Below are 138370 nucleotides of genomic sequence, written 5' to 3'. Positions count from 1 at the left end.
AGAATGTGAGATTGGAACCTTTCCATCCAGGAGTTCTTCAGATTGTTTTTCGTGACGCGTCTTGTGTTCGTCTCACTCTGCAGATATTTTCCCATCATGGCGGAGAGCGCAGACGTGGAGCAGCTCCTGGTGTCTTTCAAGAAGTTCGCCATCCATGGAGACACTAAAGCCACGGGGAAGGAGCTGAACGGCAAGAACTGGGCCAAACTGTGCAAAGACTGCAAGATCATCGACGGCAAGACTGTGACCGGCACTGACGTGGACATCGTCTTCTCCAAAGTCAAGTGAGCGCTCGAGCGACCGCCGAGGAGAAACTGATAACACACGGCCAGCTCATACTTACTCTAAATTGTGACTTGTTGTTTTACGTCCTTGAAGGATGAAGCTTGAATTCTCTGTTTTTGTGGTTACAGACAAAAGACGTCTCGCGTCATCACCTACGAGGAGTTTCGAAAAGCTCTGGAGGAACTGGCTCCCAAAAGATTTAAGGGTCAGAGTAAAGAGGAGGCGCTGGAGTCCATCTTCAAACTGGTGGAAGGGAAAGAGCCCAACAACGTTGGAGTGACGGTAAGTCGTGAGTTCATGTTGTATCTCTGGAGTACATTTACATATACGAGGAGTTTGTCTTGGTGTGAAGAAAAAAAACAAGGCCAACATAGGAGAAGAAATTACCAAAATATAAAAAAAGAAATAAAAAAAAAAGAATAATGTAAAAGCTGTGCAGAAAACAACGATTACACAGAAAGTAAAATGAAAGATTCAACAGCAATGATCCCGAGTACTTCTGCAGTACCAGATACATGAAATAGGTGTGCCTCAGGGAGCCATTTTGGGTCCTCGGATGTTGAGCCAAACATTTTAGCACCTGCCTGCACGGGATGTTGTGAGGTCGATATATTTGCAGACGACGCTGTAATTTCTGTCCTTACTAAAAAAAAAGGTCCTCTGCAGCAAACAAGCCGATTGATCCCGTTCAACAAATACAAACAGCTGCAGCTGTGATTGGAGCGAGACAAATGATGGTTTTATTCATATTTAAGAAAAAACGAACATAATTTTGACTCTTTTGGTTGTTTTTTAAATGAAAGCTGGATCTGAGTCGTGCTCACACATAACGGACCGTCTCTGATCCGTCTTTGAAATTCGCTCGGCTGCAGAAGACGAGTCCGGTCCTGCAGCAGCGAAACACTCCTCACTCGACGGCAGCCGGAGCATGAAAGCCGAGAGCGCTTTGTGAAATGTTTTGGACACTCATCACAGAGGTTTATTATGATAGTGATTCAGAAGTCATCTGAGCGTGTGCCAGGAGGCGAGGCAACGAGATCTTCATCTGACGATTAAACTGTCAAAGTCCGAGAAGATCAAGTAAACACGATTCTGACTGAAATATAAACACTTGAAATGAATATAATGAAGTACAGACGACTTCATGATGGTGAATGAGCGAGGGGGGTGGGGGTGGGGGGGGGGGTTGTCACCAAAACCCCCGAAACTATTAAGTGTGTTTCAACCAAAACCAAACAAACTTCATGCAAAGATGTGAATTAACTCGATTTAAACAAAAGCAGGATTTCATTTTTATGTTTTTTTTATGTTTCCTGAAAGCCATCAGTGTTTAGACTCCCCGCTCCTCGGCACGTTGCATCAGCATTCATCCAACAGAACTACATACAAACCGTGAATTGCCCACTGGGGACCAATAAAGTTTTTTTTTTAAATTGAATTGACGGATTTCTAAAAGTTGTTTGACATGATGCATCCTGAGAAAGAACTGGATACAGACATCAGTGTTGTAGTCCAGATCACACGAGACCGGAGTGCTCCGAGACCAAATATCACAGATGAATCCTCATCGTGTGCAGGCGGCGTGCTATTTTCTGAGAACGTTAACCGGCTATAACCTTGAAGATTTTTGAATTTCTTTTTTTTTAAATGATTTAGTTGTCTTCACATGTTCGAAATAAAAAAATAAGTTTTTTGTTCTTTTAGAGTTGAAGAGTTGTTCTACATTTGCATAAAAGGGGCGTGGCTAATTTGTCTGACAGGTTTGCCAGGATTAATAAGGCCCGCCTCTTTACCTGATATTACAATGATTGGCAGTCAGATTGAGTTCCTTCCTGAACTTTGTGCCTCTCCCGTGTCTCCATCAGAAAGTGGCGAAGAAGGGGGCTGTGGACCGTCTCACGGACGCGTCCAAATACACTGGATCACACAAGGAGCGCTTCGACGAGACCGGCAAGGGAAAAGGTCGCGAGGGGCGCGAGGAGCTGGTGGAGAACACGGGCTACGTGGGATCTTACAGGAACGCCGGGACGTACGACGCAAAGGTGAAGACTGAGAAATAACGAGGCAGGAAGAGCAGCTCCCTCGACAGCACTTAGTCTGGACCAAACCTTGAACTTTGATCTGTGCGTGCGTGTGCGTGCGTGTGTGTGTGTGTGTGTGTGCTTGGACAGACTGACGGACTTTCAGGTCTGTAAACTCGATGAACACGTGGATGTGACAGGCGAACACTTTGCATTAAATTCAGTGGGGGAGGAGAGATAGTCCTGACGTGAGATGCTAAATTGAGATTTTATCCGTCTCGTCAAAACGTATCGTGCTTTTCTGTCCTTCATGTTTTAAACACTTCTCTTTAGTGCGACACATTAAATGGACACCATTTATTATTTTACTTTGAGATCAGTTGGAGTCAACTCACCGATAACACTTAGCCAAAGTCGAGGCTAACGGTTAGCTCTCACGCCCCACGCCTCACTCGGGTTTTGAATCTGAACGGTGGCTCCATTCAAACGTTTCTTTTCTCAAATTCTCCTGTCCTGTCTGTCAACGACTGTATCGGCAAAAAAAGCCCCAAAAACCTTTAAAACAATAATAATAGGGGATGAATGTTTTGAATCTGATGGCGTAGATGCCCGTGGTAGGAAGAGACCGATTGGTCAAATTTGCGGATCGGTCGCTGTGATTGGCCGAATGCATGGTGGCTTTAAAGATGCAGAGATCGTTTTACTAAATGTGAAATTCCCCTTTTTTGCGCCTTCACGACATCCTGCAGAGGCCGACGCTTCTGATCTTAGCGATCCAATGAATGAAGCCGATTTGACTCCAGGAAATTCTCGTCCTTTAAATGTCTCCCTTTTTTTTTTACGTCCACGCCTGTCGAGTCACCAGGGTCAAAATGTCACCTGCAACATTTCAGATTTCACTTCCCCGCCTCCTCCTGTTACATCCATCCTGTCTGAACGGAGCTTCAGTGTGTCTGTAAAGTCGAACATCTTTGTCTACTGAGGAATGTTTTGACCTTTTAACCTTTCAGTGCGGTTTACTTTAAACGTCCTCTCAGCTCGCCGTTTCTTCTTTCTTCAGCAGAAGCTTCAAGTCATGTTTGTTTTCATCCTTTTTTTTAATATATATTTTGCAGCCTTGTTCTTCTTCTGCAGTATCATTATTTACAACATGTTGGATCTGTCTGATACTCTCGGCATGTGGAGTGGATGCAGGTGCAGAAACTGGACTTTACCTGAAGTGGACTTTTCTTTATTGGAAAAATAAAGACAAAAAAAAAAAAAAAAGTTTTCTCAGCTGTCTCGTGTCATTTCTTCTGCTCTCGCTCATCTGGTGTGTGTGTGTGTGTGTGTGTGTGTGTGTGTGAGAACATGTTTTATTTATTTTGTTGGGATCAGGGTTCAGACCGGGTTTAAGGGCCAGGTCAGGTGAAGTCTCCGGGGGATTGAGTTTGAATAGATGCAACGTCTCCATTAGAGATGAAAACAAACGCGCTTGTGTGTGTGTGTGTGTGTGTGTGTATTCTCTGCAGAAGAATCAGGAAGCAGAAGCAGCTCCTCCTTGTCGCCATGGCAGCGACAGTGTAAACAACACAACAGTGCTGGAGCAGCTCTTTGTGCATCTGTCTGAATCCTGGTTTTTATCAGATCCAGATCTGCAGGTTCAGCAGAGTTCACATCAGACTTTTAAACGGACTTCGTCCACCTGCAGAGTTTTTATGACTTTCACACTTTTGAGTCCACGCTCAAATCTTACTCGCTGAAATGTTTGCACAAATACGTTTTCAGATTCTCAAACGTTTGTTAAATTCTGCGAGTTTTATCAGCGTGATCTGAGGAAACGAAGAGTGTTCGAGGGAGGAGACCGACGAAGAAATGATCCTGAGGTAGAAGTCAGTCCCTCTCTCCTCCATCAGCGTGCAGAGTTTGTGCTACAGGGGCGTGTCCAGGGGGGGGACAATGCCCCCTTTGACATCTGATTGGCCACCCCAAATATATCCTGTATATATATATATATATGATTGGCTATTTGCATGATGAGATACTCGGTCTCACTTCAGATTGACTTAATTCCCCATTTTGTGAATTATATTTTTGCAAGTTTGGCGCCATGTCCACCGAGCGTGTCTTTTTTAAAGGACGGGGACAAGGACACGACTCCATCGGCGGCGTTAAAAGATGACATCACACAGAGGAAGTAGAAGCCCGTAGGTCGCTGAAAATCCAAAGTAAGGGTTAGGATTTATTCGGGGAGGGGATGGAGAGTGGAAGAGGAACCGAAATAATAATCTGTCAACACATGCAAATATAAACTATAAACATCCAAACATGAAACATCGTTCTCCGAGGACGCGTGTCCCGACCTTCCTGCAGAGAGAGAGAGACGCTCGAGGAACCACGATCATGTTGCATCTCAATTTGTAGTTTTTGGTTCTTTTTTTTAATATACTAGAAAACATTTTGAATCCCTGTGTTTTTATTCTAAATTACTATATAAATATTTTGTGCAAGTCTCTCGTTGTTTGGCATCCATTCGGGTTTTTTTTGGTTTTTTTCTCTTTGAACTTATTTTGCTTTTATACACAAATTTCATCCCTTTGTTTAGTTTTTGCACGTTTTTTTTTTTGTGCATCTCTTTTAGTTTTTCCCTTTTGTATGGACACATTTTACATCCCGTCGTCGTCACATTGCATTATCTTAAAAGTCTCGACATTTCATTATTTAGTTGCTTTGCTTTCTTTTTAGAGACGGTCACATGTATCATCCTGCGTCTCTGTGTAGAGACTCTGCATGTGTTTGTAGCCATGTTGCATCCTTTGGAATTTCACTACATGTTTCATCTCTTAGAAGACATTTCTTCTCCCTTTGTACTTATTTTTTATGAGTTATTTTTTATGAGTTATTTTTTAAGGTAATTTGTTTTCATTCTTCATCTCTTTGATAGTTTTGGTAACCGCTCTGCATCTCTGTCATTTTGTCTCTCTGTGTTTTCATCGTGCTTATTTGCAGTCAATTATTTCGAGTTACTTTTGATCCATTTCAGGTTTTTAATGTCTTTGACGACATGTTGCCTCCCTTTGTTATCATTCGACATTACCATGTAGATATGGTGCGAGTTTTTGAAAGCATTTTTCACATCTTTGCAGTTTTTATTTTTTATTTTTTTAAAGGCATTTTGCCTCCTTGCATCTCTTTTTAGGGGTTTTAAATTGTCTTAGGAGACAGTGTGAGCCCCCTTCTTGTCAGTCCTGATCTGTATGTAGATATAGTGCAGCTCTCTGTCGGCATTTTGTAAACTTTTCGTTTTTTTCGCACGTCTTTGTCGTAATTTTGAATCATTTTAAAATCGTTCTTCTTATTTAGTTTCAGTTCTTTTGCATCCCTTTAACGGTTAATTATAATTAGAGGGGATTGTTTCTGGTATTTGCAACCCTGAAGGGAATTTTACTTTCAGTGTGTACTGGTGTTAAGACCCTTTTAAAGTTTATGAGTGTGTCCGCCTGTGAACTGACAGATTAATAAGATATGAGCTGCAGATTCACCCTTTTGGATTGTCGTCATGTTCGTCTCGTCCAGACACAGTTAATTTTCAGTCTTTTGGTCTGCTGTGTCTGGAAATATGGAGGTATAACACCAAGTGTGCAAAGTCCAGAGTCCCCTCAGTTCTTTAGGTTCAGCTGTCAGAGTCTTTGGACCTGCTCCTGACCCGCGCCCCCTGCGCCCCCTCTGTCCCCCCGCTGAACGCAGACACCAGGTCTTTGACGCTGCTGGCCGAGCGAAGTGTCTCCTCCCCCTGTTTCGTCTTCGTCCTCTTCTTTTTCGGGTTTATGTTCAGACTCTTGGAGCGGAGCGTCGGGTACAACCTGTCCTCGCCCAACAGCAGGTCCTCCTCACCCTCCTCCGGCCCCTCCTCCTCCCCTCCCTCGCCATGGTTACCCTCATCCGTCTCCCCCTCCTGAGCCCCGTCAGGAGGCCCCGGTGGACTGGCCTCCTCTTTCTGTTCGCTCTCACTGCCTTCACTCTTCTTCTCCGTCACTCTGGGAGAAGGTTTGGCGCCCCCGTGAGGCATGCTTTGAGACCTGGAGGCTGGTTTTGAACCATGCGTGGTTAAACTGTTCACCCCCTCTTGAGTTCTGTGTGTGGGGCTTCCACCAAAATCAGATTTCAAGCTCAGGGTGGGGCTAAGAGCTGGAGAGGATAAATACTGAGTGAACTTTGACGTATCCAAAGGGAAGGAAACTGTCGCTTCCAGTCTGGTCTTCTCAACGCTAGCAGCTGTGGAGTAAGGTTTAGGAGAACCTGGACCGGAGCCGGGGTCACAGAGGGAGATCAGGATGTCCACATTGGACAGAGACTGAGCCCTCTCTTTACGTCCCGCCACCTCAAGAGTTGACCTGAAGTCCTTCACGTCACCTTAAAAACAGAAAGGTCGAGTACGCATTAGCTCACATAATTTATCTCAAACAGAAACAGACGAGGGGACGTTGCAGGAAACCAGAGAGGTTAGAAAAAAAAGGCTGTTTGGAGATGTTCCCTTTATGACATCACAAAGGGCAGTAGCCCCTCCCCCAGGTGGGTGACACTCCCACAGCTAGGTGTTTGTTCTGCCCTCTGAGTCTGCCTTCTCACCGTAAACAATAGGACATGGAGCCAGAAAGCAGCGAGTACACCCGGGCCCTTCCAGAGAGGGGGCGTGGTCAGACACAGCTCATTTACATATTTAAAGCTACAGACACAGAAACAGCCTGTTCTGAGCAGGGCTGGAATAGAGGGGTCATTTTTCTGGTCCCACCTGTCGTGTGTCCGTCCTCTGTGTGTCCCCCTCGTCTCTCTGGACTCTGCTGGAGCTTCCTGTCGTGTCCCTCCAGGTCTCCGCTCACAGAGACCCTGTCGTCGTGGTCCAGCTGGTACCTGTACAGACTGTACCCGTCCGTGCTGTTGATGCTGCCGTGCCGAAGCAGAGCGGCCGGCTCGCACACGGACGAGCCTCTGGAGCGCGTGCGGATGAGCTCCGACCGGTCGATGCCCGCCAGCTTCTCGAGAGCGTTCATCATGCGACTGGAGAGCTCCTCCATCTGAGCCAGGCGGAGGTCCACCGTCTGCAGCGACGCCTTCATCGAGTGCTCCCTCTCGTTGACCTCCTCCAGACGCATGAACATGTTCTCCACCCTGAGCACAGAGCAGAATACACAGACTGAGAGCAGCTTCGGCTTGAATCCTCCAAACAGGATCCTTTTCACTAAGAAGACTAGAAAAGTCCAGATCTAAACAAACTCATATCAAACAAGATCAAATGAGCACCTATGCATCACGCACTGATGTTTGTTGTGGTATATTTGGTTCAGAAGAAAACAAGCCTCCTGCTGCCTCTCTTGCCTTGGTAAAAAACCATCGGCCCACCCAGGTGCATGCTGGTCCTTTACCTAAATGACCTCCGGTGCCCACAGGACACGAATGCAAAACAACATTTATTTTAATATCTAGCAAAAAGAAAAGATTACCCAAAAATCTATACTCAATAAAAGAAGTGTGTAGAATAAATAAAGAAACAAAACCACCCAAATGTTGATCAACTGAATACCAAAAACAGCTTCATCAGTCCATTAACCCTTTAAAGACAGCTGCTACTCCTCTAAGCTAGTTAGCATCTTTTTTTCTTCCATCATGATTTCATGAAGTTTCATCAGAATCAGTTCATGTTTTCATTTCAGCTCATGACGTTTACTCTCACGGTGCATTGACTTGAGTTTAATCATTGAGACGTGAGCGTCTGTTGCCGACCTCTCCGACGTGACTCTGATCCTCTCGTTGTTGGACGATTGTTTCTCGTCGTCTTTCTCTCTGAAGTACTCCTCCACACACTGCTCCTCGAACTCGTGCAGACTCTTCAGCTCGTCGACGTTCAGCACCAGCTCTGAGACAAGACACACGGGACGACTGTTTTAATGGGAATTTAAATCTCTGAAGATATGAAAGCATTTATTCTCCGAGGAGACAAACTGTATATGATCTTTTTTTTCATCAGACGGATCTCAGCCAATCGGGTCTTACGGAGGCGGCGCTCCCGGTCGTCGTGATCTCCCTCCGTCCGCCGTCTGCAGCGGCAGCACAGCCTCCTCAGGACGATGTAGATGTGGGGGAAGATGATGAGGGGGGGAGGCAGGATGGGCCGGTCGTGGAAGGTCATGATCAGCTGATACCTCTGGAACTTCCACACCTGGTTGGAGATGGACTTCACCTCGAAGAACGTGTTGCTGCGGAGAGAGAAGACAGGAGGAAGGGTTTCCTGTTTGTGTGTTTGATTAAAGCGTCAGCAGCAGGAGGAGGATCAGGTGGTGAACACTGACTTGAACACAGCGATGAGCAGGTTGACCAGCAGGATGTTGGCGACCAGCAGGTAACAGGCCATGATGGCGGGAGTGAGCCAGGCTCCGGGGATGCACGGAGGGAGCTTCTTCCCGTCTTCATCGTACAGATTGTCTCCACATGGAGCTGAAAAAAACCCACCACACATAAACGCTATAATCTCATCAGGTGTGATCCCGGAGCTTCTGCACGCCACATCCTGTAACACTGACCGCAGTACCCATTTTAAACACCAGGTGTCAGAGTTACATACTGCTCCTTTAATGACGGGACATTTGAATTAAATTGAAACAACAACAAAAAAAAAACACAACGATATAAATCATGATTTTTGACTTCAGAGAAAATTGAATCCGAGATACTTACGATTGATTTCCATGGCGTAAACTGTGAAAGTGAAAGTGAAAGTAAAAGAGACAGAAAGTGATGCGTTAATGAAGAGGAACATCAAGGACGTGAAGGTCAGTGAGAGAGAAGGCCTGTGAGGACAGAGGACAAGGGGTGAGTGTGAAGATGATGATGATGAGGCTAAAGGTCAAGAGGTCGAGGGGCAGCTGGTTAGTGGAGACGAGGTGAGGCGGTGAAGAACCAAGGTGAAGACAAAGATGAGGGTCAACATTTGAGGACGGACGGAGGATGACGGATGATTGGGTGAGGAAGTCGAGCGAGTTAGAGGTTCAGTAATGGTGCGATGACAGACGGCGAGGGTTTAGAGTAATGTCGGGGCGAGGACAGAGTGTTAGAACTCACAGGCGGCTGACTGTAACTCTTACTATGAACTCTAGTCTTACGGTCTATGGAGTCTGCAAACACCTCTCCGTAAATCATCCAGTACGGCATGTAGAAGATGTTTCGGGCCAGGCGCCATGTGGGCTCCTCGTCCGGGTGGAGGATGGCCTGCCGCGCTACGCCGAAGCTCATCAACACCACCAGCATGATGACCACGAAGTACAGCATGTCCACCATCTGGAGAAAGACTTTTTTATCACATCTGACACGACGTGGATGTGAAAAATCAGACCTCGCCACATCTACGATGGCGTACCATTTTGCCGATCATCATGACGTACGGTCCCAGGTACTTGTTGACTCCGAAGATGTCGAGGACGCGGATGTACCAGAAGATGATGTCCACGCAGTAGATGACCCGCCCGTAGCCCATGGAGGGCTCGCTCTGCAGGCGCAGCAGCAAACCCAGCAGGAAGACGGAGATGGCCGCCAGATCTGTGATGTTCCAGTAATCCTCCAACCAAACGTTGATCTTCTGCTTCAGCTTCCCCGGCTCCGACATCAGGATCTGAAGACGAGACATTGACTGAACATCTGACAGATAGGTCATCCCCAACGGGTCCTACAGTGTGAGCGCAGAAGTCCTGCGTTATAACCATAAATTGCCCCCCTCCTTTTTGAATTTGAATAAAGTTTGAACCTTGTTTCTTTATATTTCCTGATCCTGAAAATGAAAATATCTGGGTCCATCAGGGGCAAAAACCAAGCATTGAGTATTGGACTTTTTTCATTGGCGCCTGAGTATTTAACTTTATCTGCCACAGTTTGTTTTATGGCTGCTGGAAGGAGCAATTTATTGAATCAAAAATCAAAACTTAAGATAATTGATAATTGATTCAATAGATATAGTCTGAAATGTGTCTTGCAGACGAGAGAAGATACAAAGATACAAATATTTGACTTGAGACGCACACATTAAACTAATATTCAACGACCTTCAAACGCACTTCGATCTCAGATTCAACCTTCACTTTTTAAAAAAAATTTTTTTTTCCAAACATTTGGAAAAAACAACGCCCAGAATCACGACTTTATCACGAGTCTGGAAGCGTTCACCTGGCGGACTTTCTCCAGCCCCAGAGTGATGATGTAAGAGATGACGATCCACTCCTGCAGAGACGGCCATCGCTCCATCTTCACCAGGATGATGTAGTTATACAACATGAGGTACACCAGGTAGGAGATCTGAAACAAGGTGAGGAGCAGCACTGATGAAAAAGCCTGACTCCAGCAGCTGTATGAACATCAAGCTGAACGTAGCGGGCGTGACGGGTGGCGTGTTTCCAAACTTGCCGTGTTAAACCAGAACTTGGTGAAGGGAGTGTTGTAGAACTCATAAATCTTCCTCCCGATGGGCGTCCTCTTTCTCTGACTCTTCTGCTCTTCCTCGTCGTCTCCTTTCTTGGACGTTGCGTCCACGTTTGAGACGGCGTCCTGAAACACAAAACAAAACTCTTCATCACTCAGGCTGCTGTACAAACAGTGACGCAGTGAGGAATAAAGAGGCGGCTCTGCTCCGTTTACATTACCTTGCTGGATTTGTTGTCGTCCTCTTTCGTTTTTGCTTCCTCGTTGTCTCTCGAGGAATGAAAAGACGTTTCATCTCCCAGACGAAACTCCAGGAGGAGAATGGCCGGAGGGAAAACGATCCCTAAAATGACCTGGAAATAAAAAAAACGTAAAATATGAAGATCTGTTGTCTCTTTTAATACATAATACAAACTGTCTACTGATAACAGATATACAGTAGATATCTATATATTTACAACAGATCTGCGAATAACAGTAGTAGTAAATATATATATATATTAAAAAAAATCTTTTAATATGCATATTTTTCAACTATTGTTATTTTATTATTACAAGATGGTTTTTAAAAAAAAATGTATGTATAGTATTTATTTATTATTATATATTTATTTATTATTTTTTACGTATATTATTTATTTATTATTATGTATTTATCTATTTATTTTCTTAATTTTTTATTTTTCATGTATATTATTTATTTATTATGTATTTATTATTTATTTATTATTATGTATTTATCTATTTATTTTCTCTATTTTATTTTTCTTCTCTCTCTCTCTCTTTATCTCTCACATGTATTGTACTGTCTTGCAGCACTAATAAATCACTAATCTATTATCAGATTATGTGTTTCCGGTTCCCTCTCAGCTTCTGAACCTCCTGCACAGACTTGTTTTCGTCCGCACCTTGAGGCTGTTGCTCTTGCCCATCCTCAGACAGCCCATCCACATGTCAGTCAGCAGCATCTGGCTGCAGGTGTGCGCGATGAAGTCTCTGTGTTTGGCGGCGACAGCCAGCTTCAGACAGGTGGAGTTGCTCCAGTTCTTCAGCTCGTACGTCAGCAGCTTCATGGCCACCTGCTCGTCGTGTTTGTACGACTGGTCCAGCAGCTCGTAGGCCAGCTGACCAAATTCCCTGTTTGCACAAACACACTCGTACATGTTTACTCGTGCTGTCAGAGAAGCCAGCACTCCGCCCTTTAACAACAGCAAAGTGACGACCTCGTAGGAACAGAAGTATAATCACTAAGTTTGGACTCACTTGGAGTTGTTCTCCAGGTCCTGGTAGATGTCGTCCACCAGCTCGCTCTGTGACGACTCGTGAGCCATGGCCTTGTAGAGCTTACAGGCCACCAGAGCTTTGGCCATGGCCTCCTCCCCTCGCTGCCACAGGAACAGTGCCATCTTCTGGCGCTTCATCAGCACGGCCCACACCATCAGCTCGTGGAACGGGTACTGGAACCTGCTGACCTCGGGGTCGTCCACGTCAATGTCCACCTCCTCCTCTTTCTTCTTGTTCTTCTTTCCTTTCCCCTTTGCACGAGGCTCGTCGTCCTGCGGGGGGGGGGGGGGGGGGACAGGACCACGCGTACGTCAGACACTGAATCCACCGTCATCCCAAGACCGGCGCCACACTCAGAGGAACGTTACGAGACACTTAAAATGAACAAACCTCCATTCCAAGAAGCTTCAGAGCTTTAGGCTGTGAAAGAAAAGACAACAGGATCAGTTGATTGTCATTTTTAAGGACAACATTTTTATTAGAGCCCGATGTGTTCGCAGGACCAGCTGGTTTCAGTCACAGTCGATGGAGTCTCGTGGCTTTGAAGTCAGGGATGTAGAAACAGTTTTAAGATATCAGAAGAAGTACTTTCCTCTTTAACAAAAAGCCTGTCGGTGTCGGGATCCTCATGTTTTCAGACACGAGTGTGTGTGTGTGTGTGTGTGTGTGTGTGTGCACTTCTCGCTCTCTTACTGTCTCCAAAACTTCATAAACAAAGAGGCCCGGACACAAACTGTGATGAAGGAGACGGAAATGTGAATAGTTGATTCAAAATCTCAACAGATGACGTCTCTTACAACAAATGAAAGAAATATTAATGATAGCTTGTTGTGATAAAAAAAAAGGAAAAAAAAGGAAAAAACAGATGTGGAGTATAATGTTCTGAACATGAACATGTGTTTTAATGTCACTCTTAAATAGGCAGGAGTGATCAGTGATGCATCTCTTTGCTGCCATCTAGAGGATCTTCACTGTAAATACCACACTCTGCCTGGAGGTGGAGTCCGTGGGAGGAGATACCAGGGGAGGGGACATAACACCATTCATGAAGTGCCCACTCTGTGTGACTCACTCTCTTGAGGCCGTACAGGTTGTTGTAAAGCGTCCTGAAGCTCTTCCTGGTGTATTTGCAGCGATAAGCCCCGCCCATCAAGAGCTCCAGCACCAGGCCGATATCGATCAATGTGATCTGATAATCTGGAGGAAGATTCCCCTGAAACCCAAGTGAAGGTGAAGAGGTTAAAAAGACCACATACGTACATCCCATCCATTATCTATACCCCTTTTCCCATTTAGGGTCGGGAAGGGGGGGAGGAGCCAATCCCAGATGTCACTGGGCGAGATCATAAGGTTTACATACAGAGACAGACAACCAGCCAGCCGCCCAATGACTGCTGGGATCGGCTCCAGCCCTCGACCACCCTGTGGTCTAGATAATTAGATAATGGATGGATGGACGGAGTGGTAATCAAATGCATGATGGCATTAATGAAGACGTTGAACCTTAAGAATTATCATCTCGTGTTTGTGTTTAATCTGAGCCCGTTTATTTACTTACTTTCTTCACATCTCGGACCACAAAGTGAAGCGTGTTGGCCGGTCCCAGCTTCTACAACAACAAAGGAACAAACAGGAAACTCAAGAAAAGTCAAAAACAGCGGTCACACATGTGTTGGGAACAGTTTTGTCTTTGAAAGACGTCGGGCCACATCGGCACAATTAGATCATCTTGTTCGAATCAAGTCAAGTCAATGATTTTACAACTCTGAGTGTCACACAGCAGAAGCAGAATGGCGCTGAAGCTGACAGACGGCAGCAGAGAGCTTCGCTTTGATCGGAGAATAATGGGACTCACATGAGCACCACATGTTGTGTTAAGAGCCTTTTTTTTTTTTTTTTTTTTAAGTGAAGCAGATGAAGATTAAAGACAGCAGTGATATAACAAAAGATGAAGGGGATCACTGATGGATGTTAAGCTGCGGATCAACATGTCAATGAGAATATGGAGGCTAAATCAGAAAGCTTTTGTTTAATGACTCGTCTTTAGAACGAGCTGTTTTCATTAACAAACCATCTTTTCATCGTGACAACCCAAACACAAGTGCACCTTTTTCTGCAAACTCTTAAAGCATAAGGGACACATTTTTATAAACTGACACTCGACGAAATAAATAATTTGTAAAACATCACAAGCGTGAGTAATTAAGTTATATTAGACCTTTATATTACTGAGAATAGAGTCAGTCAGCAGGTTCAGGCTCAGCCAAGGACGTTCATTTATCCCAAAATAATTAACATGGCTGTTTTTGGGGGGTCATGAATACTGGAGCTGGTTCTGTGTCCGAGGCAAGACCAAGACCATAAATATCAATCATGCAGCAGGGGGCGTACCACGTAATCAGACCGTAACACAGGGAAGGTTCCAGATGGGGGGGTTGAGAATGAACTTAAGTTTTTCATTTATTTAGAAAGAGGCGTTTTCCTTCCAATCACAGTAATGACGTAGAATATTAGACTGCCGATGGTGGTCGGTGGTGGATGGTGGTGAAGTCACCCCAGTCCGAGACCGAGCGAAGTTTTGAGACGACCCGTTTCAAGTACTCCAATATTAGGTTGCTAGGACATTTCTTAATGCTAAAGACTTCTCTATGCTCTTAAATGTCGCTTAAACTGTTTCCGCCACAGTTAAAACACAGAAAGGTGATTTACAGATTTTTGACGCAGACGTCGAGTTGTGTTGTGTTGCACTCAGGCGTTTCCTCTTACAGTGTTGTACAGCTCCTCCAGACGAGGAATAGTCAGGAAGTGATGGATGTTCACTCCGTTCTCAATCAGCAGCTTCACAAAGTCCACCCTGTCCAACACCAGAGCGTCCATCATGGCCTGCTCCAGCGAGTTCACCTGTGGAAACATCATCATCGTAATCAGCACCTGCCGATATAACTAATAACTAAGCTCAAAAACGATGTGACAAACAAATTCCCCCACTGACAAAACTGTTGCAGAAATGTTTTCAGCAAGTTCAACTTTAAAGCTCACTTGGGTTTTTTGAAATCCTTAGTTTAAAAACTGATTAGCTTATTTATCTGTATTGTTTCTAAACTGTTTCGCTAACATTTAATTTCAGTGTTGAGTCGACTTATAGCTCGCTAGCTGTTTGTTTCTGTATCAACGCTGTGAAGCTGAAAAGTTTTTGTTGGCTATTAAAACTATAGCGCTAAAAGTTTTTTTTTTTTTTATCTGCATAGTTTAGCAACAGTTAAGCATATGTGATTAGGACTACGTATTTAGCTAATAGTTGAGTTCATTTTGAAACCTAAGCTTAAAGATCAGGTTAAAGCTGTTTAACAGTTGAGTTAGCATTGTCACTGTTTGGCTAGCAGCTATGTTTCTTGAGCTAAAAGCTCTAGCCTACTTGAACTATGGTAATGTAAAACTGAATAATTAATGGTTCTTTTTCCCCTTCTGAAACAAATAAACTGGTTAAGTTTTTTTTTAATGTTTAGCTAATGGTTTAAGGTATTGGCTTAAGGCTGAGCCACAATGTTAAACAGTTCAGAGTTAGCACCATTAGCTCAATTTGGTCTGAAACTGTCTAGCTAAGTTTACTGTACTACTAACAGGACATTTCAGTAATAAACTATTGGTAGCTTACAGTATAATTTAAATGTTTTAAGTTAACCTTTAAGCTAGACGAATAGGCTAATGATTCTATAGGCTAATTGTTCAGCTTTGATTTTAAGTGATTGACGTAGACTTCAGTTTGATAGCTTATCTTTATAGTGCAATAACCAATTTAACAAACGATTTCAAATCAAAGTTCCAGGTCTAGCTAACAAAAGCTACAACTTTATCAACAACATGTTGGTTATATCTCAAAGTCAAACTTGAATTTCCCTCGGGATCAATAAAGTATCCATCCATCCATCCATCCATCCATCCATCTAATGGTGATCAATTTAGCTCTAATCTCTCACCCAGTTGAGAAGCTCCAGTTTTCTGGGATCAGTTTCCTCAGGTGGTTCAGGTTTGGCTTTGCCTCCTTTTCCTTTCTTTCCTCTGGCCTTCCCTTTCCCTCCTCCTCCTCCTCCTCCTGCTGCTGGAGCTCGAGCTGGACTTCTAGGCCGGTCAGTCGCAGCAGCAGCAGAAACAGGCTGCAGAAACACCATCACACATAAGAGAGGCAGCTGGGACAAACATTATCTTTTGGTACCATTTCATACAGACCAACAATAAAAACACCAGCGTCATACTTTTCAGCGTTACATTTAAAATAAAATCTCGGATGGACAGACAAATGGCGCTGAATCAGGAAACTCACAGGACAGTGGAGTCCATACACAAAGATCTGACTGCGAGCGATGTCCACTCTGTTCCAGGCCAGAGCCAAGCTGAGCTGATCAGACGCTGATGCATTGGTACCTGAGTTAGACATCAACAAAGAAAGCAGGTGTTCATTTATCTTCTTTAAAGAAACACAGTCATCACTGGTGCTGTAGGTAAGACCACACTAACCAAGACCAAGACCAAGAGCGCTCCAAGACCTAGACTAAGTTGTTTACCTTTAAGCAGAGCAGTAAGGATGGACATCTCAATGTCCTGCTGCCCCTCTGAACCCATCCTGAACACTGTGATCTGCAAACACAACACACACCGATGAGAGCTTGTAAACGCTTGTAAAGCTTGCCAATGCTTTCATGCTTTTGTTCACAAAGTGCAGGCCTTCAAAAAGTGGTCTTCATACCAGTTTAGAGTCCAAGATTTCAAGTAAAACAAAACGAGCGACTCTTATCAGGAGCTCCTGGAGGACTAACTGTAATCAGGGTGCAAAGTAGACATGGTTGAGTTAGATAAATAATCTTTAATAAAAATGTTCTAAGGGTCTTAAGTTACTGATCGGTGACCTGTTTCCCATTGTTGGGGCTTTCATTGAAATCATTTGCACAACTTCAACACGATACAGGACCTTCGATGGGTGCAGGACAAAATGCACCCTCTGCTGCACCCAAAAGGAGGCAGCAGAGGGAGACCCTGCACCCATGAGACATAAAGAGCGAGTCATGCAGTGTCACTGGATCAGAGGTTAGGTTTGTCTCATGTCTCGCATGTGGTGTCGTTTGTAAAGTATGTTTAAAGTTTGAATGATCGGGTTTCTAAATCTGTTATCCAGTAAATAGCACTCGCCGGTGTTAGCGATGTGTTAGCTTCAAGCTAAAAAACTAAAATAAACATAAACCTTCTCCATCAATGAGAAATTGTTTCCACCCTCGATAACCAGCCGGCTACATAACAGTACACTGAAGCATCAGTGGGAGACTAATGTCATTACATTTCCTCCTTTGTCGAACATTAATGACTGAGCAACAGCTGATCCAATTATTTAAATGTGGACGTGTGAACCAATGAGGACGTCACAATAACTGAACCCATGCAGCGTAAACAGAAAGTTACACAAGTTGACTGACATTAACTTGTTGAGTTTTTGTGTCAGTGATTATTTCTTTTTCATCTTATTTGATGTCTTAAGGAGTGACATCAGAACCTGCATCATTTTGATCTGAAAACAAATCATTTAAGTGAATTGATGTGATTTTATTTAAATGTATGGCCAGTCGGCTGCAGCTGTTCTCTCAGGGAGAAGCAGAGGATTGTGGGATTAAATAAATGGTGAAGGGTCACAGAACAATCTCCATTAAGCTGTACTGGTTTGGGTGTAAAACCTTTATCATTATATTAATGTTTCGACTGCTGAGGTCACAGTGAGCAGGTTTTATAGCCCGGAGGAGAGCTGCACGATTCACAGGAGGAGTCATGTTTAATGCAGCGGTCGGACCGTTAATGAGTTCTTGTTTAACGTGCAGTGAAATGTTTGCAAACCAAAACTTTACTCAAAACAATTTCACTTTTCTGTCATTTAAACTCGAGATGCAGTTTCCTAAAGCTTTGTGAGGTTGTGTAATACGATAGATAGATAGATAGATAGATAGATAGATAGATAGATAGATACTTTATTGATCCCGAGGGAAATTCAGTCAATACGACAATGAACACAATAAAATGATTTCAATCCTGATGCTTAAACATGTCAATTTTGCACTTGGGGGTGTAAAAGCGAATATTTGTCAACAAGCATTTTTCTTAAAAAACTTTAAAATCAAGAGAGATAATTTGTTTTTAATTTTGACTTATTTGTCTCGCACTTACTAATGATCACACGGTAATGTGTTATATTAAATTATATAATGGGTACAACTCGGGTACATCAATGCTATGATGTTGATTTATGCATAGATCCTGAATTTCCCTCGGGATCAATAAAGTATCTATCTCTCTATCATAGATTAAAAAATCTTAATTTTATTAAATTTAAATCTAAAAGGGACAGTATAGATACTGCCTCTTTTTCAAATAAATAAATAAATACATATTGCTGAAAGAGGCTTCTCACCCTAGTTTTGCTTTCTGTGTTCTCTTTCTAAAATCTCAATCTTTCGATTTGTGTATTTTTGTAAACCTTTCAAATTGCACTTTGTAGCTTGTTTTTGAAAAGTGCTATAAAAGAATAAAGCCTCAAAGAACTTATACTTCCACAGTGGCTTAATTTTTCAAACATGGAGGTTGCAGCTTGGTCACATCCCTAAGAGGGTAAACAGGGTAAAGTTAAACTCTTCCTCTGTTGTCTGAATCACAGAGTTTGAGCATTAAGTAAATGAGTGAATAAAAAATGGTGACGAATAGTGAGCATGAAATCAGTGAGGGATGAATTATGACACACAGATGACAAGTTATGAAAGAGCACTTTTATTTTGGCACTGATGGAAAATGGAAAAATAAAATGAGTATCAGCATCAGGTCATGTCATACCAGCGCTCTCTTCTTCATACACTCCATCACCATGAGGAAGATCTGCTGCGCCTGGCTGCGGCTGTAGTTGAAGGTTTTCTGGATGGTGACCAGCAGCTGATCTTTGACGCTTTCATTCACCAACCTGCGCAGGAGGAACATCAAACGTCTGTCACGTGATCTGATTGATATGAAGGGGCTAAACAACAGCGAGTGCAGCTCATGGAGAATTAAACAGGACCTATGGTAGTACCCTGAGGAACTCCTCAAGCCTACGCTGTATAGTCAGATTCTTTGCAGGCATACAAGGAAAGATCGAAGTGATGTGCAAGATATCCCAACCCATTCTTCAGATGATGCAAAAAAGCAGCTCCTAACTGTGCTGGAGCGTTACTCACCCATCGTCTTCACTGTATCTGTGTGCGAAGGAAAGGATGTCCGAGGCGCGTCCGCTGCCGTCACAGACGACGACTGGAACCGGAGGCTCCTCTTTCAAACTCTCCAACACGATCGAGATGACGTTTGGACCTCCCTCCAGGATCAGACAAACCACAGGGACACCCTGACCCAGACCTGACACACACAGAACCCACAATCAGCACATCAATACAGGAGACTACTAATCCTGCAGGGTGTAGATTACATTTCCAAGGGAGGCCATTTTGTTTTCACTGATTTGATGTATTTGGTGATTTTCAGCGTTTTTTCCATCAGCACCGGTAGATTTATTCGTGGTTGAGGTGAGAGGTGACAGCTGAGCATCCCTTTGCTGTCCCTGCCTTACAGACAGCTCCAGGCATAGGATGACAAAGGGAAACCCACAGGTCACATGGTTTGTTGAATCGAATCCCGGAGTTTGACACAGTTACAGAAATGATCCACTATGGAGACTTAAACAGCACAGGAAAGAAGACAAAGGTTGTCTGTGAGTCTAAATCACTCACTGGACTGGACCGAGTCAGAGGTCTAGATAAAGAATGGATGGATGAATCTGTGACCAATGAAAGGAGAATGCTCTGTCACGTCACTTACGCGTGTTGATCTTCTGCAGAGCGATGTGTTTCTCCAGCTGCCGGCGAAGTCGGACCTCGGCTCCATACTTCCCGTTTGTTCCGTTATCTGACAGGATGAAGTGGGAGTGGCTGCTGTTCAGGACCGACAGCTTGCTGAGTGGGTTGGACATGGTCTGGTAGGACCGCGTCACCTTAAAAAAAAAATAGTTTTATTATGCAATCAGAGCTTAGAGGAGACACAACCAAGTCATGAAAAGTCTTTATATTCATGACTGATTTAATCTGGACCGGCAGGTTGGGACTGACTGGGTTTGGTACGGTCGGGTTTGGGTTAGTGTGGTTTTGAGTTGCTTCTGTTCAGGTCTTTTTTGCTCAGGTTGGTCCAGTTCAGTCCAGTTTGGTCTGTTCAGGTCTTTTTTGGTTGGGTTGGTCCAGTTCAGTCCAGTTTGGTCTGTTCAGGTCTTTTTTTATGTTGGGTTGGTCCAGTTCAGTCCAGTTTGGTCTGTTCAGGTCTTTTTTGGTTGGGTTGGTCCAGTTCAGTCCAGTTTGGTCTGTTCAGGTCTTTTTTTATGTTGGGTTGGTCCAGTTCAGTCCAGTTTGGTCTGTTCAGGTCTTTTTTGGTTGGGTTGGTCCAGTTTGGTCCAGTTTGGTCTGTTCAGGTCTTTTTTGGTTGGGTTGGTCCAGTTTGGTCCAGTTTGGTTTGTTCAGGTCTTTTTTGCTCAGGTTGGTCCAGTTCAGTCCAGTTTGGTTTGTTCATGTCTTTTTTGCTCAGGTTGGTCCAGTTCAGTACAGTTTGGTTTGTTCAGGTCTTTTTTGGTCGGGTTGGTCCAGTTCAGTCCAGTTTGGTTTGTTCAGGTCTTTTTTGGTTGGGTTGGTCCAGTTCAGTCCAGTTTGGTTTGTTCAGGTCTTCTTTGGTTGGGTTGGTCCAGTTCAGTCCAGTTTGGTTTGTTCAGGTCTTTTTTGGTTGGGTTGGTCCAGTTCAGTCCAGTTTGGTTTGTTCAGGTCTTTTTTGGTTGGGTTGGTCCAGTTCAGTCCAGTTTGGTCTGATTGGTTGTACTATGTTGTGTTCTGATTTTGGTCGAACGTATTCTGGTTCTTTCTGCATTTGTCAGGTTATGGCTTGATTTGTCCACTTCAGTCCGGTTTGCTCTTGTGCCGGTTGAGTCCGGATCAGTCTGGTTGGTCATATTTGGTCTTGATGAGCTGTATTTGGTCTGCTTCAGTTTTGGTCAGTACTTTCTCGTTAAATCTGGCCTGATTGAGTTTGGTCTGGTCCGCTCTGGTTTGACTTACGTCTCTTCCGATAAGGTCTTCTTTGTTCTCCACGATTCCCCACGGTGCGATGCCGATGGCGCAGACTTTTCCTCTGGACTTTGATGAGTGATCTTTGAGAGCATCTCCAACATGGCGGATGACTCCTGAAACACAGAAACAGGTTTCACCACAACGTTTAGAAATGAAGCTTTCAACTTTCCAACTCTGGTTGGAAATAAGTGAATTAATTGTTTGCTATCTTAGTTTAAAAGTCACTTCTACGGGTCCCTAATCCGAAGATATTGTCTGACTTTCGTACCAGTGCTGACTCCTCCGGTAAAGATCCAGGCTCCGGTGGTCACAGCCGCCTTGATCAGTCCTTTCCCAAAAACCTGCTTCAGTTTGGGCGGAAGCTCGAAGTTCTGTAAGCCCCCGTGGACAGAGATGAGCAAAGTGGGAAGCTCCAGCTGCCAGTCCTTCACCATCAGGTGCAGCAGGTTGTCAGGTTTAGAGTCGTTGGAGACCCGGATGTACTGCAGGGGGGGGAAGAGGAGCTGTTTATGATGCATCAAACAAAATGTACACTCATTTATTTAATCAGGAAGTAGAAGAAGCACCATGGCCTTGTTGATGTGTCCTCCTCCCTGAAACTCGATGACTCCGTAGGCGTCGGTGGGGGAGGTCTGGGTGTGCTTCAGGGGGCTCCATCTCTCCGTAGGCTGGATGTCCAGCTGAACCAGGGGGGCACCCTGCTCTTTGGACACCTGAGGGACGGCGCTGTGCTGAGCCACCAGCTGACCACAACTGCACCTGAAGAACAAGAAGACGTTACAGTGTGTGTGTGTTTGGGGAGTCAGCAGCAGGGGGGGGGGGGGGGGGTCCAAACGAAGAGACCGAAGAGGACGTCTGTGTTCAACGTTCAACAACACAAACAGAATCCACATTCCTGCTTCTTCTTCTCTCTTCCCTAGTACTAAAATATAATGTCAAAACCAGTTTACCTGCTGGCGTCTTTGCTGGGAATAATCTGGATACATTCCCTCTTCTGGAAGGTTCTCTCAATCCATGCTCTCTGATTCTGCAAACAGAAGGTCGGTACTTTAATCAGACAGAAAAATCAATTAACGATTTGTCAGAGATCTTGTTTATGAACACAACTTCCACTGGACTCATTTGTCCTTCAGAAGACGGAGTTGCTGGTTCTTCCTCTTCCTCTTCCTCGATCTGTTGGTTTCTTATAAAACGTTCCAACCGAAGTATTTTGAAATATTGATAACGACAGCGAGGAAATACCTGGACATAAAGTCGTCGACTGGTTCCTTTCATGAGTAAAACCAAATAATCTTTTACACACAAAGACAGATATAATCAAACAGATGAACCTGCGGATTTGAACCAGCAACTCGTGTGTTCTGTCAGGTAGAGTTACTGCTTTAGTTTGAAGTGTCTGGTGGCCTTAAAGGGAGAAAAACAAGCTGTCAGGATGATCTTTGCACGCCGAACGTTAAAGTACCGTGATTGATAAAATCGTGCAAATTAAATTAAGCTGCAGCTCGACATCTATCAACCACAAACGGCTGAAACATCAGACTGTTCACGTCTGGATGAATCCGGCTAATTACTGGGAGGGAGGAGCTTTCCATTTCTTTATGCGTCCAATCCTCTTATTGTGCACGTCCTAATCCCGCTGCTGCTGCTGCTGCACACAAAACACACGAGTGCCCTTTAAATCTGTGTTTAAATCCATACAGCACTAATGACACTGTGTGTACCTCTGTGTGTGTGTGTGTGTGTGTGTGTGTGTGTGTGTGTGTTATATCGTCTGTAAGTCATTCAAGCACTTTGTGAAATTCATGCACTCTGGCTGATGGAGGATTACGGTCTGAGTGTCACATGAGTGGACGTTTTTATTGTCTTTTTCACGTGCACGAGGAGCCATCATCATCATCATCATCATCATTTAGCCATCTTTACGTCCTCCCATCAGGAAATGAATGAATGAAAACCTGACTGATAATTCGTCTCCTCACCTGGACTGACTGTTTAAACATGGCGGACTGCACGTTTTTGTTCAATGAGATAGAAAAAAAACGATCACCTGTAGAAAACCTCCTGCAGATTTTGCATGGCAATATTCACCGCAACAAACTCCCAGTGTCCTGATTTTACCCCCCCGCTCTCCCTCACAGCCCTCACATCCACTGAATACCTGCAGCAGAAATACAAAAGTATGACCTGAGCAGTAATGCTGTAGTAAACGTTGGAGAAACTGTGCAAGACAAGAAAAAACTAAAGTGGTATGAAGATATGTGTGACAGTAGTTTTCTCTCTTTCTCTGCAGGAGAAGATAGAGGATATCTGCAGGAGTTCAAATACAGCTCAGAAAGACTGCAGGAGGCAGGAGGAGGAATAGAAGTTGAATTTGAATTAGTGTGTCGAGCATTTAATGGCTAACACGGAGCACAGCAGGAGAACACAAAACGACAGATGTAAAGTAACAAAAAACAGCTGCAGAAGAAATTCTGTGTTAAACTAAACTCAAGTAAAAAGACGGGACTAAGAAGAGAAACGCTGCAGAACGCTCAGAAATCCTTCACAGCTCTACGTTCAGATGTGACGATCACGAAGAAACTTGAACCAACTTAAAGGAAAGGATGCTTCTCTGCCTTATATCTGCAGGACTCGAGCGTTTGTGTCCGGCTTTTCTAAAAATATTCCGCCTGCAGGATTCTGGGAATCAGAAGTCGGTCGACATGTCACATCTCGCTCAGATCGAACTCTTCCCAACTTGTCGCTTCCTTGTTTTCAAACTCAGACTTTCTGGATATTAAACGAGGAAAACGTTCAAACTCCCAAACAAACCTCTGACACGCAGCGTCTTCAGAGTCCTGGATCTCTGTGCACGGCCGGTCCTGCAGCTGCGATGGTCCTGGTCTCGACCTGAACGTGCAAAGGTCTCGTCTCTTCCCAAACTGCACAGGACGGAGACAGGCGGCTGCGGCTCTGAAGAGACATGATCTTCTTCTTCTTCTTGGAGAGCGGGGGCGGCTCTGTAAAGAGCAGTGAGGCTGTGAGAGGACACTGCGGCTCTGTCTGCAGGATCGGAGCCTGGAGCTGTGCGAGGACGTCGTGCTCTCTGGATGTGCAGCCTCAGTGCAGCTGAGGAGAAAAGTCAGGAGTCGACTTTATGCAGCTGAGCGGGTTCATATGACGAGCATGTGAGTGCAGCAGGGCTCTTTGTTGGAGCCGGTCTCATGACTCGGGGTCCGAGGTAATCCTTCTGGGAGTCTCATGACCCGTGGAGCTTCAGCACGAGCGTTTTTCTTCATGCGCTCAACAAATCTGCTTTGAGAAAATCCGCACAAACATCTAAACATCCAGCTGCTGAACACTTCCTCCTTCTCAACGTCTTCTTTCTCTCTTTTCAACTTCAGTCCTTCTCACAACATCTTTTTTTTTTTCCACGGAGAATCCAGACGCTCGAAAACAAATCAGATTCACATCACGTCAAAGCGTTTGAGAAAGTCGGATCTCGTGAGTCCACATCAGGACGAAAGCGGGACGAGATCAAAACAGCTCAGAGCTCAGACGAGTCGACGTCTCTTCCACTAAATGTGAAACGTTTCAAGATTTTTATTTGTCACTGACTCGTGCAGCGACGCTCCATGTAGTAATGCACATAAAGCATCTGAATGTGCTAAATAAAACATAGAATAGAAAGTTCATCAACAACTAATCAGTTTTAATATCTGTAAATGATCCGTTTAGGACGTTAAAATGTGCGATGGTGCAGAGGGCGTGGGTGGTGGCGTGGTTAGTGCACACGCCACGTGCAGACAGGAAGTAGTGCTATCTCTCTCTCTCTCTCTCTAAAATGTCCTGTATGTGCAGAAACATGTCAAATAAAGGAAAGGCTCAGTGCACGGCTTCATGACAGTGAGCACACGCGTGTGCGTCAGTCACTTGGACCCGAACGTGTTTGAATGAAGCAGCAGCTGAATGAAAACTGTGTTGACGGATTAACGGCAGTTTGAGACTCCTGACAATGAACAGAGAGCGCGAGCGAGCGAGGCCAGCAGGATCTGGATTATCAGCCTCTTAATGAGATTAATGTTGTTCGCTGGTTTGCATAATGAGCTCTTTATTCAGAGTCACACAAACCGGAAGTGGAGCTGCAGTTCATTATTTTTCGTACTTATTTCCTCGTGATCCCGCCCTGCTGTGCTGTGATTGGCTGGCACTCAGGAGGGATTCAACGAGGAAGATTAACGAGGTTCAAGGTTTCTTTATGAATTACCTAAAGAGGAAAATGTGTGTGTGTGTGTGTGTGTGTGTGTGTGTGTGTGTGTGTGTGTGTGTGTGTGTGTGTGTGTGTGTGTGTGTGTGTGTGTGGCAGATTGAGCAGGACTCGTGGAGACAGTCCGGACTCAGAGAGACGTTTAAAGTCGTGGAGAATAGAGCTCGCTTCACGCCGCGAGCCGTGAAGAAGAGAGGTGAGAAAGCAGGCAGACGTGTTGTGTTTTCTTTTCCTGGATCGACGTTCTCGTTAGACGTGGCGCCGAAAGCCCGGCGGACACGACTGAATCTGCTCACTCTGTACGAGTTAAAACATGAAGGAGCATGGACGACTGTCGACAGGAAACTGAAGACAGATCAGTGTGTGTGTTTAAGTTGTCTAATATAGGCTCAAATACACACACACACGCACGCACGCACGCACGCACGCACGCACGCACGCACGCACGCACGCACGCACGCACGCACGCACGCACGCACGCACGCACGCACGCACGCACGCACGCACGCACGCACGCACGCACGCACGCACGCACGCACGCACGCACGCACGCACGCACGCACGCACGCACACACACACACACACACACACACACACACACACACACACACACACACACACACACACACACACACACACACACACACACACACACACACACACACACACACACACACACACACACACACACACACACACACACACACACACACACACACACACACACACACAATCTTCATCTCTAATAAACTCAAACTAACGAGCTCAAACTTGATCATCCAGCCGGGTTTTCTGACTCTTCGGATTTTTTTGCATTTCAGCAACTCAACAATTAGAGCGTGAATTTACAGTCAATCAACAACAACAAAAAAACCTTATTATGTCAACTGTAAGAGTGTAGATGGACCAGCAGATAGTTAGCCTGCCTCGTGTGCAGAGACTGACTCTGAAGAGTTCAGCCTGGGTTCAAGTCCGACCTGTGGACCCCCCGTCCCCCGTCCCCCGTCCCCCCGTGTCCTGTCTCTCAAATAAAACCCACATATGTTAAAAACCAAAGGAAACTGAAGAAAGCAACTCAGAGGAATTTAAAGATGAAGCTGTAACAAAATAAAAGTCATCAAACTATTTGATTAAATAATTGAAATGAAGATCTGAGCGGACGTAACGAGGACAGCAGGTCATGTTTTATATGGATTAAAAGCTTCACACTCTTTTTTTGGATGTTTTCACCTCGACCTTTGTGCAGCATAAAAGTTCTTTATGAAAACATTTGGACCGGAATCAGAAGTCTGAGAGAGTTTCACGGGAGCAGCCGGAGGTTGAATGTGTCTGATTTGAGTCACATGTCGGGCTGAGAGAAGAAACAGCTGATTGTTTGTGAGGGGGGGAAAAAAAATCACATGAAGTCAATTAACCACAAACTGATCAGGTCACATGACAGACGGGAGGGAGAGGCTGTGTTAAACCATTGTCCTCATCTGTGCTAATGTTGTTTGAGTGTGTGTGTGTGTGTGTGTGTGTGTGTGTGTGTGTGTGAGAGAGAGACAGGGTTTCATTTAACCTCCATAAAAGATTTAATTTTAGCCTTTTACATGACCAGGAAATAGCTTGTTTCATATTGGACTGAGAGGATGTTCAGAGAACATTCACAGCACCTACTTGGTCTGTTTTCTTCTTCTGTGGTTTTTTCTTTACACTCTTTTCACCCCTCCTCCTTCCTTTAGTCTGCTTAGTTTTTATCTCCATGCATCGTCTTCATTAGGACATTTGTCTCCCCGTCCTCATGTGATGTCTTTGTCTAACAGAGGGACAGAAAGGCAGGAGGACACACCCTGCACGCACCCGTCTGTGTTTGCAGTCGTGCAGCTCTTCACCGTCTGAACCATCAAACTTCTGATTCTCCAACACTTAGAAGAACTTCTCCCACACAGACTTCAGCTTTTTTATTTTTTTTATTTACTTTAAACTTTATCTGTAATTTTAAGCTAAATTCTGGGTTTTATAATTGTTTATATTTTTCAGTCTTTATATTTGTGGTTTATTTACTTCCTATTTATTACATTGATATTTTATTGTTTTGATAACCTGCTGCTGTCTGGGATCTAATATGTGTGCTCATGCTCATGATGATGATGATTATTAGTTTTCAGATTCTCCTTAGAGAGACACTCAAACTTCAAAATGCAAGTTGTTTAGGAATATTAATAATTTCCTTTTTTAAGTTATCAGACAGATTTAAGAAAAACCACGAATCCTGAACGAGCGCCGGTCTCACCTTCTGTGATCCAGACGACGCGCTGCGTTTGATGGACGAGCGTTTCACCGATCCGTTAGTCCCTCTCCTCGCTCGGCTGTCCATGTTGTCCAGTTCACCTGTTCATCGCTGTCTCCTCTGTAGTCTCCTTGACCGCACTATGTCTCCTCTGCAGTCTCCTTGTGGATGCTCACTTTCTTGTCTCCTCCTGTGACTTTCCTACGTCTGCTTCAGCCTCCTCATCTCTCGTCTCCTCCGTCTCTTTTGTATCTATACCTGAAATATATCTCCTCCCTTTGTCTCCTGTCGGCTTCTCCTGTCTCCTCTTGTCTCCCCTAATGTCCTTTGTCTTTAACTTTTCTCTGCTTCTGTCTCTTGCATTTTTTCTTTTCTTAAATATCTCGTCTCTTCTCGTCTCCTTGTCTCCTCAGTTGTCTCTCCTTGTCTCCTTCGGTGTCTTATCTCACCTCGTCTCCAGTCTCTGTCACTAGCATTTCACTGCCGTCTCGTGTATCTCTTGCGTCCCCTTGTCTCCGCTCTCGTCCCCTCCTCTGTATCTAGTCTCCTCAGTGTCGCCCAGCTGTACTCCAGCACTTCAGCTCGCGATGCGTTCAGGCGTCCGTGGTGGTTATATGACAGGCGGAGACCCTGTCCTCTTCTCTCTGCCTCTGTAATCAGGATTAGTGGATGCTGCTGAGGACGAAGGCTGGTGCTCTTTAATGGATGGAGATTTAATAAATGGTGATTGAAGGTAAATCTACTTTAGGATGACTCTGCCTCCCTCGCCACTCTGAGCGCAGAGCCGAGCGAACAGAGCGCTCGTCATTTATGACGAGTCCAACGTGCTGAAAGATTCACTAAAACAAAAACTTTGATATGTGGTGTTTTTTTTGAATGCACAGGTCTGAAATGTTTATTGAAATAAAGAGAATCATTGTTCTGCTTTTTTTCTTAAAAAATGTTTGCCCCAACAGAAGGACCGAGTGTCCTCTGCAGGGTCTCTGTACTCGGCCTTAGAGAGAGGCTGAGGAGCTTGGAGGGCGTGTTTTCCACTTTAGCGCTTTAGCATTGAAACCTCTGACGCCTGTGGCTGTACACTTTAAGCTAACTTACTGTCTCCAACGCGCTCCAACACAAGAAGCACGCAAAAAAAAGCAAATGCTTGGACTACCGTGAAGAAATACAGCATATTTTAAATTCATACACGGAGGCGTTACGTGTCAGCAGGCAAGGCAGGCAACCAGTAGGGGGAGCCAGAGTGCAGACAAAACTTTAAAACAAAGCAGCGCCCCAGAATGTGCAAATTTTGCAACGACAGTCGGAAACCCCTCTGAGGGAGCCCCGTCTGAAAGCAGCCCCTCTGAGACGCTCTCTATAAAAAGCATCAGGACGCCTGCAGACGTGATGCTGATGAACCATGACTCAAGAATCGCGTCTGTTCACACAGATGTTTGCCCTATGAATATCAGTGATCAATGAATAGTTATAAATATTAATAATCATTTGTTTTTTATTAATCCCACGAGGGGAAATTCAGTTTACACTCTGTTTAATGGGCATGAACACACACACAGGCCGAGACACACACACACACACACACACACACACACACACACACACACACACACACACACACACACACACACAGGCCGAGACACACACTCATGCACAAACAGGATCCTGGTGACGAGCATGAATGGAGAGGGCTGCCCACAGCGAGCGCTCCGGAGCAGTTTCAGGCTTCAGTGCCTTGCACAATGGCACCTCGGCAGTGCTCAGGAAGTGGACTGGCACCTCTCCAGCTACCAAACAGCTACTTGGTCCGTGGCGGGACTTGAACCGACGACCCCCCCGGTTCCCAACCCAACAGACTGAGCTACTGCCGCTAAACGCTAAGAGCTAAACAGCATCGTCGCTCGTGGTAAATACGCCAGGAAGATTAGCTTCTCGCTAAGCTAAAGCTAATGGGGATCCAAACAGACCTGCAGCTTCACAGCGGATCATTTAACGCCTTGCTTGATGACTTTGGAGTTTTATTTCTGTCCCTGAAAATACAGACTCTCTTTCACTTTTGCCCGTGTACCGAGGATTTGCCCTTTGTATGTTTGTGTGACTCTCCCGGCGACTAAATCAAGTCACCTGAAGCTGCTGTTTGAGATAAACGTGTGCTGCTCATGAATGAAGCTGAAGCCCTTCAGGATTAAAGTGATATTCTGCTGTAATCCAGCGAACGCACCACGCCGTTTGACGAGTCAGATTACAAAGAGTCAGGATTATTGTTCTGCTGTCACACTGGAACACTTCACTCAGTGTGGCTCTTTGGAGCTCGGGGGACGGCTGAGGATAAGAGGTGGAGTCTCCAGTCAGGGGGTTCGATTCCCAGCTCCTGCAGCCACATGTCCACATTTCCATCCCTGTGCAAGATAATGAACCCCAAATTGCTCTCATTGATTCATTCAATAATGAATGTGATGAATTATTCGGATGGACTCTTTAAACAGTGTGTGTCAGTGTGTGAACGTGTCGGAGTGAACTCAAAAGAAACAAGCTGAAGTCCATTCAACAAACGGGAGTCATTTGATCGAAACGCTCGCCCTGCAACTCTGCAAATACGCACATCACATCACATTATAAGAATATATTTACAACAGTGATGACACAGAAATGCATTTAAACGAGTGAGTAGTTTTCCCGTTGCAGCCTCTGTGGTGTGAGGTTTACGTCCACACAGGACAGGCAGGTCTTAAAGACTTCTCATTGTGGGTGCGTTGGAGATCTTTAGCGCCAACATTACCGTGTAGATGTGTCTGCAGTTTACACTTCAGTGTGTTTGAGGTCTTCACATGGAGCGGGGGACAGTCAGTCAGTGTGTTCGAGGACGACAGGGACTCACAGAGTCTTGGAGTCTTTCAGGATGGCCCGCTGTTCGCTGCACTCAGAAGACTTGAGAAAAGCGAGTCGGTTTTTTGTCTCAAGACATCTGGACGATCAAACTCGACCACCTGCAGGACAGAAACAATATTTCACGCAAAACACCTCAAACATGACTGATGTAATCTGTTTCCTGCCCGGCGTCTGTGCCAGGTACCTCTCCGTGGTCCAGGACCAGGATGCGGTCGGCCTGCAGGACCGTGCTGATGCGATGAGTGAAGGTGAGAACCGTGCAGCACCTGAACGCCTCACTGATGGTGAGCTGGATCAGAGTGTCTGTCGCCGTATCCACAGACGCCGTAGCCTGGTCCAATAAGACGATCTGTGAGGAAGACAGGCAGAATGAGACATGCAGCAGAGAGTGAGACAGACAGACAGAAGAGGACATGCAGCAGAGAGCGAGACAGACAGACAGAAGAGGACATGCAGCAGAGAGTGAGACAGACAGACAGAAGAGGACATGCAGCAGAGAGTGAGACAGACAGACAGAAGAGGACATGCAGCAGAGAGTGAGACAGACAGACAGAAGAGGACATGCAGCAGAGAGTGAGACAGACAGAATGAGACATGCAGCAGAGAGTGAGACAGATAGAATGAGACATGCAGCAGAGAGTGAGACAGACAGAATGAGACATGCAGCAGAGAGTGAGACAGATAGAATGAGACATGCAGCAGAGAGTGAGACAGACAGAATGAGACATGCAGCAGAGAGTGAGACAGACAGAATGAGACATGCAGCACAGAGTGAGACAGATAGAATGAGACATGCAGCAGAGAGTGACATACAGAATAAGACATGCAGCAGAGAGTGAGACAAACAGACAGACAGACAGACAGAAGAGGACATGCAGCAGAGAGTGAGACAGACAGACAGAATGAGACATGCAGCAGAGAGTGAGACAGGCAGACAGACACTCGGACCTTCGAGTCTCGTAGCAGAGCTCTGCTCAGACACATCAGCTGTCTCTGTCCTACAGAGAGTTTCCCTCCGTTGTCCGTCAGCTCAGTCTGCAGCTTTTGGTCCAACTTGGAAATCTGACTTAAAAAATAATTAGAGTAGAAGAAGAGAAAAAAACATCCAATCAGAGTCGAGAGACTCGACCTGAAACTTACCGTGTCTTTCATGCAGGTCTTCTCCAGAGCGGCCCAGATGTCCTCGTCACTGTAGCTGCTGAAGGGGTCCAGGTTGAACCTGCAGAACAACACAGACACTCTCAGTGTTTTTCTCTTTAAGGAAACATGTGAGAAGTGAAGTGGAAGAGACCGAGTTACCTGACCGTCCCGGTGAACAGCACGGGGTCCTGGGGGATGATGGAGAGTTTGGTACGCAGGTCAGACCGGCTGATGGACGTGATGTCCACTCCGTCTATCAGAATTCTTCCTGCGGTCGGTTCGACCAACCGGAAGAGAGCGACGGCCAGAGAAGACTTTCCTGGAAACACACGGCTGTTTTAAAACTCATTCTCTCCTGGACTTCCCAACATCGGACCGGTGCAGTCGCCTCGCTCAGGTTGAAGAAGCTTCTTGAACAAGGTTTATCCTGCAGCCGTTGTTCTCACCTGATCCGGCCCGTCCCACAATGCCGAGCTTCTCCCCGGCTCCGATGTGGAGCTGCAGCCCGTTGAGCACGACGGGGGAGTTCTTCCTGTACCTCATTTTATAATCCAGGAAGGTGATGGCTCCGTGCTGAGGCCAGTCCTCTGAGACCTGGTCCACGTGGAGCTGCCCCGAGGACTCGCACTCACAGCCCTGAAGGAAAAACCGACACCGGGACAGATCAGAGCGCAGAGCTAGAACAAGTTGGACCTCATTCCCTTCGTTATCCGATTCCAACACTGACCTGGATGTACTCGAGCTGGCGCTCCACGGAGATGAACCGGATCTCCACCTCCAGCAGGGACTGGATCATCATCTGAGAGTTACTCGTCAGCTTTGTCAAACAGAGGAAAAGAAACACATCAGAGATATCGAGTCCACCTCAAACAGATGACAGAACATGTGATCACATATTTACAAAACCTTAAAAAAACAACCTGCAACCGCTCGTAGGAAAGGTTTCTTCTTCTAACTCCATCCTGATGTTTCTTAAGTAAGTCCGCCTCCTTTAAGTCGGATAATGATTTTAATCCTGGTACTTGTGAGTGTGTGTGTGTGTGTGTCACCTGTATGATGAAGCACAGAGCGAGGGCCTTCACAGGCGGGCTGCTGACATCATTGGAGACGAAGACGACGAGCAGAGCGACGGGCAGCGTCATGACGGCGCACAGAGAGTCGGCCAGGAAGGCCAGCCATCGCATCCCGTAGTGGAAGGACAAGAGGTGGTGAGCGTTGGTGTCCAGCAGCTTCTTGAACCTGAGACACACAAACGGGATCATCTCTGGTGACCTCTGACCTCTGACCGAGCAGCTGCAAAGTGATGCACAGTAAACACACGACGCTGTCTCCTCCGGTCTTTGTTCTGCCTCCAGTCGAAGCTTGACAGAGCGCCGTCTTACCGCTCGGTGAAGTCGTGCGTCTTGCTGTAGGATTGGATGGCGCCGAGGCCCTGAGCGATGGAGGCGCACAGAGAGACGCAGGCAGAGCGGCTGATGCTCTCCGTCATCTTTAACTGAACGATGTTTCCACTGAACATCCTGCAGGAGAGACACGGTCAGAGTCAGAGGACACTTTCGTTTTTTGTTTTTTTTCAAGATTATTTCCAGCTTGCACAGAAAAAAAATAAAATATATGCGTTCGTGAGTGTTGGTAGTGCACGTAACGCAATATGCACACAACCACTAGGGGCAGTGTAGAGTAGTAAAGTGATGTGAGAGCAGCTTTCCATAAACCTCCTCCACCAAATCCACCAATCCAGAATCTCTACTTTGGTGTGTGATTTATGTGTTGCTCCCTCTAGAGGAAGAAGAATTCCTGTTTTCCTGCTTTTCCTCTGCCCTCACATGTCGGAGGAGGCTGCTGAGGAGCGCTGACCCACCGGAGGAGCAAAGACAGGACGGTCACCAGGACGATGACGGGCAGCACCATGACGGGGAAGATGACGGAGTTGATGATGCAGATGCAGAAGGTGAGCATGCACAGAGAGAGCAGGACGTTGAGATGATGAGGCATCGGAGAGTCCACCTCATCCTGACACCTGGAGAAACAGCCGAGGACGCGGCCGGTCGGAGCGGCGTAAAAGAAACTCATCGGACTCGATAGGACCTGCGTGAGATCAGAGAGGCGGGGAGAACCAATCAGCTGACAGCTTCCATCCTGGGCGTGGTTGATTATCACATCGAGGTTCTTTCACCTTCTCCAGCAGGCTGTTGTGCAGCGAGGTGGAGGCGCGTAACGTGACCTTGGTGTAGCAGAAACACTTGATGGTGCCGACGGTCAGCAGCGCGGCGATCATCACAGCAAACCAAAGCTGATAGAAGGAGAGGTCGGGGTTCAGAGAGAGGTTTCCCCGCTCTGCAGACGACACGTTGGCGGACTGAGGAAGAAAACAACAACAACAACAACAATCAGGCTGTTGACTTCGTGTGTGTGTGTGTGTGTGTGTGTGTGTGTGTGTCTCACCCCGTGTCCGTGCCTCAGCCAGAAGCTGAGCCACCAGTAACTCATGGCTGTGTTCGTCATGAGCAGGATGAAGATGAGGAGGATGAAGAGGCTGACGCAGTAACCTGCAGGAGGAGAGCGGATGGTTTTTTTTTTGTAAACGTTCAAAGTTTGAATTGGATGTTTTATTGATTTCGAGACATGTTAGATATTTCTCTGTGTGGCGTTGCTGGGCCGCAATCCCTCGTTTCTAATAGCTTCTTATTTTTGTCACCTGCCTCATTTTCTTTCCTTGTCTTTGATTAATTTGAAACAAACAGGAAATGCTGATGTTTGTTTTAATGCGAGCGGTAAGCGCGTGTCCTCGTGTTTACCTCCAGCTGCGCGGCAGTACTGTTGAAACGTCCTCCAGGTGACCAAACTCCTCCTGCAGTCCTCCTGATCCATCAGCTGATCTGCAGCTTCACACACACAGGGAGAGAGAGAGAGAGAGAGAGAGAGAGAGAGAGAGAGAGAGAGAGACAGAGAGAGAGAGAGAGAGAGAGAGAGAGAGACAGAGAGAGAGAGAGAGACAGAGAGAGAGAGAGAGAGAGAGAGAGAGAGAGAGAGAGAGAGAGAGAGACAGAGAGAGAGAGAGAGAGAGAGAGAGGGGGGGGGGAGACAGAGAGACAAACAGAGAGAGAGACAAACAGAGAGAGAGAGAGAGACAAACAGAGAGAGAGAGAGGGGGGGGGGGGGAGACAGAGAGACAAACAGACAGAGAGACAAACAGAGAGAGAGAGAGAGACAAACAGAGAGAGAGAGAGAGAGAGAGAAAAAATCAAACTGCAAATGAAATGAAGTCAGTTTCCCTTCGAATCGCAGCAACGACGTGGAGACTCAGAGGTGGTCTTGATTTAAAGTCCAGATTTAAGAGTCCGTCCAGTCTGACACAGAGGGAGACGAGATTCTAGAGGACACACGCTTTGCTCGAGTAAAGAACTCGTTCCTCTCTTGTTCATATAAAACCTGTTCATCTTTAAGCATGCTGAAGCTCTTTGAATCAAACAGGTCTGCGTTTGGAGACTTACGTGTGCAGGAAGTGGAAGGCGTGCTCGTGTTCTCCTCCTCCGACATCCGGAACGCTGTGAGGAAATGGAAAGTCATTTTTAAGCTTCATTTATACATCAACGTGTAATAATCACTCCATCTACTCGTACACAACGTGCTACGAGTAGAAAGGAGCGACGTGTAACTTTAACACCTAGTGTTCAACATGGGTACTGCAGTCCAAATTCAAAACACAGAGAGCTGCTCCCCCCCCCCTGAACTTTACCTGAATTCTTCATCCCTCCGTTCATGGAGTCCTTCTTCTGTTTGTCGTCTCTGTCAGGCTGCATCAGAATCAGAATCGGTTTTTTATAGCACATTTAACCCTTTGATGCCTGTTGTCGTGAATTTGCACCAAACCACTTCTGCTCCAAATGCAGCTAAAGTAGCGTCTGTATTCCTCCACTGCAGGTTGATGCACTTTCAATACAAACCGAGGAACCTTTAGCAAGGCACTAGTTTGTCATATAGGACCAGTCGGAGACAGATGTGTGCTATTTTTATGTAATATCTATTTATGTGCTGTTTTCAAATAAACGTTCTCAACTTCATTCATCTACTTGAAAGCAGAAACACGTAAAAAAAAAAAAAAAAAAATTTAATACTTGGAAACAAATTCAGGCGTCGAGGGGTTAAAAATACGAGGAATTTGTCTCGGTGCAAAAACAGTTAACATTCATGAAATTCATGAAATGCAAATAAACAAGAATCATTCTGAGGCTTTTTCTTGCCGCTGTGACTGAGTGAGTTCATGGTGGATTAATGTTGGGTCTCTGTAGATAGCAGATTGCTTCCAGATTATTATTATTATTATTATTATTATTATCATTATTATTATTATTATTTCTGAGGCCTATTTAGAATAAAAGTCAATAATCCGTGATTGGGATGATTTTGGATTACAGCAGTGATATCTACCTGCTCCTTCAGGTGTTTGTTGATGAGCTCAGCGTAGTGTCCCTCTGCCCTCATCAGATCCAGGTGAGTCCCTGCTTCCAGGACCGTCCCGTCCTTCAGGACCAGAACCTCGTCACAGAACTCCAAGTACTGTCGGCACACGGACACGCAGCGGTGACCACCAGCGCCGAAAACAAACCAGCGAATATGTGCGCGTGCCTGAAACTGTAGTTCCTGAAGTGACCACTAGAGGTCACTTCACAGCAGATGAAGAAGAAGAACACACCTGCAGCTGGTGAGTGACCAGTAAGATGGATTTCCCCCTCAGCTGTTTCCTGACGCACTCCTCAAAGATGTGTTTTCCTGCGTGAGCGTCGACGGCCGACAGCGGGTCGTCCAGCAGGTACACGTCTCGGTTTGAGTAGACGGCTCGGGCTAAACTGATCCTCTGCTTCTGTCCCTCCGACAGGTTCACACCCAGCTCCCCTAACTGAAACACACACACACACGTTCCCTTTATGACATCACAAAGGGCAGTAATGCGAAATGCAAACACCTCGTAGATATTATCTCGTCAGTTTGACTCTCAGGTGTCACAGAGATTCTCACCATCGTCTGATCCCCGTGCGGCAGGATGCGGAGCTCCGCCTCCAGGCTGCAGCTGCTGACGACCCGGTTGTACCTGCACTGGTCTAACGGTTCCCCCATCAGGATGTTGTCCTGGACCGTCCCGTAGAACACCCAGGCCTGCTGGGACACGTAGGCGATCGATCCGTGCACAGAGACCGACCCCTGCTGCAGGTGCATCTGAACCAAACAGCACAACAATGTAGAGCTGATCATCGGGAGAACTTCCAGCCACTCACACAACATCTACTGCACATGTGAGGGCGCAACTGTGACATCATCCACATGTCGTATATCGCTCCACATTCAAACCTTGTGTTTTACATGAATGACCTCTACATGGGACGAAGAAGAAGAAGAAGAAGAAGAGGTGAAACTTACAATCAAAACCATGAATTGATGAAGAAAATATTTTCCAGGTCGTGAGTCAAGTGAAAAGTTTTCAAATTCAAATTGAAAAAACTTTATTTGTCCACCAATTCAAGAAACGTTTGGACGAGCTGCCACCTGCTGGCTGCTGGAGAGAATGCAGCTTTAAGGATCTTCAGCACACTGGTCCTTCCTCTAATCATTGAACATACTTTCGATGGTGCGTTGAGCCTCATGCAGACCGACAGGTGAACTCACCTGTTCTAACAGGCTGCAGATTAGCGACGTCTTCCCGCTGCCAACATTCCCACACACACCCATCAGTCGACCCTGCAGGAGCGACGCACGTCACGGTTAACTCGCAGCACTGATCCATATGAAGAGCACGCTTTTAGCACCTCGCTCATTCTCACCAACTGAAGGTAAATTAAAGCACATAAAAGGAATGTAAAGTCTCAGCGCTCTGACCTTCTGCAGGGTGAAGGAGACGTTCCTCAGGGCGGGCGGCACTTCGACGTGTCTGCTTTTGGACACCAGGTCGTCCCTGTCCTCTGTGTCGGCGGGGTGGAGAGGCGTGGTCCAGGACAGCCAAGCCTTCTCCACCGTGATGGCTGCCGACCCGTTTCCTGTGTTCTTGAAGACGTACGGCTCTGGGTTCTCGATCAGCAGCAACGTCTACAACACAAACACACAAACGCACATCACGCAGTCCTGAACAGTTTGGTTTGATCTTTGTCAACACGTTGTTGCTCCCTGTGTTTGGCTCGTGGTCATGTCGGTGATTCAGTCACCTTGAGGCGCTTCACCGACGCAGCAGCTTCAGCCAGGAGGTTGACAGCAGTCGGCAACATGGCCAGAATAAATCTCATGCAGTTGAAGATGGTGAGGACGGGATAGGCCTGATGAACAAACAGAGAACAGTGATGCATAAACACAGCTGCTCATCATCATCATCATCCTCATCATCCTGGGCCTGGATTTATTAAGGCTGAGAATTTTAATGTTCGGATGTCGGATGAAAATAAAGACCGTCTCCATCCCTCTGAGGGCTTGAGGCTCCAGCTCTGCGAGGAGTGAAAGGTGCAGACGGCTTCTCTAAACGGGAACAAACTGCCCGCAGCAGGACGTGTTTGAGTCTGAGTATCAAACTTTGAGACTGAGCAGACTGCGGGAGACTTTTTGGCGCTTTCAGCTGCTTACAATCTATTCTTCCCTGAGAGAGTTTCTGGTCTGTTAAGAGGGGATTTCCTGCTTGGATTTGATGTTAACACAGACAGCTGTAGTAGAAGTTCTCTTGTTGTTGTTGTTGTTGTTGTTGTTGTTGTTGTACCCACTGTGGAGGTGTCTATAGGTAGACCCAGCCAGGTGTGGACCACGAAGGTGCACATGACGGCGATGATGGGGGCGAGGGGACTGATGGTCACGCTGAGGTTCTGGATGAGAGCAGCTTTCTCCAACATCCTCCTCTCTGAGGTCCTGATGCCTGCCACACACACACACACACACACACACACACACACACACACACACACACACACACAGCCACATGGTCACCAGACTGACAGGTTCCAAGGTCGTTCTCTCCGTGAGCTCTGACTCCGAGTGCGACTCTTCGTCATACCTGTGATCTTGCTGCTGAAGGCCGGCTCCCACACGTACATCTTTATGAGTTGGATGTAGGTGAGGAGCTCGTTCACGGTGCGAACTCGGCCCGCTGTGATCACCGCCGCTCGCTGCTGGAAGTGATTAATGAGCCTGGCAAACACAAACTGACACAAACACATCGACAATATGTTATTATGATGATGAAACAAAAATCCTGACAATATAATCATCTCTGCATGATGTTGAACTGGACAGAAAGAGTACAGCTCCTTGCAGCTGCACTGGACTCAGGTAGTGAATGTTTATAGCGCCCTCTGCTGGACCAAAAGGTAAAGTACAACAAATCAGCAGGTCAGTCAAGCACAAAGTGATGTAATGTAACTCTCGGCTGCGTATTGAACGCCCTGTTGGCGATGTTCAGGGGATATTTCAGACCCCTGGCACTGATGGAGTCCAGAGGTAAGTCAGGAGAGGTGAGACAGCCACGGGAGGACAGGTCACGTTAGCCGCCCTCATCATAAACGCTCGTCCTTGTTTTTCACTGAGGCCAAGTTAAGAAAATAAATAATCAAATAAATTCAATGCAGATAAAAGTCTGAGAGAGGGCGGGGCTTCACACAAGGTCAACTGATGTTTAAAAGTGGTTCACAAGCCGCTGAAAGTAAGGATGGGGGGGTTGCACGGTGCCCCCAGGTCGCCAGTTGCCGACCCCGGCTTTTCCAAACCCAAGACTAGTGAGCGCCCTCGTGCGTTTAAGCTAAACTAATCTGACCATCTCCCATCGCTCGTTTCTGCACTCTCTGAGAATCCATTCATATTTTCTCTCCTCCGTTCGGCGTTAAGAGTCGGAACAGACCTGCAGAACGATGAAGACGAGGAAAATGAAGAAGCCGATGAGAGCGGTGTAGTCGAGGATGTAGCAGGTGTACGTGGAACAGATGACGAGCAGGAGCGGGAAGGGCAGCACCAGAGGGCCCAACAGGACAGCACCGAACACCTTGTTACTGTCGCTGGTCAGAACATTCACCATCTGATCCACAGACAGGCAGAGAAACACACAGACAGGCTGTCAGAGTAAATATCTTTGCTTTAAATGCAGATCCAACACAGAGTAAGACAGAGTTTATGCTAGCTCGAGAAGGCTAGCAGTTTCCTATGACTTCAGTTCTCTGTTTTAAGCTACGCTAACAGTTTCCACAGGTTGCCTTCTGTTTTTTGAGTTATGCTGAAAGTTTCCCTCTTCTAGCAGAGTCTAAGATTAGCTTGGTTAATGTTGCCAGTTTGTGTAAAGCTAGGCTAACAGTCGCTCACTGATGCCAGATTGTTAGCTAAACCAAGAGTTTAGTTAAGCTAGTTTAGCACTCATCCCCTACGTCCAGCCTTCAAGGCAAGGTAAGTTTATTTCTCGCCCGACCCTCAAAATCTTGGGCTAATCTAGCCAAACATTTTCCAATGGTGTCTCATTTTTGTCATAAGCTAGGCTAAGCTAGTTGTATCCATGCTAACACTTTCACACTGCTCCCAAACTTGGGCTAAACTGTCCTGCTTCCTTCAGTATGCAGTCTAGACGACGAGCAGTTCCCCCCTTGCTTCCAGTCTTTGTGCTAAACTAGCCAAATCCTAATCCTAATTCTTCCTTGAGCCATGCTAGCCTGACAGTTTTAATATGCTTCTACTGTTTGGGCTATTCTTAGCTGACAGGTAGGAGTTATTTATCTATTTAATATTTCAATGAGCATTGAAGGGACAGATGTTTTATCCAACAGGAGATGAAGATTTGTATCTCGTTTGTTGAAATGCCAGGTGGTCACAACACAGAGCCAAGCCCTGGAGGAGAGGAGAACTTTTCTTATTATGAATCTTCACCTGTCCAACAGAGACTCTGCTGTGTGTCCTCAGAGAGACGATCTTGTTGAAGCCCAGCATGCAGAAACCTGCCTTCAGTCTGATTCCTGTTCTCAGGTTGATGGCCCAGCTCAGAGTGAGACAGCAAACCCTGAAGAGCTCCACAGAGACCAGACCAAAACACATAGCCACGCCCTCCCAATATGAGGAGGACTCCAGGTGGAGGATGTGGCTGAGGATCCCGAAGACCAGAACTCCCTGATAGACACAGAGACATCAGGATGTGACGTGGAGAAGACGTTTACAGTCATTAAAAAGAACTGAGAGGACACGTGAGGAGGTTTTGGTTTATGGTCTTTCAATCCTGGCTTTTGGTGAAGTTGTGCAAAAACTGTGAGGAGATGTAATCTAGGGATGTTGGGACTCACTGAGCCGACAAACAGAGACAACATGAAGAGGATGTTTATGCACAGGACCAGCAGAAGTCTGTCTCTCTGAAAGCGAAGCAGCACTCGAGTCAGAGACGCTTTCTGCAGACCGACGGCACACACTTCCTCTTCCCACAGCGTCCGCAACCTGCACACACACACACCAACAAAACATCGAGAAAAAAAGCAAACACACAACAAAGGCTTTTAGGATTACTTTCTAAAGTATATTTTCTGTCATAATAAACTTTAATAATGGTTGTTATGTGTATTGTTATCCTGCTACAGAGCCTCGCCTGTCTCCGTTGGCGTCAGCTCCGTCTAGAGGAGACAGACTAAGCGAGCCTAAGTCCAGCTGTTTCCTGGACATGGACCACATCACAGGAGTCATCCAAGACATAGTGCTGAGGGACAGGAGGCCTGCTTCATCCAGAGGGCTCCATCTTAACATCGAAAAAACCAACAGGTGTTTCAGAAACGGATTCCCCCCCCAGACCCCCGAGCTCTTACTTAGCCCTGATTAATCAAAGCGCTTAATCAAAGGCCAACAAGAAAAATGGGACCTTGAAATCCTGATTAAAAAAATGTCATCCTGTAAAAAGAAGTCCTCGATATTTGAATGTTTGTTTGAGTGTTTCTAATTTGACAAATATTAAAGGAGCACTATGTAACTCTGACACCTAGTGTTTAAAATGGGTACTGCAGTACGATTTAAAAACACCAGAAAGAGGCATGAATTGGTCCCTCACTTACCGTGACCCATTCTCTGATTCTGATTGGCTGGAGGGGTAGGTGGGAGGAGCTTGGGGTTGCCTGCAGGCAGCTGCCTGGCCTCCCTTACCATCCATCATGCTGAGACAGAAACAGATCACTGATCAATCTATAGATGAAGCTACAATGCTGATGTGTAAAGACTGGTTTGGTCTTGGACTATAGGGGGGTGAATTTTCTTAGACCAGCTTCTTGGACCAGCCTCAGCTCCAGCTCTTTGAATAGTTTGAGGTAGCATTTCCAATATGGCGACCGCCAGCTTTATAAGCTAATGGGTGACATCCCTGATATGGCATCCGTCTATACTATAGGCCGCAGGTATTCCTCTCACGTTGCACACACTCCCGCCAGCCTCCAGTAGAGGACGGAGGAGCCTAAGAAAACGTTATGATTCCCAGGGAGAAGAGTCTAGAAACATTCACAGCTCATCTCCGTGACTCTGAATCATCGTCAACAAAAGAGCGGTTTAAAGAAAATCCCACAAACACCAAAACTCAGAGGTTTGAACGTTCACATGGATCCTTTAACTTCAGCAGACTGAGACACGAACAGGTAAATGGACTCACCTGATGATCCTCAGCTCCACATGGATACCTTTCTCTGCTGCTGGAGCTTTTTTTAGGAGAACTGGACGTAAACTGGAAACACAAGATTTGGTTAACCGGAAACTCATTCAACAACAAAAACGACTGTTAGCTCACCTGCCCGAGGCCGCCGCCTCAACGGCCGAGCTCTCAGCCCAGCCCTCCTCCTCCAGCCTGTTCATGTGATGTTTTGATAAGTTGACACAGAGGGAATGATCTGTGAATAATATTCCTGATTAATTGAGGATGAATATTAACTATAACAAATAAAACATGTTATACATTTTTTTGTTTATTTCTTACATCCCACAATGCATTGCTAACTGTAGTTCTTACTGTCTACATCACGTTGACAAAAATAAATATTGTAATGGTATTTTTTAACCAGCTGAGGGCGCTATATGTGCAGCTCTATTCATTCAAAAAGCTGTTCCCATGTGTGCTTCACGTGTTTGTGTTTGATTAAATGTTTGTTTTAAAATCTTTCATGTAGACCTCAGGACTGTTTGAAAAGGTGAACGAGGGGGAGAATATGTTACCTCTTTAAAGGGTAGAGGAAAGTTTCCTGGGGGCACAGTCACATGGGGAGGGTGCATGAGGTTAGCAACAATTAACAAACATGGTCCTTCCTAATTTCAAGCAATAATGACCACATTTTAATTTAAACCTTAATACTCACCATGACCCCTTAAAGGAAGAATGTGTGACCTTTTTATCCAGTAGATGGCGTCCTTTAACGGCAGCATTAAACCAAAACAAACAGCTGTTTGTAGCCATGACCTCCTCCATACTGAAGCCTAGAACGCACCATAATTAAGCACCATTGTTGTGTTAGCATGCTAATGTTAGCGCTTTTTAGTTAGCTGTTAGCTTCATGTAAACTGACACAGAATGAGCATAATCTAAAAACTGAGTATGTTGTTCTTCTTGACTAAAGCAGCTTTTATACACAAGGGGAGGAGCCATGTAAACACAGCTCTGACAACAACACAGCCAGCGGGGCACCGTCTTTCAAAGTGTAACCCCCCTCTACTTAAAATGATGTGTTTGGAAACGTTACCAACGATAGCGAGCCCAGTAAACTTTACTCTCTTCCAGTTAGTGTATGTCAGAATGAGGAGAACCACTTCAGGAGTGAGGATGCCAGAAAAGAACGAAGAAGAAAAGAAGGGAGCTAATGCTAGCCATGAGGCTATAGCGCTAACAGCACTGATTGAATGTGCACACGTTGTTGTAAATCATACCCTGGGTGGGCCCATTCACCGGGCTTCTCAGGGGCCCAGGCATCTCTGCAGACGGCCTTGAGTGATGTCATGGGAATGAATCAGGCGACGTATACAAAACAAGACTTCATGACGTTATTGAAGGTCCAACACTCACAGCTTGTTGATGAATAAACCTGGACAACAGTCTGTAATTAGAGCTAATATGAGAAAACACATGTGTTTTAAGAATCCTGAGGGTTCCCACACACCTCGAGGTAAAAAAAAAAGTCCATAGAGAAATAATACATGTTCTGGCTGATGGTCTTGTTTGTTTTCAGTCAGTTTATTTAGCAGCTTAAACTCCTCACAGAAGCGATAATATGTACAATTTCATTCATATGTCGTCATCAGTCTGGTTTAATCGTTACATTTACAAATAGTCACTTAAATATCAAAACTAAGGCCAGTTTATCGAGGCAGCCTCAAAACAATCTTTCCATGTTTATGCATGCACTCATGAACGAATGAAAGGCCACAAGTCAAGTCTTTGTGTGAAAGAGGAATGTGGTCAATAAACGTATTTAACTTGAAGTTTCCTGGAGGAACGTCTGACGTCTTTGATCTCCTCACGTCTGATTAATCATTCAGTTTCTGGTCAGTTAGAAGCACAGACTTATCACAGGTACATTCAGCAGGTAGGGTAGGGTCAGGTGACCCACATCACGCCATGAAACCAACGACCTAGGAACCCATCATCTGTCATCTGATGGCGTGCAATGTCTCCTGGAGCCAACTCTTCAGGGTGCAGCGCGCGAAGGCGACAGATAGACGTAGCGTTAGTGATGTCACTCACTGGGTTTTGAAGCCGAACAATGACGGCGGCCATTTTAAAAATGTCAGCGAAGGCCTGATTATCTGATGGCTCCACAGGCTTTGGTGTACTCTCCCTGATCAGCTGAGAAGACGATTTGAAAATCGTAAATGTTGAACATGTTGACGATCAGATATACATTATCTATAGATTGTCGCGTCGAACGGAACAATAGCCAATCAGGAAGCAAGCTGACTAAAGCAGGAAGCGCAACATTTTTGTATGGGGCCATTTAGGGACACTTGAAATCGAATCTGATTCGGCCAAGAAGTCCTTTCTGGTGCACTTCCCTTTTTTTCTTACAGACCGACTAAAAAGTTTAAGAATGTATTTTTTTTGGGTGTTTAGAGGCGACTTCAAAGAGTGAATTATTGGCTACGGTTGTGTGCAGATATCTGTATCCAGACGTTAGATAAGGTTCTGTCATCTGATAATCAAGATGGGTTCCAGGATTGCTTCATGCCAGATACATTCTGTCCTTTTTTTTTGTTGGTGACTGTTTTTCTTCACAGTCAAAGCTCGCTGAAACACGATGACACTGCTCGTTCTACAAACAGAAACCAGAACACTTCTGACACTGAAACCCGTCCTGTGCCCACAGATATGTGAACAGAGTCAGCCGATGATCACCTCCAACACAGCTCTCTTTCTTGTCTTCACCAGAAGAAATCGGTTTTATGTTCCTCCATCCTTCAAATGTTGGAGGTGGAGTGTGTGTTGGAGTGTGTGGTCGAGAAGTTCTCCGTGCGGAAGCGAACCACCTTGCTGTCGGGCGGCGTCGAGTACAGAAAGCGGCAGGTGAAGACTTGGCGACAGGCCTTGCGGAAGTTCTCGGACAGGAAGGCGTAGAGGACGGGGTTGACGCAGGAGTTTCCATAAGACAGGCAGTGGGAGACGATGCGAAAGGCGAACGTGCCGTCATTCAGGGGAAAGCGGCCAAACTCAACCCACATGGCGATGATGTGATGAGGCATCCAGCAGATGGTGAAGGCGGTGACAACCAGCAGAACCGTCTGAGCAGTCTGAAAAAAAAAAAACAGAGGAAAAATCAGACTGGATCTATTTAGACCTGAATGTGTGCTTTTGATAAAAACCTTCGACCAACTAAAAAAAGCAACAGCTGCCCAAATATCCCACAAATACTGGTGAGATAGTCTGAAAATATTGCACAGGTCCAGAGCTGGGCACAAGTGTGATAATCCATAAATTGTTAGTTATCATAAAGGATCCTTTTTTGTACCATTTTTAATATCAGCGTTTACTCAAAAAACGGTTATTGAAACCTTTAAAGGTCACTTATAATGCAAAATCCACTTCTCCATGTTTCTCCTATATGTGTCTCTAGTCTGTCTGCAAAACATCCTCTCCGTCTTCTGCCTGCTCCACTTTTCAGAAAATGTGTGCTCAAACAGGCCGTTTGGAGAGTTTCCCTTCATGACATCACAAAGGGCAGTAGCCCCTCCCCCAGGTGGGTGACACTCCCACAGCTAGGTGTTTGTTCTGCCCTCTGAGTCTGCCTTCTCACCGTAAACAATAGGACATGGAGCCAGAAAGCAGCGAGTACACCCGAGCCCTTCCAGAGAGGGGGGCGTGGTCAGACACAGCTCATTTACATATTTAAAGCTACAGACACAGAAACAGCCTGTTCTGAGCAGGGCTGAAACAGAGGGGTTTATAGACATGATCAAATACAGGATCAGAGTGGATTTACAACAACACACTTCCCACACATGATGAAGAGAAGAAAGGACACTGGATGAGAAAAGAAGACCTTTAACGCTCACATTAAAAATGGCCGTGTTAACTGGAGATTTTTTTTTTTTAACTCCAAATGCAACTTAATAAAAACACTGAATAAGTACTTTCCAAACCCTGCACATATACTCCCCAAATACTGATAAGAAGCTCTTACAATGGTCCATAAAGACCTCACACGCACACATAATCTCCACATATTTCCAAGATTCACTCATCAAACATTCCTTATGAATTCCCCATCGATGGCTCATAAAAGCTCCAGAATAACTCAATGAATACCTCCCAAACACTCCCCACATTCCCAGGAAAGTGGAAGAGATTGTGTTTGACCCTGTTCTCTCTGTTTCTCCACCTGCTGCACACAGCTCTCTCTCTCTCTCTCTCTCTCCTTGATTGTCCCTCCTCTTTCACCTGCTGCACAACCGAGTGCAATCTGCTGCTCTTGGAGGAGGAGGAGGAGGGTAGCCAGGTCGGGGCGACTTGGGCATGCACGCTGCAAAATGTCTGGCTTTTGTTGCTTTAGTTTGGGCTGGAGATCACCTGTTGTCATTTTTGGGTCTTTTGGTTTCTTTTCTTCTCGGCTAGTTTTAAGGGGAGGTGTCGAGAGCGACCACCCTTTACGTGATTGGCTCGGCACATTCCCATCGTCTGTTCTTTTTGCTCTCCTTCCCCTTTTTGTTCCTTTGGTTTCTTGTTTATCTTTGATGACTTTGTGGAGGTATTTAACATGAAATGGGTTCAAAGTTGAGGTCTGCGTGGCCTCCTTGTATTTTCTTCGGTCTCTATGTTTCGAGCCTTGGTTTGATTACTTTGCGAGGTAAGAAGAGGACTTAACAGCCCAATAAACTTTGAGTCATCCCCTCCTGTTGTCCATCAGAAATAAAACGACACGCCAAAAGAAACCTTTCTTCCTGTGTGCAGAAGATCCAGACGCAGCTCCCCTCCAACAACCCCCCCAATGTACAAGAGCAGTGTCATGACACTCCACAGACACTCTACAGAGAGCCATGACAGTTGACTTGAAGCTCCGCCCCTGAGACACATACATTAAATGAGCACGAGGGTTAACTGCAGGTGGACGTGAGGACTGATGGATGGAGTCAGAGCTTTAGAAACCAAACAGAGACAAGGGGACAGGACGTGGACGAGGGTCTGTCCACTTCAGATGTGCAAACACAGAGCTGACGGAGACGTGTTCGCTGATAGCCCCTTTAGCTTTTTTATAACTGATGTTTAAGTTCCCTGTCATGTGATGAACACGGCTACGAGTCTGTACGATAACACAGATTAAGGAGACACTTTCCTCCTCCGAATCCTTCATCAACATCTCATCGGCTGTTTTGGGAAGGTTGCCTATTCTTCCCCAAAGTGAAGCAACTTTGTTAGTGTATTGTGTGTGGCCCCGCCCACCTATCGCACAGACGGCCAGGGGTGTCCAAAGTGTCTTGAGTGGATTTTTTGCGGCCCTCGACTTCAATATATTTTGTACATTTTAATTATTTTTTTTGTACAGATTAAAAAAAAAATCTTTCTGCTGTTAGTTTACACTGTGTTTTTTTTTGTTTTTTTTAATCTCCTGTATGTCCAGCACATGTTGAAAATTTGACCTGCAGATAGAAATGAGCCAACTACAATATCTCCATATGTTATTTTTCTACATCATGCACTTGTATCACATTTTTTAAAAGAGTAATATCAGACTTCTTAGCAGCTTAATGCTCATGGCGGTTTTTTAAATAAAGGTTTGATATAAAGATGCTCACGAGGGTCATCAGTCAAAGTCTCCAATGAGGAATTCACATCCTCAGCCAGCTTCAGATATTTTACACGTCTGGGCTGGATGTTGTTCCGTTGGCTCACCTGCTTCATTTTTCCAGGTTTTATTTTATTTCACTGCTACAAATTTTTTTTTTTTAAATTGCACTGTCTCAACAAAACCATTAAACACCTCGGACATGATTTACTGCGAGGAGGGGAAAGTGTAAACACTGAAACAAAACAGCAGTGTTAGAAAACGATAACGTCTGATTGTTTCCACGGAGAGCTCGGGACTGTTTCGGCTGACTTCACTTCAGTCGCTGTATCTCAACGTCAGACTCCGAGGGAATCTCCTCTATTCTTAGTCCTGCTGTCTAAATATTTACCCAGCAGCCTTTGTTCCTGCTCCACTGACCTGAGGAGCGGCAGATACCTGCTGTAAACTGTCTCCTGTAACTGATCTGATCTGCCGCAACAGGACGTCTGCACACTGTCGCCCGTCAACAAGGGTGGCCTCTCCGACGTCGGCTCCTTCTCCTGATTTCTCCTGCTGGCTGCGACAGGAACGAGCTGACATTTTGAAAACTCGGAAGAGATCGACCCAAGGAGCCAAGGAGCCAAGGAGCCAAGGAGCCAAGGAGCCAATGAGCCAAGGAGCCAAGGAGCCAAGGAGCCAAGGGTATTGACGTCAAGAAAACACAAATTTAGCCTAGCGATAAAACCGCTAACATTCCTCTGAAGTGGTTCCTCGCCACAGTGGCACAGACAGGCCTGAAGCAGACGCTCACGGTTATGGAGGTTCAGAGAGCGGTGCATCCCAGCGGTGCACAGCAGGGGGCATCATCTGTCAGCAGAGCTGTCAATCAATCACGGCATTTTATTCCACTTTACGGCACGCAGCGCTAAATTAAGAAGAAACGCCTCAGGAAAACAGAATTACCCCAAAATGAAAAACAAAGACTAAAGTGGGTTTGAGAAAAATGTATCTGTAGTGTAAACATAGAGGGGGCGGGGCTTAATACTCTACTGGAGCCAGTCAGCAGAGGGAGCTCTAAATCCTTTGACTTCACTCCCAAGCAGCCATTTTCTTCATCCATCTTTATATACAGCTCCTGGTCTGCTGTCCTCGCCATACCCGGCTCGTTGGCACGCTCAGTGTTTTTCACACATCGAGTCATCTGTCGAGACTCTGGAGTAGTTAGTCAGAGTCGTTTGCAGGGACTGCTCGCACCCTCTCATTTAAACAGAGTCAGAAGACCAACATTGCAATGACAAGAATCCCAAATTTGTTGTTATTTTTCACATTAATTCCCGACTTCGAGTCGATGTAAAAGCCTCTTCTTTGTATTTTAAATCAGCGTCTTTCCCCTGTTTCGCTGTCCTGTTTGGAAAATGGCGACATGCATTTCCATTTCCGTGTTAATTTGGTTTCCAACTTGTGATCGGGTTGGCAGATTAAATCCAGCGTGTAACAGACAGGATCAGCAGGATGATAAAAACCCACCGACTGTTTATTTGCTTTCATCATCCTTTCATCATTATCTCGTTCATCATTGGATGACCACAGAGCGCTGCAGGCTGGATCTATAATGGGATTAATTTGAGGGCTGTCATTGGATAATTGGAGGAGACCATCTGGTACACACACAGGCTACTGGGCCGACCTGTAAGGAGCAGCAAAGAGGCGTCTCAGCCCGAGCAAACCGTTAGCTACCTGGAGCTACGTATCTCCAGCAACTTCACCTAAATCATGCAACCAAGTCCAGCAACCTCACCTGGCTCCTGCTCAACTGACTCCAGCAACCTCATCTGTCATCACCTTAAAAGTTCCCTTCTTATAGCAACACCTTTCACCTGACAGCAACTCAATCTGACTTACAACCTACAACCTTACCTGTCTGCAGGTGCGTCCTACAACCTTACCTGTCTGCAGGTGCGTCCTACAACCTTACCTGTCTGCAGGTGTGTCATACAACCTTACCTGTCTGCAGGTGTGTCCTACAACCTTACCTGTCTGCAGGTGTGTCCTACAACCTTACCTGTCTGCAGGTGTGTCCTACAACCTTACCTGTCTCCAGGTCTGTCCTACAACCTTACCTTTCTGCAGGTGTGTCCTACAACTTTACCTGTCTGCAGGTGCGTCCTACAACCTTACCTGTCTGCAGGTGCGTCCTACAACCTTACCTGTCTGCAGGTGCGTCCTACAACCTTACCTGTCTGCAGGTGCGTCCTACAACCTTACCTGTCTGCAGGTGTGTCCTACAACCTTACCTTTCTGCAGGTGCGTCCTACAACCTTACCTGTCTGCAGGTGCGTCCTACAACTTTACCTGTCTGCAGGTGTGTCCTACAACCTTACCTTTCTGCAGGTGCGTCCTACAACCTTACCTGTCTGCAGGTGTGTCCTACAACCTTACCTGTCTGCAGGTGTGTCCTACAACCTTACCTGTCTGCAGGTGTGTCCAACAACCTTACCTGTCTGCAGGTGTTTCCTACAACCTTACCTGTCTGCAGGTGTGTCCTACAACCTTACCTGTCTGCAGGTGTTTCCTACAACCTTACCTGTCTGCCGGTGTGTCCTACAACCTTACCTGTCTGCAGGTGTGTCCTACAACCTTACCTGTCTGCAGGTGTGTCCTACAACCTTACCTGTCTGCAGGTGTGTCCTACAACCTTACCTGTCTGCAGGTGTGTCCTACAACCTTACCTGTCTGCAGGTGCGTCCTACAACCTTACCTGTCTGCAGGTGTGTCCTACAACCTTACCTTTCTGCAGGTGCGTCCTACAACCTTACCTGTCTGCAGGTGTGTCCTACAACCTTACCTGTCTGCAGGTGCGTCCTACAACCTTACCTGTCTGCAGGTGTGTCCTACAACCTTACCTGTCTGCAGGTGTGTCCTACAACCTTACCTTTCTGCAGGTGTGTCCTACAACCTTACCTGTCTGCAGGTGTGTCCTACAACCTTACCTGTCTGCAACATCACCTGATTCAACCTGTTTCCTCTCCCCTGCAGCAGCCTCATCTCGCTCCAGCTTACCTGTGATTATGAACATTTCCTGACCAGGTAACCCAACCAGCTGCTCTACCAACTTCTTTCTCTCTCTCGAACAAATTTACCTCAACGCAGAAACCTCACCTGCAATATTTCCTCTCTCCAACATTTTTTTTACCCAAAACACAGATTCATCTCGATCCAGCTCATCTCTCTCCTGACCGGACAACTTTAACCTATTTCCAGCAACTTCACCTGACAACAGCAACCTCTTCACCTGGAGTGAAGCTCATGGAAATTGGGGGGGGGGGTTACCTTTCTCTTGGAGCGTTCAGACTTCTTGGACATGTTCTTCATCTTTTTATGCAGATGAAACAAAACCTGAAAGAAACAACAACAAATATCACAGTGTGAATTCATGACAGTCAGTGAGACAGTGACGTAAAATCACAGGTGAAAACAGTCAGTAAGAGAGAATATAGCTGGCATTAACTCAGGCTGAATGCTGCTTCACTTAATGGAAATGAAAGTGTTCTACTGTTTGGATAAAAGGTTTGAAATGAGGTGACACAAAAACTTTTGCATCACAATTTATCTTCAGTTTAAGAGTCACTGTAGTGTTATTCAATGTTTTTTTCATTTTTTTAATCACATTTATCTTAAATTCTATCGTCAACCTTTAGCTCTTATTTTGAAACTTCTCACCGGTAGTCCTGTTTGTCTGTCTCTACTCGCTTGTTTTTACGCACAGATTTTATGACCAGCAGGACTTTGAGTGCGCCCTTTGGCCCCTTATGGTTCTTCGTCGGCATTTTCCAGCAGCAGCAGCAGCAGGGAGTCAAACATTATCCTGATCATGCAGCACTCACCTTGGCATAGCAGCAGCTAATGAGCAGCAGCGGCAGCAGGTATCCGATCAGCAGGATGGTCACCTTGTAGGCGGGCTTGGAGGCTCCGGACCACCTCTCCCAGCAGAAGGTACTGTTGGGAGCATTTGGGTGGTTTGTGAGGATCTGGTGCTGCGCCACAGGCACCGAGCACACCAGAGACAGTGTCCAAATTACGCACACGCCGAGCAGCGCGTTCCTGCGGCTCCTGACGCACGCAGACTTGTTGGAGAGCACCACGGCGATGTAGCGGTCCACGGACATGGCCACCAGCGTGAAGATGCTCACCAGCATGCTGACGGTGAAGAAGTAGTGGCCAAACTTACAGATGAAGGCTCCGAACACCCACTCAGGCAGGGAGTAGATGGTGGCCTGGAAGGGGACGCAGAAGAGGAGGAAGCTGAGGTCCGCCACGCTCAGGTTCAGGATGAAGATGTTGGTGGGGCTGCTGGAGGGTCTCAACCCTCCTCCCCCGCCGCCGCCGGTGTATCTCACCTTCCCGATCACCAGCATCACCAGAGAGTTCCCCACAACCCCAACTACGAAAATCAGCCCGAAAACCACCGGCACGATCACCGCCTCCGGGCCGGCACCGCTGCTCTCCGCCGCGCTGCCCGCAACATCGGACCGGTTCAACTCTAAAAGTTCATCCCAGCCGGAGGAGTCGTTTCCCGGCTGCAGCATGGTGGAGCTCCGCGGCTGGAGCTGGAGGTTAGAGCAGACAGAATGAGCCCATGATCCGGATCTAACACGTCCAGTCTCAGAGTCCGGACTCTACAGACTAATGAAGACGCAGGAGAGTTTTGGGAGTCATGCCGTACTGTTTCCTGTCAGATGCTTTCAAAATAAAATCCCGTCAATAGCAAACATTTGTTTAGTTGACAGCATGAAAAGAACATCTTCTTTTTTAGAGTAATCTTTATTCCAATCAATAAAAAAAAACCCAGAGAAACACTAAATAAATAAATGTGTCTGAAACAAATTGGATGCACCACAGTGTGTATGTGACTTCTGGCCAGCCTCTAGTGGACACTTGATGAACTCCCACATGGCTTCGTTTTTTCAAGACCAGAAAATTCCCCATTTATTAACAGCGCTTTCAGTTAAAAAAACACACTCGAGTTCCAGCCAATAAAAACTGAGCTGTCCAATCAGACATCAGAGAGAGAGCGGAAGGTGATCAGAAGCGTGTTGACAGACCTCAGGGTTCATTTCCTCTCTCATCATTTATTATATCCAGGATATAATAACATGTTTATGAGTGTGTGTGTGTGTGTGTGTGTGTGTAGGTGTGTGTGTGTGTGTGTGTGTGTGTGTGTGTGTGTGTGTGTGTGTGTGTGTGTGAGATACGTTCAGAAAACTAAGGGCTGTGATTGAAAGGTTGACCAGAGAAGAACTTTTTTTTAAAAGTTAATTATTTAAGGAATTAAGAAAGAGACACACACACACACACACACACACACACACACACACCTGCAGACATCCTACTGACAGACAGACATCTCCGAGCAGAAGAAGATGAAGAAGAGGTGGACAGCTGTGATCTGTGTGATCTCGAAGGTGCCTGTTTCATATCTGCAGCAGCAGCGAGAGACAGACTGGTTACCATGGTGACGGATCAGGATGAAGAAGACCTGCGAGGTTTGTGTAAGACTGACTCAAAGTCACATCTGTTAGTTTAGAACAAAGTATCAATAAAGTTTGTTTAAAGAAGGTTGCATCCTCCTGAATCTGGGTCATTTAAAGTTTTTCTGCTGATTGATTATTTGCAATAAAAGCACATCGATGTCTTTGTTATTGATGCATCGAGGTTTCCTCGTGCAGATAATTCTCTGACGGATACAGAGTGACTTGTTAAACGTGAACTTTCTGCTGTGTTGTGAGGCGTCGTCTCTGTTTTCATCCTGTTAAAAACACATCGACTCCTTTAATCTGATTTGTCTTCAAACAAAAACGATGAAACGTGTCCGCCGAGTGAAACTCTCATCACTTCGTTTCCTACACAAACGACCTCCGGGTGTCGTTTACTCCTCCGTTCTTCTCCCTTATGATCATTTCCACACTTCCTGAAACTAATTAATTAAAGACTAACGAGGATGTTTAAACGAGCAGCTGGAAACAAACTCACACGCACCATGTTGGAAAGTTTTATGACCTCTCTTTTTTATTTCCCGGTGGAAGAAAACCAGCAAAGTTAAACAAACATTTGATTAGATAGATCTTTATTTCCACTGCATGTTACACAATGAATATGCAACGTTTCTTTGAAAGAAGGTGAGCTTTAGGTGGAGTTAGTCTGTGATGTTTCTCTGCAGGATTTTACACTGCAGGTCACACCTTCACACTCACACACTGATTACAGTTAGATAGACTTTATTTGGCATGGACATCACAGATACATTGGACAAACTAGATGCAGTGTGTTAGCATGCATGCTAACTCTCAACATCTGTCCACAGGAGACTTAAAAGGAAACGATTAAAGACAGGAAGTGAAGCATCAATAAAGAGAAAATGACTAAGATGATTAAAATGTGCAATATTTAACATTGTTGAAAGGATGGTATGTAAAGTGAGCATCAGAAGTCACTTATCCCATTCATACACATTCATATATAAGACCAGATTAATCGAGACCAGAGAACTCCAAGACTGAGACATTAAGGGACCCAGACTCGCACATTGAAGGGATCCAGACTGAGACAATCAGTAGTTTCTGAGCAGGTCTGAAATGTACGCAGGAGCTGAACCAGTGAGAGCTTTATGTATTGGAGGATTCTGATCATCAAACATTTCTTGACTCTGTCAGATCCAAGCGGTCCTGAAGAAGTGATGTCTCCATTTCTGGATTTCTCTGAAAGGATCCCGAGGACATCCATGATGTTTCTGAAGCTTGAATCCCCCGAAAACCTTTTTTTATAATTGAGACCAATCGGCCAATCACAAAGCTCTTCCACCGGACCCCCCCCCCCTCCTCCCTCTCTCCCCGACCAATCATTAACCAGCTGCAGGGGAACGTGGAGCTCCTCAGCTGCTGATAATTCAAACTTTCCCAGACGGCGTGACCGTGACTATTAAAACTGAAAACCTTCATTAATGTGTTTGTCTGCGTGACGTGCTCATGTTTACAGAATCATTGAACCGCACTTTGGTGTTTTATATGACGTGTTCTTCCTCTTATTCACACATGAAGCATGAAGAAGGGACACATAAAACATCCAGAGGTCCGAGTCAGTTCCAAAGAAAGCAACATCTGTATTTTACGTCAATCAAAAATGTGTCGTCCTTGTTCCTGCACGACAGCAACAAGACTTTCAAGTTTTGTTTATTCTTTATCAAACACAGCAGAGAAATTCAAGTTATTTATTTTCTACAGTTTTATAAAAGTTCAAACATTTTGTCGTTCATCAGATATTCACTCTGTGATGATCAAAATATCCCAGCTAGTGTATCAACAGATCATTAATCATCATCGTGTGTGTGTGTGTGTGTGTGTGTGTGTGTGTGTGTGTGTGATGGTAACATCTGTCTGATAACGCTTCAGTTAAATTTACCTCTTTTCCCCAAACTGCATGAATCCAGTTTTATCTGTCGTCATGTTTCATTAAACATCTGCTGACTGTACAGAGAGGGTGTGTGTGTGTGTGTGTGTGTGTGTGTCATACATTAACACAAACACACACATGCTAACACAGCTGCTGACAGGATGTTCTGCGTTAGAGAGAGAGAGAGAGAGAGAGAGAGAGAGAGAGAGAGAGAGAGAGAGAGAGAGAGACAGAGAAAGAGAGAGAGAGAGACAGACAGACAGACAGACAGACAGAGAGGGAGAGAGAGAGAGAGAGAGAGAGAGAGAGAGAGAGAGGGAGAGAGAGAGAGAGAGGGAGAGAGAGAGAGAGACAGAGAGAGAGAGGGAGAGAGAGAGAGAGAGGGAGAGAGAGAGAGAGACAGAGAGAGAGAGAGAGAGAGAGAGAGAGAGAGAGACAGAGAAAGAGAGAGAGAGAGACAGACAGAGATAGACAGAGAGAGAGAGACAGACAGACAGACAGACAGACAGACAGAGAGGGAGAGAGAGAGAGAGAGAGAGAGAGAGAGAGAGAGGGAGAGAGAGAGAGAGAGGGAGAGAGAGAGAGAGACAGAGAGAGAGAGGGAGAGAGAGAGAGAGAGGGAGAGAGAGAGAGAGACAGAGAGAGAGAGAGAGAGAGAGAGAGAGAGGGAGAGAGAGAGAGAGACAGAGAGAGAGAGAGACAGAGAGAGAGAGAGAGAGAGAGAGAGAGAGAGAGGGAGAGACAGAGAGAGAGAGAGAGAGAGAGAGGGGGGGGGGGGGATATTTACTTATTTTTCTTATCATCTCGGTAAAGGAAGGTCCAGTGATTACATCTTAGCGTCTCCAGATCTCGTGAAAGTTTCTGACATATCGAAAAGCAGAGTTGATATCAGAAAGTAACGAGATGGATCAGTCGAAGTCTCGAGAAAAACAATTCTTCAGATTTAAAAACGTCTGGATGCAAAATCCCTGTGAACCCTGATAAACTTCTGTATGTGTCACATTAAAGCACATGTCATTGACATACCTGCAGAATCACCTCAGTGAACCCAGTGAGAGCACTCTGTAATAAACGAGCATACACACTACAGTCATCCTGGAGCTGGAGTTCAACCCAGAGCAGGTGTGTTTATTAAAGCTCGTCTTTGTTGAGAGAGGTCGATGACTTCTGTCTGGAGAAACATTCGCATTTGCATCCGTTTTTATCATCTGCAAATTTTGCAAGTTTTGCACATTCAGGTTATAATTTACAGAGAACAGCTATTTGAAATGTGAATGTCTCCTTTGTGATAACACAGGACAGTTTGACGTTTGAGTCATCCCGTGCAGAAGAAGAAGAGTCCGAGGCGTCTGCTTCCAACGAGCGGAGAGCGTTTTGCATGCGGCCAGAAGTCGGAGCTACGCATCAGCGTGGGGCGGCTGTAACTTAGTGTAAGACGTAAACTCGATGTCATGTGTTGTCAAACACACGGGAGTGATTTCACAGCCCTTTAACTTCTCCGTCACTTTAGTTTACGAGTGTTTAAAACGTCGCAGAAAGAAGATGATGGAGGATGATGTTCATCCAAAGAAAGAAAAGTGAAATACTTAAAGTTTGAAAAGACGTTCTCTCTGCCTTCATGAAGGGGAGTCAGGGTCAACGTCGTGATTTAATGCACGCAGTCAGTGACACTGAAAACACCAACGATACGTCCTGAAGTCTCATTTCAAACCGTCATGTATTCTCAAAAGGACGCTGAGGTTTCCCTCATTTCCAATCAAAAAAACAACCAACACATCAAACTGCAGCTAAACGCAACACGTTGTTTTGACGTGTTTTATTTTCCTCTGCAGCTGTTTAATCCACCTTGTGCATCCAACTGGTTGTTCATAAATCTACAGTGTTTAAACTAAATGTTGAAGATTCACTCTGCAGGATCAGTTTGACATGTTTCAGTTGGATTTACAGCGTGCATGAAAACATTTGCTGACTGGTTTGATTTGTCCAGCCAATCAGAGAGCTGGAGGTCAGGGCGTGTAACTCGTGAGAAGTTAGCGTTGCCTCATCCCTGATAAGCAGCTGGACAAAACCAGCGGGCCGCCCTGATTGGCCGAGGGCCGGGCAGGCTCAGGTATATAAGATCAGCTTGCTCCTCCAACAAATCATCATCGTCGCCATGGCCTTCCTCTGGATCGTTTCCTGTCTCGCCTTCGTCAGCGCCGCCTACGGTGAGACGTCCTCGCACATCATTGCCGACAAATCACGAGTCGCATCTTTATGAAACAAACTCTCAGGAGGTCATCGTTTCTGAGTCAGCAGGAAGTTTGGCTTCAGACCTTCACAGACCTTCACTCAGGCAGAATTTTAACTTCTGTTTTCTGTCGTCTTGTCAGGCTGCGGCACCCCCGCCATCCCTCCCCAGGTGACTGGCTACGCCCGCATCGTCAACGGCGAGGAGGCCGTGCCTCACTCCTGGCCCTGGCAGGTGTCCCTGCAGGTGAGTCAGCTGAACGCCACCGACACAAACTGCTCTGTTACTTTTGTTTTCTGTGACTGACCTCCGCTCGCTCTGCTCTCAGCAATCCAGCGGCTTCCACTTCTGTGGAGGATCTCTGATCAATGAGAACTGGGTTGTCACCGCCGCTCACTGCAACGTCAGGTCAGTTCTACAATACGATCTTTACGAGAACCGGTGAAGTCGCCCCCTGCAGGCTTCGCTTTTTTACACTAGAGTGCAAAAATACACTATTTGCACAAAGATTTTACTCTGTACACGAAAATAAGAAAATAGCTTCAGTGTAAACTGTCAGCATGTTGAAGATGTGTGAACTGGCCCTTTAAATCGCTGCTTTCTGTCGCCCCTGTCAGGACCTACCACTATGTGGTCATCGGAGAGCACAACAAGGGCTACGGCAGCTCTGAGGCTATTCAGAAAGTGAGGCCCGCCAAGGTGAGAACCACCCGTCAGTTGATCAGTCAGTTAACCAATCGGCTTCCAGGACACACGGTTTTAGATCCAGGGGTGGTACAGATTACACTCAGAGGAGGCAAGGCAGTGGGGGGTCCCAGACCAGCAGGGGGCGCCCCTCCAAGGGCTGACAAACTTCATTGCCTCAAATGTGCACCTCCCTAATGGGGCCCCATCTGACAGCACTCACTCTGAATGCTCTGCTGAGAGTCGTGTGCATCATCACTCTCAAAATAATAATGGACGCAGGTTGGAGGGGCCCCCAATCAATGTTAGCCTATAGGGCCCCAGAGAGGCCCCTGGTTACACTACAGAGGTTTATATGTAAGCACAGTACATGCCGCCTTCCTCCACCACTCACCCTTCCTCGGCTCTCCTCAGGTGTTCACCCACCCCGGCTGGAACCCCCGCACCATCAACAACGACATCTCCCTGATCAAGCTGTCCACCCCCGCCCGCCTGGGAACCACCGTGTCCCCCGTCTGCCTCGCTGAGTCCTCTGACAACTTCGCCGCTGGCATGACCTGCGTGACCTCCGGATGGGGTCTGATGCGTTACAACGGTGAGGCCCGCACAGTCGTAGGAACGACCTGTGCTCTTCAAGGTTTTGAGTGAGACTTTAATTCTGAAAGTGGTCGACGTGTGTCAGAGCGTTTTGTTTGTCCTCCCGCAGCTGCCAACACTCCCAACGAGCTGCAGCAGGCCGCTCTGCCCCTGCTCTCCAACACTCAGTGCAAGACCCACTGGGGTAGCAACATCTCCGACGTGATGATCTGCGCTGGTGGAGATGGAGCCACCTCCTGCATGGTGAGGCCCCACCCACCTCCCGCCCTCCATCCTGTCTTGGACTGTTTTTGGTCTCTCTTCTCCTTTTGTGTTGTTGCAGTATTTCTCATCATTTGCTCTTCTTCTTCTTCAGGGTGATTCCGGTGGTCCCCTGGTCTGCCAGAAGGACAATGTCTGGACTCTGGTTGGAATCGTGTCCTGGGGAAGCAGCCGTTGCTCCACCACCACTCCCGCCGTCTACGCCCGTGTCACTGAGCTCCGTGGCTGGGTTGACCAGACTCTGGCTGCCAACTAAGTCCTCGCAGACAACGCTGTTAGAGCCGAGCCCACGTGACCGGGCAGTCCCGCTTTAGAGTGTGTGGACAATGAATGAAAATAAAAACGTTGAAACGTATTCATGTGTTTGTGGTTTGTGTTGAATTCTCTGAGTGTTCCCCTCGTAGTCAGCAGGGGGCGCTCTCCATAGCAGCCTCCGCTCCTCAGTGCGACACATGAGTAGATATGGTAATAAATATTAGGTAAGATATGTTATTAGCTTATATGCTTTATGAGACATGCTTCTCACACACACAGGTCTGAGTCACACGCCTGCACAAGCAGGACCTGTGGACATGCATTAATGTAGAGACATCAGAGTGCAGCAGCTGCCCCCTGAGCTTGTGGGGGTTCAGTACCTTGCTCAAGGGCACCTCGGCTTGACAAGTGGTCTGGCACATCTCCAGCTACCAGACCAACATCCATATCGGGACTTGAACCGACAACCCTGCTGTTCCCAACCCAAGTCCCTATAGTCTGAGCTACTACCCTGCACATGTACAATATACATGCAGAACACAAGAGAGCAGCACGGATGTGCATTTGTGGAACGTGCACGGCAGCAGCGATGCAGTGAAGTCACATTAAATGACAACCAATGAGAAGGCCCGCCTGATGATTTTATTCATGACTTACAGCATAAAGCGTTGACTTCCCTGCCGTGATAAAATAAAATAAACCTTTCAATAGTGGTCTCCATGTTTGCAGATCCGTGCACGCATTTGTGGACGTGGATGAGTGTGAGCATTTGTGAATCTTTTTACACACGTGTGGATTTGTGTGTGCATCTCTAAAATAGTTTCGCCACAATAAAAGCTCCATAAAGGACCGTCAGAGGAGCACCTGAACGTAGGTTACAAGGTGTAACCATGGTTCTCTGAGTGAGAGACTATCTCTCTACTACATATTTCATATGTATGGGGCTCTGTAAGACACACCACAAGGGGATAGAGCAGCACCCGCCCAAAATGTGAACTGTGTGTCCTTTGAACGAGACGTAGCCACTACCAGTGCTCCAAGCAAAAGAACCACCACGTGGATGTGAATGAACTATATAAAAATATTCAAATATACACACCCCCCAGGCCAGCAAGCACCACTGACTGCCAGTCATTGCCTGATGCCAAGGTGCCTAATGCCACCAAGGCTAGCCTGCCTGACAAGGGTTTACGGAATACGCCGCTGTAAAACAGACAAATTAGCTGCCCATCGGTTCATCGGTGCCCTGTGCATAACACCTGTAGTGCCAGCACAGTACACACCAGTGAGTTTCTGTGCTCCTCTTTCCTCTCTGCCTCTGGAGTAGAGAGCCGGAGCTCAAACCATTGACTCAACAGAGAGTCAGAAAGAACCTTGGGAAGAAAGGCTGGATACTGCCTGCACCATCTGGACCTGCGAGGTCCGCAAGAAGGGAGAGAGCCTGAAGCTCCTCACTTCACCTGTCGGTGGCCAGCGCCATGACAGGGCAGTCTGACGGGCTAGCCACTTCAGTTGACCGAATCAAGGGCCTCGAACGGAGTCCGTTCCAGAGCCTTTACAACCAGCTCTAACCCAAGCCGGGAGAGCCGGTCTACAATAACAGCCCATATGACTTCCGGCCCCCATGAGGAATTGGGACAAAGCCACCAGCTTCCTCCAATTGGCATCAACCTATACGGGCTGTCTTGATAGCTGCCACCATTCCTCGCTAGGGTGGAGGGCGACTTCCCTGTCTCCAGAAACTCCTGCAAACTGCAGACTCACTGGTGCCGAGCATGCCTGAGGATCCACCTGCTGTCCCCTGCACCCTGCCATAAGGACCCATCTGTGACGATAGAGTGTCCTAGACGATGGCGCACGAGCACCCTGCAGACTTTGGACCGTCGACTGTGACAGCCCCATGGCAAACAGCTTGGTCCTCTCAGGGGCCATTCCCAGAGTTCCAACCCCCCCGGGGGGGGGGGGGGGGTGTCAGCAAATCCAGCCGCACCGGAACCTCCCACGGAATCCCGTCCTGCAGTGGAGGGATATCCGTGAACCATGTCATGTAAGGCCACTAAGGGGCCACTAGGCCAAGCCTCATCTCCTCCATTTGCACTCAGAGGTGGAAGGAGCATAAAAACGAGGGGAAAGCCTAAAGCAGGGCCCTTAGCCATGTATGAGCCTGGGCGTCCACTTTGAGGGGAGGCCTGTCTTCCCAACCGAGAAGAACAGGAGATAGTGGGCTGATCTAACAGATCGACCGCTGCTTGTCCGAAGTGGTGCCAGATACCTGCCACCACGAGAGGGTGTAGCCTCCAACCTCCGGGGTCCGGAGGCTGGAGGCCACACCCTGGGACAGCCGATCCTCTGCCAGAGTGTTAACCCTGGCACATGAGCTGACCCTCAGTGACTGACCCCTGGGGTACGTCCAAAGCCAGTGTGCCAGTATGCACAGGCGTGGGGACCCAAACCTTCCTCTGTCGGTGGATGTAGGCGGCTGTGGTCACACTGTCTGTCCTCAGCAGCACATGCTGACCATCTACCAGTGGAGGACCACCTGCAGCCGTCTGATGATAAGCACAGGGCTTTGCAGACAGCCTCCTGGGCTCAATCCTAGCACCAGGAGCCACCGCTGCACTGGGCACCTAAGAAAAAGGGCCAATGGCACAGCCTGACCGACGATGTCCCAAAACCCCAGGAGACGGAGACACCCACATGACCCCGGCTCCTGGTCTGAAAAGTGAGAGACATTCCCCCGAGGGTCAGCGCTCTCTCCTGAGTCAATGTTAGTTATGCAGTCTGGGGAGCCACCATTAGGCCCAGAACTGCATTATTTGAGATGGCTTCAGCCTGCTTTAATCCTCCAGTTAAGATGCAGACCTAGGTGCTGTATGTGATCCCGGAGCATGGACAAAGGAGCCTGATATTGCTCCACCGAATATGCACACCCGAGCCAGTCATCCAAATAATTTGAGATCCTGATCTCTGACAGCCACAGTGGCGACAGGCCCACTTCCATGCACCAGGTAAGGTGCGGGGAGCCAGCGGGAGCCTGAATGGACAGACCTGAAATTCGTATGTCCTGCTTCCCAATGCAATCTGAGGAACCGCCAATGCCCTTTCTAGATCGGAATCTGAAAACAGGCATACGTCAGATCAATGGCGATGAACCAATACCCTCTGCAGATGAACAGTTTCACCCTTGGGATGGTCAACCTCTTGCACGGTAAATGTCTGAGACATTTGTTTAACCTTCTCAGATCGAGAACGGGACGGAGAGTCCCATCCTTCTTGGAAATGAGAAGTAAACCCCAGTTTGCTTGTTGCCTGTTGTAACAACTTGGATTGACTCTGTCCTTATCAGAGTAGAAATTCCATCCTGTAGCACAATCTTCAATATTGGCTTCACCCCTGTAAGGACAGCTGGATCCCCAGAGGTCGGAGGACGGCGGGCAATTGGATATGCCGAGATCACCCAGGGGCCCACCCAGTGTCCTCCAAGCCTGTAAGATGTGCACTAGCCATGCAGTGGCCGGCCAGACTCAGACAGGCGTCCTTAGTGAGGCAAGGCTAAGGCTGTCATTCGACCCGGGCCCTCGTCCCCTGCCACGGCGGCCGTCCAAGGTAGCCCTGATGTCTCCAGAGTCCCAGCTCAATTCCTGTATCGTGGCAGGGGGGAGCTGTTGGACTGTCCCGCTTGCACCAGAAATTTATGTGGGCACAGCAACATGCTTCTTGGGCCGCTTTTAAAATAACCTTAGCACCTGGTCCCACCAGGGCTGAGGAGGCCGCTTTAGATCCTTGGGCTGCAAGGAAGACTGTGACCACCAAAAGTTGGCACCTCGCCTAGTGAGACGCTATACATGTCCCGGCCCTTTCATCAACTGTGCCGTGACAGATGAAACAAGCCGTAGTTTGGATACAATGCATATCATATCCGAGGATACAGCACCAATATGGACCCTGTATTAGCCAGCTGCACTAAGGTGTAGGTTACAGGGCGTAACCATGGTTCTCCACATGAGGACTGCCATAGCTGAACCGATGGTGGCAGTGCCAGACAGCCCACCTTTTTCTCGACCCTGCACAGCGGACAATCGGTTCAACCCAGCCCTCCACAACTCCTCCACGTCTTGGAGGAGAGGCACCAGAGATAGCACCGGCTATGTTTTTGTACCCTCATAAAATGTGTGACAGCGCAGGGGCCCGGCCTAATGCCTGGGCCACCCCATCCGCTCTCTAAATAGGCAGAGCTCACTACCCCGGTCAACCTCTCAGGTGCCGGGGCAGCCTCCTCTTGCCATGGAGGAAGGTCGTCGACATAGTGCCTAGTACATCAGCCTCGACCTCTTCGTCATTCTCTTCCCCCTCAGCCTGGATATTTAAATCCGGCAACATCATCCTATGAGGAGGGGAAAGGAAGGGGGTTCCCGGAGACACAGCCAGCCTCCGCCCCTCTGAGGCTCTTAGGCTGCCGAACCCGGTGGGCGGAGCCACCTGCCTAATCCTCCAAATTGCCTGTAGAGAGCCTACAAAGACCGTACTGCTTTTCCCTTCACTCTTTGGTCGTTTAAAATATGAAATTCATGCACAAGGGAGTGTTCAGTCTCCCAATGTGAAGGGGTTAACTGCCAGACACAATAAACCTGTCGTTAGGGTTAGGGTTAGAGCAATACGCCAGGAACGTCTGCCGGATTACTCACAGCTGACAGCCTTATTTCAGGACGAGAAAGCGCTAACCGGCTAGGGCTGTCATGTTGTATGACACCACCGCCTCCCTGCGCTTGGACGCTTCCTATGGCGCGTGAGCCCCTCGTCAGAGCAATACGCCAGGAACGTCTGCCGGATTACTCACAGCTGACAGCCTTATTTCAGGACGAGGAAGTGCTAACCGGCGAGGACCGTCATGTTGTATGACACCACCGTCTCCCCGTACCTATGGCGTGTCAGTCCTTTGACAGAACAATACGCCAGGCACGGACTGTGAGAAAACGCTGATAACAGCATCTACAAAAGATATGTGGAGTAAACAGCAACCCCGAGAGCGAAATCTCTCTTACACTTGGTAAGTGGCAAAGACTGTCTCCTCCTGACATACAGTGTCTGTTCTTTGTAATTCACACAAACGCCAACCTGCTCTCGTGGAATCAAAATGATCAGTGACAGTGTGGCGCACAGGTGCTCTTATACTGTCATTAGCCACCTCACAGGTGGAGTGTCTTAAAGCTTAATTGCCCACAACGTCACCTGACCCTGTGGGTCAGCCCCATACATATGAAATATGTAGTGGAGAGATAGTCTCGATACAATAGATAACGCATCATGTCCCACACACACTGTCACTCTCCAAACACTGTGTGGAGTGATTTTTTTATTTATTTTTCAAGTTGTGCAAATCTGGACCGACGTTCTGCTCCTTCTGTGTGTCAAGTTTCAATCATAAAATAACTGAAAGATGAAGCAGGTGGAGGTCATGATGCAACGATGACGTGCGTAACGTTCACAAGGTGCTGCTGATAAAAACTCTGCTGGGAAACGAAGCAGATGACACAACATGAACAATCCGTTTGTTACTTACGCATGTTTCTAAATACAGGAATACATGTTCTAAACTCTTCTCACAGTCACCATAAATAACACACACACACACACACACTGAACCCTGTTTTACTTTTAATTTCCTGGTTTTTGTTTTATTGTGAAAGTACTGATTTTATGTTTGATTGTGCAGCACTTTGGTCGACTTGTGTCGTTTTTAAATGAGCTAACAGTGAGGTAGATTTAAGTCAGAATATTCACCAACAATTAGCTGCTTATTAACATGCTAATAAGCTAATGCTTATTAGCATGCTAATAAGTAGCATCATGGTTTATCATTAGTCCTTAATAAGCTCTTATTAAGAGTTGAAGCTTGGGGGCGCCGATAGCTCAGTGGCAGCGACAGCGCGCGTACCATGTTGCGAGGCTTTACTCCTCGCGCGGGCGGCCCGGGTTCGCGTCCGGCCTGTGGCCACCCTCCCGCATGTCTCTCCCCACTCTCTCCCCCTTTCCGACTCTATCTGTCCTATCAATAAAGGCAAAAAGGCCAAAAATAATCCTTAAAAAAAAAAAAAAAAAGAGTTGAAGCTTGATCCAACAGCTCACTGGATTGGTTGAAGAGCTTGAGATCTTCTGTTTTGCAGTGAGTATGTTGCCGTGGTAACAGGTTCTCAAAGTCACAGACAGTCAGGAAGATCTGCTTTCGGTTGATAATAATTATATTTATGATAATAATGACCATTTATTTATTCAGCACCGATCAAAACATGAAAGCTGTCAAACAAAGCTTGACGTCAACAGTCACAATAATTAGTGGCTGAAGTTAGCGTTGTCTCATCCCTGATAAGCAGCTAGATAAAACCAGTGGGCCGCCCTGATTGGCCGAGGGCCGGGCAGGCTCAGGTATATAAGATCAGCTTGCTCCTCCAACAAATCATCATCGTCGCCATGGCCTTCCTCTGGATCGTTTCCTGTCTCGCCTTCGTCAGCGGCGCCTATGGTGAGACGTCCTCGCACATCATTGCCGACAAATCACGAGTCGCATCTTTATGAAACAAACTCTCAGGAGATCATCGTTTCTGAGTCAGCAGGAAGTTTGGCTTCATCACGCTGAGTTACAGACCTTCACTCAGGCAGAATTTTAACTTCTGTTTTCTGTCGTCTTGTCAGGGTGCGGCACCCCCGCTATCCCACCCCAGGTGACTGGCTACCCCTTCATCGTCAACGGCTCGGAGGCCGTGCCTCACTCCTGGCCCTGGCAGGTCTCCCTGCAGGTGAGTCAGCTGAACGCCACCGACACAAACTGCTCTGTTACTTTTGTTTTTTTTCCCTCCCTGTGACTGACCTCCGCTCGCTCTGCTCTCAGCGATCCAGCGGCGGCCACTTCTGTGGAGGATCTCTGATCAACGAGAACTGGGTTGTCACCGCCGCTCACTGCTACGTCAGGTCAGTTCATCGCCTCACTGCTCTGCCTGTGGCTGTCGGCGACAGTCCGAGCGTTACAGTTCTACAATACGATCTTTACGAGAACCGGTGAAGTCGCCCCCTGCAGGCTTCGCTTTTTTACACTCGAGCGCAAAAATACACTATTTGCACAAAGTTTGTACTCTGCACATGAAAATAAGAAAATAGCTTCAGTGTAAACTGTCAGCATGTTGAAGATGTGTGAACTGGCCCTTGAAATCGCTGCTTTCTGTCGCCCCTGTCAGGACCAACGAATATGTGGTCATCGGAGCGCACAACAAGGGCTACGGCAGCTCTGACAATATTCAGAGAGTGAGGCCCGCCAAGGTGAGAACCGCCCGCCAGTCGATCAGTCAGTCAACCAATCGGCTTCCAGGACACACGGTTTTAGATCCAGGGGTGGTACAGGATTACACTCAGAGGTGCTGCTTGTCAACAGGCAAGGCAGGAAACTGCTTGGGGTCCCAGACCAGCAGGGGGCGCCCTCCCCCCTCCAAGGGCTGACAAACTTTAATCCACAACATTGCCTCAAATGTGCAATTTTTGCAACGACAGGAAACCTCCCTAATGGGGCCCCATCTGACAGCACTCACTCGGAATGCTCTGCTGAGAGTTGTGTGCATCATCACAATCAATGTTAGCCTATAGGGCCCCAGAGAGGCCCCTGGTTACACTCCAGAGGTTTATATGTAAGCACAGTACATGCTACGTCCCTCCACCACTCACTCTTCCTCGGCTCTCCTCAGGTGTTCACCCACCCCGACTGGAACCCCGGCACCATCAACAACGACATCTCCCTGATCAAGCTGTCCACCCCCGCCAGCCTGGGAACCACCGTGTCCCCCGTCTGCCTCGCTGAGTCCTCTGACAACTTCACCGCTGGCATGACCTGCGTGACTACCGGATGGGGTCGGACGCGTTACAACGGTGAGGCCCGCACAGTCGTAGGAACGACCTGTGCTCTTCAAGGTTTCGAGTGAGACTTTAATTCTGAAAGTGGTCGACGTGTGTCAGAGCGTTTTGTTTGTCCTCCCGCAGCTACCAACACTCCCAACGAGCTGCAGCAGGCCGCTCTGCCCCTGCTCTCCAACACTCAGTGCAAGACCTACTGGGGTAGCATGATCTCCGACATGATGATCTGCGCTGGTGGAGATGGAGCCACCTCCTGCATGGTGAGGCCCCGCCCACCTCCCGCCCTCCATCCTGTCTTGGACTGTTTTTGGTCTCTCTTCTCCTTTTGTGTTTTTGCAGTATTTCTCATCGTTTGCTCTTCTTCTTCTTCAGGGTGATTCCGGCGGTCCCCTGGTCTGCCAGAAGGACAATGTCTGGACTCTGGTTGGAATCGTGTCCTGGGGAAGCAGCCATTGCCCCACCACCACTCCCGGCGTCTACGCCCGTGTCACCGAGCTCCGTGGCTGGGTTGACCAGATTCTGGCTGCCAACTAAATCCTCGCAGACAACGCTGTTAGAGCCGAGCCCATGTGACGGGGCAGTCCCGCTTTGGAGTGTGTGGACAATGAATGAAAATAAAAACGTTTAAACGTATTCATGTGTTTGTTGTTTGTGTTGAATTCTCTGAGTGTTCCACTCGTGGTCAGCAGGGGGCGCTCTCCATAGCAGCGTCCGCTCAAAGATGATTGGCTGAAATCGAGCTGAACAGTGACAGCTCACTGTTTTGCTTTGGGGAGAAAATTCATAATTGCGACACATCTCGGAGTCATCGCATGGATTCATTTCAAAAGTCAACAAATAAACAGTGATTATGAATCATCAGATTTAAATGTGTGACGCTGCAGCTGAACTCATCAATTATCAAAAAGCATGACTGATGACATCATCAGTCTGATGTTTGTGTTTCTGCAACAGGCAGCTACAGCATGCTTGAAAACAGATGACACAAACATATCACTGCATCCAAAAAAAAATAATAAGCAGGACCTGTGGACATGCATTAATGTAGAGACGTCAGAGTGCAGCAGCCGCCCCCTGAGCTGGTGGGGGTTCAGTGCCTTGCTCAAGGGCACCTCGGCTTGACAGGTGGTCTGGCACATCTCCAGCTACCAGACCAACGTCCATATTTTCGGTCCACATCGGGACTTGAACCGACAACCCTGCTGTTCCCAACCCAAGTCCCTATAGTCTGAGCTACTACACTGCACATGTACAATATACATGCAGAACACCAGAGAGCAGCACGGCTGTGCATTTGTGGAATGTGCACGGCAGCAGCGATGCAGTGAAGTCACATTAAATGACAACCAATGAGAAGGCCCGCCTGATGATTTTATTTAGGACTTACAGCATAAAGCGTTGACTTCCCTGCCGTGATAAAATAAAATAAACCTTTCAATATTGGTCTCCATGTTTGCAGATCCGTGCACACATTTGTGGACGTGGATGAGTGTGAGCATTTGTGAATCTTTTTACACACGTGTGGATTTGTGTCTGCATCTCTAAAATAGTTTCGCTACAATAAAAGCTCCATAAAGGACCGTCAGAGGAGCACCTGAACACATCATGTCCCACACACACTGTCACTCTCCAAACACTGTGTGGAGTGATTTTTATTTATTTTTTCCTTCTGTGTGTCAAGTTTCAATCATAAAATAACTGAAAGATGAAGCAGGTGGAGGTCATGATGCAATGATGATGTGTGTAACGTTCACGAGGTGCTGCTGATAAAAACTCTGCTGGGAAACGAAGCAGATGACACAACATGAACAATCCGTTTGTTACTGACGCACGTTTCTAAATACAGGAATACATGTTCTAAACTCTTCTCACAGTCACCATAAATATATCATATAACACACACACACACACACACACTGAACCCTGTTTTACTTTTAATTTCCTGGTTTTTGTTTTATTGTGAAAGTACTGATTTTATGTTTGATTGTGCAGCACTTTGGTCGACTTGTGTCGTTTTTAAATGAGCTAACAGTGAGGTAGATTTAAGTCAGAATATTCACCAACAATTAGCTGCTTATTAGCATGCTAATAAGCTAATGCTTATTAGCATGCTAATAAGTAGCATCATAGTTTATCATTAGTCCTTAATAAGCGCTTATCAAGAGTTGAAGCTTGATCCAACAGCTCACTGGATTGGTTGAAGAGCTTGAGATCTTTTGTTTTGCAGTGAGTATGTTGCCGTGGTAACAGGTTCTCAAAGTCACAGACAGTCAGGAAGATCTGCTTTCGGTTGATTGTAATTGTATTTATGATAATAATGACCATTTATTTATTTAGCACCGATCAAAACATGAAAGCTGTCAAACAAAGCTTGACGTCAACAGTCACAATAATTAGTGACTGAAGATAGCGTTGCCTCATCCCTGATAAGCAGCTAGATAAAACCAGCGGGCCGCTCTGATTGGCGGAGGGCCGGGCAGGCTCAGGTATATAAGATCAGCTTGCTCCTCCAACAAATCATCATCGTCGCCATGGCCTTCCTCTGGATCGTTTCCTGTCTCGCCTTCGTCAGCGCCGCCTATGGTGAGACGTCCTCGCACATCATTGCCGACAAATCACGAGTCGCATCTTTATGAAACAAACTCTCAGGAGATCATCGTTTCTGAGTCAGCAGGAAGTTTGGCTTCATCACGCTGAGTTACAGACCTTCACTCAGGCAGAATTTTAACTTCTGTTTTCTGTCGTCTTGTCAGGCTGCGGCACCCCCGCCATCCCACCCCAGGTGACTGGCTACCCCTTCATCGTCAACGGCTCGGAGGCCGTGCCTCACTCCTGGCCCTGGCAGGTCTCCCTGCAGGTGAGTCAGCTGAACGCCACCGACACAAACTGCTCTGTTACTTTTGTTTTTTTTCCCTCCCTGTGACTGACCGCCGCTCGCTCTGCTCTCAGCGATCCAGCGGCGGCCACTTCTGTGGAGGATCTCTGATCAACGAGAACTGGGTTGTCACCGCCGCTCACTGCTACGTCAGGTCAGTTCATCGCCTCACTGCTCGTGTTACATGTTACGACATATTAAAAAACATCAAAAGGGCGTTACAGTTCTACAATACGATCTTTACGAGAACCGGTGAAGTCGCCCCCTGCAGTCTTCGCTTTTTTACACTAGAGCGCAAAAATAAACTATTTGCACAAAGTTTTTACTCTGCACATGAAAATAAGAAAATAGCTTCAGTGTAAACTGTCAGCATGTTGAAGATGTGTGAACTGGCCCTTTAAATCGCTGCTTTCTGTCGCCCCTAACAGCACCAACGACTATGTGGTCATCGAAGGGCTACGGCAGCTCTGACGATATTCAGAAAGTGAGGCCCGCCAAGGTGAGAACCGATCGCCAGTCGATCAGTCAGTCAACCAATCGGCTTCCAGGACACACGGTTTTAGATCCAGGGGTGGTACAGGATTACACTCAGAGGAGGCAAGGCAGTGGGGGGTCCCAGACCAGCAGGGGGCGCCCTCCCCCCCTCCAAGGGCTGACAAACTTTAATCCACAGCATTGCCTCAAATGTGCAATTTTTGCAACGACAGGAAACCTCCCTAATGGGGCCCCATCTGACAGCACTCACTCTGAATGCTCTGCTGAGAGTTGTGTGCATCATCACAATCAATGTTAGCTTAAAGGTCCCAGAGAGGCCCCTGGTTACACTCCAGAGGTTTATATGTAAGCACAGTACATGCCGCCTTCCTCCATCACTAACCCTTCCTCGGCTCTCCTCAGGTGTTCACCCACCCCGACTGGAACCCCCAAACCATCAACAACGACATCTCCCTGATCAAGCTGTCCACCCCCGCCCGCCTGGGAACCACCGTGTCCCCCGTCTGCCTCGCTGAGTCCTCTGACAACTTCGCCGCTGGCATGACCTGCGTGACTACCGGATGGGGTCTGACGCGTTACAACGGTGAGGCCCGCACAGTCGTAGGAACGACCTGTGCTCTTCAAGGTTTCGAGTGAGTCTTTAATTCTGAAAGTGGTCGACGTGTGTCAGAGCGTTTTGTTTGTCCTCCCGCAGCTACCAACACTCCCAACGAGCTGCAGCAGGCCGCTCTGCCCCTGCTCTCCAACACTCAGTGCAAGACCTACTGGGGTAGCATGATCTCCGACGTGATGATCTGCGCTGGTGGAGATGGAGCCACCTCCTGCATGGTGAGGCCCCACCCACCTCCCGCCCTCCATCCTGTCTTGGACTGTTTTTGGTCTCTCTTCTCCTTTTGTGTTTTTGCAGTATTTCTCATCATTTGCTCTTCTTCTTCTTCTTCTTCTTCTTCAGTGTGATTCCGGCGGTCCCCTGGTCTGCCAGAAGGACAATGTCTGGACTCTGGTTGGAATCGTGTCCTGGGGAAACGTTTCTTGCCCCACCACCACTCCTGACGTCTACGCCCGTGTCACCGAGCTCCGTGGCTGGGTTGACCAGACTCTGGCTGCCAACTAAATCCTCGCAGATAACGCTGTTAGAGCCGAGCCCACGTGACCGGGCAGTCCCGCTTTGGAGTGTGTGGACAATGAATGAAAATAAAAACGTTTAAACGTATTCATGTGTTTGTGGTTTGTGTTGAATTCTCTGAGTGTTCCCCTCGTGGTCAGCAGGGGGCGCTCTCCATAGCAGCCTCCGCTCAAAGATGATTGGCTGAAATCGAGCTCAACAGTGACAGCTCACTGTTTTCTGGCAGTTTAGCTTTGGGCAGAAAATTCATATTTGCGACACATCTCGGAGTCATCGCATGGATTCATTTCAAAAGTCAACAAATAAAGAGAGATTATGAATCATCAGATTTAAATGTGGGACGCTGCAGCTGAACTCATCAATTATCAAAAAGCATGACTGATGACAGTACTAAACCAACACAACTGCTGCAGACAGCTTCAACCTCGGTACTGTCGTAAGTAGGTGCTACTCTGGACTTGGCAAATACAAGAGTACAATGGATTGCTCCTGATTCACTGATGGCTCTTAGGTAGGTGCAGACTCCATATCCTGTAACACTTGCGTCTGAGAAATGATGGAGTTCATACTTCTTAACTACTTGAAAATCATTTGGAATGTAACAGCGGTCGATCTTAACATCTGCCAGATTCTTCAAATCGGAGAGCCAGGACTCCCACTGAGGTTTAAGTTCACTTGAGAGCGGTTCATCCCAGTCCCTCTTGTCACGGCACAGCTGCTGTAGTATTCGCTTGCCCTGTAGGACGAATGGCGCCACGAATCCGAGTGGATCGTAGATGGAGGCTACAACCGACAACACTCCTCTTCTGGAAAGTGGACTTTCATTGACCTCTACACGGAACTGAAAATGATCCGAGGCGATAGACCACTTAACGCCTAGAGCTCTTTCGATCTGTTGCTCACCAAGTGTGAGGTCTTGGTTTCTTACCGTCTCTCCACAATCCTCTTTGGGAAGACACCTTTGGGCTATTGGAGATGAATTTGTGGAATCGCAAACCTCCATTGCTGCAGAGTTGCTTTGCTTCGTTCACTAGATGGATTGCCTCTTCTTCTGAATGGAAACTAATCAGGCCATCATCTACGTAAAAGTTTCTCTCAATGAACCTGATTGTCGATTCGCTGAACTGTCCTTGACCCTGTGCGGCGACATACTTAAGGCCAAAGTTTGCGCAGGCTGGGGACGAAGCAGCTCCGAACAGATGAACACACATGCGGTAGACGGATGGAGCAGTCTGAAAATCTCCATCAACCCACCAGAGAAAGCGGAAATAGTCTTGATCTTCGGCACTGACTGAACTGATGAAATATCCGTTCGATGTCACACATGACTGCTACTGGGCCCTTTCGAAATCTGCACAGGACTCCCACCAGCGTATTTGTTAACTCAGGTCCGGTCAAAAGGTAATCGTTCAAGGAGACTCCTTCATCCTTCGCCGAACAATCGAAGACCACTCTTATTTTCCCGGGCTTTTGGGGGTGGTACACCCCATGATGTGGAATGTACCAGGCAGAACCCTTGTCCAGTTCTTCAGGAGGCACCTTTTCTGCATCTCCACGCTCTATTGTTTCATTCATGAACTTTGTGTAGTCCTTGTGATATTGTTTTTCTCTTTCAAATCTTTTCTTCAGGCACTTGAGTCAATGTTCTGCACATTTCTTGCTGTTCGGTAAGTTTGGTCTGTCTTGTTTGAATGGCAAAGGTAGTTCACAATGACCATCATCTTGCATTTTCACTCCCCTTCCCATTATTGAAATGAACCGCAAGTCTTCTTGGGAGAAATGAGAGTCTTCCACTTTCCTTTCGTTAAAATCGGACTCAAGCACTTTAATCACCTCCAATGGTGTGATTACTTCTTTTACTTGGGTGCGACAGATGTAGTGCACTTCCTTCAACATATGATCAGATGGTGATTTGGGTGTCACTTCTTTGACAACGATCCTGTGGCTGCATCCAATCGCATCTCCATAGTCAACACGTGGATCAAGTCCTCCAACTATGGTCCAACCAAGATCTGTTTTCGGAGCAAAGGGCTCATTGTCTCTTCCTGACACGACTTGTCTGGGTACCAGAGCTTGTGAACAGTTGTACCCTATTAGCAGACCAACATCGCATTCAATTAGAGGAGCGATCTCATCAGCGAGGTGCTCTAAGTGAGTCCATGCTCTGGCTGCGTTCGGAGTGGGAATGTGACTTAGATTGGCAGGGATGAACTCTCTCGTATACGTCATGGGAAGAGGGATTCTCTTTGATGAGTAAAAGCCTCTAACTTGTAGACCTGTCAGCTTTTGACTAGGAATGACTGTGTCTTTGGACGACAATGTGGAGAGCTTTAACTGCACTTCTTTCTTGTCTGTTTCCAGTACATCTGCCTTCTCTTGCAGCACAAACGTTGTGTCACTCTGACTGTCCAAAAGAGCGTAAACCAGTATTTCTTGTTCTGGATTACTCGTTGCGGACAACCACACTGGAAGAATTGTGGATGTGAGGTCACTGTTGTCACTTTGAATCACACGGTTTGAGATGGCCTCATTTGGTGTTTCTTGCCTTAATTCTTTGGTTCGTTTGGTTTCCTTTGATTCACTTGTCACCTTTGTTTCCCTTTGGCTGTCCTTATTCTTTCTCAACTCTTTGTCTCGTTCGTCATGTAAACATGTTGGGTGTTTCCCCTTGCATGCGTTGCAGATACTTCTCTTCTCGCATTTCTTGGAGATGGGACCAGAGTTGAGACAACCGAAACACAAACCCTTGTCTTTTATAAACTTCACTCTTTCAGCAATCTCCTTTTCCATGAACTTTCGACAGGTTGGAATGTTGTGATTTGACCTTTCACAGAATTCACACTTCCGTGTATCTGTTCTCTCTTCTGTACTGCTCGTCAACGTCCTTGCTCCAATATTCCGATTCTTTGGAGTTTTTCGCTTTTTCTTTTTCTGAGTCATTGGCCTTGAGGGCACTTAGCGACGTCACTGGATTGCACGCGATCTTGGCTTCCTTTGCTACAAAGTTAACAAAATGGCTGAATGTTGGAAATGAACCACACTTCTCTTCAATCTCTACTACTCGATTCCATCTTGCAGTAAGCCAATCAGGAAGCTTGCTGAGCAGTCTCTGGTTCTCATTGCAGTCATTTAGAACTTGAAGACTCTTTATCTGTAGCATTGCCACTTCGCAACCTTTGAGAAAATCTGAAAACTCTCTTAGTTCCGAATTATCCTTGGTTCCAATCCTTGGCCAGGCTGAGAGCTTATCTCTGAAAGCTTTGGCGATTACAAATGGACTACCATATCTTTCTTCTAGAGTGTTCCAAGCTGTGCGGTATGCTATTTCTGTTTTCCCAGCAGGAAGTAGCTTTCAATTGCCTTTCTCGCAGGACCACCAACATACTTTCGGAGGTAGCCGATCTTTTCAGCCACTGGGATGTTCTTTCTTTCAAATCAGCATTTGAAAAGACATTTTCCAATTCTTGTACTTAATAGGATCACCATTAAAAACTGCAGGCTCTGGAACTGGTAGACGGCTAATATTGATTGACTCTGCCAAGGCTTTAGCCAGTGCTGTCGTTCCATCTTCTGGTGTTTCCCTCTTGTGGTATCTTTAGACATATGGAATGGTTGTGCATATGGATTGAAAACTGAGGATTCCATTTTCACTTCAGGCTGTCTTACAGACTTGTATGGCAGCTTTCTTGGTTTGCTCCTTCCATGCATAAGATCTGACAATTCCTCATCTGAGTTGCCTTCTTGTTCATATACTTCCAGTCGCGTTTTTGCAGCATTCATTTGTTTTACCGTTTCCAAACGTTCAAGCTCCCTTTTCTTTCGTTCCATTTCTTTCTCAAGCATTTCAATTTCATTTTGTCCGCGCTCCATTTCTTCCATGACCAACAGAGTAGCTTGAGCTGCAGCTACTTCCGCTGCTGCGTCTTGCCTTTTTGCGGAGAGCTGACTTGAATGTCGACTACTTGAGAGTTTGGATCTTTGGGAGGCTGCTGGAATGAACACTGAGCGAGCTTCACTCCAGTGTAATGACCTTTTGTCTTGATATCGCTCATCTTCTTCTGTTGCAAGATTCTCATGTACTTGCTGGAAAATCTTCTGAGAAACTGCATCACACGTGTCAACTCTGCGACAAGTGTCTCCATCAGGAGTTTCATGGCTACGTAACTCTTCATAAGTTTGCTTGACTTCACCAGCAGTGTCTTGTATTCGAGCAATGTGATCATGAAAACGTTCTCTATCAGATGCATTTAGTGCTCTTTTGGCTTGTTTGGCTGTAGATTTCCATTTCTCATAACTGCTGTTGAAGCGAGCTTGAAGCTTATTCACAATTTCCTCATGAAGCGCTTGGCCTTTCTCAGTGAGTTTCCTGGGTTTTACACTTTTCCTCAAGCCCTCTTCGTTCACTGCTTGACTTGTGCTAGGCTCATGGGGATCTGGGATCGCAATTTCTTCTTCGACATCTTCTTGCAGCAACACGACAGCTCCAGTGTCAGTCTGTTCTTGGTCAGACATATTGCTATACTATCGATGTTGTGTTTAACTTAATTTAGTTTGAATATAACTTAAAGGTTTGAAAAAGATGTTTTGCTTGTAGTTGAATATAAATTAAAATGTAGGCTACTTGTCAACTTAAATTTGTTAAGATTTTCTTCTTTCAAAAATAAAGTTTGTGTAATACAACACTATTTTTAGTTAAACCAAAACGATGTGTCAAAAAATGAATTATAAAGGTAGGTAAGGTAAGGTAGGCCTTTAAATAGGCCTACCTTACTGTACTCTTTTAAATTGTCAAACAAAAACAAGCAATTAAGCTTAACATGAGCTTCATAATGATAATCACTTTATCATATCAGCACTTCTTAAACTTAAATGATTACTTCAGCTCCACGGCAGGATATCCTTTTAGTATTCAGAATGTCCCTTTAAAGTTAGCAGGTTAAACAAACGTCTTCACATTTAACTTCTTTCAAACGTGTTACTTTGGTGTTGAGTTAACCACGCTGCACCGTTGGACCCTGAACGCCTCTTGAATGTCCGTGCATGCGGCCTCTGAAGTTTGAGAGCGATGTCACCCCTCAACGAGCTGCTGGTTAACGGCTCCACGGCTGCGACGGGCTCCTCTCTCTTCTCTCCAGCACGACGCAGGCTGAGTTCTGACTGACACTCCCTCAGAGGTACGGCATACATTTTAGGACATCCTCAGGTCTCAGACGAAGGTGTCAGACCTCAGACGAAAAAGCATCAGTTCTCAGGAAAACCTCTGTCGGGTGTCAGACCTCAGACTAAACGGCCTCAGATGAAACTGTCTCAGACTAAACGGCGTCAGACCTCAGACTGAACGGCCTCAGACTGAACGGCCTCAGACGAAACGGCCTCAGATGAAACGGCCTCAGATGAAACGGCCTCACACATATTTATTATTATTTTATTAATAATTTTATTTATTTTTAAATTCGGGGGGGGGGGGGGGGGGGGGGGGGGGGGGGTGACTAAACGGCCTCAGACATAATTATTTTATTTATTTATGTATTTTAAAATTGGGGGGAGCGTAGCGTTGCCGGGGAGTTAACATTCGCCGTTCTGTTTCTTTTGCTTATGCCATTGTTAATCTATATTAACTAAAACTTACTGTTGTGTATTTTCATTCCGTGCCCATAGACGCGCCAGGGTTGTTGTGGTCGCATTTTGATGACGTTTCATGTTCCCCGGCAACGCTACGCTCCCCCCCAATTTTAAAATACATAAATAAATAAAATAATTATGTCTGAGGCCGTTTAGTCACCCCCCCCCCCTCTCGATTTTAAAAAATAAATAAAATAAATATGTGTGAGGCAGTTCCGTCTGAGGCAGTTTCGTCTGAGGCAGTTTCGTCTGAGGCAGTTCCGTCTGAGGCCGTTCAGTCTGAGGTCTGACGCCGTTTAGTCTGAGACAGTTTCATCTGAGGCCGTTTAGTCTGAGGTCTGACACCCGACGGAGGTTTTCTGAGAACTGATGCTTTTTCGTCTGAGGTCTGACATGAGACCTGAGGATGTCCTAAAATGTATGCCGTACAGAGGTCTTAATCAAGGCTCAAGTCGTTCGGTTTTGCTCACAGACATTTATTTAGCCACGTCTTCTTCACGTTACCAACGATGCCAAAACAGTGCCAAATGATGCCGTCAGAACTAATAAAATAAGCAAACAGAACTTAAAATTAGTCTGACATCCAAAAAAGAAAACACATAGATTTCACATACATATCAGAAATAATCAAACCTCATTGGCCTCATAAACTCCAAGGGAATAAAGTTGCTTTCAATCCGAGACTCCATTAACGCCTTCCACATCAAACACTTGTCGTCCCATGCTGCTTTCTATATGCGCCACATATTAATTTGTCCCCCCAACAACGCAATCAACCGGAACAAAAAATATGTTCCCCACTCAATATACATGGGTTTGTAACCAAAATAAAAGGTACATGAACTTGCATAAATTAACCCAAAAACAAACCTTTTTAATTACATTTTGTGTACAATATGAACTTCTATTTATGCATTGTATTTATTTATCTTCACCAACTATGAAAATTATGAACCAAATACATGTTGCTTCCATCAGCAGCTACATGCAGAACACAAGAGAGCAGCACGGATGTGCATTTGTGGAACGTGCACGGCAGCAGCGATGCAGTGAAGTCACATTAAATGACAACCAATGAGAAGGCCCGCCTGATGATTTTATTTAGGACTTACAGCATAAAGCGTTGACTTCCCTGCCGTGATAAAATAAAATAAACCTTTCAATAGTGGTCTCCATGTTTGCAGATCCGTGCACGCATTTGTGGACGTGGATGAGTGTGAGCATTTGTGAATCTTTTTACACACGTGTGGATTTGTGTCTGCATCTCTAAAATAGTTTCGCCACAATAAAAGCTCCGTAAAGGACCATCAGAGGAGCACCTGAACGCATCATGTCCCACACACACTGTCACTCTCCAAACACTGTGTGGAGTGATTTTTTTATTTATTTTTCAAGTTGTGCAAATCTGGACCGACGTTCTGCTCCTTCTGTGTGTCAAGTTTCAATCGTGAAATAACTGAAAGATGAAGCAGGTGGAGGTCATGATGCAATGATGATGTGTGTAACGTTCACGAGGTGCTGCTGATAAAAACTCTGCTGGGAAACGAAGCAGATGACACAACATGAACAATCCGTTTGTTACTGACGCATGTTTCTAAATACAGGAATACATGTTCTAAACTCTTCTCACAGTCACCATAAATATATCATATAACACACACACACACACACACACTGAACCCTGTTTTACTTTTAATTTCCTGGTTTTTGTTTTATTGTGAAAGTACTGATTTTATGTTTGATTGTGCAGCACTTTGGTCGACTTGTGTTGTTTTTAAATGAGCTAACAGTGAGGTAGATTTAAGTCAGAATATTCACCAACAATTAGCTGCTTATTAGCATGCTAATAAGCTAATGCTTATTAGCATGCTAATAAGTAGCATCATGTTTTATCATTAGTCCTTAATAAGCGCTTATTAAGAGTTGAAGCTTGTTCCAACAGCTCACTGGATTGGTTGAAGAGCTTGAGATCTTTTGTTTTGCAGTGAGTATGTTGCCGTGGTAACAGGTTCTCAAAGTCACAGACAGTCAGGAACATCTGCTTGATTGATCATAATTATTTTTATGATAATAATGACCATATTATTTATTCAGCACCGATCAAAACATGAAAGCTGTCAAACAAAGCTTGACGTCAACAGTCACAATAATTCATCCAAATGTTTCAAATCTGCTCAAAAACAAAAGAGATCCGACCTCGAGTGCAAGGTTTAGATTAGTTGTGACCTAAGTCTAAATGTGTAAACCTTTCTCAGGCGTGTTAATGTGGACAGCTTATGATTTTTACATTATATATATTTATATATAGCATTATAATGGTTTGTAAGAGGGTGCTGGCAGCTCAGTGTGCAGGGACCTCGGAACCAGGTTGCGGGTTCAGGTCTCAATGAGGACCTTTAACTGGCAGCTGGAGCGGTGCCGGTTCCTGAGTACTCCTGAGACGCCTTTCAGTAAGACTCCTAAGATCCTCCTTGCAACCACTTTGGTGCGCTTCCTGTCCAGCGACCTCGGACGGCTGCTGTTTGTGCAAAACGTGTCTGTGAATAACAGAGTTTCCCCTCAGGGATAAATAAAATATATAAAATAAAAAAGTATCGTGTGCAGGATTTTTTCTTCAATGACTTCCTTTGGTATTCGTTGTCTTTGTTGCCCCGACCTCAAATGTGATCTGCATCTTTGCACCTTTGTGACGAGGATCCTCCCTTATTAAGGGGTTAAATAAATCATGATGAATCAAATGTGTAAATCTAAATTACACGCCTGACGTTTCAAGCCTTTAGGATTTCTTCATGTTCGAGCCTCGTCAGATGGAAAAACTCTCCACCTGTCCAAACTCCCACCGCCTCTGATAACGTGTACCCTGCTGAACTCCTGTTCTGCCCCTTCTCTCGTTTTTGTCCAATCACGTCGCACCTCTGGCTGTATAAAAGCGGCTCACCGAGACAGACCTGACATGATCGAGCAATGGCCTTCCTGTGGATCCTCTCCTGCCTCGCCTTCGCCGGCGCCGCCTACGGTGAGAGATACCCTTCTAGACTGGAGCTTAGAGTGAGGCATGACAGCAAAGCATGCTGGGTAGAGAAAGGATGAATGGGTCTAACTTAAAACTGTATATAAGAGATGTTTATTATCTTCTGATCTGACGTCTGTTTGAAGCAGGAGGATTATCGTGACACACACAGCTCCAACAGCTCAACAATAAAATGTTTCATTAGTGTTAATGATGTCATGATGATGTCATCAGGTTGCGGCTCTCCCGCCATCCCCCCCGTCATCACCGGGTACTCCCGTATCGTGAACGGTGAGGAGGCAGTGCCCCACTCCTGGCCCTGGCAGGTGTCCCTGCAGGTAAAACCACACACACACACACACACACACACACACACACACACACACAGCCGTCTCACTTACACTGTTTATATTTTCAGGACTACACCGGCTTCCACTTCTGTGGTGGCTCTCTCATCAGCGAGAACTGGGTGGTGACAGCTGCTCACTGCAACCTCAGGTAGGCGCCCTCAGCCCCCCCCCCCCCCCCCCCCGGCAGAACATGAATGAAGCAACTGCCTGCAAGTTGTCTGATGTCTTGACACGGGATGGTTCTTGTTTCTCTCCTGCAGGACTTCCCACCGCGTGATCCTCGGCGAGCACGACCGCTCCTCCAACAGTGAGGACGTCCAGGTCATGAAGATCGGCAAAGTGAGTGAAGACAAAACCTCACCTTTTACCTCCATCTTCCTGTTGATCCCCCCCCCCACCCCCGAAGGTCATTAATATGATTTCTTTCCTCGTCAGGTGTTCAAGCACCCCAGTTACAACGGCTACACCATCAACAACGACATCACCCTGATCAAGCTGGCCAGCCCCGCCCAGCTCAACCTGCGTGTGTCCCCCGTGTGCATCGCCGAGACCGGAGACAACTTCCCCGGAGGCATGAGGTGTGTGACCAGCGGATGGGGCCTGACCCGCTACAACGGTAAGAACGCTTCAAACAACTGACCAATCAGAGGAGAGCAGGGGCGGGGCTTGTTAGCAATCAGGCGGGAAATTTCCTTAAGTTGTTTTCAGAGGGTCTTAACAGGGTCCGGAAAAAGATTTCTGCTCGTGTGAGGGGTCACCTTCACTTCCAGACATTAAATAAACTCTGCAGAAACATTTCTTCCAGATTGTCTGGTTTGCTTTTGCAGCTCATTAAGAAACAAAAAAAAATTGGAAACAAGCAAAAGACTCCTCACAGGAGCTTTAAATCTGCGCTCTTACCACCAAGTCTGTTTCCACATGGGGACAGTCAGCTCAGGGGGCTTAGTGGGGTCAAGACTCAAACTGATATGTGTTCATTCGTCTCCTTTCGTGTAGACCTGCACCAGTATGCACTGTGCATCAGTATAAATCATTCATGTCTTTGTCTTGCAGCTCCTGACACCCCCGCCCTGCTGCAGCAGGCCGCTCTCCCCCTCCTGACCAACACTCAGTGCAAGCAGTACTGGGGAAGCAAAATCAGCAACCTCATGATCTGTGCTGGAGCCTCCGGAGCTTCCTCCTGCATGGTGGGTGGTGCACACAGACACGTCCTCATCAGCTTGTGTTTTTCATACGGCATTAATTATTTATCTTTATTGTTATTTTTTTCAGGGTGACTCTGGTGGTCCCCTGGTCTGCGAGAAGGCCGGTGCCTGGACCCTGGTCGGTATTGTGTCCTGGGGCAGCGGAACCTGCACTCCCACCATGCCCGGCGTGTACGCCCGTGTCACCGAGCTCCGCTCCTGGATGGACCAGATCATCGCTGCCAACTAAGCTCGTCCAGCTCAAACTTAGCTAAATAATCATCAATAAAACATAAAAACTCAGAACTGTTCCCGACTGTCGTTTGTTCACGCTGAGCTCTGATGCTGGTTCACACGACGTCTGCTTTAACACGCTGTGACGTCTGGAACGCTTGGGTTGGGAAGTTCATACGACGGCTAATGTTAGCATTGAGCCTCATCATGATACAAACTTCGAGCTAATGCTAGTGTTTGCTCTGTGCTAGTTTTTGTAGTCTTCTTACATACATGACTTAAATCAAATAAAATAGTTTTCTTATGTCCTATAAAAAAACAAAAACAATTCTCTCAAGACCTGATGGCCCTCGTTTCATATTTCTCGTGCAAGCAGCTAGCAGCTAGCAGCTAACAGCTAGCCGAGCGCAAAGACTCATGGGTTAACATATAGGAATGTGAGGAATACAAAGGAGAAGTCCTTCCTGCACATTATCCCATTCGCTCTATTCTACAAATAATAACAATTGATTTTGAATCAACTTGAATTATTTATTCACAAAAAGCACATTTTTAAATATGTAATAGAAAGAGCATCGACATCAGGAGATCAGGTTTTAATCGGGCGTGGCATCGGGTGCGTCGTCGGGTGCGTCGTCAGGTGCGTCTCGGTGGGCAGGCGTGGCCCACCCGGCGACAGTAGCAGATTGCGTTGAAGAAGCGGCAGTAGCAGGTGTCGCAGGGGTCACAGCAGGGCAGCGGGTAACCCAGACACGACTGCTGGTGTGGGATGCAGCGACGAGGAGAGCGCATGGCCCGACCCTGCATCTGCAAACCTGCAGACGAGTCCTGGAACACAAAGGCAGTGTCACACTGTCTGGACCACAGAGCCGCTTTCTTAAGATGTGTGGACGTTCATTTTGTTTTCATATCTGTGTGGTTGACTCCAAATGTTCACAGACATTTTATATTAAAACAGTGCAAGAAAAGTTGGGAGAGCTGCAGAGAACAATGTTTTCAACTGTGGATTAAAAATAACAAAAAGACTTTTATTTCTAATAGACTGCAAAAAAATATCGGTGCCTTGTTTTCTGCAAACCAGCTGAAACATGACAGACGGTCCCCTAATCACTGCAGTCAAAGAACACATCTACTGGAGAGTGTCATAAAGCTTATGTTCTAACATCAAACACCAAATTGTTACTCATGTTCTCCCATCATGTAAAATCAAACCTGCATGGAAGAACAAATCAAAACACTCAGCTCAGAGCTCCTCTGTGTCAAAGGAAGCCTTTTTAATCTCACAGAACCATAAACTTCTTTAAATATTGCCACACCAACCTCGTCGTAGGCGGCTGCGTCAATCAGGAAGTGGTCCTCCAATGAGTCGACAGGGAGCAGGATGGGCTCGTGCACAGGGTCTTGTGCATGGCCTCTCTCTACTGGACATCAAACAGAAAAACAGAGCTGAACAGTTACCTGTTTCCACTTTAATAATAATTCCACCCACTCTCCTGGAGACATCATTTCTACACCAGGCTGACGGTTGAGTATGTGTTTGGAGCTTTCTGATTGGACAGGTGTCACCTACCGATGTCAGACAGGTAGGAAGAGTCGGCTCGGCGCCCGGCTGCCGGGCTGTCATCCAGGGGGATGTTTCCATGAACCAGAGAGGATGAGAGATGCAGCAGACTGAAGGAGCAACAGCAGAGTAACACAGAGCCAAACATCCTGCTGTCAGAGAGACAAACTACAACTCCCACAATCCTCAGCTTCTCAAAGAAGAGCCTCCGTATACTGAAAAAAAAACAAGGTCAAGGTGAATTCAGTTTCTACAATAAATGTCTATAATAATTCCTTCATTTTTGGTGTCGATAAAGGCGGGGTTACTCACCTGTCGCTGTGACTTCCTGCCGTCTCTCTCCGTCTCAGAGGGCAGACGGGCGATTTAAAGGCCCCTGGAGAGGAGGGAGGTCACATGACCAGCCATGGGAGGGGAGGAGGGGGGTTGTGACCTCGTGGAAACCATTAGATCTAAACTGAGTGTGTAAGTGTGCATGTTTGTGTGTGTGTGTGTGTGTGTGTGTGCTCCATAGATTGCAATAAAAGAAGTCGACGTATTCACTGTGATGTCACCTGTTTGTTAGGGAGCTTTGGGTTCAACATTTTAGTGATTGCCGTTTTGATTTAGCACCAAAAACAAATTAATAATGTTTTTTAAAAAGCATCGAACACATTCTCTGATGACTTTATGTCCCTTTAAAAATAATAATAAAATAGAACCAATCTACTTCCTGTGTTTGTTTGTGGGATAGTTCAGACCGAGTCGTTTCGTTTAAAATGTTTTCCACTGATGCTTTTAGACCTGCTGTCTCACTAATCATCCAGCTCTGTGAGTGTTTGATTTAATGTGTCCACGACATTTCAGGAAATGTTCTTTTAACGGACTGAAGTGACCGTCCACTTCATGTTTACGTGTAAAGGAACAAGTATGGAGCTGGTAACCTGCTGCAAACACACTAACAGCATTTACAGCCTGAGCTGATTTGCAGAGGTGCCTCTTCATCATCTTCTCTGCGTGTTTTGATTGGAGAACATTTGATCAGGATTCAAACCTCGTTAAGCTCTTCGTTCTTCTGGTCGTCCCTCTCAAAGTGATTCTCTGAACCGTGACCCGCTGATGACATCAGAGAGCCGCGCTCAGCAGGTGCACGCTGATTACAGTCCATCGGTAGGAAATGTTCTTAATAAAACATGTTTAGGCCTCTTAAATCAACGGCGACCGGCGTGCACTTCCGCTCGAAGCCGTTACTGAGGCAACACAGTTCATCACCTCCTCACACACAAACACAAATGCTGGTCTTTTGTCAGAAAAGTCCGTAGAACACATGGACGTGTTAGAGTCATAGGGATGGTTTGGACTTGACTCGTCCGAACCAATGGATAGTCGAGGTTGCTACGTAAAGTGTACATGACGATGAACAACAAGCAGCCGGAAAACAACACAATGATCTGATGTGAAAAACAAAGTGACAGTGCAAAGATTTAAACTTGAAAGTAACTCTCTCTTGAGCCCTAAATCTAAATCAGACAAGCTTTAATATGGGACCTGATCGGGACTCGGTGCTGCCCTCAAGTGGACACTCAAGGAACTGTAGCTTTTTGCACCACTACAGTGACTTCACTTCTCAACACTGGAGGCTGCTGTTTGACCCAAACTAACAAGAAGTGGTCTGAACAACATGTGATGATACATTTAGAACATGTCAGTGTTGTTATAAGAGACTTTGGGCTTGTTTTTTTCTGTAAAGTTACTTGCAAATATCTTTATCTATATCTTTTGCTGTTTTCTAAAGTGTAGTTTCTTATTTGGCTTATTTTGCTTCCTGTATGAACTCCTCCTGATTCTCTCCACAGTAAAGCGAAACACGAATGAGATATTTAGTTTGTTCTTTTTCAGGATCTGTCTCGTGTTGTCTTTGTAATGATTTACAAATATAACATGATGGACTGATTGTTGTCTGTCAGTGGGTCAGACGGTCAGTCAAGGAAAGTTTGACGCAGACCTTCAAGCTTCGCAGGTGATGTTGTCTAAAAGGTATAAAGTATAAAAAATACTTGTATTTACCTCGTATACTTTTATTATTTTCTTTCTTTTTTTACGTTAGATTTTTCGTTCTTTTCTTACATACAAGTAAAAGGGGGCTCCAAATTAAAAGGTTGGGAACCACAGCTTTAAACGATGCTTTTACTCCAAATTAAGACAGTATCAAATACTTATCTGAAATGTTTATATTCCTTTATCTTTTTGCTCTTTTAATCTCTTTTATCTTTGGATGGTTTTATTCTTATCACTCCAGCCTGTTGCAATACTACTATTTTTCTAAATTGTATTTATGTTACTAATTCTGTTCGGTTTTGATTGCTGTATTGCTGAATTCCCCCCCTGGGGATCAATAAAATAATATCTGATCTTATCATAGAGAAAAAAGAGGACACGGACAATTCAAGAAAAAGTCTGTAGCATAATCTCTGCATCCTCATAATAAACAGATCAAAGATAAAACATGCAAATAAAACCTCTCCCTCACTGACTCACCGTCACCTGACCTATCGATGCTCTCCCTTTCTCTCCCACAATGTCAACACACACTCAGACATCACCAATCGATCCCCGTGTGCTACATGATCTCAGAGAGAGTCGATCGCTCGTCCATATCACACATACGGGGACTCAGGTGCTGCAGGGTCCGACGACCCGGACATTTCAACCATGGTCTTCGAGTCTTTGGTCAGCGACCTGCTCAACAGGTTCATCGGAGACTACGTGGAGAACCTGGACAAGTCCCAGCTTAAGATCGGGATCTGGGGAGGTAAGATCAGCTCGGCTAGCTCGCGGCTAAACGCGATGACGTACGGAGACGTGCCGAACCCCGTTCACTTATTTACTGATTTAGAAGTATCTGCGTTTTTAAACACTTTTAATCCCGCTGTTTTAAAAGTGTCAACACGTCATGTTGAAGAGGTGTGTCGACCCTAAAAATCGGCGGTAAAAACACAAACTAATCGATGATGTCACCACGTCAATTCTGTCTTGAATTGAAGCTTCGTCCGCTGTCAGTTCAACATCTCCGACCGAATCACCGCGAGACGTCAGCGGAAGAGATCTTAAATCTGACGTTTCTTGATTCACAGGTGTTGTTCAGGTGTAAGATGTTAGCCGAAGTGACAAACAAGCCTGTCGTATTTTACTCTCACAGTGAATTCATAGTAAACTGACAGGTGTTTCATCGACTGTGCACCTTTCCAGGTGAATAATCTGTGTGTGTGTGTGTGTGTGTGTGTGTGTGTGTGTTTGCGTGCGCGTGTGCGTGACTGAAACGAGGCTGCTAATCTGACTGACTGGCAAATAGGCTTAATTCAGTTAACTGAAAGTCCAAAAGTGCTGCTTATCAGCTCAAAACACACACACACACACACACACACACACACACACACACACACACACACACACACACACACACACACTGTCTCCTCTTTGTGAATGGGGACTTGTTGGCTCTTTCTTAGGAGAGTTCAGAACACAAAGCTCGTGACTGAACATTGAACTGTCCGAATAAAACCTCCCAGCTCGACTCTGATTTTTATATTTACAACAAAGTGCACAGTGAGAGTCACATGACCTTCCCCTTCTTCCTCCTCTTGAACAAAGTTTGGCTGCAGCCAGCCTTTTGTTCTTTAATATTAATGCTCTGGATTCACTCTGAAAGGCCTCTAAGATAAGTGTTATAATACAGCGATGAGAATATTGTAAGATATGACTTCAGCTCCTCGATCTGTTATCTGATGAAATTCACAAACACTTTGAATTCAGATTTAGATTAGATCCATAAATCAACCTGCAGCTGCTGCTTCCTCATACCTGCTCACATGTCGGCGTCAGGTCTTCATACCTGAGAGAGAGAGAGAGAGGAATCCAAACCAGACAAGTTCAGCCAATCACGCGACACGCAGATCCTGATCGCTGTTAAACGACTGATGAGGATTTGTCGACTCTGTGGGGAGTCTCGTCCTCGCTGCCTGAGCGAGTTCATGCAAGTCAGCGTTAAATCCAGACTGATCCATCTGACATATAAATATGGACGTCACATATGTACCTCAGTGGGTGATGCCTGTATTTAATGTGGCTGTTGGTTCGATGTGTTCGGCTCCTCTGATCAGACAGAACGAGCAGAAAACGAATCCAAATTATTACAAAATAAAAGCATTTCAACCACTTTTTTTATTCAATTCAATTAAAATGTTTTAAACGAGTTGATGCACGTTGAGCATGACACAACAAAATCAGGGACGCTGAGACACAAAGACTACGGAGACTCCACTTCCTGTTTGTTCTTGCTGGCTGCACATCCAAACAGGAAGTGAGCTGGAGATGATTAACAAAGGCGCCGTTAAGTGAATCTGACTGACACAGATATGAAAACAGGAAGTCAAAGAGAGAGAGTGGCAACACAGGATTTGTGGAAGGTCTCACACCATGGACCGCTCTCTCTCTCTCTCCCTCCCTCCCTCGCTCGCTCGCTCTCACCCAGCAGACCGCTCGTGTGAAACCTAAAACCAATGTTGACATCGATGCATTCATTGTTACTGTTTCTTCCTCTTTCACTGACTATTGAACTTTTATTTCTCTTATTGATCTTTGATGAGAATCCATGGACCGGCCTTTTCAGGAAGGATCCTGGTTTTTGTGTCGAGCTGCTCTGGAGTCAAACTTGTTCGATGTACTTTTTGCACGCCGACCTGCAAAGACTCTTAACGCTCTTCATAATAAAACAAAAGAAAAACAAGGTGTGCTCAGAGCCCAGCAGATCTGCACTCGTCTTCTCTCTCTCTCTCCTTTGCATGGAAGCGGGGAAACGTTTGCACGCCGGCTCTCGCCGTTATCAGAGACAGATATGCAAAGTGTGTTTTCACGGTTCAGCGGTCATAAATAAACAAATATGACAGCGTGCACATCGGCTTCAGCGTCCTCGACTAGAAACAGCTTTTTATCCTCCGTCCACGTCGACACAGTCAGGACTCACAGGACAGACGGGATTTATGACTCGTCTGAGGTGGAGCAGAAAACAAAAACAAAAAGAGGTGATTGATTAAAAGTCACACTCGCAGGCCGACCTGACGTGAAGGAATCCAGACAAACGGGTTCCTCTGACTAAATGACACCTTTTACAGCGCGGCTAGAAACATAACCTGAAGATGTTTAGATCTGCCGGAAACAATTCAGAGTCCTCGGGGACGATCTGTTGACAGGTGAATAAGAGGTAAGACAGTCGTCCTTCATCACGTCACACAGGAGACGTTGACGCAGAGCTGTGAGCGAATCAGAGCACGCTGATGGAGCCACCTCGCTTTTCCTCTGTGCTGAGGACTTCACCAGACGTGAAACATGATCTCTCCTCCTTTGTTTAAACTGTGGTTCAGATAGTAACCGGAGACGTGTCACAGAAAAATTCCCTCTCGTTAAACTAACAGGACGTATTAAATATCAGGGGAGAAGAGTTCTTTACGTTTATGGGAACCGTGGCTCTCTATTGGAGCACGTCCCCGGAGGATCCGCTGCTTCTTTCTCACTGCTGGTAAGTGATGCTGCAACAAGTGGCGCTCCAGGGGGATGATGTCATCATTCTCAGCGGGGCAGCGCACACTAAAGCAAACAAAACGAGATCACCTGCTTCCCCCTTCACCTGACGAGCCTCGAGCGGCTGGTGCTTCCTGTGAGCTGCACCTGCAGCATTCTGCACTCCGCCCACTTTCCCTGGCCCGGTGTAATTACTGTAATTACAAGACATAGAAACATAAATACTGATGTATTATTACATGCAGGAGGGACCAGAGAGGTGGCCGGGGGGGGGGGGGGGGGCTGTTTTCCCTGGCAGAGGAGGGACTTATATGAAGTTCACTTTTCAGTATGTGTTGCTTCAGGCAGCTCGTAGTTCGTAGTTATTTTTGCACATTTTTTTAAATGTCTTTGGACGTGCATGATGTTTGGAGTTCTTGAAGACGTGTATGTGGCCGTTGATGTCTGTGTTACGTTTTAATGAAAGAGAGCAGTAAGCGGAGGATCCTGTGCAGTCCTTTCTTTTATTAAAGATTTTACCCACAGGTGGCGAATATGTCGAGAAGCTCTTTGGGGGGGGGGGGGGCGGGGCTTGCGTAGCTTAAAAGTCTGTGATTGGTGCAGACAGAAGGCGTGAATAAACGCTCGTTATTCATGTGTGGTCAGCGCCACAGTTGGGCCTTCTCAGTCCCCCCCCCCAAAAAAAAAAAAGTCTGGACACGCCCCCTGATGTGTTTTTTTTTTCTCGTGTCTCTGCAGGAAATGTCGTGCTCGAGAACCTGAAGGTGAAGGAAAACGCTTTGGTGAGTGTCAGGCTGTGATTGTGAACGTGCACCACAGTGACTGAAACGGGCTTTTTTTTCATGTCGTCGTGTCGGTTGTGATAAAGCGTGATTGTGTGTGTTTTGTGTTTCAGAGCGAGTTTAATGTTCCGTTCAAGGTGAAGGCCGGACAGATCGGTGAGTTCTGACAGAGATACAGAAAACAACAATATCCATTTTTAATAAAGCGTCCAGCAATCAGAAAAAAATCAATAAATCAAAGACATGTAAACAATAAGATGAACCGGAGGACGGTGAGTATGACGTTTGTTGACTGATTCTCGTAGTAAAGTGAACTTCAAATATCCAAAACGAAGTGTTAAATGTTGGATTATCTCTCACCTGCCTCTGGGGGTTTTTTTTTTTTCAGGTAAGCTGACGTTGAAGATTCCCTGGAAGAATCTCTACAATGACGCCGTGGTCGCCACGTTGGAAGGCCTGTACCTGCTGGTTGTTCCTGGAGCCAGTAAGTGAAGGTTTCTCCACCTCCATTGTGTCTCATGGAAGCAGAATGCACTGATATTAATTATGGGTGGGACTTAAACACGTTAATTACGATTAATTATTTATGAGAAAATAACTTTAATAAATTCCCATATAATCCCAAATTATAATTTTTTTATAACACATTTAATCACAGTTTGTCATTGCTATGTGCTAGCTTATCGCTAGCTTCATGCTAGCTTTTGGCATTGCATTCATTCATCCACCAAAATCCATTCAGATTGAGAAGTGTTGCTTTTTAGGGCAAATATTGTGACGCACTAAAAATGCGATTAATTTCGATTAATTAATTAGAAAGCTCTGAGTTAATTAGTTAAAATGTTTTAATCAAGTCCCGCCCCTAATATCAATGTGTCAGAGTTGGGCCCCAAGACCGGTAAAGGGGGCCCCCGAGGGCTCACAAACGTAAAGCAAAGACGTGCAAATTTTGCAGCGACAGTAGGAAGCCTCCCTAAAGGGGCCCCATCTAACAGCACTCCCCTTTGTAAGCAGAAAGTTTGTCAATGAAAGTCAAGAATGATAACTTAGTGAGCGCCTGGACGCTGACAGACACAATGTGATGAACGCTGGTTGGACGGCCGCCAAACGGATTTTTGGCGAGGACCCCAGCAGACTCTCGAATGGCCACAGCTTGTAAAGCTCTTCTCTCGTCCTTTTGAGTGTTAGTGATAGTGACGTAATGTCAACACATTATAAATCTTCAAATGAGCACAGTTTCCAATTGGCTGGTTCAATCTGGAGGCGGAGCTTGTTCATATGGAGTGATAAAGTCAATGAAAGAAGTGAGTGTGAGTTCTCAGTTGCTGTGTGTGTGTTCCAGTTGGATCTCAGCGGGACGCGTGTCCATTTGACGGTAAGATGTCGGAGACGTCGAGGTTCAAAGGTGGTGGTTCGGGGTTCAGGTCCGATCTGGTTCTGGTTTCTCTTTCCTGTTAGAGCTGCATGATGCCCAATCAATCATCCTAAAACGTAGTCTTTAGTGGGCCAAGCTTTCAGGCCTCTTAGACCACATCATGCGGCCCTGTGTCTATCTACCTTCTTTGATGTCCGAGCTGGGATGGTTTCCAGTAGATTAAACTGGTTTTTCAAACGGGGGATTTCCATCCTAAATCTGAAGGTTAGCAGTTACTGCGGTCTGATCCTGTGACTTTTCTTGGAGACCTTGAGGGGATTTATTGGTGTCTGGTGACTCTTTGGACTCAAAATCTGAATTCGGGGAAAAACCACTTACTCTGAGCTAACGTGTCTCGCCAAACATCAGATGGGTTCGTGGCGTTCAAACAACAGAGCCGCACGACCGCCCACTTCACGTCACTTAAAGGGTACAAGGAATCAGAATTCAGAGTATGGGGGTACAAGGATCCTGGGTCCTGGGTCCTGTTACGGCTTATCACAGTACTGACGAGTAAAAACAGCAAGTGCTGGTCTCGACTTCAAATCAGGAGTCCGCCCAGTCTGAGACCGACGTGAGACCGGGTTAAAGTGCATTCGATTCCGAGGCGAGACAGAAACCTTGAAAAGGTGGTCTAAAGACCGATCTCGAGATGAACACCAATCAATCAATCAATCAATCAATCAATCAATCATATTTTATTTGTATAGCACCTCCAGTACCAAATGCACAAGGTAAAAACAAGATTAAAAGCAACACTACTAAAACATAATTAAAACACAACAGTAAAATAAGAAATAAACACCAGGTACCAGAAACAAGTTTTAGTGCCTGTTAGAATCATTGTCCATGAAGTCGATCAGTTTGGTGATCTGTCTTTTAACATGTGTGAACCATGTTAGAGTGATTCCTCTGTGAGGGATCTGATCATAGCAGCACAGTTAGATTGAATGAATGAGCCAAGAGGACGTCTTCTTCATGATGTTCATGGAACAAACTGTCAGTTAGCAAACGTCAATGTTTACGTTATCAATCATTTCACTGACCTCGGCCGGGATGAGAACCCGCGGTCGTGCGATCTCTTTGTTAAATGTGTTCATTACAGAGAGCGAGAAACCGAACAGCCTGTCGGCCTCTGAGGAGGACACAGTGTGTGTGTTAATAAACGGCAGATGTGACATTTCCCTTTAGGCGAAAACAGCCACAGACGTGCGAGTTATTTTTAGGTCAGCAGCTTCAGTTCGTAGAACGGGTCAATAAAAATGTTTGACTCTTATTTTGTGTTGTTTCACAGCGATGCAGTATGACGCAGCGAAGGAGGAGCGCTACCAGCTGGAGGCGAAGCAGAGAGAGCTGCAACGCATCGAGGAGGCGCTGCAGATGGCTGCACGCAGAGGTGAGACTGACTGACCTCTGACCTCTGACCTCTGACCACCCGAGGACACGCCCGGCGTGTGCTGCTGCTGCTCTCTTACTTTTCCTGCCTCCTTTCTGCTCTCTGGTGGTTTGAAGCCTTCTGGTGATTTTAACTTCCTTCTCCTGCGCTCACACTAACTCACAGAGCCGAGGTCCAGCCCAGCACGTACTGAACATCACTGGAGACAACATAGAGTTTAAACCGCTGGTTATTTATCTCAGAGTAAAATGATAATAATATAATATAATAATAAGTAATATGAAATCTAACCACTGAGGTTTGAAAGACGAATGTTTGACATGAAAATATATCAGAAATCAGTTTTATGTAAATGTTTCACTGAGTCTGTCTGATGGACGATGGACAGACTGATGGACAGACTGATGGACAGACTGATGGACAGACTGATGAATGATGGACAGAATGATGGACTGACTGATGGACAGACTGATGGACGATGGACAGACTGATGAATGATGGACAGACTGATGGACAGACTGATGAATGATGGACATACTGATGGATGATGGACAGACTGATGGACAGACTGACGGACAGACTGATGAATGATGGACAGACTGATGGACAGACTGATGGATGATGGACAGACTGATGGACAGACTGATGGACAGACTGATGGATGATGGACAGACTGATGGACAGACTGATGAATGATGGACAGACTGATGGACAGACTGATGGACAGACTGATGGACAGACTGATGGACAGACTGACGGACAGACTGATGAATGATGGACAGACCGATGGACAGACTGATGGACAGACTGATGAATGATGGACAGACCGATGGACAGACTGATGGACAGACTGATGAATGATGGACAGACTGATGGACAGACTGATGGACAGACTGCTGTCTGATTGGATGTATTAACATGTCCCTCTGCACTGTTCATGCTGCGTTCGCTGTCAGCGTCTCAAACGGGAGACCTGCTGTTCAGCCTGGAGAGCGTTGTTTACAAGGAGCCTCAGAACGGTAACTAACACACACACGCACACACACGTGTCAGCATCACGCCAGTGTGTACATCATGTGACAACACAGGACTGTGCAAAAATATTCGCTCATCGTCACATGACAACCTGCGTGAGCATCTCCTCGACCTTGGCCTGCAGTACCCATTTTAACCACTAGGTGTCCGAGTAATGCAGCGCTCCTTTAAGTACCTTAAAGTCTTCAGATAATCACACCGTGTTTCACCACTACATGAATGTCTTGCATAACTCACTCTTTTATGATATTTTGATCAATACCTATCTATCATATTGTATCGTATCGTGTCCTATCCAATCATCGCAGTGCATCGTATCTCATCACATCACATGTCATCATATCGTCTAGTCCAGTCTTGTTCCGTATCGTCATGTAATGCCCATCCCTACACTTCCTACGTTGCCACATCTTATCTTATCTCCCGTCTCATTGGCTGGCTGTTCCTACATCACACAGGACGGATGAGGCTCAGAGTCACATGATCACCACTTCACAGGTTCAGCGTTCGACAACATTTCCTTTCTTGTGTTAGCACATAAAGAAACTGCTTCTTTTATCTCACGTGATGAAACATACGAAGCATCAGCAGCTTCTTCCAGCTGCTTTTACTTTTTAAAATTAAGTTTTTGTTCTCTGCGCTGTGATTGGCTGGCCTCCTTCAGGACTCAGCTTACTGTGTTTGAATCTGCCGCTCTGTGGCATCAGATTCAACCTCTTCTTCCTCCGCTCTCTCTCTCTCTGTGTGTGTGTGTGTGTGTGTGTGTGTGTGTGTGTGTGTGTGTTTTCGGGCTTTTCTGTCACTAACAGCTGTCTCTCTCTTTAACGCTGCCAAAGTCCGAAAAGGATTTAAAAAACATAAAAAAGCGAAAAAAGGCTTGAAGAAGCTGAAACGGCACGACAACAAAGCAGGTACGTTGTTTTTATTTCCCCCGCTGGAGTCGAGTTTGTGATCATGGAGACATCTTCAAAGTGATGATCTCATGTTTCCAGGCTGACTCCATTAATAACTTGGATTAAATCCTGAAGGATCCCAAAACAGACTTCATCAGGGCTGCAAAGTCTGTCCTTCCACCGTGGCGCTGCACGCCATGTTTCACTCGTCTCGTCCACAGGCTGTGTCACGTGTTTTACATGTTTCAAAGTGTTACTTGTGAAAGTTTGGTCACGAGAGCTCATCACCACCACACTAAATTTATGTGCATTTCTTTGTTCGCGATCCAAATAAAATCTCGTCGAGAGAACTCCCGACGAGCAGCCCGTAGTCATGACGACCAGGCGAAACAGACCTGAGGACGAGATGATAGAAAGGATCAATATTTATGACGCCTGATATTCGACCTTCTGTCCCATATTCGGTCACATCATCTCAATCTGTTGCATCAAATCCAAACCTCTATTTAGCATTTAAAGATGTTAGCTCGTTAGTTTGGACCCTGGCCTGATCGATGTGGCCGATGTGGATCGGCTCGTCAGGTCTGACCGTCCTCTCTCGTCTGCTCTGTCTTTGTCGTCTTGTTTTTCAGAGAAACCTCAAGAGGACAAGAAGGACTCCTTTTTTGAGAAACTGGCAGCGCAGGTGATCAAAAACCTGCAGGTGAAGATCAGCAGCATCCACCTGCGCTACGAGGACGACGTGAGTGAGGGCGGCGGCTTTCTCTGTTTGTTTGTCTCCTTAAAATCCAACAATATGGATACCTGTTTCGATTCCGCCGCACGGCTTTTGGCGTCCAAAATTGGCGCCCTGAAATATGCAGACGCACTCCAGCACTGTCTTCATTGCGGTTTAACAACAAACACGAGTCCAGCCTCTTACTGCGGCCTGAAAATCTCTCTGTTTGTTTCAGCTGTCGGACCCACAGCACCCTCTGTCGATGGGAGTAACGCTTGCCGAGCTCAGCCTGCTGGTAACACACACACACACACACACACACACACACACACACACACAGAAGCACAATGGTGATTGATCAGCTCATGTTTCTGTTTCTGTAACTTTCAGACCACGGACGAAAACTGGAAGGCTTGTATCCTAAACGAAGCAGCAAAGATCATCTATAAGGTGAGATGCTCACTCGCTCTTAAACTCTGTAATCTCTGTATATTTGAGTTTTCAGTGATGTTTCTAAAATCAACAGGAAAGACGTGTAGAGACGAGAAGGCTTCAAAAACGAGACCAGTCAACCAGCAGCTAGAAACATGTTGTTATTGCTCCCGTTTCTTAACCAATAACGCCGCCTGATTGGTTCATATTACAGCCAATCAGCACAATAGGGCTGAATAGAATAGAGCAGAATAGAAGGGCTTTTTTTTTGTCATCATACAAATGTAAAATAAAATGATTTGGCTTCACCTCAAAGTGCAGACAGCTAAAAAGAAGAGGAATATAAAAAAGGTGTAATGGGCTGTGTATGGTGGGAGTTAATTACAGATAGCAGCAGAGTAAATTATGGATAGATATTGCGTCAATATTAAAATATAAATATTTGCACATTATGAAATGTAAACTATTGCAGCAATATAAATAAATATTGTAGTCTGATATGTAAAATGATTGCACATGCCAGAAGGATAAACTGTATTGATGTGTGTATGGTGACGGTGTGTGTGTGTTTTGACTTGATCATGTGTGTTTTTCGTGCGTCAGCTCGGGCGTCTGGAGAGTCTCTGTGCCTACTGGAACGTCGACAGTCCCATCTTCTACAAAGGATCGTTTGAAGACATCGTGGTAAATCTGACGCTCTGACTCTTTTTTTAAAACAACCACACGACACGATGAACGACTGCGTGACACTTCCTCTCTCGTCCTGCAGGATCAGTTGAAGCGTGGGATCAGCAGTAAGGATCAGGAGCTCCCTCATTATCAGTACAGTAAGTTTATTAGACTTCCACAACGTGAATTATCCCACAGTGCAATTCAGCCTGACAGTCTGCCTGCGTCGAGCTGGTTGTTTTATCGTGTCGACGCGCACGCTCTTCACTGATTGGCTGTTTGGTTCGTTTCTAGTGTTCAAGCCCATCTTTGCCACGGCTAAAATGTGCATCAACCCAAACGCTGAGCTGGAGCTGAAAACTCCAAAGGCTAACCTGCACCTCGAGGTCCAGAACATCGCCATAGAGATGACAAAACCACAGGTATGCATGCGTGTACATCACGCCACGCCAACACATGCAGGGTGCGCTGAACTCGCCCTGAAGCTCCGCCTACTATATGTGAAATATGATTCTGTAATTCCTCCTGATGTTTGCTTTCCCGTGTTGTTGTGGTCCTCTGCAGTACGTGTCCATGGTGGAGGTGCTGGAGTCCGTCGACTGCATGATCAAGAACGCCCCCTACAGGAAGTTCAGACCTGAGGCTCCGGTCCACAACAACACCAGACTCTGGTCAGTTTCCCTTCAGAGTTCATCACAGAACAAAAAGAAGGACGTATGATCAAACTTTTGTCTCACTCATTATTAGGGACCGAAGCACTGACCAGTGCGAAGGACCCTATTGTTTTTCAAATGATTATTTTTGTTTTCTTTTTTCTTCCTCATCTTTGGAGCCACTTTTGACGACTTGAACGTGAATGAAAACTCATCAAAATCTCCAACATCATCGGGTCTGGCGAAAAATTTGATATTCTCGTCATTTCGTAATTTTTTTTCGCAAGATGACTCAGTGGCGCCCCCTTCAAATTTTCAAAAGGGCCTCCCCATTGACGTTTTTTCGTCGTACGTGCATGAACATTTTTATACACATTAAGCATGCGAGATCTCACATAAAATCCTCTTACGCCCATAGTCAAAGCCAAACAGGAAGTCCGCCATATTTTTTTTCAATGGCGAAAACTTGCGTTTCACAGGTTAGCTATTTGAACGAACTCCTCCAAAAGTGTTTTTTCGATGGACGCAAATTAAGTATCTGCTTGTTCTTGACATGTTGAAGATCTCTCGTTGTGCTCCGCACGTTATTTCCTCAAAGGGCGTGGTCATACGGACGCGTTGTTCGTCACAAACAGGAAGTAGTTTGTTAGGGGTCTTAATATAGTCATACATTCATCAAACATCACACACATGATCCCAGTGGACAAATGAAACTAGACATGTTGGCACAAAAAGTGGGCGTGGCTAAATGACTCAGTGGCGCCCCCTTGAGATTTTCAAAAAGGCCTCCCCATTGAGGTTTTTTTGTCCTACATACACAATTTTTTTTATGCTCATTGGGCATGTCAGGAGCTACATAAAATCCTCTTACACCCATGGTCATAACCAAACAGGAAGTCCGCCATATCTTTTTGAATGCAATAAAAATGGCTAAAATTCCTCTTTCACAGGTTAGCTATTTGAACGAACTCCTACAACAGCGTTTATCCGATCATCGTAAACTCAGTGTCAGTGTATTCCAGACATGTTGAAGATCTCTCGTTGTGCTCTGCACGTTATTTCGTTTAAGGGCGTGGCCATGGCGTACCATCAAACATTGATGTCTCGGCGCACCCATACTTTACCTTTCTGAAAGGCCTCCCCATAGAGGTTTTTTTCTTTTACATGCATGACAATTTTTTGGTACGTTCATAATGTCAGGACCTACAAAAAATCCTCTCACACCCATAGTCAATACTAAACAGGAAGTCCGCCATATTTTTTTTTAATGGCGAAAATTCGCGTTTCACAGGTTAGCTATTTGAACGAACTCCTCCAAAAGCAATTATCCGATTGACACGATGACAATGTCAGTGTGATCTTGACATGTTGAAGATCTCTCGTTGTGCTCTGCACGTTATTTCGTTAAAGGGTGTGGTCGTACATACGCGTTGTTTGTCACAAACAGGAAGTAGTTTGTTACAGTGCTTAATAAAGGTGTAGAGTCACCAAACATCAGACACATGATCCCTGGGGAAAAGTTAAACTTGTCATGTTGTTATAGTAAGTGGGCGTGGCTAAATGACTCAGTGGCGCCCCCATGAAATCTTAAAAATGGCCTCCCCATAGAGGTTTCTTTGTCCTACATGCATGAGATTTTTTATGCTCATTGGGCATGACAGGCGCTACATAAAATCCTCTTACACCCATGGTCAAAACCCAACAGGAAGTCCTCCATATTTTTTTTGAATGGCTAAAATTCGCGGTTTACAGGTTAGCTATCTGAACGAACTCCTCCAAAAGCGTTTATCCGATCATCGCAAACTCAATCTTAGTGTGTTCTAGACATGTTGAAGATCTCTCGTTGTGCTCTGCACGTTATTTCGTCAAGGGGCGTGGCCACGGCGTACCATCAAACTTTGATGTCTCGGCGCACTCCAATTTTTTAACCTTCGATGACTGTAAGGCCTGCTGCTTGGCCTCGTGTCGCGGCTGCACTCCCGCGGTCGTACTCTCGCGGTCGCGACACGCGCCGACATGCGTGGGGTGCTTCGGTCCCTTCATCACCGCTTGCGGTTTTAATTAGTTTTATTATTCCATTTTATTCTGTATTCTCACTTACAGTACTAAAGCTTACATTTAGGTAAAAAAAAAAAAAAATAAATCAAATCAATTTAAACCTGTCGCAACATTCCTGGCAGCCGCGTACACTTTTTGTGAATTAGACTTGAACAAGACGTGGACTTAGTTTTATTTATTAGTAGGGGTGGGACTTAAATGCATCAATCACAGTTTGCCTCATAAACAGCGCAGAACTGTTTGTCATTGCTTTGCGCTAGCTTATTGCTAGCTTTGTGCAAGCTTTGTACAAGCTTTTCGCTAGCTTGGGGCTAGCTTCGTGCTAGCTTATCGCTAGTTTATCACTGGCTTTAGCTTTATTCCATTTTATTCTGTATTCTCACTTACAGTAATAAAGCTTACATTTAGGTAAAAAAAACCCCAACTTACTTTTAATTAATTAGTAGGGGTGGGACTTAAACGCGTCAATCACAGTTTGCCTCATAAACAGCGCAGAACTGTTTGTCATTGCTTTGCGCTAGCTTTTTGCTAGCTTTGTGCTAGCTTATTGCTTGCTTTGTGCTAGCTTTTTGCTAGTTTATCGCTTGCTTCGTGCAAGCTTTTCGCTAGCTTTGTGCAAGCTTTGTACAAGCTTTGTACAAGCTTTTCGCTAGCTTCGTGCAAGCTTTGTACGAGCTTTGTACAAGCTTTTCGCTAGCTTTGTGCAAGCTTTGTACAAGCTTTTCGCTAGCTTCGTGCTAGCTTTGTGCAAGCTTTGTACAAGCTTTTCGCTAGCTTTGTGCTAGCTTTGTGCTAGTTTATCGCTAGCTTCGTGCTAGCTTTGTACAAGCTTTTCGCTAGCTTCGCCACAAGTACAAACAAGAAGAGTTTGCAGCCTAAACTCGACCAAATGACTGTCTTCAGGCCCAAAAATGAGTAATTCAACGTCTGATAAACTTACAAATTCACTCTCTAAATTGATTGCTCTGGACTGTAGACCACTATCAGTGGTTGAAGATAAGAGGTTAGAAAATGTGCTAAAGATAGCAACATGTGATCCAACTTTCCAACTGCTGTGCAGAAAAGCTATTTCAAACAAGATCCAACATCTTTATGAAACTGAGAAACAAGCAACACTGCACGCATAGAATTCATTCATCCACCTGAATCCATTCAGATTGTGAAGTGTTGCTTTTTAGGGCAAATATTGTGACGCACTTACAATGCGTCTGTTGGTTTGACGTTTGGGGTGACGAGGAGCGAGGGGTAAAACGACTGTGTGGGGTCCCGCCTACCTTTCCTCTGTAAAAATGGACCATTTGTCCCGAGAGCAGAGCTAGAGTACAAACTTTGACTAACCAGGTGAGACAGTCACATGAAGTCTGTGTCGTTTTCTGTCTTTGACTTCCAGGTGGAGGTACGGCTTCAACAGCATCCTGGAGGTCCACATCAGACGCTTCAGTCGCATGTGGTCCTGGTCCAACATCATGGAGCACAGGAAGAACCTGAAGGCCTACAAGACCGCCTACAAGAACAAACTGCTGAGTCAGTCGTCAAGCAAGCCGAACGCAGATATCGAGCAGCAGATCCAGGTGCTGCTGAGCAAACGTGCATCGACTGCTCTGATCAGATTCTATAAAACCAGATAGCCCGAGATGTCACTGTATATAGTTCACTGAGGGAACTGTTGTGTATGATTAGTGCGGGCGAAGCAGAATTCAGAGAAAGCATGACCTAAATTGTTCCTCGTCTTAATCAAAACAAGACCGTAAAACAACATGAGCACACAGAAACAAAACTCGGAATAATTTCACAAACGCACGATTTACACGTGACAGCTACAATCTATCCCAGCTGTGCCTGTGTGCACGTCGGCCAACGTTTCTCCACTTACCCATCAGCACTCGACTGTTTAACCGTACGCCTCTAAATCAACGTGGCCTCTGGCTGTAAAACAGTGAACAACATACTCAGCCTTTTTTTTTTATTTTTTACAGGATTTATTTTGGGGCTTTTTTGCCTCTTGAACAAAGTTTGGCTGCAGCCAGCCTTTTGTTCTTTAATGTTAATGCTCTGGATTCACTCTGAAAGGCCTCTAAGATAAGTGTTATAATACAGCGATGATTCTGTTTGTTATGATAGAAATCAGAGAAAAACTAGATTTACGTGATACAAGCGGAGAATATTGTAAGATATGACTTCAGCTCCTCGATCTGTTATCTGATTAATTTCACAAACACTTTGAATTCAGATTTAGATCAGATCCATAAATCAACCTGCAGCTGCTGCTTCCTCATACCTGCTCACATGTCAGAGAGAGAGAGAGAGAGAGAGAGAGAGAGAGAGAGAGAGAGAGAGAGAGAGAGAACGAGTGACAGAGAGAACGAGTGACAGGTCCGATTCAAACCCTGGCATCTGTACATGGTGTGCGATAACTAAACACACCCACTGGTGTCACTGTCGATTCAGAGAGACTGATCTATTCTAGAATTTCAAATTAAAATAATAAAAGCTCCAGACCTGGTTCTGATTATTATTTTTTTTAATAATTAAAAGCAGGCTCCAGGTTATAAATAATCCAGATTATTCTCCATACAAATAAGAGACTTGCAGGTTGTTTGTGTCTCAGTGTAACCAGCTGATTCTGTTCATCACCATCAGGATCTGGAGAACGTTCTGGATGTCTTCAACATCACGTTAGCTCGGCAGCAGGCGCAGATGGAGGTAAATATGACGCGTCATTAACGGACCTCGGTCCCGCTTCAGTCAGAGAGAGTTTGAACCGGAACCTCGTCCCGCCCCCCCAGGTGATCCGGTCCGGGCAGAAGGAGTTGGCGAAGAAGGCGGCGGGCGGGCAGAAGCAGGGAGGAGGTTTCTTCAGCGGCTGGTTCGGACGAAAGGCCAAGAAGGAGGAGCAGGAGTCGGAGGAGAGCAAGGAGTCGGAGAGTAAGTTATTACAGGTCAAAATCGAACAGGAAGCATTTATTATCAGCGCTGCTGAGGTGGAGGCCGTGCAGCGAGGAGCGAGGACGGCGGCGGCGGTGGTTGTGTGGACGTTGACGTCTCTTTGTGTTTGTTTGATTTCAGCTTCTGGGTTGGACGAGATCATGACGTCAGAGGAGAAAAAAAAACTCTACACCGCCATCGGCTACAGCGGCAGCTCTCACGACCTGGCAGGCCTACCCAAACAGGTGAGCTCCCGCCGCGTGCTGTAGATCTCCTTCCTGCGCCCCGGTCCACGGGTCTTTACCCGCTCCCTGCACACATGATGGAAACTCACGGCTGTTTAAGCGACATGTTGACAACATGAAAACACAGCATATGTTAGCGGCCGGCAGTCCGGGATAATTTCCCCGCTGCGGGTCTTAAATGTCTGTGAAAATTTACGGATCAGGTCAGACTGATGTTGAGACTGGAATGAAAAAGATTCACGAGCAAACGCATCGTCTGTGTGTGTGTGTGTGTGTGTGTGTGTGTGTGTGTGTGTGTGTGTGTGTGTGTGTGTGTGTGTGTGTGTGTGTGTGTGTGTGTGTGTGTGTGTGTGTGTGTGTGTGTGTGTGTGTGTGTGTGTGTGTGTGTGTGTGTGTGACGAGGTCCAGCCTGTAGAAAGGCCTCATCCCTTTTCCTCTCTTGCCGCCTCTATCTCAATATTAGCGTGTTGTATCTCTGCAGCTGTCCTAACATCAGATAACTCATCTGGCGTCTGTTTGTTCTGTCTCTGCGTGCGTGTTGCTCTGCGTGCGTGTCTCAGTACGTGGCGGTGGTCGTCACCTTCCAGCTGTTCAGGACCTCGGTGACGGTGAGAGAGCTCCCGGACGTCCCGGAAATCCTCAAAGTGCAGATGATCGACCTCAGCACCAAGATATCTCAGAGACCCGGAGCTCAGGCCTTCAGGTGAGGCCCCGCCCCCTTTACATCATCAGTATGTGTCATCGTGCACGCAGCCATAACCCCCCAGGTGTGTGATTACAAAGCTGTGTGTGTGTGTCCCCCCCCCTGCAGGGTGGAGGCGGGGCTGCAGCACTGGTACGTGACAGGTTTACAGCAGCAGGGTGTGGTGCCGTCGCTCATCGCCACGGTGGGAGACTCCTCGTCGTCTCTGCTCAGCGTCCTGTTTGAGACGAGCCCAGAGGAGAGCACGGCTGACCAGCTGCTCCGCGTCCACTCTCAGCCCGTCGAGATCATCTACGACGCGGTGAACCTTTCATTCATCTTCTTATCATCAGTGAAATATGTGTAGAAGAGTGTTTTCATGTTTCGGCACATCTATGTGCAAAAAGGCTTCTCCTACCTCCTCCTGTTAGCATTAGCATTAGCTGCATGAAACACTCGGCCCCTCCCCCGCCCTTAATGAAAATTGCCGTTGTGACATCACAAGACAAAGAGGTCACTGATCCAAGCAAGCTCAAGCTCCCCTCGGACTCACTGTAGCATTCCCAATGTGGTAAAAAGAGGCGGGACATATCTGAGAACAAAGCTGGGCGACTGACCAATTACGAGAGAGAGCAGATCGGCCGGCCAATCAGATCAGACTTGGCCCACGTGGGGACCCTGATCATGTGAGTCTTGAAGTCAAACGTGTTTCCTGCGTTCCCTCCTCCAGCTGACGGTGAACAGTTTGGCCGAGTTCTTCAAAACGGGGAAAGGCGTCGACCTGGAGGTCCTGACCTCGGCCACGCTCTCCAAACTGGAGGAGTTCAAAGAGAAGACGGCCACAGGTGGGTTTCAGGGATCTGTCACTTCTGTGTGTGTGTGAAGTGTTGCTGAGTGTTTTGCTCCTCCTGCAGGTTTGTCTCACATGATAGAAACCAGGAAGGTCTTGGATCTGAGGATCGACCTGAAGCCGTCCTACCTGCTGATCCCAAAGTCGGGCCTGTACAGCAGCACGTCGGACCTCATCATCGTAGACTTCGGTAGTTTACAGGTCAGTTCTGAAGTTTTAATGTAAGACGCCGAGGGTGCGGCTCGGCGGATATTTGACGTTACGTTTTTTCACGCCGCAGTTCAACAGCGTGGAGCAGAGCGGCGTGAACTCGTCTTCATCGTCCTTCTCGTCGCTGGAGGAAATCATGGATCGAGCCTACGAGAGATACAACGTGGAGCTGCGAAGAGTCCAGGTGCTCTACAGCAAGTCAGGTACACGCACACACACACACACACACACACACACACACACACACACACACACACATCAGCGGGGAAGTTTGTGTTTTACTAAATCGGCTCGGCTTGATTGACAGGGGAGGCGTGGAAGTCGGCTCGGCTGCAGGACTCTTCAGTCCAGCACATCCTCAAACCGATGGACTTAACCGTCCAGCTGGCCAAGTGTATGGTGGAGAAGGACGCCAGGATGCCCAGGTGATGAGTCCGATCAAACCCGTGGACTCGTTTCTTTACTCGGCGCCGCCGATTCACGAGTCACGTTCTGTGCTTCAGGTTGAAGGTGTCGGGGGAGCTGCCGCTGCTGCACGTCAAGATCTCGGACCAGAAGATCCACAACGTTCTGGAGCTGGTGGACAGTATCCCTCTCCCCACCAAGGGCTCGCCCCCGTCCACCCCCGCTGAAAAGGTACGCACGCCACCGTCCGCCTTCGCTGCGGTCTGAAATAAAGACAACATTTATGTCGAGCGAGGTCGGTCCAACGCCGACCCGTCCCGGTTTAGGAGAGAGATGTGAAGTGAGCAGCTGCGGACCGGTGTTACCACGTGACCATATTTGGCTTTGTTTCCTGCTGCAGATGCTTCCCTTGGTGGGGGCCAGACAACAACCGCTCAGCCTTCACCCCTCCCTCCTCAACGCCATGGATTCAGGTTAGTGCTGCTGACGCCTGATTGGCTCGTTTTTGACACAAAAAAAAAACCGTAAACAAAGAGCTTCAAAATAAGTCATAAAAAAACACGTTTTTTTTTTTAAAGCTGCAGCCGACTTTATGATAGTAAAGGATTTATGTCGAGTAAACAAACTGTTGTCATGGAGACGGCGCGGACGTAATTTAAAGGTACAGTGCGAACAAATGTTTCCATCAGCAGTGCGCTATGGAGGAAGTGTTTGTACATGTTGACGTCTTCAGCTGACAGCAACGTCTGTTTGCACTTGGATGCGTTCATCTCAGAGCGATGAGGTCGTTCTCTCGCTCGCCGCTCTCGTTTTTTTAGTTTTTCGTGCTGCCGTGTTTCAGATTCAGACGAAGAATCCAGTGAGAAGTCGAACGATGAAGATCAGCAGCGCTTGGCCCTGGAGGAACTCACCGACCTTCAGTTCAAGTTTGAAGTCAAAGAGGTTTGTTTCCGTCATGTGACCTCAGGGGGCGGAGCCTACCACCAGCCTTGATGAACGGGCGTAATGTTTTAATTTTTAAACGGAGTCCATGTGAAACAGTTGAGTGTGTGTGTGTGTGGTGCGTTCAGGTGCTGTTGGAGCTGACCCGGCAGGTGGACCAGGAGAAGACGGTCCTCTCCTTCAGCGTGTGTCAGCTCGGAGCCGAGGGGAAGAAACGGGCGTTCGACATGAGCGTCACCTCGTACCTGCGCAGGATCACGCTGGACTACTGTGACGTTCCAGGTAACAACGTCACACCCGGATTTAATACAAAAAACGAAAAAAACCCAGAACTGCTCATCTCTGATTGGCCCAATTTAAACACTAGAGGTCAGAGTTACAGAAAAACCAAATTTGTTTATGACTTTTTTGACACCTGGAGAAGAATAGAAAAACCTGACTGAGAGCTTCACCTGTTCAGCAGCCGTCCTCTTTGCGACCTTGAGTGACCTTTAGTTTCTGTGTTTTCTCTCCAGACGGCAGGAACCGACCTCTCCACATCATCAGCTCTTCAGAGCAGCAGGGCTCCGACCTGCTGAAGGTGGAGTTCATCAAGGTGAGCACACACACAGATCATCTCTGGACAAGATGAGCTACAGGGACAGAACAAGTTAGAGGGTTTAGGAACAGACGGAGGAGCAGGTTGAAGTTTAGGAAGTGAAGATCATCCGAGGTAAGAGAAGCCATGAAGAACACGCAGAGGATGAAGCTTCCTGTCTGCTGAGTGACCCCGCCCACCTGATGGCGCTGTCCTGACCTGTTTGTCGTGTGTGTCGCCCTGCAGGCCGAACAGAGCGGACCCAGCTTCCAGACTGTGTTCAACAACACGGAGCAGACGATGAAGGTGGGTGAACTTTGGTTTGAGGCCTTCACTGTCTGCACGGGTTCTAAACTTGGACGTCATCGTGCGTTCGTTCTTCTCAACAATCGTTCGAAAGACGATTCACAAGAACTCCGGTTTTCCTTTAAAATCTGTCCAGACGCATTCACACATATATTTTCTATTTCTGCAGAGGTTATGTACATGTCTTTCATTGCACAGGTTTAATTTGTAATGTTTACTTTGAGCTCTGGCGCAGTACGGGAAAAACGGGCCTCAGAATGACCACGATGTTTCACCGCCATTTTTCCCTCGTTGAGTCGTAGATTTCATATTTTTGTGCGATCCTGAAGGCGACCTTGTTTACCTGTTTCAAGGTGGAGTTCTCCTCTCTGCACTTCCTCCTCCACACTAAAGCTCTCCTGTCCACCATCAACTTCCTGAGCAGCGCCATGCCGTCCAAACCCGGCGCCGGCCGCGAGCAGGACGCCAAAAAACAGGAAGTGGAGAAGATCGAACAGGGCAGGACAGGTGAGTTCAGACTGCTCACAGGTGTGTGTGTGTGTGTGTGTCGGACAGGAAGTGACACACGAGGCTTCTGCTCTCTCTGCAGTGTCTAAATCGGCCAAAGATGGCGGCGTGTTCAGCTTCAAGCTGTTTGCCATGTTGGGCTGCTTCCGCGTGGAGGTGTGTGACGACCGCTGCAGCATCGCCGACATCCGAATCCAAGGTCAGTCCCCAGTTTTTCCAATCGAGTTGAGATTCTGTTGGAAGTAAAAGACGTCCGGTTGAACGTGTCGCTGTCGCCGCCCTGCAGGAATCGATGCGTCTGTGCTGGTGCAGGCGAAGGAGACGGAGGTGTTCGCGCGGCTCAGAGACATCGTGGTCACAGACGTTAACCCCAAAACCGTCCACAGGAAGGTCGACAACAGAAACACCTTTTATTCATCTCAGTTCTTCTTTTCTGTCTGACGAGCCGGATGTTTAAAATCAGCAAGTGATAACCCTAACACGCCTCCTCCTCCTCCTCCTCCCTGCAGGCGGTGTCCATCGTGGGCGAGGAGGTGTTCAGCTTCAAACTGTCCTTGTATACGGGGGCGACCGAGGGCGAGGGCTACAGCGACATGTCGAAGGTGGACGGGAAGGTCACCATGCGTCTGGGCTGCATCCAGATCGTCTACCTGCACAAGTTCCTCATGTCGCTCCTGGTCAGACACTTTCAGTACACATCAACACTGTGATCTGACCGAACACACAAGTCCCCACTCCACTCGTGTTAAACTTCCTGTTTCATCTACACTCTCTGTCCCACAATGACAAAAACAGGAAGTCAGAAATCTTCTGCATGTGTGGATAGAGATCTGCGTCCAGGACTACAGCCTCCACACATGGCACAGACGTGCGCGCTAACCACTGCGCCGCCAAATCCACATTTAACTTTAACGATGAAAGGCTTTTCGGCCTATCACAGCTCGTTTCAGAGCAGGGCTTTTGTTTTTTAATTGGCTGTTCTAAAAAGCTGGACGCACGAACAAACAAATATTTAATATTAAAAAAAAAAATAATAATAATAATAAATAATAATGTGTTTAATAATAATAATAATGTAATAAATACTGTATGTAATAAATAATAATAATAATGTAGGTAATAAATAATAATTAATATTTAAAAAATCATAAATAAATCATAATACATAATGTAATAAATAATAATAATAAAAATAATAAATGATGTATGTAATAAATAACAATCATAATAATAATAAATAAATAAATAATGTATGTAATAATAATAATTAAAAAATAACAATGTGTATAATAGTAATAATGATTAATGTATGTAATAAATAATAATAACAATAATAAATAAATAATAAATGTATGTAATAATAAAAATACTAAAAATATTTAAGGTGTTGAAACAGGAGGGACATATGAAAAGTCTTTCCAGCAGTTTACCGTGTGTGTGTTTGTTTGCTGTGATTGTAGCGTGTCAGTGTGAGAAGTGAACATGTGTGTTGCACGTTTCTCTCTGCAGCTTCCTGTCTCTCATGTTTCTGCTCTGTCTGATGTCTTTTTGTTCCTCCAGGCTTCTTTTAGCTTTCAGTATGCGTCTGCCGATGAGGTACAGCTTCCAGCGTCGAGCTCTCTGAACCTGCATTAAAAAAAAAAAAAAAACCCTGCCGCTTTTAGCTTTCACTAAGAGACTTCCACCTCGCACCTTCAGCCCACCTCAGATATCATCTCAGTTTAAGGTCATCAGTTACTCGAGCATTTTTGAGTTGGAGAGAGAAATCCAGCGCACGTAGGTTTTTATGATCCAGAGGGAGATTTGTTTGGACCTCATGCTTTTCATGCACAAGTTATTCTCCATCAATGCTATGCAACTCACTCAGCTGCCATCATTGACCCCCCTCCTCCTCACTGCCCCCCCCCCCCCCCCCCCCCCCCCCGCCTGTGTGACCTCACTTCCCTCCCTGAACAAAAAGGTCTCTAACGTTTTGAAGTTTATTTCTGTTTCAAAGACGTCCTCGAACCTTTGACCCTCTGCTAATTGGTCATAACTAAAAAGATTTGATATTTCTGATATTCACGAGTGACACTGAAGACTTTCTGCTCCTTTTTTTTTTTTTTTTCTTTGACTGTTTAAAGACGAATTTTATAGCCATAATGTTTTTTTTTTTTCTCAGAAAAGTCAACATTTTAGATCCTAAGTTTTCCAGTTGTGGAAAGAAATGCTCTGCACCCAGATGTTGGGTCAGATGTGCGATTCTGACGTTCGATTGTTCATTTGACGGTTTTTGAAACAGAAATGACCGAACGCTTTGTCCAGGCCAGTGAACGCCTCACAATGGCTCCCCTCTGACTGTGCTTCCTCATCATCGTGTGCCGCTGCGTCCTCACTCCTGAACGCTCTCCTCCTCCTCCTCCTCCTCCAGATGTTCGTCGATAACTTCCAAACGGCCAAAGAAGCTCTGAGCGCCGCCACGGCTCAGGCGGCGGAGAAGGCGGCGTCCAGCGTCCGGGGCTTCGCTCAAAAGAGCTTCCGTCTCTCCATGGACATCAAGCTGAAGGCGCCGCTCATCGTCATCCCGCAGTCGTCCACCTCCCATAACGCCGTGGTGGTGGATCTGGGTCTGATCACCGTGGGGAACAGCTTCTCGCTGCTGCCCGCTGACGGCTTTTCTCTCCCGGCGGTGGTGGAGAAGATGGACGTCAAGCTGACTCAGCTGAAGCTCTCCAGGTACCGACACACTCTGAGCATCATCATCATCATCATCCGTCAACGAGTATTCAGAGCGAACAGGGAAGTGATGTGTGACAAATCTTTCCAGTTAAATAAAATAAAAAACTTGATTTGTCGCCGGGGGGAAATTCAGAAAAAAATCCTGAGCTCTGATTGGATAGAGCAAGACATCTAAAGCCGATCCCAGCTGTGATTGGGTGAGAGGCGGGCTGTCAATCACTGGGCTGACTTGACACTGTGTTCATTAAAATGTGTTGTCAGGACCACGCTGAAACACGGCTCCTCTCAGCCGGACATCGAGATCCTCAAGCCAATCAACTTAGAGCTGCTCGTCACCAGGAACCTCGCCGCTTCCTGGTTCACCAAGATCCCTGGAGTCCAGGTCCAGGGAGTCATCCGCTCCCTCAATGTGAGTTGCTGTTGCGTCTGCAGGTACTTTGAGATGTTGTCATGTTTTTGTTTTTTCTGAAGACGAGAAAACCGTTTGTTGTGTCGGTCAGATGAGTCTGGGCGAGGAAGACGTCGGCGTGCTGATGAAGATCCTGGTGGAGAACATCGGCGACGGCGGCGCAGAACTCAGCGGGGACGTTAAAAAACAGGCGGCTCCAGGTAACTTCCCTCTCTCGGTGCACGGCGGGGAGATGTAACGAGGATGTGCCGTGTGATGCCTGTATTAAAACGTGTTTCCTTCCTCAGAGAAGGCGGAGCTCGGCGAGCAGCAGCTGGAGGCGTTGCCATTGGAGACGGGATCAAATGGAGTTCTGGTGACCACCAACGGAGATCTGAGCGAAAACACCGTCAACGTTCTGCTCAACTTTGAACTCAAAGAGGTCCGACATCTCACGGGAGTTTTAGTTCAGAGACGTCCTCTGAAAATTCAGATTCTGTCGCAGTAGATTTATTATTCAGGACTCATTCAGGAACCACAGGTCTGACTGTGTCCCCCTTTCCTTTCCCAAGGTGCTGCTGACCCTGAAGAAGCCCAAAGAGCAGGAGGAGTCGCCCTTCCTGGTCTTCCACGTCGCTCAGCTCGGCATCGACACCAAAGTCAGGAAGTACGACATGTGCGCCTCCACGTACGTTAAAAAGATCACCCTGGAGTGCCACGAGTTCAGAGGTAAAAAACTGAAACGCTCTCACACGTGGTCAAAGCTAACGCCGCGCGATCTGACGCTCGGATTTGTTTTGTCGTTTCAGATTCTAACAGCGAGCCGCTGTGTCTCATCAGCTCGTCCGTGGAATCAGGAAGTGAACTGCTCAAAGTGCAGTATTTCAAGGTGACCACAGACGTACAGATTAACCAATGAGCAGAGAGAAGGAAAGGATTCAAGGTCGTTTTCATCCACCTCACTCTTTCTGTGTTTCCTCAGGCGGACCGCTCAGGACCAAACTTCTCAACCACCTACAAGAACACGGAGAAGATGATCAATGTGAGTTCGTCCAGCGCCGTCTGTCAGAAGTGTTCTGGTTTCTGTTTGTTGAACCGTCGTAGTCCGAGTAGTACGGGCCAATCACATTTCAGCAGGATAAACGTCTGTGTCCCAACCTGGAATAAACTGCTTCATTTCGCTTCATTGAAGTGACTCGTTGTTACCGTGGCAACCGAGTCTCATCGTGGAGATATAACCCCAAAAAAAAACTGCTGTCTGAAGTTTCAGAAAATATCTGAAGGGGTGAATTACACTTTCACATTTTATCTGACAGAAAAAAAACGGGAAAAAAAACCCAGCAACAGCGTCTCAACTCGCTCGTTGGACTGTAAACGATGCAGCGCGTGAAGTAGGACGATTAAGGCCCACAGTGCTTTTTCACTACACAACAAAAAAATCCTCATATTTTATCAAATCAAGTTCAGGACATACAGTGCAAGTGGTGTGTAGTCAACATTTTTCTAAAATAAAAACCCTGAATCACTCAGACTTCTTAGTTACAATCAATAAAAATGATAAAAATGAATAAATAAAATACAATGACCAAATAAAAATGAATAAGCTTGAAGTTCTCAGGAAGCTTATCGGGTTTGTTTCCTCGTTCTCTGTAGGTGACCTTCACCTCCCTCGACCTCATGCTCCACACCGAGGCTCTGCTTTCATCCATCAACTTCATTTCTGCGGCGCTGTCGTCCGCCAGCGTCTCGTCTCCAGAAAGAGAGATCAGACCGAAGACGGAGGACAAGACTGCGCCGGCGAAGTCCAGTAAGCCTATCACAAACATGGAGCACGATGAGCTCACTGCGGCGTCTTCACCATGTGTTGTGCTTCCTCCCGTCAGCAGCCCTGGTGTCGTCCGCAGACAGCGAGGTCATTGACCTCAAGGTGATGATGAACCTGGGAGCCTTCAACGTCCTGGTGTGCGACAAGAGCTGCAACATCGCCGACATAAAGATCCAAGGTTCCCAATCGCACGTTTGGCTTTTTGTCTTCTGTCAGTGTTCAACACAAACTCTGAATCATCCGACTCCTCGGCTCTTTCAGGTATCAAAGGCTCTCTGCTGATGCAAGGAGCGCAAACTCACATCTCGGCCAGTCTGAGGGATTTCCTCGTCCTGGACATCGATCCAAAGAGCGTACACGAGAAGGTCAGTGATGTGACTCTGAAAGGATCACATTTAATCAGAAGTTCCTGCTCAGTTCACAGAGCCTGTGCCAACAGAGGCCCGCCTAGCATGTGGCTATCAATAAATCCTTTACTTTCAATTGCTTTTAATCCCCTGATAAAAATGCGAATAACACAGTCAAAGAACTTTAAGAGACTTTAAGATGGGTCGACCTCAAAGTCTGAAAATTCAACTCACTGTTAATCGCAAACAGCTTGAAACAAATCCCTTCATCCCTGATCGTCTCCATCTGAGCGATGAACGCACCTCACATCCTAACGGGAAAACATGAATCCATCCGTCCTGGAGCCTCACTGCTTCTTCTCACCATCAACCCATAAAAAAAACGCTCCAGCCCCAATAACCTGCAGCTGGACAACTCAAGTCTAGTCCTGAATCGCACTCCTAACGAGAGAGCCGACCTCGACAGTTTGCATTTCCCTGTGGAAAATGCGTGTGAATGCGTCGTAGTGAAATGTTACTCAAAACACTGCTGAATGAAGAAGAATTAGCAGAAGTAGAGGAAGAATTAGTAGAACATGAAGAAAAGTGGAAGAAGTAGAAGAAGAGGAAATAGCAGAATAAAAAACAGATGTAAAATTAGAACAAGAAGTAGAAGAAGTGAAAGTAGCTGTGGAAGAACAAGGAATAGTGGTAGAAGAAGAAAATGAAGTAAAAGCAGAAGAACAAATAGTAGAAGAAGAAACAGTATGAAGAAGTTAAGAAAGCAGAAATAGTAGAAGAATAAACAGTATGAAGAAGTTAAAAAAGTAGAAATAGAAGAAGAACAAGAAGTAGCAAATGAATTAGTAGATAAGAAGTAGAAGAAGTAAAAGTAGGAGTAGAAGAAACAGTAGCAGAAGAAGAAATAGTAAAAGAACAACAAACAACAAATCCGAAACAACAGCTTTTTTTTCTTTAGATAACAAGAAAACATCTTATTTTACCTTTCTTGTCTCAGACTCATTTCTATGAAAAGTAACTCAGCTGTCCTTCAGGCCATCTCCATCGTGGGCGACGAGGTGTTCAGCTTCACCGTGAGTTTGACGCCCAACGCCACGGAGGGCGCAGGTTACTCCGACACCTCCAAAACTGACGGCCGACTGAAGCTGAGTGTGGGCTGCATCCAGGTGGTTTACCTGCACAAGTTCATCATGTCTCTGCTGGTGAGTGTCGGTAACAGTCCGTTTAAGGTCAGAAGGTCAGAGTTACATTCAGGCGTCTAACTTTTTTTAATATCTCTCCATTCAGAACTTCACCAACAACTTTCAGACGGCTAAAGAGGCTTTAACCGCCGCCACGGCTCAGGCTGCGGAGAAGGCGGCGTCGAGCGTCCGAGACTTCGCCCAGAAGAGTTTCCGTCTCTCCGTGGCCATCAACCTGAAGGCGCCGCTCATCGTCATCCCTCAGTCGTCCACCTCCCTCGACGCGCTGGTGATGGACCTCGGGCTGATCACGGTGGGGAACAGCTTCAGCCTGCTGCCCGCCGAAGGATGCCCGCTGCCGGCTGTGATCGACAACATGGACGTCCAGCTGAAGCACCTGAAGCTGTCCAGGTCAGATCTGCATGACAACCAGAGATCGGCTTTTAGGAGCCGATACCAAAAATAGATATTAGAAAGATGAAAAATGTATCAGCCAATATCTTTGCTGGTTCTGTCTCTAAACTGTCGAGACGGATACATTTGAAAAATAAAATCTTGAATGATGACAAAGATGGACGTGCGTCACCGCTCGACACTCTGCAGAGTGATGATGCGTGTTGAGCGCCCTCTGCTGGTGAGAGCTGATCGTGTGATGCAGCAACGTCGATGCACGTCTGCGATGAAATGAGCGATATGATGCATCTCTGGATATTATCGGCTGCTTGATTGGTTTATTTTCTTCGAGTTGCTTCTTCTTCAGGTTCTACCTCAGATTTGTGTGCACGTTGGAGGAGAAGCGCTCGTTCTTCTCCGAACACGTCTGACAGAGTCTAATCTAAACTTTGGTGTTCTCGTTCAGGACCTGCCTCGACCCGGCTGCGAGTCGACCCAGCATCGAGCTGCTGGAACCCGTAAACCTGAACCTGAACATCAAGAGAAACCTGGCAGCCTCCTGGTACAAGAAAATGGTTGCCGTGGAGATCGATGGAGATCTGAAGCCCATGAAGGTAGGAGGAGCAGAGAGCAGCTGTTTCCCACCATGATTCATTTCACTACTTATTTCACAGATTTCCCCTTTAAATGTCCAGGACCTGAAATTAAACAAAAAGATGACCATCAGGTTCTTAAAGACTCTGATAAGGTTTTTTTTAATTTTTTTTTACGAGTGATCAGATATTAAAGTGACCCCGCCGGATGCCTCGGTTTGATCATTAAAGATTAAAATGTGAGTCGTTGGATCACGTCGTGCATGAGCTTCGTTTCTGTGAATGTTCGTCCTTCTCGTCAGAGTTTCTTTCTCACGTTGTTCGGTAGAAACGGTTGAGCAGGTTTCCACACCGTGACCGATTCTGTCTGTTCTTTTTTTTTTTTTTTTTATGCAATCAGTCGACTTGCACGCCGCCGAAGGTACAATCAGTTTCCATCCATGCTCACGTGTAGCGCTGCTAGAATCCTCCGTGTGGTCAGCTGGTCTGTAGTGACCCGAGTCCCCTTAGACGTCAGAGCCCAGACCTGAGTGTGTGTGTGATCAGCTGGGTGCTGTTTGATTAGAGTGTGTGTGTGTGTGTGTGTGTGTGTGTGATCGCCCTGAAGGTGAAGTTGAGTCAGGACGACCTGAAGGTGCTGCTCAAGATCCTCACGGAAAATCTGGGAGAGGCGAGCAGCCTGGAGTCCGCCGCCCCCAAACAGGTGTCCAATCTGCAGGCTCGAGGAGTCGGAGACCCCGACACAGGTCTGACACACACACACACACACACACACACACACACACACACACACACACACACACACACACACACACACAGTGTTCTACAGTGTTCTGTAGATGTGATTTGTGTTTCCTGCGTTCAGGTGATGTTAGGAAAAAGGCCGTGAGCGGTGACGAGGACGAGGAGGAACCTGTGGAGACCATGAAGTTCAACTTCAACATCGAGTCTCTTGGTTTGGTTCTGTACAGCAGCGACCCCAAACAGGTGAGAGAGGCGCACGAGTCTGCTCGACCGAGAAAAAAAAAAAAACGGGCAATAATCATGTGAGATCTGCAGCGGCGAGCTGATGTGACCTTTGTGAATGAGCGTCTGGTTCAGCTGGCCGTGGATCAGCTGGTTGGCGTCGGATCTTGTGATTGATTGTCGCTCCTCTTCCCTGCAGCCCGCCGAGCTGCGGCGCCAGGAGAACCTCCGACTGGGTGAATTCGCTCTGCACCTGCTGAAGACGTCTGGCCGGACTCTGAGCAGCGGCAGCGTGGAGGTGACCACCATCCTCACCGACTGCACGCTGGACGACCTGAGGAGCGGCATGGAGAGGGCGACCTCACGGTAGGAGTCACATGACCGCTGGATTCTGGAGTATTCATGTAAACCCCGGCGTGCTGTTAACGCTCGCCTGCGTGCGTTGTGACCGCAGGATGCTCGGTCGCAGAGATGAGCAGAGTTCTGAGGTGATGGTCGACGTGACGTACCGACAGAGCGCCGCAGAGAGGGAGGTGGTGGCCGTTCTACAGAAGCTCTACCTCTGTGCCAGCGTGGAGTTTCTGATGGCCGTCGCCGATTTCTTTTTGAAGGCTCTGCCGCAAAATCCGACTCAGAGCGCCGCGTCCACGCAGGGCGACAGACTGCCGCTGAAACAGACCGCCGAGCCGCGAGCTGAGCCGAAGACGGGTAAGACCAGGATGTAAAGAAATTAAATTATTTATTCCTCCCTGAAGCAGAGTCAGACAGATCTCTCTTCTCTCCGCAGCGTCGGCGGGCAGGACTCGTCTTCGGGCGGTGGTGGTGGACCCGGAGGTGGTGTTCGTGGCCAGCCTGATGAAGGCCGACGCCCCCGCGCTCGTGGCCTCCTTTCAGTGTGACTTCTCACTGCAGGGCGAGGCGGACGGCACCCAGAACATGAGAGCCAACATGAGGGAGCTGAAGGTCCTCGCCTGCCCCTTCATCCGATCCAACAAGGAGGACAAGGCCGTCACCACGGTAAGGTCACGTGACCAACACCAGGGGGCGCTGCAGAACACCGCGGCGATGATTCTCGATTTTTACTTCCCTGACCTCCTGACTGATCCGTCCCCCTCTGTCCTTCAGGTGCTGAGGCCCTGCTCCGTCGCCTTGGAAACCGAAACCCATCCCAACCGACCACTGAGCGGCTCCGTGGTGGTGGAGGAGGTCATCGTCAAGGTACGCTCGTTGATCCCGTCGTGGATTTGTAAAAGTGAAATCAATCGGAAATCAATCGGCTTCTTAACGTCTGAATACGTCGACGCCGCAGCGTTCGCTCACACCGACCTTGAATTCAAGAGTTCCTCTGATAACTTTGTTTTTTTCCTGCAGATCTCTCCGTTCATCCTCAACACGGTGATGACGATAACGGCCGCCATGACCACGAAGCAGCAGCAAGACGAGCAGAGCACGGAGTCCAAGCTGGACACGTCTGACCTCTGGTCCGTCATGAACATCTACGGCTGTAACTACTGGTTCCTGGGAGTTGACCAGGCAATGGAGGTCACCGAGAGCTTCACCGAGCAGGACGGACAGAACGAGGGCGAGAGCTTCGACGCAGAGATCAAGGTCCGAGACGTCGGCTTGTCTTTGAATGCAGCATACTCTGAAACGTCATCGCTCTCTGCTGATGACATGTTGTTGCCCTGCAGGTGGTCCAGGTGACTCTGGAGTCCGGTTTAGGTCACCGGACCGTCCCGCTGCTCCTGGCTGAGTCCTCCTTCAGCGGCTCGGCCAGAAACTGGTCGTCTCTGATGCAGCTGAGAGCCGACATGACGCTGGAGGTGATTCTTTATTTCTTATTAAAAGTTACCAACATATATATTCTGTCATTTATTCTGTTGTTGTAAATCCACTCTGATCCTGTGTTTGATCATGTCTATAAACCCCTCTATTTCAGCCCTGCTCAGAACAGGCTGTTTCTGTGTCTGTAGCTTTAAATATGTAAATGAGCTGTGTCTGGCCACGCCCCCTCTCTGGAAGGGCTCGGGTGTACTCGCTGCTTTCTGGCTCCATGTCCTATTGTTTACGGTGAGAAGGCAGACTCAGAGGGCAGAACAAACACCTAGCTGTGGGAGTGTCACCCACCTGGGGGAGGGGCTACTGCCCTTTGTGATGTCATGAAGGGAACATCTCCGAAACAGCCTGTTTGAGCAGACAAAAGACGGGGAGGATGGACTTTTCTCATCTTTGGGGGGTTTGTAGACAGATAGAGACACATGTTAGAGGAACATGGAGAAAAAGGATTTTGCAGAATATGTGACCTTTAGTGCCAGCGGGGGGAGGGCAGCAATGTGTGTGTGTGTGTGTGTGTGTGTGTGTGTGTGTGTGTGTGTATTTGGACTGGGACAAGAATATTTACGCCATCACAGAATCAATCTGAATGCACAAAGACGTGACGTCTGCTGTTGCCGTAGCTGCAGCCTGAAAGGGTTTTAATCATGGACATGACTGCAGATGCAAAACCTTCATGAACTGAATGACAAAGTATTCTGATACTTGAAGCATCGTGCTGAAAACAGGGTTTTTTCTTGTGTGCTGATGCAGGTGAACTACTTCAATGAGACTCATGCGGTGTGGGAGCCGCTGATTGAACGGGTGGAAGGCGGCAGCCGTCGATGGAACCTGGAGGCCGAGGTCAATCTTGTTTGTGAATTTAAACCCTGGACTTTTTTGCTTTTTGCTCTCCAGGTTTATCTACTAAGGATCGTGTTGATAATAAATCTGCACGAGTGAACGACTATGACGTTAAATTAGCGATGGTGATGGTGAGAGTCTTTGTTTTTTTGTCTCTGCAGATGAAGAACAACCCGGTCAAGGACAGGAGTCCGATGCACGGAGACGACTTTGTCATCCTGCCTGATCCTCGCACGGCCATCAGCATCTGCTCCAAAGACACCATGAACGTCACCGTCTCCCAGTGCACCCTCAACGTCCTGCAAAACCTCGCCAAGGTGCAGCACAGCGTGCATTTGTAGCAAAAACCGGCAAACGAGAGAAAATGCTCCTGAGCCCTGCGTTTAGATTTTTCTGCTCTTCTGTGTCTTTCACAGTTATAATATCGTCTGCTTCATTTGTTTTTTTCTGCTCAGGCCTTCTCAGAGGGCACAGCCTCCACGTTTGACTTCTCTCAGAAGGAGAAGGCGCCCTTCACCATCAGAAACTCTCTGGGCATTCCTCTCATCGTGCAGCACAGCGCCAGCCTGAGGCCCGTGTCGTCGCCGTCGCCGGGGAAGCTGCACGAGCTGCAGGTGGATCAGAGCATGGACCTGGAGCACTCCATGATCCGACTGTCGTCACGAGGAAAACTGTCAGCTCTGCAGCGGCAGGAGAGCTGCCTGTTCAACCTCAGCATCGGTCAGGACGCCTCACGCTCACGGCCGACACCAGGCTACGATGGAAGCAGGCTACGATGCAGTCGGGATTAACGAGCGCTCTTTTGTCCCAACAGTTCCCTCGGGTTTCAGCGAGATCGCGAACATCGCCGTGGACAAACCGGGGCGCCGCCTCTACAACATCCGCGGCCCGATGGAGCAGGACGCGGTTTCAGTGCTGATGCAGATCGATGCGGACGAGGGTAACAAGGTCATCACCGTCCGCTCGCCGCTGCAGGTGCTGACACACACACACACACACACACACACACACACACACACACACACACAGGGAACGTCACCACACAGACTTTTTTTTCTTCTGTTTTTGTTCTCAGATAAAGAATCACTTCTCGGTGCCGTTCACCATCCTCAAGTACTGTTCCACATCCAGGGGCCTGCAGACCGTCGGGCTGGCCCAACCGGAGACCGAGTTCCACATCCCGTTAGAAACGTACAGGTATCCTCACACGACCTCGTGTGTCTGCGTCTCCTAACACAGACTTCATTCAGTCGGCCGTTCCTGTTAAAATAAGTCAAATGAAGGTTGAACATTTTGCTTCTCGATGGAGCTGAAATGCAGGAAAAAAAAGAGGCGACTTCATGTTCCTCCCCGTTCCTCCACCAGGTGTCAGCTGTTTGTGCGTCCAGCCGGGAGCCTTGAAGGTCAGTACCGTGCGTCCTCCACCTGCGTGACGTGGAAGGAGCAGGTGCACCGCAGCTCCGAGGTGCAGTCCGTGCTTCAGTGTCCGGCGTCCGACAGCAGCCTGATCCCTCTGACGGTCAGCGCGCTGGCCGTCCCCGACGACCTGAGACACATCGCCAGCCACGGAGAGGACGACTGGGACCCTGCCTACGTCATCCACCTCCACCCTGTGGCCATGCTGCGAAACCTCCTGCCTTACACCGTCCGCTACATGATGGAGGTACAGAATGAAACACGGAAAAAAAGAGAGAGGAGAAATAAGATCCTGAGCTTGAGAAATCTAAATCTTACATTTTTTCTTGGCAGAACTCTGCAGACTCCTACGAGCTCCCGGAGGGCAGCACGTCCGACCTCCTGAACGCTCGTGTTGCAGGTGAGATCGTGTCCTTGGTGCTGATGAAGTATCAGGGCCGGGACTGGCACGGACACATCCGTATCGATCGGGAGATTCCCGAGTTCTTCGCCGTGTGTCTCACCTGCGACACTGACACCAGCGTCAGCATCGACGTGAGCATCCACGTGACCAGGACGTCCGGTCGCGTGCTGCTCTCCATCTTCAGCCCGTACTGGATCATCAACAAGACGTCCCGAGTGCTGCAGTACAAATCCGAGGACGTCAGCGTTAAACACCCGGCCGACTTCAGAGACATCATCCTGTTCTCCTTCAGGAAGAAGAACCTGTTCAGCAAGAGCAAGGTGAGCTGATGCTAAAGGTCCAGAAAGGTTCCTGCTTTCAGGGAAAACCAGCACTCAAATCAGATCTTGTCCTCCTTTAATCGGCCTTTGTGCTTTAAGATGGATCTCTCAGTAGTTTTATTTTGTTATTAGTTGGTTGTAAGTGTCATGTGTGTGGTTGTAAATCCACTCTGATCCTGTATTTGATCACGTCTATAAACCCCTCTATTTCAGCCCTGCTCAGAACAGGCTGTTTCTGTGTCTGTAGCTTTAAATATGTAAATGAGCTGTGTCTGGCCACACCCCCTCTCTGGAAGGGCTCGGGTGTACTCGCTGCTTTCTGGCTCCATGTCCTATTGTTTACGGTGAGAAGGCAGACTCAGAGGGCAGAACAAACACCTAGCTGTGGGAGTGTCACCCACCTGGGGGAGGGGCTACTGCCCTTTGTGATGTCATGAAGGGAACATCTCCAAACGGCCTGTTTGAGCACACATTTTCTGAAAAGTGGAGAAGAGGATTTTGCAAAACGTGTGTTGTTGTTGTTGTTTCAGCTGCAGCTGTGCGTCTCCACCAGCTCCTGGTCGGATGGTTTCTCTCTGGACACTGTGGGGAGTTACGGCTGCGTTCGCTGTCCCGCCAGCAACATGGACTTCCTGGTAATTTCAACCCACCCTCAGGATCACCATCTAATTGACCCCCCCCCCAAAAAATCCTCATTTCCATCTGAAGTCCTTTCTTCAGCTTTAGAAATGTAAATGTTGTTTTTGTTTCTGTGTCCAGGTTGGGGTGAGCATCCAGATGAGCAGCTTCAACCTGACCCGGATCGTCACCATGAGTCCCTTCTACACGCTGGTCAACAAGTCGTCGTATGAGCTGGAGGTCGGGGAGGTCACCAACCACAACTCCACCAAGTGGCACTACATGTCGTCCACCGAGGTGAGACGCGGCCCGTTCGCCGTGAGAGACGGAGTTTATAAAAAAAAACACACACACACACACTGATCCCTGAGGTCGCCGCCTCTCCATTTTGACTGTTACCATGACGACGGGTTGACGTTGTTTACATTACAGTGCCTCCCTCTGTGGCCGGAGAACACTTCAGGGAAGTTGTGCCTCCGCGTGGTTGGATCTGAATCCACCTCCAAGTACTTCTTCTTCAACAAGCAGGATAACGGCACCCTGCTGAGCCTGGACATGGTGAGCGTCTCTGCTGGACCAATCACACGAGACACTCCTCTTTGTGTGTGTGTGTGTGTTTTTTTTGAATGAGTGTGTGTGTGCGTTTCTTTAGTGCGGCGGGATCATCGTGGACGTCAACATCTCCGATCTGTCCACCGTGGTGAGTTTCAGCGACTACTATGAAGGAGCCGCTCCGGCCCTGCTGCTCAACCACACGCCCTGGGTCACCCTCAGCTACAAGCAAAGGTCAGGTGGTAACACACACACACACACACACACACACACACACACACACACACACACATACACACACACTTTGTAAGTTTAGCTGCTCCCATGCAGTGAAGTCACATTTTCAGTTGAAGCTGGAAACATCAAACTTTTTCTCCTCCAGCGGCTCATCCGTGACCCACGAGCTGAAACCGGGCCAGGCTCGGCGGTTTGTTTGGGACGACCCGGCCGGCGTCCGAACCCTCTGCTGGAACTGCATGGAACATTCTGGAGAGCTGGACCTACTGAAGGTCGGACACTTGGGGAGGAGGGGATGGGATGTGGGATTGAAAACTACCTGCAAACATTTTCTACATAAAAATGTGAAAAATAATTTCTTTTATTTTCATTAGTGGAGGATTATGGGAAAAATCCCCCGCTGACAGTCTTCCTCTGACAGTCTGTCTGTGTCGGCTCTTTGCTTCAGGACGACGTCGGTCAGTTCGCCTACGACAGCCTCTCTCAGGTCCACTGGGTGTCCTTCCTGGATGGACGCCAGCGGGTGCTGCTGTTCACCGAGGACGTGGCCGTGGTGTCGAAGGCTCGCCAGGCGGAGGAGCTCGAGCAGTTCCAACAGGAAGTGAAGGTATCGCTGCAAAACCTGGGACTGTCGCTGATCAACAACACGAGCCGGCAGGAGATCGCTTACATCGGCATCACCAGGTGAGCGCCGTCACATCGGCGGGCCGACGCGTCCGCAGGTTCAACGCGTGACACGTTTGTGCGTTTTGTGCGTTTCAGCTCAGGTGTGGTGTGGGAGATGAAGCCGAAGAATCGCTGGAAGCCCTTCAGTCAGAAAAACATCAACCTGTTGGAGAAGACGTTCCAGAGTCAGCAGGGCGGGAAGAGCGAAGGAGGCTGGGTCAAACTGGAGACCAACCTGGAGGTGAGACATCGACGCACGTGAACACACTCTCTCACACACACACACACACACACACCTCGGCATCCCTTCTTCACCTGTGTGTGACCTCACTGCTCGACAGGTGAACTTAAGCACAGCTGTCATGATGATGCGGCAGCCCATATCCTGCCAGATCCGGAGGAACTTCCTGTCTGGGATCCAGGTGGAGTTCAAACAGTCCCCTCACCAGCGCTGCCTGAGAGCTCAGCTGCACTGGCTGCAGGTAAACTGTTTACTCTCCCTCGTGTCGTCACTATGTCATGATAAATGTTCAGAACACATTACGAGCAGATGTGTTTCTGTTTGCAGGTTGATAATCAGCTTCCAGGAGCCATCTTCCCCATCGTCTTCCATCCGGTTCCTCCTCCCAAATCCATCGCCCTGGACTCAGGTGATCATTCGAGTTTCCTGCTTTTTTTATCTGTTCGTTGCAATTATTATTTTCTCTCTAAGCCAAAATATCCGCTTATTAGTCGTCCTCTTCTGGAGGCTTCCTGTGTAAAATGCTGTTATAAAATCTCACGTAGACGCTCGATGATTCACTTTTTCCCCCACCATCGTCACGTCAACGTGACGGAGCACACACACACACACACACACACACACACACACACACACACACACACACACACACACACACACACACACACGGAGTTAACGGTGTGAATGTTTCTCTTTTCTGTCCCTGCAGAGCCGAAGCCTTTCATCGACGTGTCCATCATCACCAGATTCAACGAGCACAGCAGCGTCATGCAGTTCAAGTGAGTGAAGCGCCAAAAGGTCCCGGCGAGGGGGAGGGGGGAGGGGGGGTGGTGTTCACGCCGGCTCACTGCTCCACAGCGGTGCATCGTCATCGCTCTGATCGGAGCGCTAAAGTCTCGGGCTGCGGTTGAATTTTCCTTTCAGGATGTAAAAACAGCTCAGACACGTATTTGAGTGTTTGAAAGAAAAATCCCACAATCCCTTGTGGCAACGACATTTAAAGCGACGCACGTCTCATAGCTCGAAGCAGCGGATGCACTTTTTGTTGCTTCGGTTCACCGTGGACTTCGTTGTCTTTTCCGATCAGTCTTTGACCTTTTGACCTTTTCTCGTCTGTCCATGGAGGCAGCCTCCGAGCGCTGAAACTTACTGACGCTCGTGTTTGTCTGCACGTCAGGTACTTCATGGCTCTGGTGCAGGAGATGGCGGTGAAGATCGATCAGGGCTTCCTCGGAGCCATCTTGTCTCTATTCACGCCGGCGGCCGACCCCCTGGCGGACAGGCAGAAGGTAAGAGGCGGAGCTAAAGTTCGCAGGTTTAGACTCGCTGACGCGGCGGCGGCACGCGGAGGAGGGTGACTCGTGTCTGTTTTGTCGTTCCAGACGCAGCTGCTGGAGAAAGACCTGCAGGTGCTGCAGGTGGAGCTGACGGAGGCGTCGCTCAACGACACGTCAGGACTCAGCTTCTTCGAACACTTCCACATCTCCCCCATCAAGGTGAGCGTTTCACTCCTTCCTCGTTGACCTTTAACCTTCACCACACCTGACCTGAAGATACAAACTCATTTTCACACCTGATGTTTCAGCTCCATCTCAGCCTGTCTCTCGGCTCCAGCGGCGATGACTCGGCTGGATCGGAGGTGGAGGCCATCCAGTCCTTTAACCTGCTGCTGAAAAGTATCGGCGCCACGCTGACCGATGTTGACGACCTCATCTTCAAGTGAGACACTTCCTGCTGGTCACTTTTGAGTCTTTTTTTGATGCGATGAGTTTAATGTGTCTGTCTCCGTCAGGCTGGCCTTCTTTGAGGTCAAGTACCAGTTTTACCGCCGAGACAAGCTGATGTGGGCCGTGGTCCGACACTACAGCGAGCAGGTATTACAGCTTCCTGTTTATCAGGAGCTTCCTGTGTTAGATCAGATCAGATCAGACTCAGTCTGTGTATTCACTCTCTGCACATTAAAGGTTGACGTTTTAAATGTTGAGCTCTTCGGAACAAATCTCTTTTCTACTTCCTGTTTTAGGAACTCTTGTTTAGAGATTTATAAAATCCTACATGGAGAGATAAAGTCATACTTTCCTTATTAAATATGTCACAGCTGCCATCGTCTAATTCAACTCTCAGCTCGGCGTGTCGCAAAATTCTGGGAATTTTCAAAGTTGGAAACTTTCCACGGGAATGAACAGGAATTTATGGGAATAAACAGGTTGGCGTTTAACAGGGAGCTGGAAAAATATATTTTAGCATAATTTGGACTAAAACAACCAGATTTCATGCTATTCCTAAATCACATAGCACACTAAAGTAGTGTTGTTATTTTGTATGGATGCCTGCTTAGGACAAAATAAAATGTTTATATTTATGCATGGATTTGATACTGTTTATTAAATTACCCTCAATTCAGTTAGTTCCCATAAATTCCTCAAATTTCCTCGAAAAGTTTCCAATTTGGAATATTTCCAAAAGTCCCAAGTTTACCTCCCCATGGAGAGTTTCTGGAAACTTCAGCATGAAGAAGTGAATTCCTGAGAGTTTGTTGTTTGTGGTTGCAGTTCCTGAAGCAGATGTACGTCCTGGTTTTGGGTCTGGATGTCCTGGGAAACCCGTTTGGACTGATCCGAGGTCTGTCAGAGGGAGTGGAGGCCTTCTTCTATGAACCGTTTCAGGTAATGACACACACACACACACACACACACACACACACACACACACACACACACACACACACACACACACACACAACACTGCTAACACAACCGACCCAAACAGAAGGTCAGCTTATATCAGCGACTGAGGGCTGATTCCCTGTTTCTCCTCACTGCAGGAGCTCCTTAGCTAACAGTTAGCCTAGCATGGAGTAGCTACGTCATGCATGAAGTCCCCTTCAGATATATTGCTGCTCATATATATATATATATATATATATATGATACTGTGCTACTCTGACATGAAACTGTCTGCTGTGTGTCCATCAGGGTGCTGTTCAGGGTCCAGAGGAGTTTGCAGAAGGTTTCGTGATCGGGGTCCGCAGCCTGCTGGGTCACACTGTCGGTAAGAAACTGCATCGAAACAAGACCAGCAACGTATTTCTCTCCGTCTCTCTTTGTTTGAAAGCACTTCTGTGAGTTATGTAAACTTTAAACTTTCACGGTGAAATCCGGTTATTATTAACTTTTTGTTCGCTTCGTCTGCCGCCAGCGGGCTCTCAGTCAGAACAATAAGAAAACATGACCTCGAGGCTGGCGGGGAATCATGGGAGTGATTCTCTGCGCTACCTCTCGCCTTTTCTCCGAGTACAGAACTCCTGATTTGTACTCAGATGAGTCAGTGCTGGATATGTTCTCTCACCGGCGTCCTGCAGGTGGCGCTGCAGGCATGGTGTCCAGGATTACCGGGTCGGTGGGTAAAGGTCTGGCGGCCATCACCATGGACAAAGAGTACCAGCAGAAACGACGAGAGGAGATGAACCGAACGCCCAAAGACTTCGGAGGGAGTCTGGCTAAAGGAGGAAAAGGACTGCTGAAGGTACGGACTCTGAAATTCAGTTCACCGGCTGATCTGAGGTCGGCACTTCTGTAACGCTCTCTGGCGTCTCCACAGGGCGTCGTGGGCGGAGTTACAGGCATCGTCACCAAACCTGTGGAGGGTGAGTTTTCATACACTCATTTACATCCTTTAAACAGCAACAACAAGAAACATGCAAAGGGCACTTTTATTTTTGATTTTTTGGGATGCAAGACTGGAGATTTTCCCTTTGTGATGTCACAAAGGGAGAATCTCCAAACGGCCTGTTTGAGCACACATTTTCTGAAAAGTGGAGCAGGCAGAAGACGGAGAGGATGGACTTCTCTCATCATTGTTGGGGTTTGGAGACAGACTTGGAGACACATGTTAGAGTTAGAGGAACATGGAGGAGAGGATTCTGGGTAATATGTGTGACCCTTTAAAGTGATGGTGAGTCGTGTGTTTGTGCAGGGGCGAAGAAGGAGGGAGCAGCTGGGTTCTTTAAGGGCATCGGGAAAGGCTTGGTGGGCGTGGTGGCTCGGCCCACAGGAGGCATCATTGACATGGCCAGCAGCACCTTCCAGGGCATCCAAAGGTACGCTGCTCTTCCCACTATATGTGTGTGTGTGTGTGTGTGTGTGTGTGTGTGTGTGCTTCCTGTTTGAGATAGTTTAATCTGTGTGTGTTTATTTTCTCTGATAGCTTTAGTGTTTAGGGTATAAATTGTGTGTTTGTCTACGTGCTTCTCTGTCTCTCTTATTGTCTGCTCACTAATCTTCACATGTTCTGCTTTTTGTTTTCTGTCTCGTATCGTTGTTTCCTGGAGTTTTGTTTTTTTCTTCTTCTTTTTTTCTTGTGATTTTGGTGTGTGAGTATTTCTCGTTAAGATCGCTAAAGCTTGACTTCTTCATCACACTGCTTCAAAGTCTGTCGGTCAGGTTCAGAAACGAGTCACTGCTTGGGGGGGGGGGGAAGGGGGGGGGTCAGGGTCAGGCTGACGAGTGAGATGAAGGAGGCGAGCTTCAGCGGCAGCTCATGTGTGACGTTTTGCATGGTAGTGTTGTCATGTTGCGGCCTGACGGTAAGTTGCTGCATCGTGTCAAAAAAATAAAATAAAATCTTCATCATGCCTCATTCTCACAACATCCGCCCATTGTAACAATGCTCGAAGCCCCGCCCCTTCCCTTCAGCTTGCTGCGGCATCTTGAGTCGTACAGGCCACGCCCCCCCTGAGGGATGTATCCACTCTGACTTTAAATGAATGGCGGAAAATAGTCAGAGACAGACTAAATAAAATGTTATTACCTTAAAGGTAAACAGCATGCCGAGACACTACGCTGAATGAAACGTCCAAAGTTTGACCTTTACATGACCTTTTGTGAGACGAAGATTTCCACCATCACCTAAGAAGAGACGGCGTGTCTGGTTACATGCAGGTTTGTCCGTGTTTGTGTGAATACAGCGTCAACCGTCTACCAGAAGGGCCTTAATTTATTTCAAAATAAAAGCTCAAAGCAAGTAAAGTGCCTTCAGCTGAAGACAATTCAAAATTTCAAAATAAAAGCCTCACATGTTTTATTTTAATGTTAATCATTTGACGACTTTACTGCTACACTTGCATAGCACACACACACAAACACACACACACACACACACACACACACACACACACACTACACTTTTTAAAGGCCCAAACTTTAATTTAAAATATTTTAAATTACTGTTTGTCCAGTAGCTAACAAGACAACATGATTTCATTGTGAGGAAAAACATAAAATAAGAAAGTGTTCCTGTTTGGGACTGGAGGGGCTCCGTAGTTTTATCGCTAGTAACAAATATTCAACATATATGAACCGGCGTCTAAGGGTGTATAAGTTGTGGTACAGAATCTCAACCTGCTGCTGTTTGTGGTTTGCTAAAGGAACTGAGGACGATTTAACGAGATGACCATATTAAACAAAACAAATCTGAACATCGCGATGACCTGCTTCTGTTCCCGAAACATTTCCTCAATGCCTCAGTGATCTTCATAACCCCGCCCCCCTCCCCCCTCCCCCCCTCCCCAACACACACACTCCCCTCCCCTCTGTGTGGGGCATCCATGTGTCATGTTCCACGTCAGTCAGTCAGTTCCTGATAACCTGTTGAATATTGCTGTTTCATGCTGTCACTGTAGAGGTCAAGAAAGGTGAGACACGTCACAGCATCGTGTGCACTCCACATTAAACAGCAGCGGATCAGAAACACTCACTCACTCTGATCCACTGAAGAAGAAGAGCTCATACACAGAAAGAGAAACTGATTTCTGACTGCTTTCTTCCTGCTTCATCTTCGGTCAGTAAAAAACGTTTTTCTTTTTTTGGTGACGTCAGAGTGGCGGAGTCGACGGAGGAAGTGACCAAACTGAGGCCGGTTCGTCTGATCAGGGAGGACGGGATCATCCGACCGTATGACCTGACAGAGTCGGAGGGTTTTGACCTCTACCAGGTGAGATCACTGTGACGCTCTGTTTTATAACCACGGATCCGTACGACAGTCACATGACCCCAAAAAGCCCGGCTCGCGCTGCAGGAGGTTTTTTAAAATCCTGATTTTTTAAATTCAAGTCAACATCACACACACATGTGATTCTCAAACATGCTCACGCTACAGGATGTTAAAGTCATAGCAGATCACATGATGCAGGATGTCACTAAGATGATCGTCACCTCACGTGACCTCACATGACCTCACGTGACCTCATTGGTGCCGGCTGGTTGAATTTGGGTTTGTACTGCTTTGTGCAGAAAAAAAAAACAACAACATGTATTTTGACGTTTCTGGGGAGTCGTGAACAACATGGATTGTTTATTCCTCAGTGAGAGCTGGAGGTTCGATTGTGACTCCGAGTCTTACAGTTGTCAGCGGCGTGCGTCCTCGCTCGCCATCTCTTGGTTCGTCGTCTCGTGTGACTTCTGCCCGACCGCTAACAGCTAGCAGCTAACAGCTCAAACATGTTAGGAATACATCAGGACGCCTTGATTTTTCATTGAACAAGCTGAAGAGTGTCCTTCTTCAACTCTGCTCATGTCTGCCACTAACTTCTCCTCCTCTTCTTCCTCTTCTTCTTCCTCCTCTTCTTCCTCCTCTTCCTCTTCTTCCTCTTCTTCCTCCTCTTCCTCCTCTTCTTCTTCTTCTTCTTCTTCTTTTGTTTTACATGCAGCCGGATGAGGAATAAAGACGGTTTGCTTGTCTCCACTAAATCCTTCAAGTGCTTTTAAGGACTTTATAAGACAAATCTTCTGTGTAATAATATATATTAAATAAATATATATGTATATGATGAATTGTAATTTCTACAATAATGTATAAACATTGTCAGTCTACCTTAATCAAAGACTCTTTATATAAACCTTTAAATATTTCTCTGCATGCCAAAGCCAATATCTTCCTCTCATACCTCAAACATTATTTTTTACACTCAGCTGTTTTATTACGTTTCTGTTTCTAACCATTTCTTAACAACAGTTTGTATTCTAGTTTTTATTTATGAGCATTTATAATTTCACGAGTCAGACGTTGTAAATGATTTCAAAGCACTATTTTTGTAACGGGTTGTTTTCGTTCCCTGCGAGTATATGATGTCTGTGATTCTGCCTCCGTGGTGATTTATTTGTGTTTTTAAGACATTATAATCGTCAGTGATGCAGCATGACCTCTGACCTCTCACACCGCTGTGCTGTGTGTGTAACCGTGTGTGTATCTGTGTGTGTGTGTGCTGTAATAAAACTACACTCCTGATTCTCTTTCTTCTTTACTCCTGCAAACATTTTTTTTTACTTTTCTCTCCGTCAGACGTCCCGACACGGAGCGGAGCAGGCGACCATTTTACATTTTCTGTCTCGTCACTTTTAAAGGTCAAATATTATACAAAACACTCTTCTCCATGTGCCTCTAACATGTGTCTCTAGTCTGTCTACAAACCCTCCAATGATGAGAAAAGTCCGTCCTCTCCGTCTCCTGCCTGCTCCACTTTTCAGAAAATGTGTGCTCAAACAGGCTGTTTGGAGATTTTCCCTTCATGACATCACAAAGGGCAGTAGCCCCTCCCCCAGGTGGGTGACACTCCCACAGCTAGGTGTTTGTTCTGCCCTCTGAGTCTGCCTTCTCACCGTAAACAATAGGACATGGAGCCAGAAAGCAACGAGTACACCCGAGCCCTTCCAGAGAGGGGGCGTGGTCAGACACAGCTCATTTACATATTTAAAGCTACAGACACAGAAACAGCCTGATGCTTTCTCTGAGGAGGCTGAATTACATCTACGGTTTAGAAATAATTCAGCGTGATGTGTGAACACAATCACAGATGACTGACTTCCTGGTTTTCAAGAGAAATGGTTAAATTATATCTTGTTATAAAACAAGATGGCGGACGTATCTTTAAATTGAGTTCAGTTACATCCAAACTTATCAAGACGTCAGAGGTCTTTGGACGCTCGGGTGAGAACAGGAATCCTTCACAGCAGGAGTAAAGTGTGGAGACGTAATTCAAAGTAGATCGTTCGACATGGTCGCAGATCAGGTTTGTCCTTCGCCGCAGCGCCGTCCAGCCGTCCCGTGTTTCTGTGTGTGTGTGTGTGTGTGTGTTTGAACATGTTGTGTTTTTGGTTTCAGCGCTCGGAGATCAAACAGCTGGAAGGCGAAGTGTTCAGAGATCGCTGTCAGTACCCCGGACACCGAAAGACAAACATCATTGTCACAAACAGGTAACGACCGTTACGAAGACCTGGAGTGGATTTTATTCTGGTCTCTGTTATTTTAATGTTTTCTTTGACTGTGTGGTATGTTGTGCTTTCATTGAACTGTTTGAACGAGTTGTCGTTGGTCGTGTTGTTGTGCAGGAGGGTCATGTGCGTGAAGGAGATCGACTTCGTGGGTCATTTCAACAAAGAGTGGGAGTGTCTGTTTGAGAACTTCTACCGCCCTCCCGCTGTGACGGGGACTGAGCTGAAGCTCTACTGCAAGGTACCAAAAACAAAAGGCCCGTTTCCACCGAGCGGTTCGGATCGGTTCGTCTCGGTACGACGTGTTTCCACACTAATTTCCGGGAAAGATTCCCAAATAATCCGTACCGTCCCACTTTATGGGACCCTTCCGTTGGGGTTCCAAGAATCTCGAGCCGACCGGAAAAGGTGGAGCTAAACACTGCAGTCCACTGATTGGTTGAAAGAATCGTCACTTCCTGTGTGACAATTAAGAGTCACATGCCAGTGACAGAGGAGATGAACTGCTGGATGTCTTCTTCGTTGGTTTTGTTTGTGTTGCGTTTTTCTCCTGTTTTGAATTTATGTTAGCTGTTAGCGGTTAGCTGCTATCATGTGATGCTATTATGTAGCGGCTATCGGCATCTGGCTTACACGCCGCCTACCAAATAGGGCACGGGTGGCTGTGGAAACACAAACGGGTGTGTGTGTGTGTGTGTGTGTGTGTGTGTGTGTGTGTGTGTGTGTGTGTGTGTGTGTGTGTGTGTGTGTGTGTGTGTGTGTGTGTGTGTGTGTGTGTGTGTGTGTGTGTGTGTGTGTGTGTGTGTGTGTGTGTGTGTGTGTGTGTGTGTGTGTGTGTGTGTGTGTGTGTGTGTGTGTGTGTGTGTGTGTGTGTGTGTGTGTGTGTGTGTGTGTGTGTGTGTGTGTGTGTGTGTGTGTGTGTGTGTGTGTGTGTGTGTGTGTGTGTCAGGAGCAGCAGAAGTTAAAGTTACCAAAGAGAGACAACCAGGAGCCCGTGAGGAACATCCAGCTCAGAGACACAGTCACCGCTCAGGTACACGCGGCTTCATGTCAGTATGTGTGTGTGTGTCATGTTGCCTTCTTTTTTTTTTTTTTTCCTCACCCTCCCTCCTCTCTGTTACCGTGTCGACCCACAGAAGCTGCAGGCGACCATATCGGAGGCTCAGGTGGCGCAGCAGCAGCACCGCATGGCGAGACAGAAGTCACAGCGCTTCCTGAAACCGAACAGCAAGCACTGAGGTCACTTCCTGCTGACCTGAACGCCTCACACTGCACCTTAAGGAAACCAAAAAAAAAAAAAAGTTAACAGATCCGTAACCATGGTAACGTTGTGAAAAGGAAAGTGGCACTTATTTTTATCCCCAACTTTGTTTGCACTTATTTTCCTTCGTTGTCTTTACTCTTCTTCACTTGTGTTTTAAAATCGACCTCTTCGTCACTTTTTGACCAAACGGCTGGCTGCAGCGAACGCCGACTCATCGTCCAATCAGACGTAAGAGCTGATATTTAACTCTATGAAGCTTTGTCACTGTCTCCGTCCAGACCACAACTAAAGATGTTTATATTTCGCCCAGTGATGCCGTATTATTATTTTGATGGATTCATGTTTTCGATGTGGCGTTTAATGACATCATAAGAACAGGTCAGTAGAACGCAGACGCGTAGATTAATAAAAGTTGCTTTTTTTATATTTTCTTAAAGGAAGAATCAATGTCCATAATCGTAGAGATCAGGTTTATATAAATCCTGTGTGTGTGTGTGTGTGTGTGTGTGTGTGTGTGTGTGTGTGTGTGTGTGTGTGTGTGTGTGTGTGTGTGTGTGTGTGTGTGTGTGTGTGTGTGTGTGTGTGTGTGTGTGTGTGTGTGTGTGTGTGTGTGTGTGTGTGTGTGTGTGTGTGTGTGTGTGTGTGTGTGTGTGTGTGTGTGTGTGTGTGTGTGTGTGTGAGAGTGTGAGAGTGTGTGTGTGTCCAGTGAGGACGAAGCTCGAGTGTTCAGTGTTTACTTCCTGCCAGACGTCAAAGCTTCCTCTCGCTGCTCCACAAGCAGCGCCACTGACGCCTCATTGGTCAACAAAGCTGTCAATCAATCACATCTTATATGATATAAATCTGTGTGATCAGGACTAATGATACATTTATATCACGTGTATTTAGATTTTATAATTTGATCGATGTCCATCTGTTAACATGGAGGAGGCGGAGCTTCTGATTTTGTTATGATTTGGCATTACTTCGAAGGGCGGCCATGTTGTTTTATTTGTCTACAGTCTCTGGTTGTTCTGACCCGTGTGAGAAGCGGCCTCGTGTCACGTTTTATTTTAATGGCGGCGTGTTCTTAAAGGAACATGACACCCTGTCGCGCAGACTCGAACATGACAGCTGGAGGACTTTTTTTATTTTTGTTTCGCCACTTCGCCGCACGTTTGAAGATGAAGCCATGAAAAGAACATTTTGCACTAAAAGAAGAAATAATGATGCAATAATAATGAGTGTGGATAATAATGAGTGTGTGCTGCCATGCTTCTTCAGAAAAAACAAAACGAATTAACCACTAAAGCTTTGATGAATGTCGATCACAGGAGACAGAAGTCAAATCATTAGGAAATGAAACTACTGTCAGTGAGAACAAACGAAGGTGTCGAGGTCACCTGACCTCTTCCACTCAAACCTGCTGACTTTGACCTTCGAGTCACTTCTTTTATTTTATATCTTTGCTGTAACCAAACTTCTGTTTGTTCTTCATGTTTGTGACCTGAATAAATCTCTGAAGAACTCACGCTGTCTGCCGTCTCTTGTGTGAACCATCGCTGATTAACCAACGAGCTGATTGTTTATACATTAGAATCTGCTGATTCACTTTTTCAGATTTTTGGTTGACGTTGTCTTTAGGTCCTGACAGAAATTAATAACTCAGGTTCTCTGAAAAAGGAAACAAATACATCTGTATCAGTTTGTAAGTCTGTAAAAACTTCAACCAATGTCTGCCATGAGGTACCAATCTGATCAACCAATCACAGCCTCCCTGTCTCTCTGATGAACCAAACACAGGCCTCCCTGTCTCCCTGATGAACCAATCACAGCCTCCCTGCTCTCTGATGAACCAATCACAGCCTCCCAGCTCTCTGATGAACCAATCACAGCCTCCCAGCTCTCTGATGAACCAATCACAGCCTCCCTGTCTCTCTGCTCTCTGGTGAACCAATCACAGCCTCCCTGTCTCCCTGCTCTCTGATGAACCAATCACAGCCTCCCTGTCTCCCTGCTCTCTGATGAACCAATCACAGCCTCCCTGTCTCCCTGTTCTCTGATGAACCAATCACAGGCCTCCCTGTCTCCCTGCTCTCTGATGAACCAATCACAGCCTCCCTGCTCTCTAATGAACCAATCACAGCCTCCCTGCTCTCTAATGAACCAATCACAGCCTCCCTGCTCTCTAATGAACCAATCACTGTCTCCCTGCTCTCTGATGAACCAATCACAGCCTCCCTGTCTCCCTGCTCTCTGATGAACCAATCACAGCCTCCCTGTCTCCCTGCTCTCTGATGAACCAATCACAGCCTCACTGTCTCCCTGCTCTCTGATGAACCAATCACAGCCTCCCTGTCTCCCTGTTCTCTGATGAACCAATCACAGGCCTCCCTGTCTCCCTGCTCTCTGATGAACCAATCACAGCCTCCCTGCTCTAATGAACCAATCACAGCCTCCCTGCTCTCTAATGAACCAATCACTGTCTCCCTGCTCTCTGATGAACCAATCACAGCCTCCCTGTCTCCCTGCTCGTGCTCTAGCTCACAATCAAAGCTTGTCACCGATGACGGATCTTACACTGAGAGTTTACTCACCGCTGGATGAGACACGAGACGACGTCGTTTCTCCACGATGACGAGATGAGCTGAGGTCACCTTCTGGAGGAACGCCGCTCGTGCGTGTAAGTGAGCGGGCGTGGCTTTCCAAATCAAGCTGGTTTTGGAAAGTTACCGACCCCGACTTTAACCATAAAAACTGTCCACATGAAGAGCAGACGGTATCTGTAAGTGTTACATTAAATTCAGATCCCCTTATTATCTTCATCATCTAATATCATCTATATATCAGAGCGCTCGTGTCTCAGGTGTTTGATCTGAGGTTGTTGTTGTGTTTTCCAACCAGCAGGGGGCAGCAGAGACACTGAACCTGCTGGAATCTGGTTCAACGTGTGAAGAGGATTTTCAGTCCGGTTCACTTCACATTTAAACTACACTGGTTAGACTGGTATAAACACTCTTCAACACACACACACACACACACACACACACACACACACACACACACACACACACACACACACACACACACACACACACACACACACACACTCCCTCTATTGTGCCAGAGCTTTAAATGCTGTCGTCATGTCAGGGGGAGAGAGAGAAGAAAAAAGGTTGCCGATGATTTCCAGATGTGGGGTGTTTTGCTGACTTCTTATTAATCTTTTAAACAGAGCTGTATTCTCATTGGTCAATACCCGCCTGGACTATGATGTGATTGGTTGGACATAGGTAAAGGAGCCCCCCCCCCCTCCAATTCTCCTGCTGTAATCTGACCTTGGATCTGCTGCAGTCGGTGAAAACATCTGGATCAGAACCAGAAACAGCTGATTTCTGGCTTGGTGAAACAGGATGAGCTGATGTTTATCGCATGTCTGATCTGAGAGCTGATTGGTTCAGAGGTTTAATTTACAACATCAGGTTTTTATCCAACTGTAAGCTTTTTGTCTAATTGGAGGGATTGTAGTTTGTTCTACTGCTTCTTCTTCTTCTGTCCTGTGGTCAGTGGTTGATGGAAGAAGAAGAAGAAGAAGAAGAAGAAGGACAGTAGATGTTGTGTCACCTCTACGTCAGCGTTCTGATCACGCTGCTCATCGTCATGTTTCTCCTCTAAAGATTAGAGACTTCAAAAAGTCAACGGCATTCAATGTCTACGTCTGTACGGAAGCCCTGAGGGGACATGCATCGATACTGTTCATCTGATCAAGACCGAGTCAAGAAAACAACAGATGGACTTGGTTTTTATTTTGAACCTGCATTTATGCACCTCGGCACTTTTTCATTTTGACTCTCCCTGCAAGCTAATTTACCTGAACCTGATCCTGATCCTGAACCTGATCCTGATCCTAAACCTGATCCTGATCCTGATCCTGAACCTGATCCTGATCCTAAACCTGATCCTGATACTGAACTTGAACCTGATCCTGATCTTTATTCTGATCCTAAACTTGAACCTGATCCTTGACCTGAACCTGATCCTGATCCTAAACCTGATCCTGATCCTGATCCTGAACCTGATCCTAAACCTGAACCTGATCCTGATCCTGATCCTAAACCTGAACCTGATCCTGAACCTGAACCTGATCCTAAACCTGATCCTGATCCTGATCCTGGTCCTGATCCTGATCCTAATCTTGATCCTGATCCTGAACCTGATCCTGATCCTAATCCTAATATTGATCCTGATCCCGAACCTGAACCTGAACCTGATCCTGAACCTGAGACCGAGACCATAAACATCAGTGGGTCACTGACGTAGAAATGAAATACTGAATGAATTAAAGTGATTCATTCTTTTATAAAGCTGCATTTTAATCCCAGTGATGATGTGATGGTGGTCTCTGGATTTAAAATCTAGAGTCCGAGTAAAAATGCTTTTGATCCCGAGACCTTCAAAAATGGATCTCGAGATCAAAAAGAAGTCAGGGACAGCGAGGGGGCGTGTCCTCCTACGACAGACTGAAAATGGTGCAAACATTTAAAACGACATAATCTGATAATTTCATCCTTTAAAGTGTCATAAAAAGAATCTGAAGAACTCTCCGCCTGCAGGAGACGAGGCCATGACCCCGACTGCATCTTTCAGGCCTTCAGACGGCCACGCATCAAAAACAGACTCCCTCCACGAACGCCCATTCTGAATTTGATATGGATAACACGTTTAGAAAACGCTGGAACAGGATCATGTTTCCTCTGTTGCCAACAGTCTGCAAGTATTTAGAAAACTGAGGAGAGCCTCCCGAGTCTTTATAATGCTCCAAATGAATTTCAGTGGGTGATAATTTGGGGGCTGCGTGCGTGCAGGCCAGTTTATCACCCAGACTCTTTCACTCCGCTGTCGTAATGTGCATGCACAATGTGGTTTGGCATCGTCTCGCTGAAATAAACAACACCTCCCCTGGTGGAGAAGTCGTCCAATCGGCTGCACGTTGATGTCTGACTGGAGCTCGTTAAGCTCTCACACACACGTCGGATATGTGGCTGCAGGAGCTGGGGATCGAACCCCCGACCTTCCGTTTGACTGTCTGTCCCAGAGTCAAGACGCCACTCAGCCATTCGTTCACGCGCTCATATTTGCATAAAGTGCAGTGAGCCCGTCCTCCACCAGAGGGAGCCAAAGGTGTGTTTTCAGCCACCAATCAGGCGAGGCTCAGGGCTTCAACCTGATGGATTCAAAGTGAGTGACTTTGAGATCCATATCTACCCTTATGTTTGATGAGATCATGCATTGTGGTGTTGTTGTTGTTGTTGTTGTTGTTGTTGTTGTTGTTGTTGTTGTTGTTGGGGAGCTGATCAAAGTGTGACTTCACAACGCTTGTTTGAAAAACCACCCTGCACCCGTTCTAGTTCTGCAAAGTTTTTGCCCACTGTGCTTCATCACAAATCAACAGAAACACACACACACACACACACACACACACACACACACACACACACACACACACACACACACACACACACACACACACATTTCAGCCCCTTTGCAGCCTTGATGGTTCTGGATGCGGAGAGCAGCCGGGTTCAAACACGGTGTCGATGGAGGTCCGGCTTCCTCTTTCTGATCGACGCGAGTCACTTCAGGACATCAGTCAGCTGATTAAAACCGTCGCTCCTCGGAAACACCCCTCTGTGATTTATGGTTTCCTTGACAACCGTTTGACGACACCCTGAGAGGGGGAAGTGAAGACTCATCGGATCTCGGCGGGGTCGGCGTCAGGGACAGAGTTTCTGATGAGTGATTGAACAAAGACGGAGACGGTTTTATCAAAAAAACCAGAGAATGATAGAAAAGCAACAGAGGAGAGAGGAAACAAAGACTTGTGGGTAATGTAGTGGGGAAGTGGACATTAACCGGCCTGGATTCAGGTCCGGCCTTCTGGATCCTTCCCCGCGTCTCGTTCCCCGTTCTCTCACTCGCCGAACACCAACTGTCCTTTTTCTAAACGTGGGTCTGAAAGTCCCAAATATAAACTGTCCTGTCCTGGAGTCCTTAATAATCCTGAAGCAGGGTACACACTGTAAATTAATCTGGATGATTTGAGGCCCGGTTCCCGCCTTCGGACAATCCAAAGCCAATCCCAGATATTTTAACGGTTCTGGAGATTTTTCTTCCCGCGGTGTGAGGAGTGGCGAGAATGATCCAATCTGCTGGAAAGGATGCCAGAAAGTATGAATCAGTCCAACACTGAGGATCTGATCTCCTGGGGTCAGCACGCACGCTCTCTGTGGACTC

At 46.8% G+C, this 138370-nt stretch overlaps 11 protein-coding genes across 18 annotated transcripts in view; 6 read left to right on the top strand and 5 right to left on the bottom strand.

Annotated features, from left to right (window-relative positions):
* The window catches only part of tppp3 (tubulin polymerization-promoting protein family member 3), a 7671-nt gene extending 4099 nt beyond the window's left edge, over positions 1-3572 (top strand). The window contains exons 2-4 of the mRNA XM_079339300.1: positions 84-284; positions 414-567; positions 2151-3572. Of these exons, the coding sequence (XP_079195426.1) occupies positions 97-284; positions 414-567; positions 2151-2345 (537 nt within the window). The 5' untranslated portion in view covers positions 84-96 and the 3' untranslated portion in view covers positions 2346-3572. The remainder of the gene's footprint in view (positions 1-83; positions 285-413; positions 568-2150) is intronic.
* A 918-nt stretch (positions 3573-4490) lies between these two features.
* LOC306821093 (transient receptor potential cation channel subfamily M member 1-like) lies at positions 4491-16665 on the bottom strand. Its single transcript, XM_079339284.1, has 20 exons — positions 16595-16665; positions 16354-16454; positions 16010-16186; positions 14799-14933; positions 13591-13641; positions 13105-13245; positions 12423-12452; positions 12012-12304; positions 11657-11885; positions 10970-11101; positions 10734-10874; positions 10497-10625; positions 9697-9948; positions 9443-9617; positions 9018-9038; positions 8633-8777; positions 8337-8539; positions 8067-8199; positions 7078-7454; positions 4491-6698 (listed from the first exon to the last, which is right to left on the bottom strand). The coding sequence occupies exons 1-20, from the start codon at positions 16650-16652 to the stop codon at positions 5959-5961; spliced, it is 3663 nt and encodes a 1220-aa protein (XP_079195410.1). The 5' UTR covers positions 16653-16665; the 3' UTR covers positions 4491-5958.
* A 2152-nt stretch (positions 16666-18817) lies between these two features.
* Positions 18818-21882, bottom strand: LOC306821101 (transient receptor potential cation channel subfamily M member 1-like; the record flags this gene model as incomplete). Of its 2 annotated transcripts, XM_079339294.1 has the most annotated exons (6): positions 21760-21882; positions 21462-21675; positions 21182-21306; positions 19908-20079; positions 19274-19448; positions 18818-19020 (listed from the first exon to the last, which is right to left on the bottom strand). In XM_079339294.1, exons 1-6 carry the CDS (start codon positions 21760-21762, stop codon positions 18891-18893), a joined length of 819 nt encoding a protein of 272 aa, XP_079195420.1. In that variant the 5' UTR covers positions 21763-21882. The 2 variants fall into 2 exon arrangements, with proteins under 2 accessions (XP_079195420.1, XP_079195421.1); XM_079339295.1 differs by lacking the exon at positions 18818-19020 and having other exon boundaries at positions 19270-19448.
* A 316-nt stretch (positions 21883-22198) lies between these two features.
* Positions 22199-40909, bottom strand: LOC306821094 (ATP-binding cassette sub-family C member 12-like). Its single transcript, XM_079339285.1, has 26 exons — positions 40615-40909; positions 39605-39778; positions 38765-38912; positions 38478-38626; positions 37935-38042; positions 37612-37818; positions 37402-37473; positions 36757-36954; positions 36434-36637; positions 36169-36297; positions 35477-35534; positions 35232-35285; positions 34536-34622; positions 34183-34286; positions 33914-34096; positions 33599-33825; positions 33120-33257; positions 32787-32976; positions 32459-32554; positions 32184-32373; positions 31897-32056; positions 31738-31816; positions 31546-31659; positions 30782-30946; positions 30587-30695; positions 22199-22220 (listed from the first exon to the last, which is right to left on the bottom strand). The coding sequence occupies exons 1-25, from the start codon at positions 40777-40779 to the stop codon at positions 30603-30605; spliced, it is 3492 nt and encodes a 1163-aa protein (XP_079195411.1). The 5' UTR covers positions 40780-40909; the 3' UTR covers positions 22199-22220; positions 30587-30602.
* A 4180-nt stretch (positions 40910-45089) lies between these two features.
* Positions 45090-52709, bottom strand: galr1b (galanin receptor 1b). Of its 2 annotated transcripts, XM_079338687.1 has the most exons (4): positions 52343-52709; positions 51830-52219; positions 51276-51341; positions 45090-45474 (listed from the first exon to the last, which is right to left on the bottom strand). In XM_079338687.1, exons 1-4 carry the CDS (start codon positions 52529-52531, stop codon positions 45145-45147), a joined length of 975 nt encoding a protein of 324 aa, XP_079194813.1. In that variant the 5' UTR covers positions 52532-52709; the 3' UTR covers positions 45090-45144. The 2 variants fall into 2 exon arrangements, with proteins under 2 accessions (XP_079194813.1, XP_079194812.1); XM_079338686.1 differs by having other exon boundaries at positions 51830-52707.
* Positions 52710-57525: 4816 nt separating this feature from the next.
* Positions 57526-59518, top strand: LOC306821563 (chymotrypsin B-like). Its single transcript, XM_079340071.1, has 7 exons — positions 57526-57598; positions 57764-57867; positions 57950-58029; positions 58239-58320; positions 58720-58900; positions 59012-59145; positions 59258-59518. The coding sequence occupies exons 1-7, from the start codon at positions 57547-57549 to the stop codon at positions 59417-59419; spliced, it is 795 nt and encodes a 264-aa protein (XP_079196197.1). The 5' UTR covers positions 57526-57546; the 3' UTR covers positions 59420-59518.
* A 6368-nt stretch (positions 59519-65886) lies between these two features.
* On the top strand, positions 65887-67890 carry LOC306821760 (chymotrypsin B-like; the record flags this gene model as incomplete). Its single annotated transcript, XM_079340334.1, has 7 exons — positions 65887-65938; positions 66109-66212; positions 66305-66384; positions 66648-66729; positions 67149-67329; positions 67441-67574; positions 67687-67890. The coding sequence occupies 7 exons, from the start codon at positions 65887-65889 to the stop codon at positions 67846-67848; spliced, it is 795 nt and encodes a 264-aa protein (XP_079196460.1). The 3' UTR covers positions 67849-67890.
* Positions 67891-69845: 1955 nt separating this feature from the next.
* On the top strand, positions 69846-71897 carry LOC306821759 (chymotrypsin B-like; the record flags this gene model as incomplete). Its single annotated transcript, XM_079340333.1, has 6 exons — positions 69846-69897; positions 70068-70171; positions 70264-70338; positions 71087-71267; positions 71379-71512; positions 71637-71897. The coding sequence occupies 6 exons, from the start codon at positions 69846-69848 to the stop codon at positions 71796-71798; spliced, it is 708 nt and encodes a 235-aa protein (XP_079196459.1). The 3' UTR covers positions 71799-71897.
* An 8411-nt stretch (positions 71898-80308) lies between these two features.
* LOC306821393 (chymotrypsin A-like) lies at positions 80309-82276 on the top strand. Its single transcript, XM_079339788.1, has 7 exons — positions 80309-80448; positions 80677-80780; positions 80861-80940; positions 81053-81131; positions 81228-81408; positions 81846-81979; positions 82065-82276. Exons 1-7 carry the CDS (start codon positions 80397-80399, stop codon positions 82224-82226), a joined length of 792 nt encoding a protein of 263 aa, XP_079195914.1. The 5' UTR covers positions 80309-80396; the 3' UTR covers positions 82227-82276.
* Positions 82277-82734: 458 nt separating this feature from the next.
* agrp (agouti related neuropeptide) lies at positions 82735-84592 on the bottom strand. 3 transcript variants are annotated; one of them, XM_079339795.1, is made up of 4 exons: positions 84084-84592; positions 83781-83986; positions 83531-83631; positions 82735-83038 (listed from the first exon to the last, which is right to left on the bottom strand). In XM_079339795.1, the coding sequence occupies exons 2-4, from the start codon at positions 83917-83919 to the stop codon at positions 82847-82849; spliced, it is 432 nt and encodes a 143-aa protein (XP_079195921.1). In that variant the 5' UTR covers positions 83920-83986; positions 84084-84592; the 3' UTR covers positions 82735-82846. The 3 variants fall into 3 exon arrangements, with proteins under 3 accessions (XP_079195921.1, XP_079195923.1, XP_079195922.1); XM_079339797.1 differs by having other exon boundaries at positions 83531-83628; XM_079339796.1 differs by having other exon boundaries at positions 83781-84592.
* Positions 84593-86199: 1607 nt separating this feature from the next.
* Positions 86200-133607, top strand: vps13c (vacuolar protein sorting 13 homolog C). Of its 4 annotated transcripts, XM_079339703.1 has the most exons (86): positions 86200-86562; positions 90066-90109; positions 90223-90265; positions 90498-90593; positions 92818-92919; positions 93876-93938; positions 94791-94865; positions 95480-95589; positions 95801-95860; positions 95956-96015; positions 96601-96681; positions 96767-96824; positions 96961-97088; positions 97231-97337; positions 100768-100948; positions 102018-102080; positions 102164-102302; positions 102444-102547; positions 103108-103250; positions 103359-103551; positions 103960-104074; positions 104144-104280; positions 104360-104492; positions 104597-104714; positions 104793-104925; positions 105095-105167; positions 105536-105636; positions 105765-105918; positions 106152-106231; positions 106460-106519; positions 106873-107026; positions 107109-107225; positions 107313-107416; positions 107536-107703; positions 109437-109741; positions 110006-110153; positions 110245-110353; positions 110441-110574; positions 110705-110861; positions 110942-111021; positions 111115-111174; positions 111786-111939; positions 112016-112135; positions 112219-112322; positions 113339-113506; positions 113592-113896; positions 114345-114492; positions 115079-115217; positions 115337-115458; positions 115637-115803; positions 115892-116145; positions 116225-116454; positions 116563-116655; positions 116809-117045; positions 117129-117260; positions 118024-118113; positions 118275-118430; positions 118569-118833; positions 118928-119088; positions 119189-119310; positions 119479-119776; positions 119863-120252; positions 120783-120887; positions 121012-121167; positions 121303-121428; positions 121523-121656; positions 121805-121931; positions 122108-122343; positions 122422-122566; positions 122667-122807; positions 122894-122975; positions 123276-123345; positions 123744-123855; positions 123949-124062; positions 124152-124285; positions 124359-124440; positions 125119-125232; positions 125542-125617; positions 125928-126091; positions 126167-126212; positions 126542-126665; positions 128443-128557; positions 130724-130815; positions 130951-131074; positions 131783-131866; positions 131970-133607. In XM_079339703.1, the coding sequence occupies exons 1-86, from the start codon at positions 86463-86465 to the stop codon at positions 132069-132071; spliced, it is 11250 nt and encodes a 3749-aa protein (XP_079195829.1). In that variant the 5' UTR covers positions 86200-86462; the 3' UTR covers positions 132072-133607. The 4 variants fall into 4 exon arrangements, with proteins under 4 accessions (XP_079195829.1, XP_079195830.1, XP_079195831.1 ...); XM_079339704.1 differs by lacking the exon at positions 94791-94865; XM_079339705.1 differs by lacking the exons at positions 93876-93938; positions 94791-94865.
* Positions 133608-138370: the final 4763 nt, after the last annotated feature.

This window comes from Symphodus melops (assembly GCF_947650265.1).
Source record: "Symphodus melops genome assembly, chromosome: 3".
In the NCBI taxonomy this organism is placed as follows: domain Eukaryota; kingdom Metazoa; phylum Chordata; class Actinopteri; order Labriformes; family Labridae; genus Symphodus; species Symphodus melops.
This window is presented reverse-complemented; position numbering and strand designations above follow the sequence as displayed.

Bases quoted from the DNA above. Each gene is read 5' to 3' on its own strand.
- agrp (XM_079339796.1), bottom strand. From the start codon at position 83,919: ATGTTTGGCTCTGTGTTACTCTGCTGTTGCTCCTTCAGTCTGCTGCAT. The intron at 83,632-83,780 runs GTAGGTGACACC...TTTGATGTCCAG, and splicing joins TTCCTACCTGTCTGACATCG to TAGAGAGAGGCCATGCACAA. The intron at 83,039-83,530 runs GTTGGTGTGGCA...TTTGTGTTCCAG, and splicing joins ACGCAGCCGCCTACGACGAG to GACTCGTCTGCAGGTTTGCA.
- LOC306821563 (XM_079340071.1), top strand. From the start codon at position 57,547: ATGGCCTTCCTCTGGATCGTTTCCTGTCTCGCCTTCGTCAGCGCCGCC. The intron at 57,599-57,763 runs GTGAGACGTCCT...TCGTCTTGTCAG, and splicing joins CTTCGTCAGCGCCGCCTACG to GCTGCGGCACCCCCGCCATC. The intron at 58,321-58,719 runs GTGAGAACCACC...GGCTCTCCTCAG, and splicing joins AGAAAGTGAGGCCCGCCAAG to GTGTTCACCCACCCCGGCTG.
- LOC306821094 (XM_079339285.1), bottom strand. From the start codon at position 40,779: ATGTGTTTTGGTCTGGTCTCTGTGGAGCTCTTCAGGGTTTGCTGTCTC. The intron at 37,819-37,934 runs GTGACTGAATCA...TTTGTGTTGTAG, and splicing joins CGTCGGTGAAGCGCCTCAAG to ACGTTGCTGCTGATCGAGAA. The intron at 35,535-36,168 runs GTAGATATCACT...ATTCTGATGCAG, and splicing joins ACAAACACCTGAAGGAGCAG to CCTGACAGAGACGACAAACA.
- LOC306821393 (XM_079339788.1), top strand. From the start codon at position 80,397: ATGGCCTTCCTGTGGATCCTCTCCTGCCTCGCCTTCGCCGGCGCCGCC. The intron at 80,781-80,860 runs GTAAAACCACAC...TTATATTTTCAG, and splicing joins CCTGGCAGGTGTCCCTGCAG to GACTACACCGGCTTCCACTT. The intron at 80,941-81,052 runs GTAGGCGCCCTC...TCTCTCCTGCAG, and splicing joins GCTGCTCACTGCAACCTCAG to GACTTCCCACCGCGTGATCC.
- galr1b (XM_079338686.1), bottom strand. From the start codon at position 52,531: ATGCTGCAGCCGGGAAACGACTCCTCCGGCTGGGATGAACTTTTAGAG. The intron at 51,342-51,829 runs GTGAGTGCTGCA...TGTTTCTTTCAG, and splicing joins TTAGCTGCTGCTATGCCAAG to GTTTTGTTTCATCTGCATAA. The intron at 45,475-51,275 runs GTAACCCCCCCC...TTTTTTTTTCAG, and splicing joins CTGAACGCTCCAAGAGAAAG to ACTGCTCAGACGGTTCTGCT.
- vps13c (XM_079339703.1), top strand. From the start codon at position 86,463: ATGGTCTTCGAGTCTTTGGTCAGCGACCTGCTCAACAGGTTCATCGGA. The intron at 111,022-111,114 runs GTGACCACAGAC...GTGTTTCCTCAG, and splicing joins TCAAAGTGCAGTATTTCAAG to GCGGACCGCTCAGGACCAAA. The intron at 121,932-122,107 runs GTCGGACACTTG...TCTTTGCTTCAG, and splicing joins GAGAGCTGGACCTACTGAAG to GACGACGTCGGTCAGTTCGC.
- LOC306821093 (XM_079339284.1), bottom strand. From the start codon at position 16,652: ATGGGTTCAGAGGGGCAGCAGGACATTGAGATGTCCATCCTTACTGCT. The intron at 10,875-10,969 runs GTAATGTAAACG...TTTGTGTTTCAG, and splicing joins ACGACAACAAATCCAGCAAG to GACGCCGTCTCAAACGTGGA. The intron at 8,200-8,336 runs GTAAGACCCGAT...GTCTTGTCTCAG, and splicing joins CGACCGGGAGCGCCGCCTCC to AGCTGGTGCTGAACGTCGAC.